This window comes from Dreissena polymorpha, chromosome 3, assembly GCF_020536995.1.
Source record: "Dreissena polymorpha isolate Duluth1 chromosome 3, UMN_Dpol_1.0, whole genome shotgun sequence".
In the NCBI taxonomy this organism is placed as follows: domain Eukaryota; kingdom Metazoa; phylum Mollusca; class Bivalvia; order Myida; family Dreissenidae; genus Dreissena; species Dreissena polymorpha.
In genome coordinates, this window is record NC_068357.1 from 37,695,153 (window position 1) to 37,814,436 (window position 119,284).

Genomic DNA, 119,284 nt, shown 5'->3' on the forward strand with positions numbered 1-119,284 from the left:
ATAGCCCCTAACCACTATATACATGTATATTTATATGCTGCATATGCCAGAAGACCAATTTTCCCATGATGTTATGTAACCGTGTTATTTGAATGTGTGAAAAGAAAACTCAGTGTTTTAATCAAATATCAACCATATATTTAAATGATGAAGAAAGAAAGAAATTCATAATGTATCTACGAACACCATTATTTTGTTTAATATTTAGTGCACTTCATAGAAATCATTTCATGCAGTGGATAAGCATCTATTAAGTGAAAAAATAACACAACAATACTTAAACCTTTGTTTTTATTATTATTTAGAAACATAAATTGTCTACCTTTTATTCAAAATCAGGCTAAACGCAAATTATCTTTCTTAAAGTTATTTCTTCCTTTTGGATCATTAAGAATACCCCTGCTAGAGTTTAATGAATTGTTCATGAATCATTCATGACTCATTCTTGCATCATTCATGAACAACATTCATGAACTCTTCATGAACTCTTCAACCATTCTTCACTGGTTCATGAATGCGTGTTCATGAACCATTCATGAAATTTTGTTCATGAACTTGCTCTCATCAATTTCACGAACTTATCATGAGCTGTTCATGAACTGTTTGTAAAGTTCATGAATCATTCATGAATTCATGAACATCAACTTGCAGGGGTACACATGTAGTTCACAATTAGCTTTAAATGATAACAATTAATAGGATTCTGTCTGCATAACATGATTCTTTCTGGAACATTAACACAAGATAATTACTATGCAGCAATTTGAAACTCTGATAAAACCCATCTACCAAAAAATGCGTATGAAGCAAAATACAGTCATAAAGACACTGTCATCAATTTTGCAAAAGTTATGCTAAGTGTCACTTACTGAATGCACGGGTAGCCACATTTCCCACTAATTGCTTTGGTTCATTAAATATGTAAACTCCAATCAAATGTTAGCCATTGGCATTACAATTATGATCTTAAATGATTTTCTTTCAATTAACACAATCATGAAGTCCATCAAAGTGATGTTATCAAAAGGCTTTATTTGGGGATTGATAAGTATATTGTATATTATTGAAAAAGAATAAGACATATTCCCAACTAAATAGCAATGTATATTCAACCGTGAATAGTTCAGCAACAAATTAAACAAAATTATTCTATTGAATATCTACTACACACAAAAGTACAAGGTCTCTTGCACTCTTGCAGCAATTTCTGATTCATTCAGCCTCATTCTCAGTTCATTTTATCTAGGGAGGCAACTCATATAAAACTCAATATTTGTGAAAATGTAAAAAGCTTATTGTGACGTAATTTTGTGTTGCTGTTGCTTTTATGCTGCAAAATTTAGCTTGGGATTGCACATTTGTATGTGTCATTGCCATGTTTTTTGTCACATTTTTCAGCATTTATTATTTTATTTTTTACTTTTAACTATCACTTCATTTTGTTGCATCTATTGCTGTACTTAACAATGAGATTTTAGAACAGAACTAGTATATATCTTTTGAACATATATCAATATCCACCACAATAAAGTTTCACATGCAACCTTCAATAATGGAGATAGAAAAATATAACACTCTTTTTTAGGAAGCCTGTAAAATGACAAGTTAACCCATTTATGCCTTGCGTCTAGAAAAAGACCTGGCAAGCAGCGTAGACCCAGATGAGATGCCGCATGATGCGGGGTCTCATCAGGGTCGGCGCTGTTTGCTTACAGGAATTTCTGTAAGAAATATTCTAAGTAAAGAAATAAATATACTAGACATCCCTAATTTTGGACATAAATTGATCCAAGTTTGAAGGATGGGAGAGTCCACTAGGCATAACTGGGTTAAAGGAAGTTGCAAGCTGTACTTCAGTTTCACAATTACTTCTATTATAATGCATCAACAATTTCTTTGTACAGTAGACTCTCTGTAAACCGGACGGTCTCGGGACCGGCCTGATCGTCCGGTTTTCAGAGAGTTCCGGTTTACCAAGAGTATGCATATTGCTGAAATATACATGGTATGCATTGTGTACAGAATCACATTAAAATAAAACAAACCATATACATTTACATGTACCATGTGATAACCGTATGCAGGTACTGATGATGTTAATTGCATTCTTAAAAAATGTGTTTTTAATCGATTAAAAGCAAACAAAATTTCATACCGACTTGTTTTGATTAATCCCAAAGTGAGCGTGGTGCTTTATACATGTACGTACGTGGCATTTGTCATATAGGCGAGTGACGACACAAATAAGATGGTTGTAGATACACGATTTATTATTCAATACATACATGTACCACATTTCATAAAACATACACACAAGCAAAAAACACCGTCATAATTATTTTTTAATATATTCATTATCTCAAAACCTACTAATTCTTGAAGTTTACGATTTCACGAAAAAGTCCAAGATCACTCTTTGGTTTTGGTTGAGCAGTTGATTCCTTCATGAGCTTTATCTTATCCTCTAACGTAAGCTCTACGCGTCTGCGTTTAGCTAGAGGCTGCGACATTTAAGTTCCGTTCGAAATTAGTAAACGGAAATGAATGAACTGCATACATATGGATGGATATTTAACAGTCATATTTCTAACAGTTTATCTGACAAACCAACCAACAATCATTTCAGCGTTAAAAACATGGCTATAAGATCTTTTAAAATACCCGAAAAGATCACAAGAAAGTGATCGTCGCAACGGCATGCATTAATTTTTTAATTAAATTGTTTATCATGGGCGATAATAAATAATTAATAAAACGATCGAGTCAATCACTTTTTGGTGTTACCGCACGTCTATTATAGACATTCACATTTTGTTTTACATTACTTAATCGGCTCCCATAGCGCGGTAACGACTTGACACCTTTATGGTATGTTTAATCCGATTATCGATAATTGCGCGAGCAAAATGTGTGACACCGCACTCGCTGTGCTGACTACGTATTGCTATTTTCACGCCTCGGGCATCTTGAGAATTTAGACCGTCCGGTATACTCAATGTATTTAACGTTGAAAATGACCAAATTTACGGAGATACCCGTCCGGTTTCCGTTATTCAGAGAGTTTGGTTTATTCAACATTTTTTAACAAAGAAATAGAAGGAGAAAATACGGGACTGGTCCGACCGTCCGGAATCGGGAGAGTTCCGGTATTCAGAGAGTCCGGTATTGGCAGAGTCTACTGTAGTAGGTATGCGCTATTTTCAGCATTTTTCCTAGGAGTGTTTTTTTTTAAGAATTTTTGGTAAATAACATTAATATTTTAGTAGTAATTTCTTGAAACTGTTTACAAGTATCTCCACATAGTAAAATAATTTCTACAAATAACATGTGTAAATAGCTGGTGATAAATTTAAATGCATACTGGGAAAATGATTTATAAAGATATTATCTTAATAACTTCAGAGAAATAGCATGGACCAGTAAACATATATAGGCTTGAGGTTAACATTTCAACAACAAACATAGCCAGTTTAAATCCATGGATATGGGTCGCCTCATTTTAAGGAATTTGTTCACAGATGTTTTGTATTTTTTTGTTTTTCAAATGACTGTCAACAGATGGAAGCATATTAATCATAGTCGAATAATGAGTGTGTAATGTGATTATATGCATGTTATGTTTAACATTTCATTATTGTTAACATGCTGACTGTTTTTGTATTAAACATATTTTGTATCTACATGTACTCAATTACATTGGCTAACTTTTGATAACTTAGTCATACATGCCATAAATTTTCAGACCAATTCCGGGACATTGAGCAAAATTTTCCGGGACTTTTGCCAATTTTCCGGGACATGTATACATATAGCGATTTTGGGCATGCTTTTTTTCACATCGTAAATTGCTAAGTTTGAAAGCCTATCAGAAATACACTAGGTCTATTTACATCAAATTAAACATTACTACTTCCGTTACTAGATACAAGCCACGTGTTTTTCGTGTTAAAAAAGAGCACCAAATTGTTTTTGTGTACATGCCACGTCATCTGCATGAAACATGTTGGCGTATCCTAGGCCGCATAAAAACTTTGTAGCGCATTTGTTACTCTTTAAAAATGTGATAAAACAACATCCAATCGGGGCATTTTGTTTTCCACTGAACACGCGTAAATCGCCTGACGTGATGCTCATGTTTTTATACAAAACACAAAAAACACCCACACTTTTCATGCGACATTCTACATGTCTGCATAATTTTCGCGCGCTTATTATAGATACAAAGGATTAAGCACTGTTTATTTGACGCTAGTATTTGTAAATGTTGCGTAAGCATTAAAATTCGGAAGCGCGATTCGGATTAAAAATTGAATAATGCTCATTTGAGAATCTAACGAAACATTCACAGTTGTGCGTAATTAATTCAACAAACTGCAATAAAATCACTTGCGTATGAAAATAATGTCACTCATCGTGTGCATGATCTTACTGCAGGTACACTGCTTACGAGTGTTGTCGCTCATTCAAAGCGTGCGCCAACAAACTGCCATAAAATCAGTATACATGTATTCAAGCCAATTAATAACCACATTAAACAATGCCGCCTTTTCGGTTCAACAGCGAACGTGAGACAATCGATATGATACGAGGACCCCTGTTAATTGATCAATATTGACACGTAGCGTTGTCACCTTTGGGTAGGCATTGCCATGAAGACGCTGCAGATTAGTGAGACACAGATTGGAGGTATGTATGGATTTTGGAAAAACCGGGACATTTGACAGATTTCCGGGACTTCGGGACACGTTCTTCATTTCTGGGAAAATCCCGGACAATCCGGGACGTATGGCATGTATGACTTAGTTTCCATAAGATATAAGCAAGTCTCTTAAAAAAACAGGGTTAATGGATGTGTTTTAAGTATCATTCCAGATTAGCCTGTGCTGTCCACACAGACTAATCAGGGATGAGAATTACCAATTTTTTAATGACATTTTTATTTAAGTGGTAAGTTTCATGTAAACCAAAATCAAGTTTCTGCACAATTTGTGTGTCTGAGTTATACCTGTGATGACTGCATAGACTTATCGGGGGAGGGGGGGGATTCTTAATGCATTAAGCCCAGTTTTTTAGAAACTGGCTCATAATTGTTTTTTGTTATAAATATGCAAGGCTTGATAAAGTAATGAGAGATGTCACTAACTCACAACAAACTAATGAATTAATTAAAACATCATGATTTAATACATTTCACAACAAACTTATTAAATTAAAACGTCATCATTTAATACATTTCATCTTTATATATTGCAGACTGTAATGGTTATATGATATTCACAAACATATTTTAACCTTAGGTTAATTATGAGATTTATGAATATTAACATCAACATTAACACATATATCAGAAATTTAATGAAGGAACAGCCAGACTGTAGTTTTGAATTTTAAACTGCATGTAAAATAATCTGACCTGGCATTGAAATCAATCTTATATTAGCGGGCCCTTATTTTATTTTAATGTCTTTTCTTAAAGACTATAAATAAATGCTCATTCATCTTAACACATTTTTTCTATAAATTTGAGTGAACTTAAAACTAATTTAATTGATTCTTATAATTTAAATTTTGATTGACATATACAATGGACTCAGATTATTGAGCCTGATCTTTTAGACATTTTGCTTTGAGTTTGTTGTTATGAGCTCACTAAATCATTGGCAATATTAACTATTGCTTCACCTGACACTTTTCATAAATAACTATTGTTTTTTCTGACATCGTAAACAAAAACCAATACATGAATTTATTTCAGTTTTTTAGGAAAAGTGCTTTTAGGAGAATTTATCGCCTTTATAGAGTTTCACCAATGCATTCCATTATCGGATCACATTAATGTGTACTTTATGAATTTGCTAATGCCTAATTCTACAAGAAATACAGACATAACAAAATGAAGGACATTCATTATTATGATACAGGCAGTATGAGTGGAAAACTATTATGTTTGCACTTGTATGGTCATTTTTGTTCAATGTACCTGTATGAAAGGTATTATTTAAGAGGACCTTTTAAGCTTACCTGCAAGAAAAAAGTGCTCATTTTAAGCTATTATATGATGCAGTTGGCTGACCTATGTAATATGTCATGTTTTAAATGGCATTTCCTTCTAAATCCTTCAAACTTGCTTAAAGCATTTTATTTTATGCTGGTTGCAATGGCGACTGAAAGAAGAAACTTCAGAACCCTTGTTCTCAAATAGACCTCTTCCAAGCTTGTTCAAATTATGGCCCTAGGGTAAAATTAAGCATGGTCCAGGGATTAACAGTTCAGAGTTTCTGATTTGTAAAGAGCAAAAACTTTTTAAAAAGCATTCCCTGAAATAGCAACTGTTGTAGCTTAGATATTGTGCATGAAACATTTAAGTCAACATTTACCAAGATTGTTTTAATTAATTATCTAGGGTTAAAATTGGCACTGCCCGGGATAAAGAGTTTTTCAAACAGTATACAAACTTTTAAAAAACTTAAAAAGTACTTTTATTTTGAAAATCTTGATGTATTTTGCTTAGCTGTATGAAAACACATTACAATCTGGAAACACTAAAAATCAGAGAAATGTTTAAAGGCTGACTTCAAAGTCCATTTTTTAAAAATTCATTAAAATTACTGGTGGAATTATATCATTAGTTGTCAAGGCACTGAACTTCAAACATAATTATGCTAGAATACTATAATATTTTTTTGTGTTGTTTTGGTAGTTTACTCCCGATTGTCCCACATTTTGATTTAAGGGTAAAAAATCGATATCGAAAAATTAAGGTAAGTCGCATGCCTGGGGCTAAAATTCAACTACAGTTAAGTTCAAATTGTGTCCACGTTCTTCACTACATAGTATATTAGGCACAATATACTAAAAGATTTCCTTAATAAAATCAATGTAAAAGCAATTACTTTAACAAAAAATAAAGTCAAACTTTTGCACATAGAGACCCTCATAATCATACCTTTTCTCGAACAGCATTCCAAGCAGAATTTATTTAAACAATAAAAAAGATAGGTAATGCGGTATGTAAGAAAGACCTCGACGCTAATCAAAGGTCACTGTTTTACGGCTGTCTATTTACCAGCTTCTCTCCAGTTGATGAGGGTTTTCCCGCCATCAGATCGTCAAAGTCTTATGAAGTCTCCAACCTTCAAGCAAAAAAGTGAATTTCTACTAAACAACAATGTTTTCCCTACCACATTCACACAGAAATATTCTAAAACAAGCAAATTCATTGAATTGATATCCCCCCCAATATGCTTCTGGACACAAAAATGTTATATTTGACACTTAAAAAAGCATTTTTTCAATATACAAAGGGCCGTTATAAACAGTTGGTATACAATGCCATTTGGGGTGCATCATCCAATTATCCATATATATACTCATACCAAGTTTCAATGAAATCTGCCAAAGCACTTCCAAGTTATGGCTCCGGACGGACGGACGGACGGAAAGACGGACGGACCGAAAGATGGACAGACGGACAACGCCAAAGCATTATCCCTCTGCCTATGGCTGGGGATAATAAAGTCATGGCAAGTGAGTCCTACAGAGAACTGTGTCAAATATTTAGTATCTGAAAATTTTGGTTTGCATTTGGATAGTTTTGCAACAAACAGGAATATTAAATATCTTCTTATCAGAAATTCAGCCTTCAGGTTTTACAAGAATGCCATAGAAATGTTCATTATGGGACTTACTTCCACATTTCTTCATGCCATCCTATGGTTTATTTGACAGCCTGGCTTTGACCAAAGGGTTAATTATGGCCACATGCATCTTGTTATTATCTGGAGAATCACTAAGCTAGAAACTGTTCATGGTGGCTGGATTTGAACATTGCTGAAGCCATTTTGGTAACAATTGGCTGCCATAAATGGTTATATCTTTTTATATGGCTATTCCTTAACCATGAAGTTTATTTTCATTTAAGTATTCAGAATGTATGAAGGTAATTTCTTGAAATTATTGGTTGGTGTTCTGTCATTCAGTAGTGTATTACTAAGAAACAAAAACTTTTCTCCTTAATATGGAGTTTTTGGAGGGATATTGTTTTATTTACAGAACTGTTATTGTCTCATATCAAGTGTTCTGAAGGACAAATTAATCAATCTAGCTTACATCTCAATTTTAAAAGTCAGAAAAAGGTTTTCCCAAATACCCACCCATGTGTTTTATTTTTTATCTCAAACTAAATTATACCAAATCTTTTTACATATCAACCCTTTAGAAATAAGTGGTACCAAAACTTATTAAAAAAAATAAAATCTTTGAACAAATATTGGAATTTTCTTGTAATTACGATTTATTTAAATACCATGCTGCAAACTTTTATCTTTGTAAAGATCTAAAATTGAACAATCAAGACTCAAGTTCAAGTTTTCAAGAAGAGATAATTTTTTATAGTTAATTATCTGTTCTTCAAGATGGTCAAAAATTTGCAAACAAGTACGATTTGAGAAAAATTATAATAATATGCAATATTCTTAATTTCTTCTTAAAAGGTTGAAAAAAACTTTCAAGAAGGGTTCAAGAACATTTAAATCACTGACAATATTTTAGAAGAAAATGTGTTATTCACAAGAACCTAATAAGTAATCATTATGAATACAAGACATCATTGAAATGTTCAAGGACCATCATTATAAGCCCATGAACAATCAAAATTAACAAATATCTCCTACAATAATATGAAAAGTAAAGTAAAAGCATTAAAATTAGTGTTCCTTAGGGCAATAGCCAAAATGTCAACGCTAGATATGGTATAGTTACATAGATTTAACACAATACAAAATGCTCGTGTTTATTATTTTGTGTCACAATATATTCCATGCGAATATATACGGCTTCAATATGCGAACATTTACACAATTGGCTTGGGGCAGCTTTGGAAGCTGCACAACATTGTCCTCATGAATATGTTTTTCTTCCGACCCAGCCCAAAGCAATTTAGTCTGTTCAGATATCGTGTCGGGAAACTAACATGAGATATATTGTCGTGCACAAAATAGCGCAAGCATTTTGTGTATGTTACCATACCACATCAAGTGTTGACATTTCTATAAGGAACACTGATTTTTAATATGGGTTAACTTTATTTTAAAAATATTTTGCGAAATATTCATTGATTTTGAGTATTTATGTTATTTTAAGATGTGTTCTTGATAATCTTAAGCACAAATAATCCAAAAACAATTAAGCCAACTTATAGTTTTGGAAAAGTCATGCACAGTTCTTAAACATTCTCTCAAAATACAAACTGGGTTTTGTCTAGGCAAGGAGGATTTAAGAGAACTTGTTTCAACAAATCTTACAATTAAGCCAACTTATAGTTTTGGAAAAGTCATGCACAGTTCTTAAACATTCTCTCAAAATACAAACTGGGTTTTGTCTAGGCAAGGAGGATTTAAGAGAACTTGTTTCAACAAATCTTTGTCTCTCAATCATTCTCAGTTTTACTGGTCAAATGAATGACCCTAGAAAACCTTTGTGAGCTTTAATAGAGCCAATTCTTAGAAATACAAGTAACACATTATCCAGAATTGACAAAAGTGACATTAGTAAAGAAAGTACAATTAAAGGGATCTTTTCACGCTTTGGTAAATTGACAAAATTGAAAAAAGTTGTTTCAGATTCGAAAGTTTTCGTTTTAGTTATGATATTTGTGAGGAAACAGTAATACTGAACATTAACCATGCTCTAATATAGCCATTATATGCATCTTTTGACGATTTTTAAACCTAAAAATTATAAAGCGTTGCAACGCGAAACGATTGAATAATTTGGAGAGTTCTGTTTTTGTCGTTAAATTTTGTGAAACTACAAAGATTGCTTATATAAGGTATAAAATACGTCACGAATGTGTATTCGGCGGAATAGCTCAGTAGGCTAAAGCGTTTTTACTTCAGGACTCTGGCAGGACTCCAGGGGTCACTGGTTCGAAACCTGCTCCGGGCAATGTTCTTTTCCTTTTTTAATTTTTTTTCTTGATTTTTTACTGGAGCTTTTACGATCCAATGTTTACATTTATCAATATAAAGCATTTAATGAATAAGTTAAAAAAATGCCAAAATCTGTGAAAAGGCCCCTTTAATACTAAGAGAGAAGAAGCAAACCATATTCAAGGATTGTGAGGATGCCTTAGTAAACTCAGAAAGAGTGTGATTTATATGGCATGAAAATAACACCTTCTTTTTGACACTAACATTATCTCCATGGATGTTCTAGGAAAAAACATACGCATTGACATAAACAAAATTTGAATAAAGAAATTAGAAGTGCAAGCTTCACATGATACCATTTGGCGACATTAAAGACAGCAATTTCAATCCTTTGTACAAACGTAATTAGTGGCAGTAGCAGGCTTTCAGTAATTCAAGCATGTGCAAAAAGCAATAATTATTGGCATATTCTCCCTATATCAGATCTCTGTGGGTTACCGCGGAAACATGGCGCACTGCTGAAAGAATCCCACAATGGCCCTTGGAAATCCACTTCATTTTCCAGATGGTCGTATTTATGTACCCTCCATGCTCAGTGTGAATGTTTTGAATAAAAGTAAGGACTAATTCCTTGCCGCTGAAAACAGCCAGTGATTAAATGATATTGTGACAAGACTATGATGATGAAGTACTGAGGACTTCAATAATTTTCCTTGCAAATTACAATAGAACAATATTTTGATAAAAAAAATCACATTTGAAGAAGGACAATGAACACAGTCGAGCTCTATTGCCTGTGGCAAATTTGTCATATTGTTAAACTGAGTTTGGCTAGGCCTTAGACCTTTATTAAAACAGTTTTCTTTCACCCTGATATAAAGTGAATGACCAATGGTAAGATTTAAGAGACCAGTGCTTGGGTAGATAGAGCAAATGGATTGTTAAAAAATGTTATTCAATACTGTAATTTCAATACCATCATTTCTAAAAGCAATAACATTTATTTCAATACTTAGCACTAATTTAAAATAGTTCCTAATACCCCTTGCTAATGTTACTTAATTTAAAGCGATTTCAAAAATCTTATTTATTTCTCCAACAAGATTTTTGTGTGTGCTGTTAAATTAAGTATCTTAAAAACCTTTATTCAAGGTAAGATAGCTAATATCATTTTACAATCCTTAAAAAAGATTTTTGAGGTTTGAAATTGTGTACTTGATTATAGTTCTGAGATACTATTTTCATATGTAATTAACGATAATATGAAAGCAACATTTATATATTGGAATTCATGTACTAATATATTTTCTACTGAAAACAATCTCCATGTTTAACAGTAAAGGCCTACAATGGTGATGTACAAAACAAAGAAAGGTAGATGTACTATATTACCGTTACAGTTTAGATTTATCAATGTATACACATAAAATAAAAGGTAAAAATACTGGACCACATGTTCGCTGCGTGAATTTTGTATCCTTTTCTTGTAATCTGTCAACAGCAAACACTGATAAAAGCAAAACCTTGTAAAATAGCTCAGTAGGTTGGTGTAACACTTGGGTAATTGTTGAGTGTTTCTTTATCCTCGATTTTTCAAAGCGTGACTTTGGATATCATGACATGATCTTCATACAGCGAGAAACTTGTTGTTGGCAATCAAAAGCAAACATGGTTATCGACAAAAAGATATGCGAACATTGAATTTGTTTGAGTGGACAAAATAATGAAAAGGAAAAACCCAACAAACAACCAAAGTTACACTTTTAATGTATTTAATTTAATGCAATGATATTTCATTTACATGACACCATATTACCACAAGTTTGGATTTAGAAATTGGCTAAAAGCTGCTATGGTAAACCTTTTTTAATTAAATACATGAGTACCGCATAACGGGTGCCACGCTGGGCTGCGGGTGCAGTTTTGAATAGATGAAAGCTTGTCAGAATATTTTTTTTTTAGAGGTCACAGTGACCTTGACCTTTGACCTAGTGACCTAGTGGGTGTGACGTGTAGAACTCATCAAGGTGCAGCTACATATGAAGTTTTAAAGTTGTAGGTTGAAGCACTTTGATTTTAGAGCCAATGTTCAAAACCTAGACAAAATGTTAAGGTTTTAGCACAACACTGACGACGGACACGACACGACAAGCTGGCTATGACAATACCCGGGTTTTCTCCGTAAAGAGTCGATCTAAAAATGGGTGTGGTGTGTGGAAATCATCAAGGTGCATGTGCATATGAAGTGTCAAAGCTGTAGGTGGAAGCACTTTGATTTAAGAGCGTATGCTGAAGTATAATATTGGAGGTCACAGTGACCTTGACCTTTGACCTAGTGACCCAAAAGTGGATGTGGCATGTGGGTGTCATCAAGGTGAAAGTGTACATAAGAAGTTTCAAAGTTTTAGGGTGAAGGAAGTTGTAGGTGGAAGCACTTTGGTTTTATAGCGTATGTTAAAGTTTTATATAAGAGGTCACAGTGACCTTGACCTTTGACATAGTTTGTGGCGTGTAGAAGTCATCAAGGTGCAAGTACATATCAAGTTTAAAAGTTGTAGGTGGAAGCACTTTGAGTTTAGTGCCAATGTTCAAAACCTTGACAAAATGTTAAGGTTTTAGCACGACGCGGAGGGCGGACAACACGACACGACGAGCTGGCTATGACAATACCTCGGGTTTTATCGGAAAACAGCCGAGCTAATAAATGAAAGCTTTTTAAAAAAAAAATAAAAAAAATTAAGAGGTCACTGTGACCAGTTGACCTTTGACCTAGTGACCCAAAAATGGGTGTGGCATGTAGAACTCATCAAGGTGCAGCTACATATGAAGTTGCAAAGTTGTAGGTTGAAGCACTTTGATTTTAGAGCCAATGGTCAAAACCTTAACAAAATGTTAAGGTTTTAGCACGATGCGGACGCCGGACACAACACGACGAGCTGGCTATGACAATACCTCGGGTTTTCTCCGAAAACAGCCGAGCTAATAAAATGAAAAAGAAAGAATAAACGAATCAGTTTTTTATTTCCTCTCATTGATTTTATGTTGTTGATTGCTAATCAATTGTTGTGTTCATCTGTTCTTGTTCCATTCTTTCTATTTTATATTGCAGAATAGTAGGATTACTTCTTTTATTTCAGCAACTTTTTTCTTTAAGAAAATTTGTAAAGAATATGAAAAGTGATAAAGGATTATACATTTTATTATATTATTCTTGCAATACATCAGGATTTCTTTGTTCTGTTATTGTACAAATTGTTGCATTTCCTTCATAAAATATTAATGAAGTCTTAACCATAATACATTACCAATTTTATATGATGAAAACATCTCAATTCTGAGAATAAGGCAAATGTAATTACATGTTTTACATGGCTGATTCTCCACACTGAATCATTTGAAAATTGAAAAACCACAAATATGGAGATATTATTATGACATATTGATAAATAATTACTGGATCAGTTCTGGCAATACCATAATTAAGTATCAGATGGCTTTGCAGGAAATGATAGCTAATACTTTATTAGGTTCATAAAAATATTATATGGCATTCCTCTAACTTAATTAGAGGATATTTTGTTTAAAAAACTACTGTTTACGATATATGAAACCAGAGTCTTTTGTGGGATTTAAGATATAATTATTGGGTTGGGTCAAAATGTATTTTAATAATTAGTCCCTGCAGTAACAATTCTTAGAATGTACTAGCAGGAAATTTGATCAATTCATAATTCTTTTTTTCATACACCTATTGACACAATACAAATAAAATATTCCAGACAAAGTATGATAAACCAGCAATCAAATCAGATTGTTGACAGTTTTTTTTTTCCAACCAATGGTCTAGTAATATAAGTGAGGACTTGAAAACTAATCTAGAAGCTTACAGTAATGAAAATTGCAATAATACACATGTTTTGTCTCTTTTAATTATGCTTGATTTAAACAAGTAAAGAATGCACATCAGCGTTATTCTACAGGCCCCAAAACTCTTTGAATAGTTTTCCACATTTGTATGATCAATGGTCAATAAATGCACAATTATGTTTATATTTTACATGCTTCATAACACTTTAAATACCTTTTACCATTAAAAAAAACACAAACAAAACTAACATTTAAACTTAAGACTGCAAACATAAAAAATCATTTACAGCCAACTTCTTAGCAAATTTTATCCACTTTGACTAACCAATTTATATACTCCTGTTATGATGCATGCAGACATTTGGAGACAATATTATGTATTCATATTATACTCATTAACTTGCCTTCATTGTATATGCAACTGTTTTCTATTCTTTCAGCAAGGCATATCAAATGTGAACTGTTTTCTATTCTTTCAACAAGGCATATCAAATGTGAACTGTTTTCTATTCTTTCAACAAGGCATATCAAATGTGAACTGTTTTCTATTCTTTAAACAAGGCATATCAAATGTGAACTGTTTCCTATTCTTTAAACAAGGCATATCAAATGTGAACTGTTTTCTATTCTTTCAACAAGGCATATCAAATGTGAACTGTTTTCTATTCTTTCAACAAGGCATATCAAATGTGAACTGTTTTCTATTCTTTCAACAAGGCATATCAAATGTGAACAGATTGTATCCTCCTAACATAGTTTGGCACTTAACATAATTAAGAGAAGTTAAGAGAATAACAGGTAGCTGCCCAATAATCCCTACAAATGTGCACTTTCAGCAGGTATCATTTTTACCTGCAAAGTTTGACATGGTTATCATGACATCATTAGCAATTGCACTTACTAGATCTATATTTATTTTTTTTCATTTGTCTTTTTTGTTGCTTGTGTCCAATATGTAATACATATTGTTATCAAATATATTGTTTTATTAATCTGATTCATTTCTACAAAATTATGGCTGCATTTACCTGCAAACATTGACAGATATAAACATCAACTAACCTGAAATACAAAAGTAATATCAGACACCTATTTATTAGGTCAATATCAGCTTTGTGGTATGATAATTGAATATTGATCTTTGACTACTGGCAGGTTAGGATGGTTGAATTAAGGGATTTAGTTCCAATGATCTGCAAGCCAAACAATAAACTTGATTAAGTTCTGCTGGCTTTACAATTGATTTTGGTGCAAGCCCTCCTGACCTATGCATTGATAAGGCAGGGCTGTCCAGTGTCAACATTTACATAGGGAATGAATGTTGACAGTCAGTTATGAATTGATATTTGTAAAACAAAATCATTTGTTTGAGGTGTCATTAAAACGCCTGCCAGATCCATGAAATCTGTTACATGCTATCTTGTGAAGGTAGCATGCTATCTTGTGAAGGTCACATGTTATCTTGTGACGGTTACATGCTATCTTGTGAAGATTACATGTTATCTTGTGAAGCTTACATGTTATCTTGTGAAGATTACATGCTATCTTGTGAAGGATACAAGCTATCTTGTGAAGGTTACATGCTATCTAGTGAAGGTTACATGTTATCTTGTGAAGGTAACATGCTATCTTGTGAAGGTTACATGCTATCTTATGAAGGTTATATGCTATCTTGTGAAGGTCACATGTTATCTTGTAACGGTTACATGTTATCTTGTGAAGATTACATGCTATCTTGTGAAGAATACAAGCTATTTTGTGGAGGTTACATGCTATCTTGTGAGGGTTACAAGCTATCTTGTTAAGGTTACATGCTATCTTGTGAAGGTTACATGCTATCTTGTGAAGGTTATATTCTATCTTGTGAAGGTTACAAAGGCTACCAAAGGGCGATTATGTCCTAGAAGTGGACATTTCAGTATTAAAGCTGCTCGGTTCTGGACTCAAAAACTCACATATACACAAGTGGTACAATACTTAGTAATAATGTAGTAATAACTGATAAAACATTGTTGTCATACATATGCACAAATTCACAACAAAGGTTTATATAAAATCATTACAAGGGATTACAACGGATTATTTCACCACAATGTCAAAGCGTCTTGAAATATTTTGAAGTATTACCAAAAGTAATGTTTTATTTAGTAATTACCACTTTGGTCAATGTTCTGCAGGGAAATTAATGGGTAACATTTAACCATGAAATAAATAACAACATTGTGTTGCCTGTTGTTTACTTTAAATATCACTCTGTTGAAAGAGAATTAATTTCCCCATGCTCTGTTTTCTGAAGACTTTTGTAAGGACTTAAAGGAGAAGTACTTTATGGTATTTCAGGGATAATTTTCTCCAGTTCTCCATAAAAGCTTATGTTTGGATACTCATTAGGAGTTACTCATTACGTCGTTTCTAGTGAGTACCCACATAATGTTTTAGGATTAGAAATAAGACAAAGTATCCCAGACCTATCAACAAACACTCCTCCTTAACATTAGTCCTCTGTATGTGTATGATATAAATATCTCATGATATGACAGCAATATCTTGCAGACACCACAGCAAGCAAAGTTTCAATGTGAAAATTGTTTTGAAATCTAATTTTAAAGAAGTCAAATTATCATTGTCTGAATTAGTTTATTTCAAATATGTAGAACAATTGTAGAACAATTGTAGACCTTGGTTCTAGACCTGTTCTATATGTGTTCTTATTCCCCATTAGAACGTTTGTAGAACTTACTGGTTCTCTACTAGTTCTAGAACACATTTAAGAACATTTTTAGAAATTTCTTGAACTTATTTTGTCCTTGAAACGTTCTGAAAATGTTCTTGTACATTATTGTGACAGTTTCAAAACTGAGCTTTGTTCTACAAATGTTCTAGAATTACTCTAGAAAACTGTTCTGGAACAATTCCAGAACATAAGTTCTAGAATGTGAGTGAATATGGAATGTTCTAGAACTGTTCTTGATGTTCTAGAACAGTTCCAGAACCGTTCCAATTTTTAGAACAAATTTTCGCAGGGGATAACGTAAGCCATCATGGAGAAATTGTTCATATCCAATAAAGTCAAGGTAATATAGTCATATTCTAACTGGAAGAGGACCATAATTGAAACAATATATATAATTGATCTCTTATGTTTTAAGAAGAGGTAAATTATAGACGATTCTGAGTTCAGGTATAATTTCCACAATCTATTGAACATTTGTAAAGACATAAAACAAACTAATAAGATTATATTTTAAGTTTGATATCAATAGCTTCGGTGAGATGGTTGGACGTTCTTTCAAAAATAAAATAATAAAAATAAATATTTGTGTTTTTTTTACCATGTTTAAAAAAAAATCTTTTTCGGTAGGGGGTGGAGAGGGGGAATAATGTGTGGAATAATTATTTTTAAAAATAAGGAAAAAAATGGACAAAAACAACAATTTAAAAACAAATTGGGGGGGGTGTGGGGAAGGTTTGGGAGGAGTCCATTGTGGTATGTCAGGTAAGTGTTTTTTTGTCAAAGTATGAATCAAATCTGATCCTATTTAAAGAAGTTAAGCCAATTTAAGCAAAATGTATCAGTTTGACCTTGAGATTCAAGGTCATTAAAAGGTCAAGGTCAAATTCAACTTGCCAGGTACAGTACCTTCATGATAGTAGAAAAGTATTTGAAGTTTGAAAGCAACAGCATTAGTACTTTAAAAGTAAAGTGCATCTAAACACAAAAATTAACAAAATAATCAAAGTTACTAAGTAAAAAGGGCCATGATTCCATCAAAATGCCAACCAGAATTATGCAACTTGTCCAGTACAGTCCCCTTATGATAGTTAGCGAGCTGTGTTCCAAGTCTGAAAGTAATAGCTATGATACTTGAGGAGTAAAATGGACTAAAACACATAACTTAACCAAATTTTCAATTTTCTAAGTATAACAGGCAGGGTTGTTATTATGAATGTAAACAAAGGATCATTTTGGAATAGTTACCGATTCGGCCTTGTACGGTAGGTCCAGGGCAAGGCCCTGGTAGAGGGATCGAAAACGAATTTTAGACATTATAGGGACAAAATACTGATATTCTCTGAGCATAAAAAGTTAAAATGAGGTCTAAAAAGAATATAAAATTTTAAGATTTTCACATTTTTTGTATACTGTACAATGTAAAAACATTATATTGATAGATCTTTGCATGTTCATATTCTATCCATTACCCGATAATCCAGTATTATTACGATTTCTTTCTTTCAAAACCAAATTACGGCCAATATTGACGATGAATGTCGTCCGCCATTTAACGCACGTGCATATACAAACTGAATTGTGGGATTGGGGAATGCCCATTGAACATGTGTGAATCATGTGACGCGATTTGAGAGCATTGAGAACCGTTCATATTTAGTAATTACGACAAATCAACCACTCAATGTAAACTGTATCATGTACCTCCTTTCAGAAAAGTTTGCGAAAGTAAAAGTGAATTTCTGAGAATAAAAACGGGTCTTTCTTTAAACTTTACCGAGTACTTTTCATTCCGGTTCTTGATATAACTTGTCAGGTCATTCGTGCATGTAGACCTATATGTATGCATAGTTTGGCAATCTCAAAACACTTTATTTATTTACTTATTACATGTGTTATGACCATTTGTATAACAAAATGCATTATTTAATTGAAGTATTTTCAAGTGCGTATAATTAAATGTGTTATCCGAAATCATTTTCAGATTTCATTATTCACTGAAAATTAAGAAAATTGTAGCAACAGAGACACATTTCTCGTGTTTTCATGTACAGATGAAAATCATGCCAAAATTAGACTTCATGTATAACATCACGTCATTCTTCCTCAGGGAAAGCGTGAAATTTTATATTGAGATGCTGAATAACAACTTCATAGCGCAGAGGTCTCTTATATCTTTTATTTTGGTAGAAAATCGAAGAGCATTTTTTTATATGTGGAAACCTTTTCTTTAACTAAAAAAACTAGTTAATTATGCTCTTCAGTGCTACATTTGTTGAGATATGGTCAGTAATAATCTGTGAAATGTACAGCTATTTGATACAGTTTTACATGGGGTCGGCGTGTATTTGGGTGCCTGAGCGCTGATTGGTTGACGTGCTTACTAAGAAGAATCTGATTGACAGCTGGAAAAATCAATATTGCCCACTCGCTGAGAAATTCATTGAAAACAGTAGCTCTTAGGCGGAGTTAATGGACTGACTGAATGACTGGGCGTCGCTCTACTATACTACGGCTTTTCCTCATCAGTTTTTGTCGGTTTGCGTGATCAAAACTTCCGATCGCAATTTTAAAGATTCGGGAAAACAACCAATTTTCTGGTGATTTTAACAGATGAATTCGGCAATCAGTTAATAATGACAACCCTGACAGGGGCCATAATTCTGTCAAAATGCCAGAAAGAGTAACAAAACTTTGCCTAAAGAGTCCCCTTATGATAGTTAGTAAGTGTTGCAAGTATGAAAGCAATAGCTTTTATACTTTAGGAATAAAGTGGACCTAAACACAAAACTTAACACATTTTTTAATTTTCTAAGTATAAAAATGGAACATAATTCTGTCAAAATGCCAGCCAGAGTTATCTTACCTTGCCTCCACAGTCCCCTCATGATAGTAAGTAAGTGTAGCAAGTTTGAATGCAATAGCTTTGATACTTTATAAAAAAGTGGACCTAATTCCAAATCTGAGTTAAATATCTTTGATATTGTTAAAATTTTAGACATTTAACGACTAAGTTAAAAAGGGGCATTACTTTAAAAATATTGTTGACAGAGCTATCTAGCTAGTCCTAAACAAGTGTCTTGTCCCCATAAGGAAGTAGTCCAAGTCTGAATTGATTATCTTTGATAGTATTCAAATTATTGAACTTAAAAAATTTAACCCGAAATTCTAAGTTAAAAAGGGGCATAACTCTAAAAATAATGCTGACAGAGTTATGCACCTTGACCTACACAATTGACTTGTTGCCATCAAGAAGTATTCCAAGTTTCTGTTAATTATATTTGATAGTTTCAAAGTTACAGGGCAACAGTTAAGATTTCATGTCAATTAGTTTTCACTGCAAGCTTTTTGAAACAATTAGTTTTTTCCCACAAATTAATTTTTCAAAAAGTTTTTTACAGTTGATAAAAAACTTACCTTTATTTCTGGATGACATGAGCTCTTTAATTTTCGGTGGTGACAATTTGTAGCAATTGTTATTGCAATAAATTACCTAAAGCCAATATGTATTCATATTGTCAATGTTTGCTTGTTTATATGAATACATTCATTTAATTGTCTATTGACAAAGCATATTTGATAACGACTTCTGTTTTTTAACATTCCTGTGTTTCAGTCTCTGAGCACACTTTTTTAGCTAAATACACTCTTTACAAGTTTTTTCTTAGCACGTCCGTGTTTGAAACAAGATGTCAACATTTTCGCGTACTTTGTTATACAAAAGAAAAAAATTATGAAGACACCGTTCTGAAACGGTGTTCATATAAACTTGTCACTAATTTTACGACCGCACTAAAGGCTACAAAAAAAAATCAAATCAAACACAGAACGGAGGGAATCCATAAAATAAAACGACAAAGAATCTGTTGCAATTCGTTTTTTCAATTTCGTAATCGTTTATTGTACGATAGATTTTATATTTAAATTCGTTTTCTGTAAAAAAAAAAAAAAATCGTAAAAACGATAAAACAATCCTTATCTGTTGCCCTGAAGTTATTTGACTTTATAAAAAACCTGTAACCAACGACGACGCCGGGGCGAGTAGTATAGTTCTCATTTTTCTTCAAAAAGTCGAGCTAAAAATGTAACAATGTTCATGTGAAACTATTCTATCTGATATAGAAATGCTAAATTTCCCACTCAATGGTCAAAAATGGGATCTCACATGGTACAAAATATGTCTTGATCTTGTGAAATGGGGCTTAACACTTGTGTGTAAATTATCTCCAAGATTACCCAGTGCAGAGACAAAACTTTCCACAAACAATGGATTATTGTTTAGAAGAAACATAATTTAACTGAAAAATTCCATAACACTTTACACACATGCACTAGGCCCTGATTTCCAAGAATGTGGCTCACATTTTCTCATCAGTCTGGCACTTAAACCTGGGATTGCTCACTGACTGGGTCTTCCAGTGACTGAGCTCACATAGGCACTGTCTTCATGCACTGGTGGAGTTTCCTCTAGGTACTCTGGTTCACCCCCAACAGCTGAAATGAATGCGCCAAAAAGAATGGTCTATGCATAAAAATAAAAAGCTGAAAATTGCATCTATATCTGGTAAATATCAATCAGTCCCTAGTATATATGTTATATAAGTTAATGAGGTAGGAATGCAGCGACATGTCACTTTGAGTCCTCTCATAAATCAGCCTTTCAAGTATGCCAATAACTTCAAAATATAACAAGAGTAATGCATAGCAGGTGCCAACGCTCTGCTGCAGGTGAAGTTTTGAATAATTGAAAGCTTGTCAGAAGAAATTTTTTTATTAGATGTGACAGTGACCTTTGACCTAGTGACCCAAAAATAGGCGTGGCGTGTAGAGCTCATCAAGGTGCAGCTACATATGAAGTTTCAAAGTTGTAGTTGGAAGCACATTGATTTTAGAGCCAATGTTTAGGTTATAGCACGATGCCGATGGCAGACGAGCTGGCTATGACAATACCTCTGGTTTTCTCCGAAAATGGCCGAGCTAAAAACACAATTAATTTTCTATCACAGGGATAGGATTATCCATGGTGACTGAACTAGAAAAGTCATTTCAATCATATTAACAGTTTAATCAATTTTGGCTAGGCTGGAATAGTTCAATTACATAGACAGGCAAATCACTTATGACTCTGCTAAGGCAGTTTAATCTCTAGACATGTTAAACTGTTATGCCTGGGCTAGGACAGTTCAATTGAATATACATGGAAATCTATTATGACTGTGCTACTAGGCAATTCAAACACAAATACATCTAAATCTCTTATGACTGGGTTAGGGCAGCTCAATCACATAGACAGGTAAATCACTCATGACTGGGCTAGGGCAGTTCAATCACATAGACAGGTAAATCACTTATAACTGAGCAAGGGCAGTTCAATCACTATGACATGTAAATCTCTTATGACTGGGTTTAAGGGCAGCTCAATCAAAAAGACAGGTAAATCACTCATGACTGGGCTAGGGCAGTTCAATCACATAGACAGGTAAATCACTTATAACTGAGCAAGGGCAGTTCAATCGCTTAGACAGGTAAATCACTTATGACTGGGCTAGGACAGTAAAATCACATAGACAGGTAAATCACTTAAGACTGGGCAAGGACAGTTCAATCTGGAAAAGACAGGTTAATATTTTATGACTGTGCTAGGACATTTCAATAACATAGACATGTTAATCTCTTATGAATGTTCTAGAACAGCTCAAACACATAAAAATGTAAATCTCTTATGACTGGGCTAGGACAGTTCAATCATATAGGCAGGTTAATCACTTGTTGTTTGGGTAGGACAGTTCAATCAAAAAGACATGTTAATCGTTTGAGACTGGGCTAGGACAGTTCAATCACATAGACTGGTAAATCAGTTAAGACTAGGCTATGACAGATTAATCACATAGATGTTAATTGGGCTATGACATTAATTGTCAAGGTAATTCGCTCAAGGTGAGTAGATCAAAGTCTATTTAATACATTACCAGGTAGAAACAGTAAGTCACAAAAGTAATTTACATGGCTATTGTACTAACTTTGGTTTAAGGCACAATTATTCTATCTCAATTATATCTAAAAGCACAATCACTCTTATTTACTTCTAAGTCATTTAGACTATGATAGATAGATCTCTGGTGTGTACACAAAGACACTTCAATACGATAAGAAACAATTTATTAACATGATGCAAACATGAATTTAATCATGTTTCACCCAGCTTTTCACCTTCAATGACCATAACATGATGCCAGAACATCGAATTAATACATTTTGCAATATTTCATTGGCTGATTTGAGCAAACTACACCAAAACATTGGCAACATCATCGCGTCTTTGTAGTATAGGATGTAACACTGAACTGAGTGTCAGAAAATAGGAACTACTCTTTGCACGCTCATACAAAAAATAGACACACAATTTGGCCAAGTAAGAATTACACATTACCGGTAAATTGGTAAATTCCATCCTCATGACTTTACAGGTCAGAGCTGGATCAGTAAATTGTCAGGGAAAGACGTAATGTACTATCAATAAACGCCTTGAACGAAATGAAAACTTCAGTCTGTCTGAAAATCTTTCAGAAGCTAGAATAGGCTACCTACATTTGCCAGTTTGCTATAAATAACACAGTGTGACTTCAATTTTCTATCGGAAAGTATCGTGGTTTGCTGTTCCATTTACAAGAGGCAACAAGATTTTTTAAGACCTGCATCATGCAAAAATTGGGTCTTATTCAATATGCTGCCAGCATAGCTCCAGCCCGGCCTTCGTATCCATGCAGACTTGTCAGGATGCACATACTGACAGAGAAGGGATACCACAAAACCAGGGCCAGCGTAGACACTGACCAGACTGTTAAAGTGAGCAGACTGGGCTTGAGCTTTGCTGGCTATATATGCTGCATATAAGACCATAAGACCAATACGACACAGATCTAACAGTGTTATTTGAAGGTGTATTCATGTTGCAGGCCATATTTTGACAATAATCCTTCACCTACTGACCTCGAAAACAATGGGCAATTTCAATTTCTCCCAAGTAACCTGCATTCCAATGAAGATTATGTTGGGTAAAAGCAATATTTATTCATTTTATAGGAACAAATTTCATGATACAATTCCCTGTGACCTTGGCATTTGACCTAAAACTGAATGGTGTCTCCTTGTCCTCACAAGTAACCACTAAATATATTTGCATGAGTGTAGGTCAAAGCATTCTCGAGTTTTTTAGACAAAAAGAATTTCAAATAACAAACCGTGAACTTGACCTTTGGACCTCAAAATCAATATACGTCATTCAAGATACGAGTATACCAATAAAGCTGATTGTAGATCAAAGCCTTCTCTATATATCATGCAGAAAACAAATTTCTAAAGACAATTCATTATGGTTGACCTTGGACCGGGTTACATCAAAAACAAAGTGACTCTTCTTCTCTTGACAATTGTAGCCACTTTACCAGTTTGGTTGATCCTGGATCAAACCATTAACTAAATATGGTGCAAAACAATTTCCTGTTGCCAGTGTCTGTGACCTTCACCTTTTACCTGGTGACATCTTTCTCTCCTACTTGGTAACCATGATGCAAAAATTAGAATTCTATGGACTGATCGAAATAGAGGTGCAAAGAAATATATCTCCACTTCTTCAAAAGAGTTACAAACCTTTCATATTTTCATCCATTTCAAAAGTTTACTGATGGTTCGTAATTGATAAACAATAACACATATTTTAATAAATTCTCAACTACATGTTATTACAGTTATTTTGCCCATGATAAATATAAACACTCTATCTTATATGTGTTATAATATATTTAAAAATTGTTCTCTGTGAAAGAGACTTTTCGAGAACTAAACCTAACATGAATACCTGCACTCAATGTTTTCACTGTTTATTTTATTGTCAAATAATATTCTAAAATACTATGATGGCGTTGTTTTTTATTGTTTATATTGAATTGTGTGTGGGAAGAGTTTATAAATAAGCAATTGAAACTCAGAAGCCAGCTTAACAAGGAACAGTGACCATAATAAAAAATTTACAAGGTTTCACAAGAAATATATTGCTTGTCACACATACTGGTTCAATTATCTGATCAAGCTTATTGATAATTCGTACTGACATTGCAAATTGTTCAAACTGTTGAGAGCAACAAAGCACAAAGGTAAACTAACAGTGATTATTGCCTTGACTGCTTTTTACAGTGTGTCACACACTTTCGACAAGGTTTTCGCAATTCAAGTAGTGTTCAAAAGAGATTTTTGATGTTTGGTTCAGCCAATTTTAGATAGTGTTGAGTGAGTGATAAATGGTTGCAAACAAGACAATTTTATTGAGATTCGTTTAGAGCTATTTGTGCAGCTTATTATCATTATAGAATATAAATATATTATAAATAGCTGCTGTATTTGGTTTTATAAATACAATAAATATATATTGTTCTTTAGTTACTTGACTAAACAAGCTAAAATCTCCATGTGTACCACATGTTGGTCTGTTAAGTATGAGATCAAATGGGTCAACATCTGATACACATGATGGTTTTAGCTTAGTATAATAAGCTTGAATTAATTACTGTTTACTTGTTATTTGCCAAGTCCAAACGGAAAATTAAAAATATCAAGGCATGAACGTGGTCGTGACAAACAATACTGGTCAAACACACAACAATTTGTTACAAATGTTCAATGTGTAAACTTCATGCACATCAGTTTTCAAGAATCAAGTGTATTTTTTAGTGTTCATAAAATGTATTAACCAAACTATGACTTTTTAGATTCCAAATTTGTATGTGAAGTATGCGTGTGTATGTGGGTGTGACTTTATTTCGAAGTTTATGAGGTCTCTCTGAGCCTGAGGCTGAATTATGTGTCCCAGCACTTCTTGTAAATAAGCTTTCTAGAAGCATACATTAGTTGGGAAGAATTTAGAATTTTAGCTACTCTCTCCACCTAATTAGTTGTTTGCGAAAGATTTTCAATTTTGGTATGGTATTGTGTTCTGTGGGGAGCCAGAGTATCCGGAGGACACCTAATCTGTCCGTCAAGGTGACCACTAACTATATACACATGCTTCCTGGAACGGGGATCGAACCCTGGTGGCTTAGGTGAGAAACGCATGTTCCAACCACTGAGTTTATCAGACAACCAGGCCATCTGAAGTCCCCAGTAACATGTTTGGCACTATATTGGCCTAATGCACACATAAGGTAAACTATGCTTTGAATGTACATATGAATTTTGGCATGTCATTAGTACAAGTGCATCATTTATTACTCAATTTATACTGAAAACAAGGTCATAAAAGTCAATGACTTTGACTTGTGTGAACTGTGCCAGGAGAATACGAAAACTACCAGGACCAATGTTTTATTGCAGTGTGTTTGAACATGTGTTGCCTATAACCCAAGCGTAATGACTAAAGTTTTATTCCCATTTGCGTCATAATGGCATAACAATGAATGTTGGCGTTTGAAAATGACATTTTCGTCTGATATACTGCCTCATAAACAAGTTCAATATTTACAGCTGTTGTTGAGATACCACTTTGTTCAGTAAAGCTATACTTTACAAAATAAAATGCATATCCACTGTTAATGTAAAACTATTCAATCTGATATAGAACTGATAGCAGATACATCAAGTTTCCACTCAATCATCAATTATTGGATCTCACAAGGTACAAAATTTGTTGTGTTCTGGGAAAATGGGGCTAAATGCATGTGTTTAGTATCTCCAAGATTAGTCTGTGCAGAGACAAAACTTTCCACAAACACTGGAATTTTGTTTAAAAGGGACATACTTTAACTGAAACATTCCATAAAAGGGATAAGTGTTGTCCCTGACAAGTCTGTGTGGAGTGTACAGGCAAATGTGGGACAACACTTTACACACATGCACTAGGCCCTGATTTCCAAGAATGTGGCTCACATTTTCTCATCAGTGTGGCACTTTAACCTGGGATCTCTCACTGACTGGGTCTTCCACTGACTGAGCTCACATAGGCACTGTCTTCATGCACTTGCGGAGTTTCCTCTTGGTACTCAGGTTTACCTCTTACAGTTAAAATGAATGTGCCAAAAAGGATGTTTTTTGCATAAAAATAAAAAGCTGAAAATTGCATCTATACCTGGTAAATATCAATTAGTCCCTAGTTAATATGTTAGTAAGTTAATGAGGTAAGAATGCAGTGACATGTCACTTTGAGTCCTCTCATAAATCAGACGTGCAAGTAGGCCTTTAACTTCAAAATATAAAAACATACAATTAGTTTTTAATCACAGGGATATGATAATCCATTTTGACTGGACTAGAAAAGTTTAATGACATATGCATTTAAATCATATTAACAGTTAAATCAATTTGGGCTAAGCTGGCATAGTTCAATTGCATAAACATGTTAATCACTCATGACTGTGCAAGGGCAGTTCAATTGAATAGAAATGTAAATTTCTTATGACTGTGCTAGGACTTTTCAGTTGCATAGACATTTAAATCTCTTATAAAGTCGCTATGGCAATTCAAACACATAGACATGTTACTCTCTTATGACCAGGGATCATATTTTCCGGCTACATCAATCGGTCTGGATTTAACTGGGGAAAATGTGTCCGAAAATTTATATCCGAAATCATGACAAATTACGTTAAAATATATACAATATATGTATCCCGGAAAAAATCAACTTTTTGGAAAAAACCCACTAATCTGCTGGTACAAATAAACATGACCCAATTATAATCCTTTTAAACTCACACACCGTATCAACCGTTATTATTTAAAGGAAGCTATCATTGGTTGATATAATGGACCAGCGTTGTTTGTACCGGGGTGATAAGTGGGTTTTTCTAAACTCGTGCTTTTCCGGGATCAGTCTATTGATTTTGCCATTCATGAAGGTGTACAAGTACAAGTTAAATTCCCTTAGGCATTTTTTAAACGGTAAATGTTTTCTCAATTGGTTTTATCATTTGCTATTTCATTGTTGTTTCGTGCACGGACTCTGCACGGACTCTTGATGAGTCAATATACGCTCCGTGTTTCGTGTGCTGTTTTATCTTACTTTTTTTCATCGTTGTCAATATTAATAATCTGTGTGATTTGATACTACGCATCTAAACTTCAGGTCGTGGTTATTCAACAACAAAAAATAAAGTACACAAATTATTTCGATTCTAACACGATTTTTACTAGAGCTTTATACAATGTATATTATTTTTCTTGTGTACTTGTGTGAAGTTCCGCCCATAAAATAACATTCGGCTGTTCTGTAGATCAGATTCGCGACTTTCATTCATTTATTGCCGGATTATTACGCTGTTGGAAAATGTATCGGCATGTTTTGTTTAGTTACAGAGCGTGCTTTCAGTGTACAAGGTCCGCCCACAATTATTGCAGAATATCTGATTTTCTTCTCTGTTTATATGAAAGTTTACTGTTTCATGCATGAAATGCACAATTTCCATGAGGATTACATCAAGATTTTCATCTCCGAAGTAACTGTCAACGATTATATCGTGGACGAGTAGACATTATGGACCGATTAATTAGTGTGCTAGGTATAAGCCATTTAAATTATCGATTGATATTGACACGGTTTATTCACGCATGACTAATAAACAACAGCACGAATCTTCGCTGCTTGGGGTCATACTAGTCGGCTGACATGCAATAAACTGGTCCTGACCGGTTTAGAGACTGCAGCATATCGAGATAAGAATGTAAATAGGGGTTGTTAGCATGTTCACTGCGTAATCGATTTCATTACATGCGAATTTTAGCAAACAGAATAGGACCGACTGTTAGGGATTTTCAATCGGTCTTTCATGACCCCAATCGGTCTAGGACCGACAAAACCGAAAAAAATATGATCCCTGCTTATGACTGTGCTAGGACAGTTCCATCACATAGCCAGGTAAATCACTCATGACTGGGCAAGGGCAGTTCAATCACATAGACCGGTAAATCACTAATGACTGAGGCAGGACAGTTCAATCACTTAGACAGGTAAATCACTTATGACTGGGCTAGGACAGTTCAATCACATATACAGGTAAATCACTTAAAGCCAGCCGAGTTGATGTCGGTATATTTTCCCGTTTTTGTTATGTGTCTCCAAAAAGTGATTATGAGTCAAAATGTGATGGTATTTATGTCAGATGTGCAAACAATTTGGTCAAAATTGGTAAAAAAAAATGCTCAAATTCAGTACTAAGATAGGGCTTTTCAATTTCTTTCCATGGACAGAAATGATCTAAATTTAAACGAGCACGGTCACATGTAAAACCACGTGACCATTGTTTCATTGTATATGGCATACCATTTCAGGGGACAAAAATTCCACTCGTCCGCTCGTATTGACGAGTGAAATCTTGAAAGGACGAGTGAATTTCCCTAAAGCTCTCGTCCTACAGGACGAGTGAAAAAAAACTGGTGTTAAAATATGTATTTTCTGACCAGTAAGACTCTTTTTCATTAAATAAAATCATTTCTTAAAGCATATCTATTCCGAAAGTAGAACGCGAATGAACCGGAAATCGTAATTGTAAATTTCATACAGCAGGTGCGCGTTGTTATGCGAGACTGTGTCCCGGAGTAAATATTGGCTTTTTGGTGTAAACTTTGCGCGTTCATGTTGACAGGGAACCATCTGACTTCATTCACTGTAAGTATTGATTTTTTTTAAGAATTATTTTACTGCGAAGTACCGTTTTCAACCAGTCTGAATTTCATCTGAAAAATGTATGACATACGAGCGTTCTTTAAAGGGGGCAGGAGCGATACATTGTATTCAACCATCCGAAATGGAAAGCACGCAAGCATTAGAAAAAGGAAAAAACAAATTTGTCTTCATTTATTTATTTTGTGTTCCTCATAAATAAAGTAAGTTAACATTTCTTCTGTGATCAGCTGTCATGAATAACTAAGTAAGCAGCATTTTAGCAGTGATATAGGAAACATTGTTAGTCATATCAGTCCTTTGCAATCTTTCTTTCACACATATTTGAAGGACAAGTGCATGTGTTTGCAGGACGAGTGAAAATTTTAATGCACTTGTCCTGCAGGACGAGTGCAATTTATAAATATTTTTGTCCCCTGCATTTGGGTCGAAAGTCAACAAGACCTACTAGGTAAAAAGAGAAATGTACTTCGACATATGAAACACACTTAAAAGTATATATTTGTACGTCAAAGTACAATTTGTACTTCGATGTACATGTTTGTACTTCGAGTTACAAATTTTCTGAACAGCTAATAAAAATACTCGTCTCTTGAACCGTAGCCAAACAGTTACCAAATGATTATGGGATTAAAAATGCATAATAACCTCTCTGGTTTGGTCGCATTTTGTGATAACCATTATTGGCATAAGTCAGAGGTTAATTCCGCTACACCAGGTCAATAAATACGCTCAATATCTATAAGTTAGCAGTCGAAAGTCGCATAATTTGGTATAAATAGTAATAATAATAATGTTCAATGTCAAATATCTCTAAAAGCAACAGATGAAAAGCGTCTTCTGATTGGTTCACACTGAAGGGTCGGTAAAAACTGTACATCAAAGTACAATTTTGTACGTTGAAGTACAAAAAAAATACTTCGACGTACATATTGTACCTCGAAGTACATTTCTTTTTTTACTTAGAAGGTCTGGTTGACTTTCGACCCAAATGGTACGCCATACTACAACATTATCACAATCAGCTCATAAGCAACAAAAAAAGTGGAAATCACGTGAAATTGGCGCTCATGTGGCCCAAAGCATGCATACGTCACAGGTTAATAATAGTCTTGAGGATTCCCTTATGTACACTATTCGGTTTGGTATTTTTTATGCTTTTTGCATTTTTGTCACAATTTTTGCGAAAATCAGTATGGAAGAGTTAGGTTTTATAATGTATCTGATGAATACTGATAAATTCTGGTCAGTTGAGAAAACCAAATTGTTGTGAGATTATCAACTCGGCTGGCTAGGACAGTTCAATCTGGAAAAGCAAGTAAATCTCTTATGACTGTGCTAGGACAGTTCAAACACATAGACAGGTAAATCACTTATGACTGGGCTAGGACAGTACAATCAAAAAGACAGGTAAATCACTTATGACTGGGTTAGGACAGTTCAATCACATAGACAGGTTAAACTCTGTTTAGTTACAGAGCGTGCTTTCAGTGTACAAGGTCCGCCCACAATTATTGCAGAATATCTGATTTTCTTCTCTGTTTATATGAAAGTTTACTGTTTCATGCATGAAATGCACAATTTCCATGAGGATTACATCAAGATTTTCATCTCCGAAGTAACTGTCAACGATTATATCGTGGACGAGTAGACATTATGGACCGATTAATTAGTGTGCTAGGTATAAGCCATTTAAATTATCGATTGATATTGACACGGTTTATTCACGCATGACTAATAAACAACAGCGCGAATCTTCGCTGCTTGGGGTCATACTAGTCGGCTGACATGCAATAAACTGGTCCTGACCGGTTTAGAGACTGCAGCATATCGAGATAAGAATGTAAATAGGGGTTGTTAGCATGTTCACTGCGTAATCGATTTCATTACATGCGAATTTTAGCAAACAGAATAGGACCGACTGTTAGGGATTTTCAATCGGTCTTTCATGACCCCAATCGGTCTAGGACCGACAAAACCGAAAAAAATATGATCCCTGCTTATGACTGTGCTAGGACAGTTCCATCACATAGCCAGGTAAATCACTCATGACTGGGCAAGGGCAGTTCAATCACATAGACCGGTAAATCACTAATGACTGAGGCAGGACAGTTCAATCACTTAGACAGGTAAATCACTTATGACTGGGCTAGGACAGTTCAATCACATATACAGGTAAATCACTTAAAGCCAGCCGAGTTGATGTCGGTATATTTTCCCGTTTTTGTTATGTGTCTCCAAAAAGTGATTATGAGTCAAAATGTGATGGTATTTATGTCAGATGTGCAAACAATTTGGTCAAAATTGGTAAAAAAAAATGCTCAAATTCAGTACTAAGATAGGGCTTTTCAATTTCTTTCCATGGACAGAAATGATCTAAATTTAAACGAGCACGGTCACATGTAAAACCACGTGACCATTGTTTCATTGTATATGGCATACCATTTCAGGGGACAAAAATTCCACTCGTCCGCTCGTATTGACGAGTGAAATCTTGAAAGGACGAGTGAATTTCCCTAAAGCTCTCGTCCTACAGGACGAGTGAAAAAAAACTGGTGTTAAAATATGTATTTTCTGACCAGTAAGACTCTTTTTCATTAAATAAAATCATTTCTTAAAGCATATCTATTCCGAAAGTAGAACGCGAATGAACCGGAAATCGTAATTGTAAATTTCATACAGCAGGTGCGCGTTGTTATGCGAGACTGTGTCCCGGAGTAAATATTGGCTTTTTGGTGTAAACTTTGCGCGTTCATGTTGACAGGGAACCATCTGACTTCATTCACTGTAAGTATTGATTTTTTTTAAGAATTATTTTACTGCGAAGTACCGTTTTCAACCAGTCTGAATTTCATCTGAAAAATGTATGACATACGAGCGTTCTTTAAAGGGGGCAGGAGCGATACATTGTATTCAACCATCCGAAATGGAAAGCACGCAAGCATTAGAAAAAGGAAAAAACAAATTTGTCTTCATTTATTTATTTTGTGTTCCTCATAAATAAAGTAAGTTAACATTTCTTCTGTGATCAGCTGTCATGAATAACTAAGTAAGCAGCATTTTAGCAGTGATATAGGAAACATTGTTAGTCATATCAGTCCTTTGCAATCTTTCTTTCACACATATTTGAAGGACAAGTGCATGTGTTTGCAGGACGAGTGAAAATTTTAATGCACTTGTCCTGCAGGACGAGTGCAATTTATAAATATTTTTGTCCCCTGCATTTGGGTCGAAAGTCAACAAGACCTACTAGGTAAAAAGAGAAATGTACTTCGACATATGAAACACACTTAAAAGTATATATTTGTACGTCAAAGTACAATTTGTACTTCGATGTACATGTTTGTACTTCGAGTTACAAATTTTCTGAACAGCTAATAAAAATACTCGTCTCTTGAACCGTAGCCAAACAGTTACCAAATGATTATGGGATTAAAAATGCATAATAACCTCTCTGGTTTGGTCGCATTTTGTGATAACCATTATTGGCATAAGTCAGAGGTTAATTCCGCTACACCAGGTCAATAAATACGCTCAATATCTATAAGTTAGCAGTCGAAAGTCGCATAATTTGGTATAAATAGTAATAATAATAATGTTCAATGTCAAATATCTCTAAAAGCAACAGATGAAAAGCGTCTTCTGATTGGTTCACACTGAAGGGTCGGTAAAAACTGTACGTCAAAGTACAATTTTGTACGTTGAAGTACAAAAAAAATACTTCGACGTACATATTGTACCTCGAAGTACATTTCTTTTTTTACTTAGAAGGTCTGGTTGACTTTCGACCCAAATGGTACGCCATACTACAACATTATCACAATCAGCTCATAAGCAACAAAAAAAGTGGAAATCACGTGAAATTGGCGCTCATGTGGCCCAAAGCATGCATACGTCACAGGTTAATAATAGTCTTGAGGATTCCCTTATGTACACTATTCGGTTTGGTATTTTTTATGCTTTTTGCATTTTTGTCACAATTTTTGCGAAAATCAGTATGGAAGAGTTAGGTTTTATAATGTATCTGATGAATACTGATAAATTCTGGTCAGTTGAGAAAACCAAATTGTTGTGAGATTATCAACTCGGCTGGCTAGGACAGTTCAATCTGGAAAAGCAAGTAAATCTCTTATGACTGTGCTAGGACAGTTCAAACACATAGACAGGTAAATCACTTATGACTGGGCTAGGACAGTACAATCAAAAAGACAGGTAAATCACTTATGACTGGGTTAGGACAGTTCAATCACATAGACAGGTTAATCGCTTGAGACTGGGCAAGGACAGTTCAATCACATAAGACAGGTAAATTACGTATGACTGGACTGGGACAGTTCAATCACATAGACAGGTAAATCATTTATGATTGGGCTAGGACAGTTCAATTTCATAGACAGGTAAATCACTTATGACAGGGCTAGGGCAGTTCAATCCCATAGACAGGTAAATCTATTAAGACTGGGATACGACAGTTCAATCACATAGACAGGTTAATCGCTTGAGACTGGGCTAGGACAGTTCAATCACATAGGTAAATTATGTATGACTGAGCTAGGACAGTTCAATCACTAAGACAGGCAAATCACTTATGACTGGGCTTGGACAGTTCAATGACATCTACAAGTAAATCACTTAACAGTGGGTTAGGAGTGTTTAATCTGGAAAAGCAAGTAAATCTCTCATGACTGTGCTAGGACAGTTCAAACACATGGAAATGTAAATCTTATATGACTGGGCTAGGGCAGTTCAATCATATAAACAGGTAAATCTCTTATGACTGGGCTAGGACAGTTCAATCACATAAACAGGTAAATCTCTTATGACTGGGCTAGGACAATATGACTTGGCTAGGACAGTTCAATCACATAGACAGGTTAATTGCTTGAGACTGGGCCAGGACAGTTCAATCACATAAACATGTAAATTACATATGACTTGGCTAGGACAGTTCAATCACATAGACAGGTAAATCACTTTTTTTAAGACTTGGCTAGGGCAGTTCAATCACATATACAGGTAAATCACTTATTGCTTGGCTAGGACAGTTCAATCACATAGGCAGGTTAATCACTTGAGATTGGGCTAGGACAGTTCAATCACATAGAAAGGTAAATCACTTAAGACAGGGCTATGACAGTTTAATCACATAGATTTTAATTGGGACATTAAGCCATGTCAAGGAAAATCCCTCAGGTTGAGTAGGTCAAAGTCTATTAAATACATTAAATACATTAACAGATATAAACAGTAAGTCACATAAGTAATGTACACGGCCATAGTACTAACTTTGGTTTAAGGCCTAATTATGTTATCTCATTTATCTAAAAGCACAATCACTCTTATTTATTTCTAAGTCATTTTAACTATGAAAGATAGATTTTTGGTGAGTACACAAAGACACTTCAAAACAATGAGCGATAATTAATTAACATCATTTTAGAGAGTTTGGACATTAATAATAATAAAACCTTTTTTTTCTTTTTTTTACATGCTAGCAATGGTTTTATATCATAGGAAAGTTAGTTTCAAGCTATTAATATTCTTAGATAACACAGACAAGTGAAGGTAATTTTAAAGTAACTGGTGTGTTTGACACATTGTTTACTCTTAAAAGTTTATTGAGTATTACAATATTTGAGCAGGAAACAAAATGGACACAAGTGTTCTCCGAAAACAGCCGAGCTAAAAATTAACAAGATTCTGTTTGCATTTGTAGGAGGGACACAAGATAATTATTATGCAGCAATTTGAATCTCTGATTAAACACATCTACCAAATGCTTCTGTAGCAAATACAGTCAGAAAGACAATAACATCAATTTTTCAAAAGCAAAAGTTAAGCTTATTGCCACTTACCTAACGCATGGGTACACACAGTCTTCACACCGCATGGGTACACACAGTCTTCACAAAACTAAGCTAACCTAACGCATGGGTACACACAGTCTTCACACAACTAAGCTCAAAACACACCGCATGGGTACACACAGTCTTCACACAACTAAGCTCAAAACATAACGCATGGGTACACAAAGTCTTCACACAACTAAGCTCAAAACACAATGCATGGGTACACTCAGTCTTCACACAACTAAGCTCAAAACACAACGCATGGGTACACACAGTCTTCACACAACTAAGCTCAAAACACAACTCGTTTAGCATTGGGCAAGACTTTGGATCAGTTTATTGGCAACATACATCCACAAATATTACATTTTCGTAATATATAACAATCAAGTATAATCATAGAATAACATGACAGTACAACTTAAATCTATACATTTTATAACCCAACACAACTATGATTTGTATACATCACTTCTATTCTTTATCCTTAAATGGTGTTTTCAAGGCCAGGGTAAAAAACAGAGATAAAACTTCATCAGAAATCATCAGATACCCAATGTAAAATAACTCTGGAAAACTGTACCCAAAAACAACAAATATTAACATGTAACTGTGGACATTGTGCATACATGCCATAATTTTTCAGACCAATTACGGGACATTGAGTTAAATTGTCCGGGACTTTTGCCGATTTTCCAGGACATGTATAAAATGTAGCGATATTTATAGACATATGCATTTTTGGTACGTTTTTTTTTGTTTCGCATCTTTAATTGCAAAAGTTCGAAAGCGTATCTGAAATACACGTGATCTTTTAACGTCAAATTAAACATTACTACTTCCGTTACTAGATACAAGCCACGTGTTTTCAGTGTAAGCGTTCTAAACATAGATGGTGACGTCACTGCATTATTGTTATTAAGACCGGTGTGTAACGCGTAGTTGTTTATACGCCTTTATTCATTTATAACATTTATATAATAAAAAATACAACAATACAGTACCGTTAGATCGTCAACTCAAATCAATTCACAATACATACAACCAATCACAATAAAACAAATACAACAAAACAGTACCGGTAGATCGTCAACTTAAAATCTGGACAGTCACACATTAGTTACACACTTGTTTCGCTGCTACACACATTTCACTCGTGATCTTAGTGTCGAAGCACGCTGTCTTTTTGTTGAACTTTAAACTCAACAGAGCTTCGATCGTTGTCATGGCTAAGTTCTCTCTGTCATTCCGCTGAATTTTCTTCAAAACACTGAAACAACGCTCCGGGTCAGAGTTGGAGTGTGGCAGCGTCATCGCAGCGACGGCCAGCTGAAACAACTGGGGGAAGCGTGGTTTCTGCAGCGGAGTTTTCATTTCACCTATTCCCGCCCAGAAGGGATCCAACATCATCTCCATCTCATGTGGCGGCAAGGCTGACGGTGACAGTAGCTGGAAGTTGATGAATTCTTCCTGGATTACGTCGGGATGTCCAACGGCGAGTCGACAAGACAGCTTGACAATTGAAAGTATAGTGCATGTGTAAAGCATAATAATATTTTATTAGTGAAATTTAACAAAAAAAATGATATTCTTCATCTTAAATTTAAGTCACTTTATTAATGAACCACGTCTTTTTTAAACGTGCACGTTGTTTTTATTTTTCAGTTTCTCACCTGTTTCCGGAGAAACCGTCTCCCTCTTCTCAGGATGAAGGAAGGAGAGTGACTGCAAGATGGCATCTGTCAATGGGAATTTGCCTATCATCTTACTGGTCATTTCCTCATAGAAGTCACGAACGTTCCTAAAAGTGGATACAATAAAAATGTTGTTCATTGAATATAAGTTAGGGATTACAGATGGCAAGATGTGGCTAAACATTAGCTTGTACATAAGTATATATACATTTTTATTTCTTTTATGGCAGTCACAGATTACTGAGTGAATGTTGCGTTATCTACATGTTTACCTGAAAAACTTCGCTCAAAGTTCTGGGTGGACATCCTCATTCTCGGCCAGGTAGGTACGAGCTGCCATGCCGACTGCCAGGAGATCGTCGTCATGTTGGTTCTCTCGGCAGCTGAAGTCGACTTTTGTCATGGCACTTGCGCTGTTGATGGCTGACGTCTTGACGAACTTCCCTATGAACGTGCGTATGACAAGTACAATCTCTCCGTGGAGGTAGCCCTCCATGGAATCGCCGTTCTGAAACTGGGTGTTGAACGTTTTCAATGGAACCTAGATGAACGCAAGGAACCGGAAGCTCAGAGCCAGTAGTGGATCTTGCAGGTTCTGGGCCATGCCAGCCACCCTGCGGCCACGATTCTCAGCGTCATCATGGCTCTGGAAGTAAGCTGTCAGCGTGGGTCACTGCTGAAGGAACCTCTCAACGCATGACTGCAATGATAGCCATCTGGTGCTGCAGTGACGAACGAGCTTGTAGTTGTCTGTGTTCTTGAAGTCCAGGAATTCTTGAAGAATCTGCCGTCGCATGGAACTGTGTTGGAAGTGCGTGAACACGTCCTGCAGCACCTCCTCAACCGGCACACCCAACTTCTTTACCCCGTACTGTGTACACGTGCTCATGATGTGGCACACACACCCTACGTTTACAACATCGGGGTTCTTCTCTCGAACGCGAGAGAGCACAGAGTTCGATTTACTGATCATGACCGGTGGGTTGTCGGAGCTGTACCCAATAACGTTCCTCCATGGAATGTTCCGCTGAAGGAACACCTCATTCAGGCAGGAGAAGAGGTTCTCTCCCGTACCGATGTTGCATACCGGCATAGCCAGGAAACAAGTGGTCACTTTGATAACGGACGAGTCATACACTTGGTCGAGAATAGCTACGCACTTCTTGTCACCTTGGTCGTTAGACTCGTCCATCATGATACTGAACTTGTTCTCCATGCACAGAGCATCTACACGTTTCTGTGCGACAGGCGCTAATGCCTTTGTGATAATGTTAGCCGTTATAGTTCTCTTGCACCTAAACTTCCGCACTATGTCACTATCCGGGAACATCACTATAACTAAGTCCGTTAAATGGTCTGCAATTGTGAAGGGAAGGTGATGTTCTACAAACGATGCAAAATACACTTCCGCCTTCGCGACTGGGTCGGAGATGGTTGGCTTAAAGGTATCCCAGATGAGAGGTGTACTGGCTGATGAACTTCTGTTAGACGTATGCACCTTGGACGACAGGTGTCTGGTGATATCATTGTGACCACCACTGCTGATGGAAAAGTCCATGTCACATGTTTTGCAAAACACGAATTCGCTACCCTTTTTGCTTCTGGATATACACGTAGCGTAGTCTGCCTATTCGGGTAGGCATTGTCATGGAGATGCTGCAGATATACATAGATTCGAGGAGCAGTTAAGCCTAAGATAAGGTACATGTATATATGGATTTTGTAAATTCCGGGACATTTGACAGATTTCCGGGACAGCGGGACAAGTTCTTCATTTCCTGGACTGTCCCGGACAATCCAGGACGTATGGCATGTGTGTCTCAAACATAACGGGTCATTTTAGCCAACTTATAAATGCGGTTCGATTTTAAACAAAAAAAAGTTAACTGATCAAAGTCTATCGTAGAACTTACCAAACAATGAGAACCCTGTGCACATTCCCGTCTATGTCCGCCTGAGTGACCATCACTCACGTGACAACCATACTCATGAACGAACTGCACATATACCTGTCTTGTGCATTGCGATATGTTTAGACATGCATTCTATGCTATACTCCAAAACGCACAGAACTGAAGTCTTCACACAACTAAGCTCAAAACACAACTCGCTTTGCATTGGGCAAGACATGCGATAGAACAAAAACAAAGCATAGTAAGGTTGTTAATTATTATTATTTATTGATTTTTAAATTCGAACCGCAAATCAATTATCAATTTAATTGTCTAGTTATCAAAAGCTTTTTGTCTAGAGAATCATCAATATACCCATCTTAAGCCCTATCAGACTTCCATTGACCATGTGGCTTCAAACATCTCTCAGACACGCCCGCTGTGTTAGCCGCCGCTGTGGCCCGAGTTGCCCTTAAAGAATGTAACACCAAGTTTGAAAGAGGTGCAACAATTTTTAATTTTGAAACAATGCACTCTTTAGCCCGTGTGTAACTTAATTTCTTATCTTTGGATAACAAAAAACATTGTTGACCTGACCTACATGCTGGTCTAAATAAATACATTTCGGACTTTGAACACAAGGACGCACTGTTGAAATACCTCAGCAACATAGACACAGGACAAGCAGATGTTTCCCCTTTTAAAATAACGCTTTCTCTCCCTTCCCTATAAATATCAGTTTTACTGTTTTTAATGAAAAGCTTAATATGATCGTCAAAAAAGGAAACATTGCAACATCTTAAACTACTGACTCCATTGAATCGTAGAAAAACTGCGTATGACATAATATCATGGATAAATCTCTGACAACAATTACATCAATCGAATCTGAAAACATGTCACACAATCCAATAAGCAAGTCTGCATCAATGATGTCCTTCATTGTGACGGGTCTAGAGTTGACACGTTTTGCACACTCCAGCATGGATTTCACTTCTTGATTGTCTGTAGGATCTTGTAAATTGTTTATGTTGTGATACCACTTAATACCATGGAAAGCTGCAGAAACAATGCTTTCCGATTTTCCCGCGTCAATTAAATTTGACAAATACATAACCACATGAATAGCATTTGCCGGTTGAATCGAAAGTTGTTTATTGGCACAATTTTTTTTTTAATAGTTTCACCTGGTGAGAGTATTTAGAAACTGTCCAACAAATGTCCTGCCATACGTGCAATAACCTTGTCCTAATTGTCAACGTACTCGCCCGCTTCACCCAACTTCCTCTTTAAAGAAGCTTTTAAACAAACACCTGCAAAAATGATGAAAACATGTAAATCCTACACAGCTTCTTATTGATTACTCGTTAAACTACTGATTTACTTAGTACACAAGTCAAATCTCAAGGCCAACATTCTAAAGGGTAAATGCTCATTACCAAACAACCTGTTATTTTCTCGACCTTAATTTATTACATCCCTTTGTGGTAAGATGTGCACATCTCTTATGTTTTTGCTATATCTGCCCTTCCCATCTGTAATCAAAGGCCAGAAAGCTGCGGATTCCCACTAAGGAACAACTAATGTACTGACACATTCATCGTGTTCCATTTTCTTTAAACACTTAACAATGATATGAGGAACCCACCAAATGCTGACACATCAACAACTTTGAGTGAAACAGTCACTGCCTCAGTTCCAGGTATACCCACCATTTAGAATTGAACAGTGCATATTTGTTGTTATAATGTGTAGCAAAGCGATCAATTGTATGGGGACCCCATTTGACGATCAATTTTAAGGGGACGCCATTTGACGTCTGATAGAGAGGAAATAGATTATTGAATGGACCAATTGTCGCAATCTTCAGATCTACTAAGCTAATCAGCAATAGTATTATCTTTCCGCGGTATCCATATCACAGATAAATTAATATTGTGCGAACTACAAACTCTGTGAATATCTAAACATTTAAAATGTAACGCATCTACATTACTGCCTGAATGAAAAATATACGATACGTTTTTATTATCAGAATATAAGATGGAATTTTTGTTCTGTAGAATTATAATGTTACTTTTAATAAGTCTAGATGTAGTCTTGAGTTCTCTCCAAGTAGAACTAGCAATTGCCTCCTGCTCTGTCCATGACCCGTATACCTGTATGCCTGTAACTATGTGCTCACTTCCGAAAGCCAGTGTATTGGCCAGCTCACCTCTGAGAGCATCTTTGCCAGAGTGTTCACTTCCGGTCACCACTGTATGTATCTGTCCACCTCTGAGAACGACTTTGCTCACGTGCTCACTTCCGGGAGCAATACAGTGTTTACCAGCTCATCTTTGAGAGCAACTTTACTTACATGCTCACTTACGGGAGCCGCGGTATTAACATGCTCACCTCTGATAAGCGCATGTACTCACTTCCGGAAGCCAATGCATTTACCTGCTCGGGAGTAATCATATCCAGATGCTCGGTTCTAGGTACAAAAGAATTTACCTGCTCCTGCCCGGGAGCTGCATACATTAAATCTATCGGTGAAATCCTACCCCCAGATATCATTTCTGCTCGGTTGCTAGAAACAAACCCTCTGTACCCAACAGAACTTGCGGCTGTGAAACACATACATCAACTGCGTTTTCTAGTGATAAACTTTTACTGTATGCGTTTAAGCTTCTAGCATTGTCGAACCAAAACTGAAGCTCGTCTGCCGCTTCTACACTAACCCGAGTGTTCCAGCTGGCTCGAGATAAAATACACCTGTACAAATACCTTGTCATACGGCATACATCACTCCCAAGTACGCTTTTTATCAATACGATTTGTCCTACAACGCCGGCTAATGCACGCACGTGTAATAAGCAACTATGGTCTTTCAACGACTGAAACAATGCCGACTTTATGGTGATTTCCAGCCAACAAATTCTTTTTCTGTAATATATAGCTGATCTAGACAAAAGTCTAACTTATGCCTTAGCCAAATGGCACGCAAAGTAGGTTTCCAAATACATTTATCTTCTGCCAACAAAAAGCCTGTATCAAGCAATGTCTGCCTTCCATAAGAACTAGTCTGCAAAGCTTTATCAAAAGAATTATCTCCCCCTATGCCATCATCTAGGAACATTATAACTTTAAAGCCAAGGGACCTCCAGTGTTTAATAAAAACTCGGAAAACCTTTATGAATATGTGGCCCGCCTAACAAATGCTGAACGCTAAAAAATTAAAGGCGTAACATTTAACGTCATCATCAACGATCCAACTGAATCCTAAATAAGTTGTGTGTTCTGCAAAAATGTCTATGTGGTGATAAGCTTTCAAAACAAACGTGAACACAAAGAACCTTTATAGAAAAGGTTTTGTGCAATATTAATGTCATCGAATTTTATTTTGAACAGATGTAAACATGGATTTATGTGCCGACAATCCCGAACAAGCCTAGGGTTTTTCGCCACAATTATAGAGGACCGTTAAAAAATTAACAACATGAGGTTGTTGACGAACCTCAGAAATTACATCTTTTTGAAGCAAACTGGATATCTCTTTACTCAGGAAATCTGGAATTTACGTGCATACTTATTAGTTTTAAGAAATACCTGTTCCGGAATAACCTTGAAGGGCAATTTGTAGCCAAGACATTTAACGTAAAATATATAAACTTAGCCTGTTATTTCTGCCTACCTTTGAATAAAATTTCTTAAATGCCCTACTGGTGATATCCTCACCTCAGAAACACCAGGAAATACATTGTGCTGACTATCATGCACTAATGCTGACCTACTTTGCAAACTTTGCAAACCAGTTGCTTAATGAACGTCCCTTGATATGCTTATAAATTCTTATTCGGCACAGTATTATAAGCTACTTATCTTGTTATTCATTGGGACGGGCTGTGTACATTTGTTTTTGCAGTGTCCCGGTTTGCCACATGTGAAGCACAAGCCTGGTCAGGACCTTACGAAACCCATCTGCGCAGACGCCCCATGAGCAGTCGACCCTTCCGTACGGCAATATATCATATTGATATGAATTTTTGATGCAGCTTCTCCCCCTTGTCAGATTTTGGGGCGCTGCATTGTGAATGCTTTTTTATCCTTGCTGTCTATGGTGATGGGATTTGTGGTATACGCATTTACCACACGCCAGCCTTTCTCTGACGTGTCTGCCATCAAGATGAGTTTTTGTCTCTATCGTTGAGCTTTTTCCACTAAATAAGTGGCGAAAAACAAAAAATGATGTAGTAATGTACATCAAATTTGAAACACAAGACAAACACCTGTAGCACGTGTTGTTATATGTTTATATAACAAATTTATTCTGATCATTTACCCTCCGTTTGAGCTTCTTTTGCGGACTGAATATTGTTTGATTCAATTGCTGTCTTTGCCAAATCAATGTTTTCCAATATTTTGGAACTGCTTTTGTACTGCTCTTCATTATTTTTTCAATTTAACTTTGGAACATCTAAAATCCAACATTGTGATTTCCCACTTATCTTATTTATCATTCCACTTGTGCAGCTCAATAACGTGTCGTTGTTGGATTTCACTGCATCCTTTCTCTCTTCTATGTAGCCCTTTATGCAGGACGACTCGCTTGTCTACATTGCTGAACACGATGTAGGATTTGTACACAAACACATGTTTACTGATCGAAATCTAGCATAGAACTGACCATACAAAGAAAATGCACATTTCTGCCTATGTCCGCCTGAGTCACAATCACTCACGTGACAACCATACGCATGAACAGACCGCACATATACCTGTTTTGTGCAGTGCATTATGTTTAGACATACCTCCTGTGCTATACTCTGTAACGCACAGAACTGAAAATTTCCGTGTAATTGCGTTGGTTAATTAATTATGTAAACTTCAATCAAATGTTAGCTGTGAGCAATGAATTTATGATCTTAAATAATTTACTTTCAATAAACACAATCACGATGTCCATCACAGTAACGTTATCAAAACTTTCTTTTTTGTGATTAATATATTGAATATCATAGAAAAAGAATAAGAAACATTTCCAAATAAATAAAAAATTTCTTCAATTGTAAAATGTTCAATACCTTATTAAACAAAATTATGTTTTTTATTGAATATTGTATTCACTCAAAAGTATAGGATCTCTACCGGCAATTCCAGATTTGTTTAGCCTCGTCTTCCGTTTATTTTATCAAGGGAGGCAACTCACATATAACTCAATATTTGGTAAGTTAAAATTCCTAAAGTGATAAAATTGTGTGTTGCTTTAGCTTTATGCTTCAACATTTAGCTTGGGATCGCACCGTTTTTTTCTGGCATTGCCATGTTTTTATGTTATATTTTTCAGCATTCTTCATTCCATTCTTTTACTTTGAACTATCAAGTCATATTATTGCATCAATTGCTGTACAACTTAACACTGAGGATTGAGAACAGAACTGGTATATCTTTGGAACATATCAATATCCACCACAATATAGTTTCACATACATCCTTCAATAATGGAGATAGAAAAAATGTTAAACTCTTTTTTAGGAAGCCCCTTACATGACAAATTAAAGAGTTGCAAGTTAAAGTACCTCAGTTTCACAACTTCTATAATAACACATCAATGATTTCTCATAATATATATAATTTTTTTTGTAATAGGTATACATTTTTTTCAGCAGTTTTCTAAGAAGTGTTATTTTGCTTGTTTGAATTGTATGCATACATTTTTTTGGTAAATAGAATACATTTATTAGTCATTTCTTGAAACTGGGAACAAGTATCACAAAGAAAATTTCATCAAATTACCTGTGTTAATAGATTGTGATAAATTTAAAAGCATACATGGAAAAGGATTTAAAAAGATATTATCTTCATAACTTCATAGAAATAGCATGGACCAGTAAACAAATATAGGCTTGCCACACTGGCGGGTTAACATTTCACAGAGGAAACAATAAACATAAGCAAGTTTACATGCATGGATATGGGTCCCCTCATTTTAAGAAATTTGGCAACAGATTTTTGTATATTTTTTGTTTTTCTTTTTCAAATAACTCTCTTGACTTGCATCAGATTGAAGAATAATAATCAAAGTCTGAATTACATGAGTGTGAAATGTGCATATTTATGTTATGTTTAAAATTTCATTATTGTAAACATTCTGACTGCTTTTAGATTACAACTATTTAATTATTCTTAATTACAATGGCTTATATTCCATACCTAAGTTTTCATAAAATATTAGCTGGTCTCTGGGAAAACAGGGCTTAATGCATCGTTCCAGACTAACCTGTCGGAATGGTTTGAAATTTCATGGATAATTTTACAGGGTGATTAGGTTTTATATGTTTTTTCAACATATTTTGCATTATTTTTATAATCGGGCAATGTAGCGTGATTTAGTGAAGATAAATTAATCCAAAAAAGTACAAAACCATACATTCTCAACCCATTAAAAAATGTGAGAACCTTTATAAATTGTGGCATAGTGGAGTTTTAAAAAGCATTTCGATGAATTTTTCATGTGTGACTGACAAGAACATATCCACCCAATGAAATCACTTATGGCATTGAACGATAATGTGTACAACATACATTATATGCTGCAGCACACAGATATTGGCTTCTTGCCGATGTAGTAGATAATTTTGCATTTTTCCAAAAGAGATTAAGCCAATGGTTAGGAGGTGGCGCCAATGCAGGATGTATCAATTAACACATGAAATTATCACATGAATTACATTTGATAGATGTTATTTGTAATATTGAATTTATTTTTCTAGGCACATATGAGCCCGAAATCTTTACAAAACATAAACACATCTATACTAAATAAGATGTAGTTTTTTAATATATAAGTGATCAACTCAACTCCACTTGAGAAGTCACCAACATGAAAAAAAACATATTGTACAATATATATAAAACATTTATAATACTCAATAAAACCAATAACTTAATGTTCAACATTATTAAAATAATTCATCCACTGCAATATTTGTAAACAGTATGATAATTCACAAAATAAATATAAAACAAGACTATTGTCAAGCAATATAAGTCACTGACCGACTCCACCATTGTCAGAAATATTTTTATTTTATTTTTAAATATTTGTTGCCATAGCAACCAGAATTTTTGCCATAGGAACAAAATGAAATGATGTGCATAATGTCCTTATTGCCATCTATCCATGTTTCAAGTTTCATGAAAAAATATTAAGAACTTTTAAAGTTATTGCAGGATCCAGAAAAGTGTGACAGACTGACTGACTGACTGACTGACAGACACACGGAGCACAAACCATAAGTCCCCTCCGGTGAAACCGGTAGGGGACTAATAAAACTTCTTCTTGAAACAATGATTTGTGTCCCTTAATCCAAATGCTTAATTTACAAAAAGGCCAGGTCAACAAATCTTAATAAGGCTCATATATGTTGTTTTTCCCACTATCAACTCCTAAAAAATTGAAAATAGCTTGGTCTTTTTCCGTTAACTTTTTTGTATAAAATATGTTGAGTGTTCTTGTCTTACAAAGACGATCATTTAAATCCATCATGACTTTGTTAGAAAACTACTTTTCTATTTAAAAACGCACACCACTCAAATGTGCTGAAGTAGTCAGTTTACAAAATATCTAAACATGTGCATTAGCGCAACCTCCTAGTCTTAGCGCCACCTCCTTTGCATTGGCTCCATCTCTTTTTGAATCAAAGCGCTGAAGGCACCGAAGTTGTTCGCTGTTGAATAATCTCTTAGACGCAACTCAGTTTTCAAAATTATGTTATAGCTTTTTATATTGCAAGTTTGAAATGAACACAGCACATTCAAATTTATATAGAGTGTGTCTTAAAGCACAGGTCGAGATGTGTTGTGTTTTTTTTTCAAATCATTAATAAAAAAGATAATTTAAGCTTCATTTTGAGAAAACAGGGCTTAATGCATATGCATTAATTGTCATCCTAGTACCAGAGACTCTCTTTATACGAAAAACACCATAAAATCAGAAAGTGTCGTCCTTGATTAGCTGTGTGCATTGCACAGGCTAATCAGTATGCACAGGCGAATCTAGGACACCACTAATTTGACAGAAATTAAGCCCTGTTTCCCTGAAAGCAGCCAATATGTACAGATTTCAACGACAAAGTGGCAAATGTTGTCCCACAAGCTGTTAAACACATATTTATTAACCCTTTCAGTGCGGGAACCGAATTTTAAAGGCCTTTGCAAACACTTTGGATCCAGATGAGACGCCACAGAACGTGGCGTCTCATCAGGATCCAAACTGTTTGCTATTCTGATAGTATTCTTTGAAAAAAATCGAAGAAAATGCTAATTGTAGAAATTCTGCAGACGACATTTTAGCAGACGACAAATTTCCCAGCATGCAAAGGGTTAAATACAAATACTGCTGTGTCAGTGTACCAGTGGTAGAGTATAAACAGGCAGATTGTCGTTCCTAACGTAGCTAAAGTGGTTATCGTTCCTAGCATACTTAAGAGCAGACTGACTTGCAATACACACTCATAAACTTAGTCCTTCACAAGCAAAGAACTAAAAATGCGAATTTATCTATTAGAACCGCTAGAAGCCGATGTTTTTGTGCACGCATTAACTGCTACAGGTTCACAGCAATCGTTTTTGTAATGAGCGATTTAAATGGCTGGGAATATGCTTGTCACACTGGAGGCGGAAAACGACAACGGGCGAGGCATGGTATGGTATTGCGCAAGGGGGGGTTAGAGGGTTAGGGTTAGGGTTTGGGTTAGTGTTAGGGGTCGGGTTAGGGTTTGGGTTAGCCTAAACCCAACCCTAACCCTAACCCGACCCCTAACCCTAACCCTTACACTAACCCTTTTTTGGGGTTATCACCCCTGACCATGCCTCGCCCGTTGTAGTTTTCCGCCTCCCTTGTCACACAGGCAAAAAACATCAATTTGCTTTTACAAATTCTGTAACCACGCCACAACTTATAAAGGTCCTCAAGTTTCCAAATGGATTGTGATTTTATGTTTCTGTACATTTTTTGATGAATTTATAATTGCTGAATCGCACTGCATTGGCTGATTTTTTTAAATAATGCGAAATGTGTTGAATTACATGTTAAACATCATCACCCTGTAATTTTTTCTGTTATATTTTAAAACACCCAGGCCTGAGCGCCACCGCGGAAGTTAAGTATAAATGGCTCATTTATTAATAAATCTCAAAAAAGAGGTGGCGTATGCTTAGATATTTGGCATGCAAATTGTGTAGAAAACCTATAACAATATTGTTTTAATTATTCCTCTAGGGTCAAACTTTCTTACATGTTTAATAATTATTTTAATCATATATTACAAATCATTTTATTTTGAAAACTTAAAATTCATTTGTTCTTGGTGAAACAGTATCATTAGATGGGAAAGCACTGAACTTCGAACATAATTATGCTAGCATGCTCTAATATTCATTTGTTTCATTATGGTTTCTGACATTCAGGTGAATGAGCAAAACCCTTGTTTAATTACCTACTTATACAATTTAATGGCCTGAATTTAAAACAATTAATAAAACACTCTTAAAAGCAGAAATCTCAGCAATAATTATTGATTGTATTAAAAAGGAAAATAAATATGTTAAGGACATATTCTTAATGTAATATCAAATACTTTAAAATAATAAGTATAGTTTGCGTATACTTTGTGTAACAGCATGGGGGAAATTAATTGACAAGAAAGTTCATTGTGTATTTTTGTTCAAATTCAATGCATCTATTACAGTACTATCTTTACATTTGGAAAATTTTGCTTCATATTTGGACAGTTTTGCAACAAAAGGGAACACTTTGAATATCTTCCAATCAGAAAATCAGCCTCAGCCTTCAAGTATGAAAAGAATGCCTTAGAAATGTTCGTTAAGGGACTCACTTCCACATTTCTTCAAGCCCTCCTAGGGTTTATTTGACAGCCTGGCATGGACCAAAGGGTTAATTATGGCCCTTTGCACTTTGTTATTATCTTGGAGAATCACTACACTGGAAAATGTTCATGGTGGCTGGACTTGAACATTTCTGAAGCCATTTTGGCAACAATTGCCTGCCATGGAATGGTTATTTCTTTTTATATGGCTATGCCTTTATCATTAATTTTATTTCTTCTTATGGCTTCAGAATGTATAAAGAAAAAGGTCTTAACATTTAATGAAGAATTTTCTTGTTAAGTGTCAGATTCGGCTAGTCCTGGAAAACCGGTTTAAGCTACAAACTGAAAATTCCAAGGCAGTGATTCCAGTTTTAATCATTTTATAAATTATTTGGTGTTTGGTTATAAAGTAGTGCATAGGAACAAAACTTTTCAGCTTATGGAGTATCTGGAGTTTTATTTTTTGCTATATTGGAGTATCTGGAGTTTTATTTTTTGCTATATTGAACTGTAATTGTTCTATAAATGTCTCATATAAAATTGTGCTTTAAAAGCGTTCTTGAATTGTTCTTGCACAATATGATTTATGTGCTTATTAATGATGATTTATATTGATATTGTATTGGACAAATGAATCAATCTTAAATATCTCAATATTAAATGTCAGAAAAAGGTTTGCCCAAATATCCATCCATTCATGTGTTTTATTTGTTATCTTAAATTAAATTATACGGTATACCACATCTTTTTACAGATCATCCCTTTAGAAATCAGTGGTACCAAAACTCTTTTTGCAATCTTTCATTTTCCCTTCTTCATGTAAAGATTTAAAAGTCAGCAATCAAAATCAATATACTAAATTCTAGAAGTTTTAAAGAAGAGTTCAATAACTTTTTTATAGTTAATTATTTGTTCTTAGATGGTCAAAAATTTGCAAACAAGTATGATTTGAGAACATTCTAAGCATAATGCAATATTCTTAATTTCTTCATAAAAGGTCCAAAACAACTTTCAAGAAGAGTTGTATATCACTGACAATATTCTGGAAATGTTTTTGTTATTCACAAGAACCTAATAAGTAATCATTATGAATGCAAGACAACCTTGAAAAGTTCAAGGACCCTCATTAAGATGTGTTCTTGACATTTTCGCACATATAATCTGAAAACCATTAAGTTAACTTAGAGTTCTGGTACAGTCTTGCACAGCTATTAAACATTCTTTATAAAAGTCATATGAATGGAGTCTTGTCTATATTCACAGTGGATATGAGAGAAATTGGTTCACCAAATCTTTTGTTTTGTTTTACTCATCCCCTAATAGGTCACAGGACTAAGGTGATTTTTTTATGGGTCAATCCTTGGAAATACAATTACCTGGTAACTCATTTTCCAGAATTGATGATAGTGACACTTGAACAAAACACAAGTAATGCTGGAAGAGAAAGAGCCGATGTTCATTGTTCAAGAACTGTGAGTATGCTTAATTAACCTCAGAAAGAGTTTCATTCATATGGCATGAAAATACCACCTGCAGTTGACGCTTAAAATTTCCGTGGTAGTTCTAGGAAAAAAAAACATGCGCATTGACATTTTACTCATCCACTGAATGGTCACAGGACTAAGGTGATTTTTTTTGGGCCAATCCTTGGAAATACAATTAACACATTTTCCAGAATTGACGATAGTGACACTTGAACAAAATAGAAGTAATGCTGAGAGAGAATTTTAGAGCAACCCATGTTCATTGTTCAAGAACTGTATGCTTAATTAACTTCAGAAAGAGTTTCATTCATATGGCATGAAAATACCACCTGCATTTGACGCTTAAAATTTCCGTGGTCGTTCTATGAAAAAAAAAAACATATGCATTGACATATCAAAATGTTTGACCTCTTAGACCTTGAAGGATGACCTTGATCTTTCACCGCTCAAAATGTGCAGCTCCATGAGATACACATGCATGCCAAATATCAAGTTGCTATCTTCAATATTGCAAAAGTTATGGCAAATGTTAAAGTTTGATGCAAACCAACAAATAAACAGGGCAAAAACAATATATCCCCCAGTATAGAAATTGGGGGACATAAAGATAACACAGGAAGTGCGAGCTTCATTTCATACCATTTTGCAACATTAAAGACAGCAATATCAATCCTTTGTATGAATGTAATTACTGGAAGTAACTGAGTCATCCAGTAATTCAAGAATGTGCAAAAAGCAGTTATTATTGGCATATTCTTCCTCTGGAAAGACATATATCACATCTCTGTGGGTTACCCCGGAAACATGGTGCACTGCTGAAAGAATCCCTACAAAGGCCCTTAGAAATCCATTTCATTTTCCAGATGGTCCTATTTATGTATGCTCCACTCTTGCTGTGAATGTTTTTATGAAAGTAAGGACTAATTCGTTGCCAATGAAAAGAGGCAGTGATTAAAAGATATTGTCGGAGACTATGATGAAGTTTTTGAGGACTTCAATTTCCTTGCAAATTACAATAGAACAATATTTTGATAAAAAAAATCCCATTTAAAGAAGGACAATGAGCGCGGTTGAGCACTATTGCCAGTGGCAAATTTGTCATATAGTTAAACTGTGGTTGGCTTAGACCTCTATTAAAACAGTTTTCTTTCACCCTGAATGAAAGTGAATGACCAATAGAAAGATTTAAGAGACAAGTGCTTGGGTAAAATATAGCCAATGGATTGTTAAAAGCTTACATTTAATACTGTTATTTCAGTGCCATCATTTTTAAAGGCAACAACAGAATTTAATTACTTGTCATTAGTTTTAAATAGTTCCTAATGCCCCTTTATAATTTTACTTAACTAAGATATTTCACAATCTGATTTATTTCGCCAACAAGATATTTTTCTGTACTTTTAAGTAAAGTATCTTAAATTCCTTTATAAAATGTAAGATAAGTATAATCATTGTATACCTGTAATCCTTAAAAAATGTTTTTGAGGTTTTAAATTGAATTTGTGTATGTGATTATTGTACTGAGTTACTATTTCCATATGTAATTGAAGATAATATGCCAAAAACATTTATATATTAAAACTTATGTACTAATATATTTTTACTCAGAACGATTTCCTTGTTTAACATTTAAGACCAAAAATGGAAAGGTACGAGACAAAAGAAAGGTAGATGTACTTTATACGATGCACAGTTGAAATTTATCAATCTATACACATAGAATAAAAAGTAAAAATACTGGACCACAATTGTTCCCTGCTTGAAATTTGTATTCTTTTCTTGTACTCTGTCAATAGCAAAAACTGATAAAAGCAAAACATTGTAAAATAGCTCAGTAGGTTGGCTTAACCCTTTCAGTGCTGGAACCGAATTTTGAAGACCTTTGCAAACAGTTTGGATCCAGATGAGACGCCACAGAACGTGGCGTCTCATCAGGATCCAAACTGTTTGCTATCCTGATAGTATTCTTTGAAAAAAATCAAAGAAAATGCTAATTTCAGAAATTCAGCAGATGACATTTTAGCAGACGACAAATTTCCCAGCATGCAAAGGGTTAACCCTGTGGCGATTGTTGAGTGTTTTTTTATCCTTGATTTTTCAACGCGTGACTTAAGTTATAATGACATGATCTTCATACAGTGAGAATTTTGTTGTTGGCAATCAAAATCAAATATGATATTCTGCCAAAAATATGCTTAATAATTATTGTCCTTGTTCAAGTGGACAAAATAATAGTGGGAAAAACACTGCAAACTATCATTACACTTTTATTTTAATGTATTCAATTTAATACAATGACATTTCATTTGCATGACACAAAATTACCACAAGTTTGGATGAAGAAATTGGCTAAAAGCTGTTATTCTAAACCTTTTTGAGTTAAACACATTTTGAATGTACCTGTAATGATTATTTTTTGCCTGTGAACATATGAGTGATCAAAATTTGAACAGGATAACATACCAAAAAATAGCAATTATGAAAGAATAAACCGATCAGTTTTTAGCTCTACTGGCCAAAGGCCTGAAGAGCTTATGTCATGGCGTGGTTTCCCTCGTCCGTCGGTGCGTGTGTGCGTGCGTTAGACTTTTTCTTGTTTACGCGATAAAGTCCATAGTTTTCATCCGAATCTTTTCAAACTTGTTCAGTGTCTTTATATTAATGAGGACTCAAATCCTATTGAAAATGAACATCAGAGTAAAAAGTCCAGAATTATCTTCCCTTGAATTTGAGAAAATTGTGAAATAAGGCTTGTTTACGCAATAAAGTCCACAGTTTTCATCCAATCATTTCCCAACTTGCACAGTGTCTTTATCTGAATGATGAGTCAAACCCTATTGAAAATGAGCAATATCGGAGTTATAAGTCCAGAATTATCTCCCCTTGAATTTGAGAAAAAAATGTAAATCTTTAACATTTTGCCATAACTTTTGCAATATTGAAGATAGCAACTTCATATTTGGCATGCATGTGTATCTCATGAAGCTGCATATTTTGAGTGGTAAAAGGTCAAGGTCATCCTTCAAGGTCAAAGATAAAAAAATTAATAATTCAAAGCGGCGCAGAAGGGGACATAGTGTTTCCGACAAACACATTTCTTGTTTGTTTACATATAAAGTTCTATCCTTTTAAAACTTCAACGGATGTTTTATATCATCAAGGGCCAGAACCCCATTGAGAGTGAAGAAAATTTGTCCAACTTATTGTTGAAAAGAAGCTATTTGAAGTTTAAATTTTAGGTTTCTTCTTGTTTATGCGATAAATTATCCATTTTAAGTCTGTTTATTTAAAACTTACTCAGATTGTTCATACTATCAAGGGCTTGAGCCCTATTGATTCCAGCAAGTAGAGCGATTCAGGCCCTCATGTGCCTCTTGTTTTATTTACTCTCATTGATTTTTGTGTTGATTGCTAACAAATTGTGTCGATCTGTTTTTGTTCCTTTCTTTGTATTTTATATTGCAGAATAGTAGGATTACTTTTTTTATATCAGCAGCTTTTTAATTAAGAAAATTTGTTAAGAACATGAAAGGTGAAAACTTATTAGGTTTATAACTATTATTATATTATTCTTGCAATACATCAGGACTTCTGTGTTCTTTTACGGTACAAATTGGTGCATTTCCTTCATATTATATTAATGAAGTCTTAACCTCAATATATTACCAATTTATTTTTTATATGATAAAAACATCTTAATTCTGAGAATTTCAGAAATGTAATTACATGTTATACACTGCTGATTCTCTGAACTGAATTATTTGAAAATGCAAAAAAAATGTATGCTATAAATATGAAGTTATCATTATCATAAATTGATAAATACTTATGTGATTCTTTCCGGCAATACCATGATAATTAAGTATCAGATGGCTTTGCAGGGAAATGATAGCTAATACTTTATTAGGTTCATAAAAATATAATATGACATCCATCTAACCCAATTAAAGGGTTTAGTTAATTAGACTTCTGTTTATGATATATGAAACCGAAAATTTATTAGGAATTTAAGAGATAATTATAAGGTTGGGTCACAATGCATTTTTTTAATAAGTCTCTGTTAAATTTCTTAGAATGTACTTGCTGGAAATTTGATCAATTAATTATTGACAGTCACGTTTTTTATACACCTATAGACAAGTGCAATCAAAATAAAAATATTCCAGGCAAAGTATGATAAACAAGCAATCAAGTCAGATTGTTGAAAGTTTTTTTATCTGACAAGGGTCTAGTTATATAAGTTCATGAGGCCTTGAAAACATATATAGAAAATTACAGTATTAAATCATGCATAGAATACACATGTTTTGTCGCTATTACCGGTAATAATAATGCTTGAATTAAAAAGAAATGCATGTCAGTTTTATTTTACAGGCAACAAAACCCTTTGAAAAGTTATCCACATTTGTATAATAAAATATGAATGATTGCATATCAGTGTCATGTTAGGTGCACCAAAACTGTTTTAATAGTTATCCCTGTTTGTAGAATAAAATGTGAATCAATGCCCAATTATGTTATTTTACATGCATCATAACTCTTCAAATACTTATTACAATTAAAAACCACACACACACAAATAGTTTAAACTAGACTGCAATCATCAAATTCTAAAAATATTTTGTAAAAGCCCACTACATTATTATTTTATCCACTTTGACTAACACATTTAGATACTAGAGCGGGGGAGGGTATTTCCGAACACTTAAGCGAGATTCTTACTTGCACCGATCATATGAGTGTATTTCCGCACTATGTATGCAAATAAATTTTACCAGAGTATGTGCATTACATATTGTATGCTACTTCAGCTTGATTAAGGTAAGTGTATGAGTCTATTTCCGCACATGGTGTGTCAGCCAAACACGAGGTGAGTGTATTTCCGAACATTCTTTTTTTTTTTTAAACGGTCAGTGCTTGGTATTTTTATACATTTTATTTCAATTTTATTATTTGTTTACATGAACGCATGTTATTCAACAAAATAGGCCTTTAATAGGGAACGCAGCAGACTCCTCCTCACTCATGTTGGCAAGTGATACGTCATTGATAGCATTTTTAACTGAAGGCGCTTTTCCCATGCTCCATTTAAGACGTTTGCAAAGCTTTTCCTGGTCATGTTTGGAATATTCTGAATCGGGTAGTTCCGAACCTCTTGGCCCCATTTCTCTTTTAAGACATCAAATACATGTATTCTCAAGTCCAGGGGTTGGAATATTTGCGAAGCATGTTCCAGGTGGCAAAACATGAGGACACAGGTTTTCTCGACATACATCAGAGGCCCCTAACGTGAGATGAGTTGAGTGTCTGTCAACAAAAAAAAGTACAGGGCGTTTAACATTACGTTCATCAAGACCAGGAATAAAGACGTCCTTTAGCAATGTCAAGAGCACATCCCTGTCCATCTAGCCATTACTCAACCAACCGCAAGCTGCATCCTCTAATCACTCTCAGACGTTTTTACGGAAGAGTTCACACAAGTACACAATTAGAGGCTTGATATAGTGTCTAACTGCGCTAACGCAAGCAAGAACTGTCATCTGGGATTTGTTGTTGCTGGTGTAGTTGTATACATGCTTAGCACCTTTCATAGACAAAACCTTGCCGCCCTTGGGGCATAAGGGAAAACCAGTCTCATCAGCGTTATACAGTCTACTAGGGTCTGTGAGCAAGTCTTGATCCTGGACCTCGTCTCTTAGGAAAGACAAAACAAAATCCTTCAAAGTGCTTTTAGGTATGCCATAGACCTTGGAAGCAGTGTTAAGCCGAATACTGCAATTCTGGACCAGTTTGGAGGCTTCTGCAATTGTTTCCGGGGTATATTTCCTAGCTCTGATTGCTCTACTCATACCTGTTGCAATGGACACATAAATAATTGATTGATCTAGATGATTAAATAAGCAGAGAACTAGATCTAGATATACATATCCAAAGTTGTTTTAGATAGATGTGGAAGAAAAATGCATATGTCTGGAATTAGACTCTAGACATACTTTAGCAGGTGTATTTCCGAACACACCAACATGTCAACAATTCCACGTTCATCGATCGCTAACATATAGAAAGGCGTAGTCATATGCATTAACTTGTGTTTTAACCATTTTGCAAACCTTAAACAATCAAAGATCGGTCATCATACCTTAACTAATACAATGAGTCATCTTATCATATCGTGTTATTTTCTTAACAAAAAACGGTATACTTACTGGATCATTTTTTTGTCAGGAAAATACCAACAACGTCTTGCCCAGTAATGGGGGAATCAAAAGAGGCTTGATTTTGTTAACAAAAGTGCGCGTCTGCAAGTTTCTACTTTGCCATTGACACATGTTATGACGTCATGGACAAAATGTTCGGCACAAACCCTCCATCTGGAATAACCCTCACCGGCTCTAATGTGTTGCATGCAGACATTAATTATTGGAGACACTAAACAGTTGGAGTTTTATGGGAAGACTAAGTTCCAAAAATAATACTCCAGAGTATGCTCAAATTAATTTGTGATCATAAGAGCAAATTGTCAATCTTATTCAAATTTCTCTCATGACCTTGCCTTTTTGGAACTGTTTTCTATCCTTTCAACAAGGCATATCAAATGTGAACTGTTTTCTATTCTTTCAACAAAGGCATAAAATGTGCAACTGTTTTCTATTCTTTCAACAAGACATATCAAATGTGAACTGTTTTCTATTCTTTCAACAAGGCATATCAAATGTGAACTGTTTTCTATTCTTTCAACAAGGCATTCAAATGTGAACTGTTTTCTAATCTTTCAACAAGGCATATCAAATGTATACTGTTTTATATTCTTTCAACAAGGCATATCAAATGTGAACTGTTTTCTATTCTTTCAACAAGGCATATCAAATGTGAACTGTTTTCTATTCTTTCAACAATGCATATCAAATGTGAACAGATTGTATCCTCCTAACATATCTGTAACTGATACATTAGTTTGGCACTTAACATAATTAAGAGAATAACAGGTAACTGCCCTATACTTGCAGAAAAGTATGATTGTCCCTTTACAGCTTGAATCATCTTGACATGCAAGTTTTGCATGGTTATCATTGAATCATTAGCAAATTGCACTTAAAGGGGCCTTTTCACATTTTGGTAAATTGACAAAATTTAAAACAAGATATGTGTTTGTCAGAAACACTATGTCCCTTTTTGTGCTAATTTGAAGCTACATATTTGACCTTGACCTTTCATCACTCAAAATGTGCAGCTCCATGAGATACACATTCATGCAAAATATCAAGTTGCTATCTTCAATATTGCAAAAGTTATTGCAAATGTTAAAGTTGGTGCAAACAAACAAACAGACAGGGCAAAACAATATGTCCCTCACTATAGTGGTGGGGGACATAAAAATTGTTTCAGATTCACAAATTTTCATTGTAGTTATGATATTTGTGAGGAAACAGTAATACTTAATATTTACCATGCTCTAAAATATCCATTTTATGCATCTTTTGGCGTTTTAAAAACATGAAAATTATAAAGCATTGCAACGCGAAACAATTGAATAATTTGGAAAGTTCTGTTGTTGCTGTTGTTATAGTTTGTAAAACTGGGAGGATTACTTATATTAGGTATGTTATTTGTTTTAAACCCCTTTAATATTTGTACAATTCTTTTTACTGCTTTTGTTGCTTGTGTCTAACATGTGATACATCTTGGTATCAAATTGTTTGTTTTGTTGAATCTGATTATTTTTTACCCAAAAAGATAAATAAATAGTTAATTCCGTGTAATATCATGTACCTCATTCAAACATTGACAGATATAAACATCTACATTCCTGATATAGAAAGTTATATCAGGCAACTATTTATTAGATGAATATCAGCTTCAATGTTGTATGATAATTGAATATTGATCTTTGGCTACTGCCAGGTTAGAATGGTTGATGAGTTTTAGTTCTTATGATCTGCAAGCCAAACAATAAGCTTGATTAAGCTCTGCTGGCTTCACAGTTGAATCTGGCACAAGCCCGCCTGACCTACACATTGATAAGGCATGGCTGCCCAGTGTCAACATTTACATAGGGAATGAATGTTGACAGTCAGTTATGAATTGATATTTGTCCAACAAAATCATTTGTTTGAAGACTGATCAAAACGTCTGCCAGATCCATGAAAGCTGTTACATTTTCTTGTGAAGATTACATGCTATCATGTGAAGGTTAAAAGGCAACTCAAGAGTACAATGTACTTGCGTCCTAGAAGTGGACATCACAGTATTAAAGGGACCTTTTTCATGTTAAGGTAAATTGACAAAATAACAAGAGCACCACCGCCTTGCGGGTGCAGACCGCACATGCAAAAAAAATAATATTTTTTTTTGTTTTGGGGGGGGGGGGGGTTCTTGGGTGGGATGGTTGGACGGTATTTCAAAAATAAAATGATAAAAATAAATATTTGTGTTTTTTAACCATGTTTGAAAAAAACAAGACATGTGTTTGTCAGAAACACCATACCCCTATTGCGCCGCTTTGAAATTATTATTTTATTTTATTTTACCTTTGACCTTGAAGGATGACCTTGACCTTGAACTTCCACCACTAAAAATGTGCAGCTTTATGAGAAGGCCGCTATGAAATATTATTTTTTTGACCTTTGACCTTGAAGGATGACCTTGACCTTGAAGGATGACCTTGAACTTCCAACACTCAAAATGTGCAGCTTCATGATAATGCCGCTTTGAAATTATTATTTGTTTACCTTTGACCTTGAAGGATGACCTTGAAGAATGACCTTGACCTTGAACTTCCACCACTCAAAATGTGCAGCTTCATGAGAACGCCGCTTTGAATTTATTTATTTTTTTACCTTTGACCTTGAAGGATGACCTTGACCTTGAAGGATTACCTTGACCTTGACCTTCCACCACTTAAAATGTGCAGCTTCATGGTAACGCTGTTTCATTTTTTTTATTTTGTATTACCTTTGACCTTGAAGGATGACCTTGACCTTCAAGGATGACCTTGACCTTGAACCTACACCACTGAAAATGTGCAGCTTCATGAAAACGCCGCTTTGATTATTTTTTTGACCTTTGACCTTGAAGGATGACCTTGACCTTGAAGAATGACCTTGACCTTGAACTTCCACCACTCAAAATGTGCAGCTTCATAATAATGCCGCTTTGAAATTTTTTATTTGTTTTTTTACCTTTGACCTTGAAGAATGACCTTGACCTTGAAGGATGACCTTGAACTTCCACCACTCAAAATGTGCAGCTTCATGAGAACGCCGCTTTGAATTATTTTTTTTTACCTTGAAGGATAACCTTGACCTTGAACTTCCACCACTCAAAATGTGCAGCTTCATGAGATACACATGCATGCCAAATATCAAGTTGCTATCTTCAATATTGCAAAAGTTATGGCCAATGTTAAAGTTTTCGGACAGACAGACACCATATATTTGACATTTGACCTTGAAGGATGACCTTCACCTTCACCTTTCACCACTCAAAATGTTCAGCTCCATGAGATACACATACATGCCAAATATCAAGTTGCTATCTTCAATATTGAAAAAGTAATGGCCAATGTTAATGTTTTCGGACGGACAGACACCATAAATTTGACATTTGACCTTTAAGGATGACCTTGACCTTTCACCACTCAAAATGTGCAGCCCCATGAGATACACATGCATGCCAAATATCAAGTTGCTATCTTAAAAAGTGAAAAAGTTATAGCCAATGTTAAAGTTTTTTTCGGACTGACAGACTACTGACGGACAGTTCAACTGCTATATGCCACCCTACCTGGGGCATAAAAATTATTTTTTTGGGGTGGGGGGGGTGCGTGGGGGATGTTTTTGGCGGAGTCAATTGTGGAATGTCAGGTAAGAGTTTTTTTGTCAAAATATCAATTGAATCTAATCATGAATAAAGAAGTTATGGCAAGTTTAGCAAAATTTAATAGGAAAAAAGTGGACCTAAACACAAAACTTAACCAAATTTTCATTTTTCTAAGTATAAAAAGGGCACATAATTCTGTCAAAATGCCAGTCAGAGTTACATTACTTTGCCTGCACAGTCCCCTTACGATAGTTAGTAAGTGTTGCAAGTATGAAAGCAATGGCTTTGATACTTTAGGAAAAAAGTGGACCTAAACACAAAACTTAACCAAATTTTCAATTTTCTAAGTATAAAAAGGGCACATAATTCTGTCAAAATGCCAGTCAGAGTTACATAACTTTGCCTGCACAGTCCACTTATGATAGTTAGTAAGTGTTGCAAGTATGAAAGCAATAGCTTTGATACTTAAGGAATAAAATGGCCCATTCCCCTCATGAAAGTAAGTAAGTGTACCAAATTTGAAAGCAATAGCATTGATACTTTATGAGAAAAGTGTACCTAAACGCAAAATTTAACCGGACGACAACGCCGACACCGAAGCCGACGCCAAGGTGATGACAATAGCTCATAATTTTTTTTCAAAAAATAGATGAGCTAACAAAAGATATGTTTGTCAGAAACGCAATTCCCCCTATTGCGCGGCTTTGAAATAAAATGTCAAAATATCATTTGGCAGGTTTAGAAATTACCTCCCTTTTAAAGCTAATATTACTTCCCTTGGATTGTATTTGTTTACTTTTGACCTTGAAGGATGACCTTGACCTTCTTTTACCACTCAAAATGTGCAGCTTCATGAGATACACATGCACGCCAACTATCAAGATGCTTATAATCTTCAATATTCAACAAGATGCGTTTGTGAACCACAATGTCCCCCTATATGACGTTTGACCTTGAAGGATGACCTTGACCTTGACCCTTCACCACTCAAAATGTTCAGCTCCATGAGATACACATGCATTTCAAATATAAAATTGCTAGCTTCAATATTGCAGAAGTGACATTACATGAGCAATTTTGATCCATATATTTGACCTTGAAGGATGACCTTGACCTTTCACCACTCAAAATGTGCAGCTCCATGAGATACACATGCATGCCAAATATCAAGTTGCTATCTTCAATATTGCAAAAGTATTTATAAAATAAGCGATTAAGGCCACATATATTTGACCTCTGACCTTGAAGGATGACCTTGACCTTGACCTTTCACCACTCAAATTGTGCAGCTCCATGAGATACACATGCATGCCAAATATCAAGTTGCTATCTTCAATATTTCAAAAGTATTCATAAAATAAGCAATTTGGGCCACATATATTTGACCTCTGACCTTGAAGGATGACCTTGACCTTGACCTATCACCACTCAAAATGTGCAGCTCCATGAGATTCACATGCATGCCAAATATCAAGTTGCTATCTTCAATATTGCAAAAGTATTCATGAAATGAGCGATTTTGGCCACATATATTTGACCTCTGACCTTGAAGGATGACCTTGACCTTGACCTTTCACCACTCAAAATGTGCAGCTTTATGAGATACACATGCATGCCAAATATCAAGTTGCTATATTCAATATAGCAAAAGTTATTGCAAAATGTTAAAGTTGGCGCAAACCAACCAACCAACAGACCAACCAACAGACAGGGCAAAAACAATATGTCCCTCACTACTATTGTGGGGGACATAAAAAGTTATGACCAAACTTTAACAAAGGGTAAAGTTTAAGGAAAGAAAAATAAAGTGATATTTGACTTTTGACCTTGAAGGATGACCTTGACCTTTCACCACTCAAAATGTGCAGCTCCATGAGATACACATGCATGCCAAATATGAAGTCGCTAACTTCAATATTGCAAAAGTTATCAAACTTTAGCCAAGATTAAAGTTTTGGGACAGAATGACAGACTGACAGACAGACAGACAGGCCAAAAACAATATACCCCTGATCATTCGATCCAGGGGCATACACAAAAAAAATTCAGATTCGATGTAGTTTGATATTTGTGAGGAAACAGTAATGATGAACATTTACAATGCTTTAAAATATCATGATATGCATCTTTTGAGGATTTAAAAACATGAGAATTTTACAGCGTTACAATGCGAAACGATTGAATAATTTGGAGAGTTCTGTTGTTGTCGTTATATTTTGTGACACTACGAGGATTGCTTATATAAAGTATAAAATACAGTCCAACCCCTACTTCCAGTCAGCCCTCATCGCCGGTCGCCCCGTGTAGGCGGCCGGTCTGTGCCGCGACTGTTGATAAACACTTTATAATGCACCCCTCTTTAACGGTAACCCCGTTTCTACGGCCAGCGGCCAGCAATTTTGCATCCCAAATGTTAAATTCCCCCCTTATGAGTGGTCACGCGCGAGTAAGTCAGTCATGTACACTGGCAAAATTACACCGACACAACGGAGAAAAAATCTATACGTACTTCCGGTCTAAAGTTTATGCTCTGCAGTACTGAAGCGTGATGTGTGATAAACATTTTGACAGCCAGTTTGCAAAATTGCAATTAATTAGCGGCAGATTATCGGGTTTAAAGCAATATTTGACCGTTTGATCTTTTTGTTTCCGCACATGCGAATATCATCTATTAGTACTGGAAAAGAGATTCTTAATTTATAATTGATTATTTGTAGCTGTTGAATCATACTATTTCAAGCACACTTTTATGACAATTATCGGCTAATTAAAAGTTAAAAAAAAAAACGCTACTTTTAACCGAAATCAACTGCTCTACATGTTCTCTGTGCTACAAAGTTTTTATCCAAAAATCAATACACGCTTGCATGGGTATGACGTGACATTGTACATTGGTGCATAATTTTCGTGCGCTTTTGTCCGGACAAAGGAAATACATGAGGACTTATTTGATGCTAGGATTTGTAAACGTCTCGTTAACATAAATCAATCGGGAGTGTGTTTTGGACTACAAATTATGATTCTCATTTGGGAATTTAACAAAACATTTATATTTGTTTTATATTTACAATGATTTCAATAATAATTCTGATAAAACCATTTACGCGGCGAAATAAATGCTTTAATAATATTATGCATGAAAAGCACGATTAACAGTAGGATTACACATGGTTGCTATTATCAGTCTCTTAAGTTACTTGCCACGATTTTATCGTGGAGGAGATCACTGTCGGGACCAATTCGTGCGGTAGGTATTACAAAGACATAAAACTGCAATTAACCAATTAAATTATCGATTGATAGTGACACGGGAGTTATTCACGCATAACTGATTCACAACTGTTCCCATCTTAAGTGCATTGGGGCCATACAACGCGCATTCTGTAAACAACGAATCATGAGAATGATTCTTTTTCATTGACTTGATTCTGATGAGGATGATATTGATGATGATTAGAAAGATGAATGGAATATTTTTTTGAATGAAAATGTTGTTTTATAGCTGACTAAATTAGAAAGGAAGAAATAAAATTATTTTAAGTCTATACATTGTTTAGTACATGTACACATATTTACCATTTTGTCTATACAAAAATTGAACAGTTGGCCATCAACTCCAGACTCCCTATGACCCAACCCCCTCTTAAAAGGCCACCCTGTTTCCCTTGACTGGCTGCATAAGAGGGGTTGGACTGTACAGCAGTCATAGTATGAGCATGGATAGCCAAGTGGTCTAGGTGATAGACTTTTACTCCTGAGTGGTCAGTGGTTCAAGCCCAGTTTAGGGTTACTTTTTCCTTTATTTAATTTAATTCTTGTTTTTTACTACAGCTTTTTAGATTCAATGTTTACATTTATAAATATAAAGCATTTAATGACAAACTTCAATACATGCCAAAATCTGTGAAATGGTCCCTTTAAAGCTGCTCAGGCATGAAAAGCTGAGCGTAGATATACTAGTGGTACAATTATATGTAATAAGTTATTGCTGAATAATATAGCATTTTTGTCACACATATACACAAATCCACAACAAACTTTTATTTTATGTTCTTTTGATTGAAACAAACAGAATTATTTTGCAATATGATTAAGTATTTAGAGATGCAGCTTTGCAATCTGTAAAACCCTTTTTTGGTTCTTTTCTAAAATATTGTTGGAAACAAATGTTAAGTTCCAAGACTTTAGAGCTTATAGTTGCATGCACAGCTACTTTCTTAAATTATTTTGTAATTGGTGAATGGGATATTGTCCAGAAATAATACCATAACGTTCTTCAGCACTGGGATTTTTCAAAAGTGACATTAATGTTGGTACAGCAGCTGAGCAGCCATGTTCAATTATTGAGGGATTTTCAGACTTCAGCCATAGATAACAAGCTCAAATGGACATTAATGGCATGATTGACAGGAGAGGGAGGTTACAATACACCAAAATGTTGTCAGAACTGAGATGTAACATGTAAGGCTATTGGTGGATTGATAGATTGCATAGCAGGTATCTCTTGAAGAATAATTGTTCAGACTGTATTTCAATTTAATCACTACATTGAGTTCATTAATAACACAACACTTTATTAATATTTTAGATCGTATTTTATTTTTATTTCAACACAAGTTTAATTATATTCCAAAATAAGCAGTTTTTACTTTTACACTTAATATTTAGTTATTTAGCTGGTATTAATTCAACTATAATTCCACAGTTAAAGGTTTCCGATGTTACTTCTTTAAAGCCTAAATTCTAACTACAATTTAATCCACAATCACAAAACAGACTCACACTTATCAACATTCACAACATAAAACAACCCGAAAATGTCATCTCTCTCACAACAGAGCACATCTAATCTTAAACAAACAAACTATCTCTCTCTCTCTCTCCAACAATATCAGATATCAGATCCAGCATCCACACCCAAGGTATAATTAATCACAGTTCGCGACACTCGACACTCTCGCCAAAAAGGATGAAAAATCAATGAGCAATCAACATAACATAAGGTAACATAACACTCATACCATATAAAACCATAACCTTACAATGCATAGCATAGCATAAATGGTCAAAACCAATTCAAAACTATACCATTATACCTAACACTGTACACTTTAACAACACATAAATAAACCAATACATGAACTAAAATAAACAATACATGTTCCATGCCAATCTCACAATTGGTTTCTCCACCTATGCAAAATCATTTACTCAAACATTTAATGCATGCAAAAGAAGTAATTTTGTACCAACCACACGTTACCGTTTATATTATATAACTTATTGATTTAAATAATAACACGAAAATAAATGACAAATATCCATACATGTACTGAAAGCAATCATACAAAGATTTGTTTGTTAATTTTGGTCAATTTTGTTAATATATAACACATTTTTACACCACCAACGTCAAACATGAGACACAAAGTTAAGTTCCATATAACCCTTTTAGAAATACAGGTCCACGACAAGGACAATCATTGAGGCTTTTCCCATCTTTCTTCGCTTTTGCAGACGCATCAAAGTTTTGATGTTGTCTTTTTAGGGGTAATAACAACATGATGTGGAACTGGTAGTGTTTCCGACCATCACTGTGATCCCTTTCTACACCTTCTATTATTCCATTTTGTTCTTGGTCCTTGAAAATGCTATCATACTTTTTCGTCAGTTCAGATTTTCGCAACAATTTGTTTGCTAATGGCTTTAGTCTACCAGTTGCCAAACCTTGGTTTTCTGGTAATTCAGGTATTTCATTTTTCCAAGGCCATGTGACACTATAGCGCCCGTCTCTAAATTTTATAATATCTTGGAAATGTTTTATCGTAGTTTCATCTCTTGATAGTAAATCAGAATCCGTTATTCCGATCTTTTCCATGTTCCAGAAGTCTTCAATATCAGGTTTGTTTGGAAGAGAGCTATCAACTTCACTGAACAGACAGGAATCATTCAAAGTTCTTCCTGGAGTGAGAATAAGCATACTCATGTCATCAATTTCTACATTACCATCAGTTCTACCAGTTACTATCCATCCCAGTTTAGATGAAAGCAGATAGAGTCCATCTTCAAGTTGAATTCTTTCACTCTGGATAATGTCTCAATAAAAGTCATTTCCTATCAATAAGTCAATTGTTCCAGATTCAGCCTTTACAGATACTTGATCGGCTAATTTTAGATGTCTGGTCAAAGACTTGAACGCATCTTTTTTGTAGATAGCCAGAGGTATTTTTGCAGTTGTTCCAGCAATGGTAGGCACAATGTTTGCCGTTATAAGCATTTCACTGCCAATCCTTCAATTTGAGTTTCATTTTTGCTACCTATGTTTTTAATACTTTGCTTTTGTTACTACCAAATGTAATTAATTTAATCTCTTGATCTCCTTCATATTGAAGACCAAGCTCGTTTGCTTTCTCTCGGTCATATATGTATGCTGCGACTCAGTGTCCAGTAGTATTTGTACATCCTTTACCATTTTTGTCTTTGGATTTGCAACGCTTGATGTTGCCGTTTGCATAATAACCTTTTCACCTGAAGCTAAGAGAACACTTTCATCTCTTTCGAGTTGTTCTTCTTGAGTTTCATTAATTTCTTCTGACAACATGACACATTCTCTATTGGTCTCTTTTCTTTGTTGAAATTTCTTGGGACATAAAGACCTGTGATGGTGATTAATGACCCCACAGTGTACACATTTTTTGTTTATAGACTTGCATTCATGAGACAAATGTCCCTCTTTCAAGCATTTGAAACAACTCTTCTTTAGACATGCTTTTCTTTCTTCAATTGTCTTGTACTTCAAACAATCATCGCTCCAGTGAGCCTTAGCACAGTATCTACATTTTCTTTGGATTGAAGGAGCAGCTGCAAGAGCCTGAGCATGTCTTTGATCATATTCCATCTTGTGAATGCGATGATTTCTTGGATTTTCGGTTTCCCTTTGACTTACTTTGTTTAGTTTATATTCAGTACTTTCCTTTGAATCTTTCACAATTTTTTCTGTGTTTTCTCGAGCTGTGATATACAGAAGCAGCATTTCGCGCAGCTTAGGAACACACCATTTGTTTTCTGCCCCTTTCAAAAATTCTAAATGAAGTAAAACTTCTGATGGTATTTTCTTTTTGATTATTGCCACAAATACTTCTTGGTTTCCGTTTTGATTCAATACTTCAAGACTGCGAATATTTTTCTCAACTTCATTTACAAATGATCTCAAGTCTTGTGTGGTATTCTTTGGAGGACGAATATCCATCAGCATATTGTAAAGCAAATTTATTGCTTCTTGTTTATTTCCAAAGCGTTCATGAAGAATTTTCACAGCCACTGAATAGTTCTCATTAGATAAAGTGAGTCCTGATATTGATTTGCGTGCATCACCAGTGAGTTTACTTCTTAGGTAATTGAATTTATCAATGCCAGATAGGCTTCTGTTGTTGTGGATAGCACTTTAAAAAGAATCCCAAAATTCTATCCATCGTATTTTGTCTCCATTGAAACACATGATTTCAAGCTTTGGGAGTCTTAACATTTGTTTCTTTTGTCACCTTCTTAGTTTCACTCTGCTTATGAAGGAATTCTTCTTGTAACTTCATTTGTTGATCAAAAAGCCTTTGTATAAGATTCTGATCAGGGTGCACATCTTTTTGACTTTCACCAATTTTAATTTTTCCTTCCAGGTGCTGAAGATTCCTAATAAGATTCATGGCTTTTTCTTGCAGCGTGGCATCAGATATCAGATCCAGCATCCACACCCAAGGTATAATTAATCGCAGTTCATGACAGAAATCACAAAAAGTGTTAATTGCAGATTTTTGTGGTGATAGGGTAAAATAACTGTTTAAATTGGCTTATCTGTTTATAGCCACCAAGTCCGCGGCTAACTTAGTGCATTTCACAAAGGTAAATTGAAGGAACATTTTGACAATTATTTTCAAAAATTATATAATCTGTGAATATGAAAATATTTATTGATTTTAAAGTACACAAGTTGTATTTAAAAGAAACATTTAAGTAATTTTTGTATTTAAATTATAAAAAATTGTCTCTTCCGGGAAATGTTGTGGACACTTACAGGGGCCTTTTCATGTTTTGGTAAATTGACAAAATTAAAAAAATTGTTTCAGATTCGCAAATTTTCGCTGTAGTTATGATATTTGTGAAGAGACAGTAACACTGAACATTTATCATGCTCTAAAATATCCATTATATGCATCTTTTGACGATTTATAAACCTGAAAATTATAAAGCGTTGCAACGCGAAACGATTGAATAATTTCTGTCGATGTCGATATATTTTGTGATACTACGAGGATTGCTTATGTAAAGTATAAAAGACATCACTCATTGTATAAGCACGGATGGCCGAGTGGTCTAAGCAATAAACTTTTACTACAGGAGTCAGTGGTTCGAGCCCAATTGAGGGTTACTTTTTTTTCTTTCTTTAATTTTATTCTTGTTTTTTTTTACTGGAGCTTTTAAGATCAAATGTTTACATTTCTCAATATAAAGCATTTAATGACAAACTTCAATACATGTCAAAATCTGTGAAAAGGCCCCTTTAAATCACTGAAATTGTATGATAAGGCTGTGAATGTGAACATACAAAATATATTACAAGTACCAGTACATGAAATACCCATTTGTGTGCAAACTAAATTATATGTGTTGTATTGTAATTTGTCCGCAAATTATGTTCTCATTACAACAACTTGTAAATACAACATTGACAGTCAGCAATGACATGTATTTCCATGGTCATTGCTGTCATTGATACAGGTTTTGTTAAGATTTTCTGCTCAATAATATACCTCATATCCACATTGAACAGAATGATACTAGTATTTAAAGTACTTTATTGCCGTCTGTTGTGAAATTATAACATACACAAGCTCTCAATAATTTCCATGACTACTAATTAGTAAGTTGTTACATGCCTTTTAATGTAAACAATATAATTAATAGCACAACTTGATAGAACATGTTGCTAAGTAGCTTGCTAATATCCAATATTTTCAGCTGTGGTCCCATTTAATATGACAAAAAAAAGCATGTTTATACATCGTCAGGAATGGGGTTAATTGAGTGGTTCACTTTAATGATCAATTTGTTAAATCACCTGTCCATGGGAGTTTGGTCTTTTGGTTGAAATACTTTGAATGCAATATTATTATTTTGTAAATAGAAGTTAAGTCTTCCACATTTACAAAGCAATTAAATTGAAACTTAAGATATATCACCATTATGTATAGATGTGCAAGATACGTTTTTTTCCATCATTAATGATGAACACATTCCTGAGTTGTTTGCCCTTGTATGTAGAGAAAAAAGCAATACAATAGTAGTCTTCTTAATGACAAACTATAGTTTGGCATAGCTATGATCACTTTTGACCTAGGTTTCTTGCGTAGAGAAAGAACAAAAATGAAAGTTTTAATAGAATTACACCCGAGTTTTTTGTTTTGGATCAAGTCATGTCTAGAAGAATCTATACTCAAGACCATACATGCCATACGTCCCGGATTGTCCGGGACAGTCCCGGAAATGAAGAACTTGTCCCGCTGTCCCGGAAATCTGTCAAATGTCCCGGAATTTACAAAATCCATATATACATGTACCTTATCTTAGGCTTAACTGCACCTCGAATCTGTGTATATCTGCAGCGTCTCCATGACAATGCCTACCGGAATAGGCAGACTACGCTACGTGTCAAAATCGATCAATTAACAGGGGTCCTGTTATCATATCGATTGTCTCACGTTCTCGGTCAAACCGAAAAGGCAGCATTGTTTAATATGGTTGATAATTGACTTTAATCTACTACGTCATTATTTCCCGCTGCGTAAGGGCAAAGGATAGTTGTTCACACATCTGAAGTCCAACATCGCTGAGTAAAAAATTAAAAGCAGGTTATGTTCGCACATTTAACCGACAAAAAAGTTCAGTAAAAAAGTAAGCATATAAAAACCGGTACTGTTTTGTTGTATTTGTTTTATTGTGATTGGTTGTATGTATTGTGAATTGATTTGAGTTGACGATCTAACGGTACTGTATTGTTGTATTTTTTATTATATAAATGTTATAAATGAATAAAGGCGTATCAACAACTATGCGTTACACACCGGTCTTAATAACAATAACGCAGTGATGTCACCATCTATGTTTAGAACGCTTACACTGAAAACACGTGGCTTGTATCTAGTAACGGAAGTAGTAATGTTTAATTTGATGTTAAAAGATCAAGTGTATTTTGGATAGGCTTTCGAACTTTTGCAATTAACGATGCGAAACAACAAAAAAATGTACCAAAAATGCATATGTCTATAAATATCGCTACATTTTAAACATGTCCCGGAAAATCGGCAAAAGTCCCGGACAATTTAACTCAATGTCCCGGAATTGGTCTGAAAAATTATGGCATGTATGCTCAAGACTCTTAATTAGTAGTTAATGTACATATTGCATAACTATGAATTGCTAGTAATTCGACGATTGGTCCCTCTCCTTATACCATCCCGTCGGCCAATTATCATCTCGTTCATTGATGGAAGCTGTTATCAAAGCAATGACTTATAATGGAAACCAAAACTGCGACTTTGTACATGTACTTATAACTTTTTGGAAGTATATTTGCATAAAAATAGAATATTCGAATGTGAATTTTGGATTCGAATATTGGGCCGATTTTCAAATATTCGGATATTCGGTCCCATCCCTAATATTTATTCATTTTTTTAGCTCAGAGCATATATGCCGTATTTCACTCTAAAACCTTCACTACAATCTTCACTTTTTGTCATTCGTTAAGTACTTGCTGCAAGATTGGGACAGTATGCCGTATTTTACTTTAAAACCATTACTCAGACCTTGACTTTCTTTGTGATTTATTTCCATTCATTGCTCCAAGTTCATATTGTGCTACCAAATATTTACAAACCTCTTTACTTTCTCTGCCATTTATTATGTCATTATAATGTGTTAAGTTGGGGAAAAAAATGCAGTATTTTTCTGTTGTAAACAAGTACTTTCTCTATCATTTGTTATGTCTTTGCCTCAAATTTAAGGCAGTTGGGTCAAGTTCCCCCTCGGTACTACTTCCCCGTTCCCCGGGTACTTGGCAGTAAAATTGTACCCAAAATTGTTCTTACCCAATTTTTTTTCGTACCCAATTTTTTTTTCCGACCCAAATTCTTTATTTCCTACCCAAATTGTTTTTCGTACCAAATTGTTTTTTGGCCTAATTTTTTCGTACCCAAAATTTTCGTACCCACCCACATTTTTTTTCGTAACCAAAATTTTCATACCCACATCTTTTTTCAATTTATTTTCGTACCCAAATTTTTCGTACCCACATTTTTTCCGTCACCAAAATTTTCGTACCCACATTTTTCACATATGAGTACGAACAAAAAATGTGGGTACGAACAATTTGGGTACGAAAAAAATGTGGGTATGACAATTTTGGTGACGAAACAAATGTGGGTAAGAAAATTTTGGGTACGAACAAAATTATGCAAAAAATAAATTGGGTACGAAAAAAAATTGGGTATGAAAATTGTGGGTTAGAAAAAAATGTGGGTATGAAAAAAAATGGGTACGAAAATTTTGGTTACAAAATAAATGTGGGTACTAAAAAAAATGGGTACGAAAATAAATTGGGTACGAAATATTTTGGGTACGATTTTTTTCTTGGTACTACTTCTTCGTACCCCGGGTACTTTTAAGTATACTTCCCCATTACCCTGGGTACTTTGAAGTACTCAAGGTACGGGGAAGTAGTACCCGGGGGAACTTGACCCATTCAGCAGCAGTTGGTCATATTGTGCTCTGAAACTTTGTTTAAGACTTGTACTTTCATTTCTTTGACATGTGTTTTGCTTGTTCAGCAAATAAACATTGCAGGTATATCAGACTTTCAGGTAGAAACCTGACAGTTCAACAAAATGTATAATAATCACATATCAATAAGCCCATATGGTATTCCCATCAATTATTTCTGTCTCATTAACCACTACAGCTGTATGGACATTTCAACATATCTGCTTGAGTCATAAGACATGAATATTTTACCTTTGGTGGGACAACATTTAAGTACCTATTGAAATAGGCTTTCCAGCTTTCTGTTTGCTTTATAAGAAGGATTTATTTGATTTTAATTATAGCCCATTGAATCAGATAATAAGATTTGTATTAAGATTGGACTATAAAATGTACAAGTGACTTTTAAATGAAGGTTTTGTATAATACATAATGTCAACAGAGCTATACACACATAAATTAAGATAATTTATACATTCAAGGTCATTTGTATTATTTTAGATGATAACTGTCAAGCAAGTACCGTGAAAATGCAGTCATAAGTCAAGATTTTTTTCCTCCAAAACAGATTAAAATTATAGTCTCAACTTATGAGATCGTTCATGAAAAAAATCGAGGTAGATCGATTCCCGTGTCGTCGGGGTAATGGTTGTTAAAATTGTTTTTGTCATGAAAACTTGTTGATTTACAACGCAAAACGTCTTATTTGAACTGACGCATTTTAATTTAATCATATTTTTCAACTTTGCTTTTGCTTTATTTTGATAATTTAATCCAAAGTGTAATGTTAGCAAATGTGTTTTATTACTGGAATTGTAACAAAAAGTCAGTTAAAGTCCGAAAATTTGCACTTTTTGTGAATTTACAGTTTGACATCATCACAGGAAAGCCGCTTCCTGTCTGAAGCCAAAAAGCGACAAATTTCTCGCTGACAAAATTGGCTTCCTTTGTCTAGCACTCAGCATGTCGAACCAATTGTGTGTTTGTTTCTCAATGGAAATTGTCCAATTAAATAATAGCATGTGCATAGCTCCGCCTTCGATTCTTTTGCAGAAAAAGGAGGTACAGTTTAACGGTTAATTGAGCAAGTGTTTTACGCAAGTTGAGTTCTGATTTGCTGAAATTACTCGGCCTAAGCATTTAAACAACAAATACGTTTATCAACGATTTTCCGAGATATACCAATTAGTTCCGATTTACAGACTTTCTGTTTAGTTCCTAACTATGGCGGATGCTTGTGTTTACGAAATTCCTAAACACATATATCGTAAAGTGTTTTGTTGGATTAATTATACTCATTATCAAATTGCAAGGTAATACTATTTTTATCTACTATAATATCGGGTTTGATTAATATAATTAATATGTTTAACAATATAGTTGCGTCACAGACTCGGAAATAAATTTGATGGGGTCGCAATTTTACAGACGCTGATTTTCCTATTGTCTGTATTGTTTACCCGACTTATGAAGTGCACACACAAAATGTCACATTTTCGAACCATTTTTATACCCCCGATGTATGAGCGGGTAGACCTATGACTGAGTTTTTACGGTATTAACTCTATGGGTACTAAATTTACAAATGATAACTGTCAAGAATCTTTTGTTATATATTGGTTTTAAAAGAACAGACATTGGTTCCCCTGTTGATCTGTTAAGTGATTGAGAACACTAATTGCTTGCAAGGGTTAAAAGTGATGGTTTACTCATGCTCTATTGGTAATTGTCGGCTCGGGTTCTACTTACATGTACCCCAGGTACTCTTTAGTATTCCTACATGTACCCTGGGTACGGTAAATATACTAAAACGTATCCAGGAATTTTAACGCTAAATCAGTCGTTGTAAGCTTTAAAAAAAAATAAAAAAATATTGTGAACATTTATGTCAATTTTCTGTTAAATGGCCTCTTTATTATCAAAACTCATACTCAAAAGCATGTTGATGTGGGTTTTTTAAAAAGAGAAGTTTGTTTAAAATAAACAATATTGTTTTACGGTAATCGGTAGCGCATTTTACTATAACAGATTTTGGGCGGGAATACATTTAGGGTACAGTCTAATATCAACCGGGTACGTTTAAGTATATTTACCATACCCGGGGAACATGTAAGTATACTTAAGAGTACCTGGGGTACATGTAAGTAGTACCCAAGCCAACAATGACCAATCGTGCTTTACTTATGGTGTGGTTTATAAGCTTAAAAGTGAAACTTATAATAGTGTTTCAACAACATATTGTTTTGCTTTTTTTATCATGCATTAAAACTTTGTTGTAAGATTTAAGCATACATTAGAATTGATAATATTAAAGGCAAAATAATAAAAAAAATAATAATAATGTTAGATAAGTTTTTTTTGCAAATGTATACATTCTAATGGTTCAAGAGACATGTTCAAAAACTGGCAAACTAACAATCAAAAATTAAAGCTAATTAAGAAGAAATATGTATACAATATCATGGATTTGTTTATGGACATGAATAAAAATTGTTTAATGTGTTACTCTTATTATCAAAAAATCTTAATATATGTGTAATTTATACTTTAATAACTATATGTTGTAAGACATTTTTTTAAAATTAGAACATTTTTGGTGGCTGAATATTAAGCTATTATTTTTTGTAATTGCAAACATATGAATTTAACAATGTTTTTATTTTTAAATGCTTGAGCACCTGTTTTCAGTACATGTAGTTCTATGGATGCTATATAAAAATCCCTTGAGAATTAAAATATAATTGCAAATAAACAATGAGTCATAATTCTGCTCAAAAAGATAACATCCCAATGGCCATACATTATGATCTCATTGGAGCCCTGAATTCTTCAAACTTGGTCAAAAATTGCGATAAAGAGGTTCACTTGATATTACAAATATATCTACATTTATATGATTAACGAAGCGGCATGTGAGCATTATGATGATTAGTAAGGGGTGTGCAGGGGCTTTGGGGGTGGGGGGAGAATATTTAAAAAATATGAAAAGCAAGATCTATCTAGTAGTTATTGTAACAAAGTTTTCATTGATAATTAAATATATATACATTCACATACAATTATTCTTTGGCTCGTCATATTGACATATAAATTACAGAGATACGTGAGTTTTTCTGTATGGGTTTCTGCAAATTTTCAACTTCACTTCTTGACTTTCATGTTGTAACTGTCATGCAGACCAGTCTGACTAAAGAGAAGTCTATTCAACCAGGTCCACCGCATTTTTCCATTTTTAGCCAGGAACCAAAGTTGCTGATTTTGTTAAGGCATGAAGGTCGGTAAATTCCTTTAAATAAACTGTTCATGTTTACCACACCACAATATTTAATTGTATAACCTATAAAAGTTCATTCACTTAGTGAGAAAAACAAACATTTATTTACCAAACTTGTTATCCTTAATTTCGCAATTGCTTTTCTGCTTTTCTTATACATTCATTGATAGAAACACATTTTAACAAAAGCCAATTTTGGTCATATTGAGGTGAAAAACAGTAAGGCAAACAAAGCAATCCCCCTCTCTGCATTGGTTTCTCAATATAGTAATTACTTTACGTCCTCTACTTTGGCCTGCTAATTTGATAAGGTTTTTTTATAAATATAAATATATATATAACCTCTAAATGGAAATTATAGAGGTTCAGTTTGCCTTTTGCCCACAAGGCTTTGCAAACATTGTTGAAAGAGAATTAAACTACATGTTAATTATACGGGAGGAGGGAAATATGATTTTAGATTACGGAGCTTTTGAAAAGCTTAGGTGAGCTATAGATGGGAACATTTGTATACCAGGCATGGGCACTTGTTCCTCAATGGGGAAGGTTTGAGAAGGTACATGATCAATGTACCTATGAAGTTTCATGATCCTAGGCCTAAGCATTCTTACATATATATCATCCGAAAACCATTTTACTATTTCGAGTCACTGTGACCTTGACCTTTGACCTAGTGACCTGAAAATTAATAGGGGTCATCTGCCAATCATGATCTACTTATGAAGTTTCATCATCCTAGGCCTAAGCGTTCTTGATTTATCATCCGGACCATCTGGTGGACGGACCGACCGACCGACAGACAGACCGACCGACATGTGGAAAGCAATATACCCCCTCTTCTTCGAAGGGGGGGCATAATAAATATGTTCCCCTTGACTTTCGTCCGGATCGCGAGATTTCAGGACTATCGAGATCCAGATAAACAAATCACGTTTAAATATAATAGTTTTGTATTATAACATGTATATTTGTTTCTCTTAATTTGGAAAGGCAACTGTGCTCTATTATTAGCGTCATCATTTTAAATCTCATTCTTATCTTTAATTTTCTTATCCAATATTTTTCCAATATTATAAACTAATTAATTTTAAATACTTTGTGACAGTATAACACAAGTTTTGTTCACCCATATGTCTACTTATAAGTATGACAAGAGATGTGCTTGTCAGAAACACAATGCCCCCTACTGCGCCACTTTGAAATATAAACAAATGTATTATATCCTTTTAAAAAATATAACTTCCCTTGTAAAAATGATCTGTACCTGCCAAATGATAAATAGAAATTATCTCCCTTTAAAGCTTGTTACTTCCCTTGGATTTGTTTTTTTTTTACCTTTGACCTTGAAGGATGACCTTGACCTTCACCTTTCACCACTCAAAATATGCAGCTCCATGAGATACACATGCATGCCAAATATCTAGTTGCTATCTTCAATATTGCAAAAGATTTTGCCAATGTTAAAGTTTTCGGACAGACAGACAGACAGGCAGACGGGCGAACGGACTGGCGGACAGTTCAACTGCTAAATGCCACCCTACCGGGGGCATAAAAAGTATACAAAAAATGTATAGGCACAATTGACTTTAAGCAATCTCCAATTTAACTATGAGAAGAAAAACTCAACTTCTAGTTTATGAACAGTTCAGTCCTTGCTTTTAATTGCATAAAATTCCTTTCAAGGTCCAATTATTCTTTACAAAACAACAACTGGCGTTTCACCTTTGTGTGTAATCTTACATGTTTTGAGTCACTGAAGAACATTGTACTTGCTTCTCTGAAGCAAATAAAATTTAAACATTCTCCCACCATATCAGACACAGTCACAAACACAATGAACTGCTTGTCTTAATGCTATTTTTTCCCAAAGAATATCAGAAACATCAAGCCTCTTTTGCAAATTAAATCTTTTGCCATGGACAGCTTTGACACAGTTAGTCATTATCTAAAGTCCTGATCATTTAGGTATCAGATATAGGTTGTCAGTTTTTGACATTTTTAAAAGCCTGTTGTGTTGTAATTAATATAATTGTCCAATCTCAGGCAACGCAATTTGTGTCAGTAACAGGCAACTATATTGGTCAGCCATTGATTATATGAAGCTTATCTCCACATCCCCCCACTTTGATCTTGCTCAATAAGCAATTACTTTGTCAAAACTAGATGCGTATCTGTGAAAAAACTAAATAGAAACAGTAGTTGTTTCGTTTAATAAAAGTAATGAATCACGCCGATAAAACAGTAAAAATAATAAAATTAATGAATCATTAAATGACATCCCAGTTGTTATCAAAATCCATACCTTATGTCAGCGCATCTTGATTTTATGACCATCAATGTCATACAGTTATTGATACAGAAAAACTGAACCTATTGGAATATTGAACAATTTTCTGAAGTTTTACAGTTTACTGGTGTACACACCATTACAAACCTAGAACTCCACCTTCTGGAGATAATGTCATGATAACAGAAATGTTCATGCTTAAGGCATTTCACTCCATGCTCTGATTTATGTCTGCTGGATATAGCACTTTATGTTGGGGTGTTTTAATTATGACAGGGATCAAACAGGTCAAAGATGTTCTTTGGGTCAGGTCAGCAGGTCAAAATGTTAAATACCCGTGAACATTTGGGTCGGATCTAGTTAGGTTTTAAATAAGTCAGTTACAATATTACTACATTAATTTTCAAAAGATGTTTGTAAAAAATGACGTTGCAATGTTCAACTGTTTGTCAAGTGGTATAAGATATATTGCCAGTCTAATTTATATGTTCGATTTATTTCATTATGAATAAAATACTGAACAACATATAACTTATGATATCCCATGCCTAAAGTTGCTAAACATAAGAAGCAAATTTTATTATTGCATGTTAAGAATGTGATTATTTAAACATAGTATGCTTGGAATAGAGATAAAAGGTATGGAAAACTTGTCAAGCAACGATTAATCTTCTCTTACTTTTAGTGCAGGAGCCTTAATAACTTTAACATTTATCTATTTCAACTTTGAAGTGAATCTATTTTAATATACAAGTTTCCATTTAAAATGTCACCTTTTGATGAATAATATTTAATAATAAATATTACTACATGTTAATGCTTTTAGCGCAACACATTTATGAATATTTGGAGTAGAAATATGCTAATACAGATTAAGAAGATAATTTTAATGCACTTTTTTATCTACCTTCAATTCAGATATTAAATCATCTATTTCCTAACTAGCAACCCAAACCAATATCATTCCCAGACACCTATCATCCAGATCATAATTGTATGGGTGATATTGCTTGAAATATGTCCTCTTGATATATCACACTCTGCTGTGATGTCAGCATGGTGTAAAGTGATGGTATATTAATAATGTTCATGATATTTAGTTCATGCAGCAATGTGACAGTAATGGTATATACCAGCTCTTATTATTGTTTGCTAATATGTGAGAATTACATGTTTTATAACTCGATATCAAACAGTAATTATATCAGATTTATACAGTATATACTGTAATATATGTAATCACATTATAAGCCAGGTAAAAAGCAATGACCGACATATTACATTCATATAATGAACTAAATTGAACTTGAAAAAAAAATGTTTTGTCAATTAACAGATCAATTGTATGCATTACTGAACTTGGAATGTTAATGCATTAAATGCGTTAAAAAACAACAAGCATAGGGCTAAAAACAAAAAAGTTGTAAGGTGATCATGACGCACTCTAGATTAAAATATAAGAAACATTGCTTTCCCAATTGCCAATAGCTGATTGGACTTTGTTCTCTTTGGTTTAAAATATCTGCCTATTTGTAAACATTCATATCAGGTAGCCATTATTATTTTTTCTGTTTTACTTAATCTGAAACCGAAGCCTTGATCTCTATCGCAATCCAATACAAATACACGAGATCAACCCTTCTTCTATAGAATAGCAAAATAAGTAAATATGGGCATAGACTCATTGTGATCAATTATTTATGGCTTTTTCAATGCCCTGTTTAATTGCTTGTGCTATTTGTGCGGTGAGCATGGACAATGAGGCTTTAAAACAATCAGTTAATTGCATTACACTGGTGATAGTTCTGATAACATTTTGTTTAATCAGCAAAAATAAGCAGAAATTCACAAAACAAAATATAGGGACATTACTTTGGAAAATGACAAAAACAACAAAAGGAGCATTGCCTTTCAGCGCACATTAGCACATTGGTATAATGTTAAGCTTAAAGGATACTGTGTTGTCTGTTGTCCTTTGTGTCTACTGTGTTGTCCGTTGCCCATTGTCTGTAAGTGAGCATGACCATACTTTATCTGTGTGTAAACTTTTGTTCCAAAGACCTCTCCTTCTCAAGCCCTTAACAGATTTTCACGAAACTTCACAGGAATGATCCTTAGATGACCCTGTTTCAAAACTGTTCAAAATTGTTTCCATCAGTTGCATATGAGCACAAGAACAAAAAAATAATAATACTCAATGAGAATTTAAAAAGTTCTTATAAAAACAACAGTCATGTGTTTAATATTTGTTGTGTTTTATAGTCTAGTGGTTCTCTTCTAAGCTTGTACAAAACATGCCCTGGGGTCAAAAATGGCCATTCCCAAGTGGTCACATGATTCATATAGACTTACTTGCAATTTTAAACAAAATCTTCTTTGAGACAAAAACGCCTAGAATTATTCTAAGTCCAAATTTCAACAAAATCTGTTAGAAATAAGGGAGCTTTATTGATTTAAAGGTTAAAAAGGTGCTGTTTATAGTCTGCTTTGATAACATATGCATCTTCAGCCCATTTAAACATTAACTTGGATTTAAGTTGTCCATTTACATATGGCGCCGAAGGCAGCCACGGCACATTGACTTATTTCCCTCACAGGTACCAATTTATACACCAGGGTAGAAAGGAGCAAGAGTGGGATTAATTTTTTGCTCAGAAAAATCCAGTGCCCCGAGCGGGATTCAAACTAGGGACCTTCCGATCCCTAGACCAGCATCCTAAGACTAGACCACTGTCCCAAGTGTTTGAATACATGTTGTGTAATAAATGTCTCCAAGTGTATAATATAATATGATGGTCATCTACCAAGTTTGTTTGAATCATGTAAGTGGGGTTAATACCATCATTACTATAAGTTTTCGGACACTCTAAATTTTTGGACATAACCACTTTTATAGCCAAAATAATTAATTTGTGTGCCTCTTAATTTTCGGACATACAGATTTTTGTGTATAATTAGGGACTCAAAATTTTCGACATTCAATTTTATAGCACTATTAAACAAAGTCCGGCCCTGTTTTGGCTTTTCTGGTGACCTTTCGATCATGTGTTTTAACAACCCAATCAAAGAAATAAAACCTGGCAAACAAATGCCTGAGGGCAAAGAGACCATTAAATTCGCGCGATTGGGTAACCGGTAATTAAGGCTTGATTGGTCATTGGCGGCTCGGGATCACTTCAATTAAGATAAACAATACCGTTTTACGGTAATCGGTAGTGAGTTTAACGACATCGGATTTTGAGTGGGAACACAACTCAGGTACTGTCTTTTATCGACGTTTTAATATATTTACTGTACCCAGGGTACATGTAAGTATACTTAAGAGTATTTGGGGTATATGTTAGTTAAGTACCCGAGCCTACAATGAACAATCAAGCGTAATTAACCATGGTTTCTTCCAACAGCGTTTGCAAGGATATCAAATTAAAAAACTAATAATTTTAATGTTTGTTTTTTATGTAAAATATCAGGTAAGGGATTGCAAAGATGTAAAGTTATACATGTAATTATTTCATAGCAGAGAAAGAAGAGAACACCACAATAAAATAATTTATCATTTATAACTTTTTTATTTTAATTCCATTTATATGGACAAACAAAGATATTTTATAACATACCTGTCTCAAATTTTCGGACTTCTGTATTTATTTATTTTTGTGTATCTAAATTTTCGGATAAGGAAAAAAGTCATTATTTTTTAAGTGTCAGAAAACTAAGAGTAACAACGGCATTTGACCAGCCCTGGTTTTTAATCAACACAGAACAGGACCATCAGGAGGCTAGGAAATTGTCCTTATATTGCAAAGTTTTAAATATTTTGAATACTTTAAAAGTCATGTTTGTTACCCAATTGCCATTAAACTTGCTAAGAACACTTGTTCTAATTATGTCTTCACTGATTTTTAAAATGGATGAAAACATAAGAAAATCTGCACTGAACTGTTCAGTTCTGACTGGTCTCAGGTATGCAAACCAATGGCCTTCCAGGCCCTCTTGTTTTATCATACACAATCAGGTACTATAAAGGTTCTATAAAATAAACAAGGTCTGTTTGTAAAGCATGCATGCCCCCCATATGGGCTGTCAGTTGTACTGGCAGCCATTGTGTGAATAAGTTTTTTTGTCACTGACCTTGACCTTTGACCTAATGACTTGTAAATCAATAGGTTTCATCTGCCAGTCATGATCAATGTACCTATGAAGTTTCATGATCCTAGGCCTAATTATTCTCGAGTTATCAGCAGGAAACCATTTTACTGTTTCGAGTCACTGTGACCTTGACCTTTGACCTAGTGACCTGAAAATTATTAGGGGTCATCTGCCAGTGATGATCAATGTATCTATGAAGTTTCATGATCCTAGGCGTAAGCATTCTTGAGTTATCATCCGGAAACCATTTTACTATTTCGAGTCACTGTGACCTTGACCTTCAACCTAGTGACCTGAAAATCATTATGGGTCATCTGCCAGTCATGATCAATGTTCCTATAAAGTTTCATGATCCTAGGCATAAGCATTCTTGAGTTTTCATCCAGAAACCATTTTACTGTTTAGAGTCACTGTGACCTAGACTTTTGACCTAGTGACCTGAAAATCAATAAGGGTCATCTGCCAGTCATGATCAATGTACCTACGAAGTTTCATGATCCTACGCCTAAGCATTCTTGAGTTATCAACCGGAAACCATTTTAATATTTTGAGTCACTGTGACCTTGACCTTTGACCTAGTGACCTGAAAATCAATAGGGGTCATCTGCCAATCATGATCAATCTACGTATGAAGTTTCATGATCCTAGGCCTAAGCGTTCTTGAGTTATCATCCGGAAACCATCTGGTGGACGGACTGACCGACCGACATGAGCAAAACAATATACCCCCTCTTCTTCGAAGGGAGGCGTAAAAATATGATTTGAACAAAGGTGTCTTCGAAACTGTTTGTTTACATATAAATATAGAATACATTATCAATTGATTCACTTTTGTCTCTCATATGATGTTTCCCCCTTTTACCCATTATCTACTTTTACAGCAAATTGCATCTGTTTTGATGTTTAAAAAATTTATACTCATACAATCAATTAATGTGGGTGGACCTATTTTGGTTTGAATTTTGATAAGCTTCACTAGGAAAGTTTAATAGCATGCGCAATAAGCTTTATTAAGGATGCATGATTGCAACACCCATGTTTAGCCCACTTAATAATGACTAAGCATTGATTTTGTCAATTATACAAAAAATATCTGTACACATTCAGATTGTTTATTTTTTTTAATTGCTATTACCAAGATTTACATGAAGGAATTTAAATTGACAAAAAATTTAAATGCCAATTATTAAACAGTCTAGACAAGTTTCTGTTTCAATATAGTTCTGTTTAACAGATCCTGGTACAAACACTGTACAAGTATAATCCTATTTTCTTATAAAGAGCAATGTATGTGTGTCACCTTAAATAAAGCTTTATTCACTTTTAACTAAAATTAAATGATGCTTCAATTGTAACCAAATTTTCTTGAGGTCTGTAACATATTATTGAGACAGAGACCCCTGGATTACTGCACCCATGGGTATGATACCTTGTTAATAATGTAATCGAGCTTTTTTGTAAAAAGGGGTTTTGATGCATGTACATAAAGTGTCATCCCAGATTAGCCTGTGCATTCTGCACAGGCTAATCTGGGAAGACACTTTCCGCTTTAAAATCAAGTTTAGGCAGAAAATGTCGTCCCTGATTAGCCTGTGCCAACTGCACAGGCTAACATGGGACGACACTTTATGCACATGCATTTAACCCCCTTTTTACAGAGCATGACTCAATTGCAATGATTATGATCTATTCATTTATTGCACAATTCATTTTGTAGGTCTCACTTAAAGAACACTATTCAAATTGTATTGTTTCTTATAAGCACACTTTACTATACCTGTAAATATTATGAGACTTATCCTAATATTTTATGTATACGCTAATTGTGTTTATCATGAAATAAATTAAGTGATAGTCTTTGGTAAGAAACATTAAAGAAAAGCTATATAGTAATAATCACTATAAAAATGCACATCACAAGACCTGTTTTGGATTCATCTTTTTTAATTGTTGTGTCAGTGATAGTAGAAAATTCAGGGAATAAGAAACTCATCTATACCTCCATCTAAACTCAAGTTATTAATGACAAACCATGTGTCCCTTCCTAGTACCAGTACTTAGTACCTCAGCCTCACCCTAGCAATATGCAATACCAAGTAAGGTCTCCATGTTAGCTACCTAAAAACTAAAAGTTAAGAAACAGTGAACAATAATGATGACCTTCAAGCATCAAACCCCAACTAAATTCCAAAGCTTCATCTCTATAAAGCTTGATATATGATACGTTTGATCTAGATTGGTGTTATTGACCAGAATCCATCAGTTTGACACAATCTACCCACATGCATTCTATAACCCAATGAAATAAAAACCATTAAACATATTCAAACAAATTATATTGTGACAACTACTCAATATGTTTCACATGTCAGATGCTGGTTGTTTAACAATGTGTTTCCATATTTTCATTGAAAAGAATATGGATCAGAACTTCTCAAAGCTATCAAGGTTCAAATAAGCTATTTATTTAACAACCATTGAGCAGTTGTAGTATGCATAAAACTTCCTAGGATAGAATGTAACCCATTATTCAAGTTAAACAATCTCTGACTGACGCTTTTGTCACGCCAGGAAATTATCATGGTCTTTCAATATTTAATAACAAGCATTTTATTACTTTCAATCAACAACTTTCTATGCTTAATTATAACCTATTTCCAATTTAGGAAAACTAAATGAAAACCATTTATGGCTTAAACAAGGCTTTGTTACAATATGGACCTCATTCACGATAGAATTTTCAGCCTCACTGATTCTAGCTTGCAAAAAGAGCTCCTGGCCATTCAATTAATTTCCATTTAAGGTCTTCTTTTGTGTCCATTTGATAAAAGTTTAAAGCCACTTTTACATTCAGGGATGAAAATTACAAAAGCAATCTCTCCTTGATCACATATTTCCGCATTGTTTTTATTTCAGCACTTTGCTGTGCAATTGTGCGCCTACATTTGAGCTCTGGGAAAACCGGGTTTCATGCATGTGCGTAAAGTGTCGCCCTAGTTAAGTCTGTGCAGACTGCACAGGCTAATCTGGGGCAACATGTTACGCACATGCATTAAACCCCATTTTGCCATAGTAACACTTATTTATTATTGATAACATGTTGAGGATGAAAGACTAGGAAATCTGTTCAGTATCAACAATTGTATGCTAATTTGAGGCAGCTGAGTGAACTGGCCTGTTTAAACCCCATTACAGCCCATCTGTCAACCCAAGTGTGAGTATTAATTCTTGTTTATGCACTTTATTTGTGCCCTGATAACAGTGTTCATCTGGGTTTTATGGCTTGGCTCATTTTTATGCCCCCTTTCAAAGAAAAGGGGGCATATAGTGATCGGACTGTCCGTCCGTCTGTCCGTCTGTCTGTCCGTCCATCTGTCTGTCTGTCCGTCTGTCTTTCCGTCACACTTTGCATTTAGGTTTCGAAAAATGCTCATAACTTCTATGTCCCTTGAGATATAACCTTCATATTTGGTATGCATGTGAATGTGGGCGAGGCCTTTCCATACGCACAAAAATTTTCACCCCTGTGACCTTGACCTAGAACTTAGGGTCCGCGTTTAGGTTTCAAATCTGCGTTTAAGTTTCGAAAGAGGCTCATAACTTCTATGTCCCTTCAGATATAACCTTCATATTTGGTATGCATTTGTATATGGACGAGGCCTTTCCATACCCACAAAAAATTTCCCCCCTGTGACCTACACCTTGAACTTAGGGTCCGCGTTTAGGTTTCGAAATCTGCGTTTAAGTTTCGAAAAATGCTCATAACTTCTATGTCCCTTGAGATATAACCTTCATATTTGGTATGCATGTGTATATGGACGAAGCCTTTCCATATGCACAAAAATTTTCACCCCATTGACCTTGACTTTGAACTTAGGGTCAGCGTTTTGGTTTCGAAATCTGCGTTTAAGTTTCGAAAAATGCTCATAACTTCTATGTCCATTGAGATATAACCTTCATATTTGGTATGCATGTGTATATGGACGAGGCCTTTCCATAGAAATAGTTAAGTTTCGAAAAATGCTCATAACTTCTATGTCCCTTGAGATATAACCTTCATATTTGGTATGCTGAGGCCTTTCCATACACACACAAATTTTTACCCCTGTGACCTTCACCTTGAACTTAGGGTCTGTGTTAAGGTTTCGAAATCTGCGTTTAGGTTTTGATAAATGCTCATATCTTCTATCAAAGCGTTTATAGGTGGCATATGTCATCCTATTGTGACAGCTCTTTTTTTATGCCCCCGAAGGAGGGCATATAGTGCTCGGACTGTCCGTCTGTCTTTCCGTCATGCTTCCGTTAGCGTGCAAATGTTAACGTTTTCGTACTACCCCATTTATTTTCATTGTCCCTTGACATAATGCTTTCATATTTTGCATACTTTTTACCAACATCACCCCAACCTATAAACAATTAAGAGCAGACAAGCATTTTGTCATAATTATTGCCCCTTTTATACTTAGAATATGCATATTATTGATAAATCTATGTAAAAGTTTGCGTACTACCCCAAATATTTCCTATATCCTTTGACATATTGCTTTTATATGTTGCATACTTGTTTTTAATTCAAAGCAGTGCAGTAGGGGGCATTGTGTTTCTGACAAACACATCTCTTGTTGTTTGAATACATTAAGGTCAATTTACTGAATATTAATGTATAACTACGGCCATAATGTGTATAGATTTTGTAGATGTGTATTATACATTTTTTTGTATCAGCAATATGCAAAATACTTAACAGAACCATGTGCATGTTTGCAATAAATTTATAACAACACCTGTGATCTAGTGGTAGAAAAGGCATTTTATGATTATCAGCAGGGTCACAAGTTGAAGGTTCAAAGGTACCCTAAACAATATGCTAAGGAACTAACTTTAGTACAATTGACAGTAAACTTAAGCTTGCACATTGAAGGTTTTGTTTATCATCAGAGTCCTTCACACATGACCTGTTTCCCCCACCCCACCCCTCTTGAGACTTCAACTATTCCCCCATATGGCCACCTCTCTTGAGACCTCAACAATTCCCCAACCCCAACCTTCTTGAGACCTCAACAATTCCCCCACCTCACCCCTCTTGAGACCTCAACAATTCTCCCACCCCTACCCTCTTGAGACTTCAACAATTCCCCCACCCCACCCCTCTTGAGACCTCAACAATTCCCCCACCCCACCCCTCTTGAGACCTCAACAATTCTCCCACCCCTACCATCTTGAGACCTCAACAATTCCCCCACCCCACCCCTCTTGAGACTTCAACAATTCCCCCACCCCACCACTCTTGAGACTTTAACAATTCCCCCACCCCACCCCTCTTGAGACCTCAACAATTCTCCCACCCCACCCCTCTTGAGACTTCAACAATTCCCCCACCCCACCCCTATTGAGACCTCAACAATTCCCCCACCCCACCCCTCTTGAGACCTCAACAATTCCCCCACCTCACCCCTCTTGAGACCTCAACAATTCTCCCACCCCTACCCTCTTGAGACTTCAACAATTCCCCCACCCCACCCCTCTTGAGACCTCAACAATTCCCCCACCCCACCCCTCTTGAGACCTCAACAATTCTCCCACCCCTACCCTCTTGAGACCTCAACAATTCCCCCACCCCACCCCTCTTGAGACTTCAACAATTCCCCCACCCCACCACTCTTGAGACTTTAACAATTCCCCCACCCCACCCCTCTTGAGACCTCAACAATTCTCCCACCCCACCCCTCTTGAGACTTCAACAATTCCCCCACCCCACCCCTATTGAGACCTCAACAATTCCCCCACCCCACCCCTCTTGAGACCTCAACAATTCCCCCACCCCACCCCTCTTTAGACTTCAATAATTCCCCCACCCCACCCCTCTTGAGACCTCAACGATTCCCCAACCCAACCCACTTGAGGCCTCAACATTTCCCCCACCCCACCCCTCTTGAGACTAAATATATAATTCCCCACCCCACCCCTCTTGAGACCTCAACAATTCCCCCACCCCACCACTCTTGAGACTTCAACAATTCCCATCCCCACCCCTCTTGAGACCTCAACAATTACCCCACCCCACCCCTCTTGAGACCTCAACAATTACCCCACCCCACCCCTCTTGAGACTTCAACAATTACCCCACCCCACCCCTCTTGAGACTTCAATAATTCCCCCACCCCTCTTGAGACTTCAATAATTCCCCCACCCCACCCCTCTTGAGACTTCAACAATTCCCCCACCCCACCCCTCTTGAGACCTCCACAATTTCCCCACCCTACCTCTCTTGAGACTTCAATAATTCCCCCACCCCACCCCTCTTGAGACTTTAATAATTCCCCCACCCCACCCCTCTTGAGAACTCAACCATTCCCCCACCCCACCCCTCTTGAGACTTCAACATTTCCCCCATTCCACCCCTCTTGAGAACTCAGAAATTCCCCCCCACCCCACCCCTCTTGGGACTTCAACAATTCCCCCACCCCTCTTGAAACTTCAACAATTCTCCCACCCCATCCCTCCTGAGACTTCAACAATTCCCCCACCCCATCTCTCGTGAGACTTCAACAATTCCCCCACCCCTCTTGAGACTTTAGCAATCAAATTGCCCATGGTATCATTTGTAAAACATATTTTCTGATATTAAAAGGGGCCATAGCTAAGTTTTGTAACCGTTTGCAGCAAACATCAAATTTGTTACGGCCCTAGAGGTAAGATATATATTACTGGGCTGCAATATAGCTAAATTTTTAGCACATGCATTAAATTACGTACAAAACATGGCAAATAAGAAATATTGCAATAGCACAAGGTGTGCAACATTATTATTGTTTTAAACAACTTACAACTTTGAAAACAGTAGAACTTAACCCATTTATGCCTAGCGTCTAGAAAAAAGGCCTTGGCAAACAGCGTAGACCCAGATGAGACGCCACATTATGTGGCATCTCATCCGGGTTGGCGCTGTTTGCTTACGGGAATTTCTGTAAGAAATATTCTAAATATAGAAATAAATATACTAGACATCCCTAATTTTGGAAATAAATTGATCCAATTTAGAAGCATGGGAGAGTCCACTAGGCATAAATTGGTTAATCAGTTCTGAATCAAAAACTATACTTGCAGGCAAACAGGTACAAATAGGAAATTAACTATTTCTGGTCCACCCAACTAGGACAAAGCATCGTTAAACGGATGTTTTTCAACAGTCCTCATATTTCAGTATGACAGGCTTTATCAGCAAACAAAGTTGACTTTTGACACCTTTAGCACTGACTTAGCAGGAGTTAAAGGGCACTCTGATAAGATCTTGTTTGTTTTGCTTTTCGTCAGTTACCTAAGCTAACTTTAAACAGTTTAGTAATAAAAACCGTTGACCTAAATGTACAAAAATGTGAAATAAAACTCCTTTGTTGAAATTTCCATTAACCTTTATGGCGGTTGTACAATTATTTCAAATGCAAATCATTTGTTCGGGGCAACAAAAATGTTTAAAAACGTGTGGGTTGAATTACTGCTCATTGGGTTTTCATTGTGATAAAGAACCAATTTAATGTGATGGAATACAAATTGGTGTTCTTAAGTAACTATTATTGTTAAAATAGAAATATGGGTGTTTACCAAAGGTGTACTTAACCATTAAAGTCGGGCATTCATTCATCAGTTTCACAAAATCACCTCCATTTTGTTAAAGAAATAATATGCTAAGTGTTTTATATGCCTTCAATTTCTAGGCCATTGGTCATTAATAGAAATGGAAGAATTGTAAGTCTTAATCAACATTTTAATGGTCATACAACTATTAAATTTCCATATTGTTTTTTTCATGATTTTCTAAATTGTTGTATATAATGCCTTCAGAGTGTTATTTAACATCAAATAAAAAATTTGCATCAGTTAATACCTTGCTATCATCGAACTCATATTCTTATATATTATTATATGACTATATCATGCAATATTGTTAACAGTTATTTACGTGTAGACTATTTTCTGACATAATTTCAAATAAAACTCCTACTGCACATGCAGTACCTGCTTATTCAAGCAGTTGATTGCACATTAATTTATTTGTTATGTTATTCTGTTACACTGTGCTCCTTCTATAAAGAAGTTTTTGTGTCCAATATTGTTGTCAAACATGCATTGAATTATTATTTATAATCTCTGACTTATATCCATAGCAATATAATAATTGATAGGAAATGTAATATTCCCTGAAAACATCTCATGCATATTTATGTTATGCATGCAAAATAACATCATGATTGCATGTCAAAATCTTTCAAGTGTTTCCTTTTACCAGTAGGCTATTTAAAGACATTTCAAGTGAAAAAATGCATTTCAAATGTAAGTATGCAACCATTAAAAAATGTAAATCACAATTGACTTTGCACAAAAAATAAGGCTTATTATTAGACTAGTGTATAGTTCATGTATAATCTAACTTCTTTCCAACATGGTGCACGAAGCATTCACTTGGATAGCTGCCGACAGCAAAGTGGTGTCTTAAGTAGAACGTACTCACAATTTGCAGTCATGTAGCCCCATCTCTATTCAGGAACATCTGCTCATTTCAAATACCGGTATGCAAATTGGCTGAACTTCAGACATTGCCTCCTACCGAAACCTGAAAAATAATCACTCTGTCACTGTAACATTTAATCATTGTGAAATACGTCACACACACTTCCATTACAGTTGTACAACATTGTATATTAAAAATGTATTTTTAAGCGTCTGTTTACCTCAGCAAAATGAATTTTTTTTTAATCTTAATAATTGTCACTGTGACATTTAATTATTGTGCAACATGTCACACACTAGCATTATAGTTGTATAACATAAAATATTTAAAATGTATTTTAATGTATCTTTTTGCCTCAGCAAAAGGAATTTTACAAAATCTTACTACTGTGAAATCATTTATTTTCGTCAGCACGAAATTTCGTCCTTTTTAAAAAAATGACTATTTCGTCAGCACTTAAATTCGTCCATTTCTGGTTTTGAAAAAAATGCGTCCGATTTGTTTGTAATGTTTGTAATACATGTAATACGCGGTTGCGAAAAAATCGTGCTGGGGAAAAAGGGGTGACACTTGGTAGTCACTTGCAGCAGGTGGGCCTTGTTTGGCATATGCCAATTAACAAGTATGTTATTTCAGGTGATAGTAACTGACCCTTATTATTTTATGTCATTGACACGTTCTTTGTTATGATTAGCGGATAAGTGGGACTGAATAACCGTTAACGAGTTTTTTAAACAGCGAAGGTATGGGTTTTTATGTCTATGTACAAAAATAGTTGATGCAGTTAAAACCAAACAACCAAACACAAATCAATATGTTCTTTATTAATTTGTAATAAAAGCGCAGAATATATTTCAGTCAGGTGTTGATCACACATCGTCATATTTTAATTGCGTTTAATAGTATTGTCTTTAATCCGGATTCGCCGCGTGTTGGCTGTATAATCTGCAACACCCCTGAAAAACACAATACACACAATGGGTAATAAAGTTGTTAACAATTAGCGCTAATCAACACTATTCTACCTGAACGAAGTCGACGCATTGGATACAGCCTTATTGCATTCGCGTTTTACAGGAAATGTCAGTTATCAGTACACTGTATAATGTACACCCCTTTGTGTCACAACCGGATTTAACTTGAGTGTGAATAGTCGACTGTTTCATGTTCTTTGTATCAATACCATCCAGGTATCTGTACTATAAGTATACCAGTCTACAAACAAGGTGCGCACTTCCGCATATGGGTATTCGGACGTTCAAAAAATTGACCTACGGTTTAGCATTCATGCCGTCGAACGCATTTAGCAATATAACTCGTTTTTTTTTTTCACTATTTCTTTACTTGCAAAAAATACTAGTTGCTTATAACTTACCTTGCAGTCTTTTTTTTACTTGCATTTTGCGAGTGTGCCAGTGTTAATTTCGAGCCCTGTGTATATGCGTGGTTTACGCTGGATTTAAATGCCTCATGCCTACGGTAATTCAGTCTTATTTGTTTCAAATATGTGACATGATTGTTCGTTAGGATCTTGAATTAGTCCATCGGTCGAAGGACGAAAAAGACGAAAATAATGTCTGACGAATAATAATGGTTTCACAGTAATTGTCCAAAAATATGTTTTGTAAAATAACTTTTTTATTTCAAATTTGATTACACTGAAAGCATGAATCCTTGAGGAAAATTAATTAATAATTGTGGGTGAACAACAGTGCTTCATGAGCATTTTGTGTTTGTTCATGGCCATGTGTTCTCTAGTTTGTTAAGAAAATTACAACTTTGACAGCAAAAATATTGATGAAACATTTACAATTATAACATGGAAAAATCCCTGTGAATGCATATATCACATAAAATTTGCCTTGCATACACATTTTCTCACATTAAGCTCATAAATATTGTTTCAAGGAGATTATTACACATAAATCATAGGTAGATTAGAGAGTTATGGATATTATGGATATTAACTCTTAGAAACAGCGACAGGTAACTCATATAACTTTGACAAGTTTATCATTTGCATAGGAATATATGTATTGAGAACTCCCAGAGAGGCCTTTTAATACAGTGGTTCTGAGGGTAAATAAACTCATAAAGAACATGAAAACACATGGGAGATCAAGTGTGATAAATGAAAACAAATGTTTCAACTGTGTACGCTGAACAATTCAGGGAGAGATAACTCCTACCAGCCCTCCCCCTGTTAGGCTAAGCACTTAAATGGCGGGGTAAGAATGTCCATCACCTTTCTCAAACAAAATCTGATCCTGTTGGCCTCTTGGGTTGTGTATTTGTAACTAAATGATAACAAAAGGGCATACATGTATGTGGAAAAGAATACTCCAGCTATGGGTAAAACCACTACCCAGGGTAGCAAATTAACACTAGGGTTTGCAATATTTTTGTTTTTGTCATTAATCAGACTTAAGCAAACTACAAGTATATGCTCTTTTAAGCCACTGATACATATTCCAAACTTGTTGTGCTTTGTCTTTTAGCTGATTAATAACTATAAAATATGTCAATTTGCTCAGAAATCATTAGACTCGAAATTAAATTCTTTATTAAATGATTGAGAATGTGCCAACAGCCTTCAAACAAATGCTGCTTTTCTCAACTTAAATCCAACAGTCTTGTTAAAATTCTTACATTCCCAATATGTGCTCCATCATTAATTTATCCCAACACTACAATTATTCCCAGACATTCCCTTATATTCTGTTTTCTATGGTTAAGGCCCAAAGACAAATCAGTTATTAATGTGCATGCAATTTATACAGAGATCCTACTGTTTACTGCCTAATGAGTTAATACCAATAAATGTTGCTTTTGACAAAAAAACAACAGGTGTTTGTAGGTTTAAAATTCAATTACCGCAGGTTTCCACATATAGTGCACTCCCCTGTATAGCGCGCAGGCTGTTTTTTTAAATGCAAAAATGGAGAAAAAAATATTTATAGACAATAAAACCACCAATTCGGACCGAAAATGGCCGCCATTGTACTATTGCACAATCCAATAATCCAGGGCATTGGAAAGCTTAATTAAGCATTCAAAATAGGAAGCGTCATTATGATTAGGAGCGTGGGTTGCATAGCACTTTACTTTTCTGACAATTTTGTAATTTTCTAGCAAAAGATTAACAGTCCACATGCATTTCGTGAAAAACGTAAGAAAATAAGAATTAGTGTACATCGTGTGATTTTTCCTCGGGGAAAGCATGGGCATTACCGGTAAATTTAAATGTCGCATGGGAGACAGGGATACAGTTGTTGAGGTAAACCACTGTTGAACGTTCAATATTTTTACACACAAACTGCAATTGCATATCTTCACGTTCTCGTCAATTAGTGTCTCAAATGTCAATTAGCGTCTTACTAAGTCGTGGCACATATAACTCAAAATAATATGCCAATTACGAAGTGCAAAATGACTCCCTTTCACACCTACCGTTACCCGCAAAAAAGACCTCGTTCGCACCTACCCTTGCCTGCTCTCCGGAATGTCGACAACAATCCCCATCGGAATTCATCAATAAAGAGGTTTAAAAAAACAAACAAAGAAATGTCCGCAAGTTTATTCAAACAAATTTATTTTTGACCAAAACTTCTTCTACCGCATTCATATCTACCAGTAGCGACTTCTTGTTGTTTCGACAATGGCCCCTCAGTCTGTAAGATTATAGGGTGGTAGTTTTCTGGAAAAAAAAGATGGTGGCCATTTTGATTATTTATGATTACACAACATATTTTTCACCAATTTAGCAGCCAGGATAGCGTTGTATCAATGTATAGTGTGCACCAACTTTTTAATTTGAATTTTGGAGGTAAAACACTGCGCGCTATACGTGGAAACCTACGGTATCGTTAATTTTTATTCAGTAAGGACTGCTAGGAGCCATTTAGACTGTTTTCTGTGTTTGAAAATATCAGCTATATACGCTTTATTAAAATGATAACAATATGGTACAATGAATATTTATATTTTTAAGTCTAATAATAAAACTCCCATTAGTTTGGACTATGTTATATTTGGCTTGTGATGTAAATCTTATAAAAAGATTTAAGATGTTTTCCTAGTTGTGGAGCCAGAATAATTATGAAGCAGCCTGTACAAGAAAAAGATTTGATTGTAAAAGGAATAAGACTGGAAATTGCTTGACTGCAGTGATTTTTTTGCTAAAAATTACCACTGATTTTCGGCTGCTAACTTTTTTCCCAAAGAGCTGACCAAAATTTCCCAAAAAGCCAAATTTCCACCAAAAAAAATTTATTTTTTTTTTTTAAGAAAGAAGTCTCTTATGACTTTTGATTTCTTAACTCTAGATCTCAACTTTTTATTAAAACATCCTACAAAATATATAACTTTAATTTAGTCCTGTTTGTTGATAAATAATTCCCAAATTTGCCACTTTTATCAATTAAAACAATCCTAATTTGACCAGACTTCTTTTCTCAAAATGGCTAGAAAAGACCCTGAACATGCACTTAAAAAACTATTTTAATTCTGTTACTTATAATCAAATTTATAATGTTCAATTTTTCCCAATTTCATGGTTTATTGCACTATTTTTCCCAATATAATGGTTTATTGCGCTAATTTTCCAAATTCAAATGGCTCAGGCTGTAACAAATAAAAGCAAAAAAAAATCACTGGACTGATTATGTTAATCTTGAGGGTCAACAAGTTTACATTGCTGAGGCTGACATAGGAATTTCCAGATGGCTAATTTTCATTAGAATATTTGCTGTGTCATTAATGTCAAAACACTGACAAACTGCCCTTTGAAGTAGGTGCAAGGAAATGCATTACCAGGCTAGACATGTGTGTCAATAAGCACAGTGAAACCCTACATGAGTTCAGACATAATGGTCGATTTAACTTCAAAGTTATGTCATCCCTACAGGCTTAAGGACATGCTTGTGAAAGCATACTTGAAGTAGCAGCCACAGGAAATGCACTTGACACTTGGACCACCATAGAGATTGCAGGTCATGTGTTTTAAAAGATTACAAAGTGACGAAAATACAGTTATTCTGATTTGTTTAGAAACTGCCATGTTTTGGTGCTCATAAAGCAAACAGTTGAACACTCATAAATAAATATAACAGCACAATCTCTGTTGGCAAACAGATACAATCATTTCTCTATCAGAAGCCAAATGGGCTTATCAACAAAGTGTTTAATAAAAGACTTGGCATGTTCTTCATTTCTTCAAATGAGTTTTTAATTATGTTTATTTTACTTATAGGTCTAATTCCTGTACGCTAGTATCACTGCTACATAAAAAAATTATCGGTATTTACAGTGTGTGAATTTTTTTAATTGAAATTATTCTTTATTTTTCAATAAATATTATTAGCTTAAATCTATTATTTTCGCTTAATTGCATCAAAAGCCCTAGGCTCATTGAAATACTATTGAGTCTGTTACCTGAGAAGAACAAGTACTTTGTGTCTTTGAGGGAGATATAAACAAGAGCACCAAATAACGGGTGCCTCGTTCGGCTGCGAAAGCTTATCAGAAATTTTTTTATTGTTTTTTTAGAGGTCACAGTGACCTTGACCTTTGACCTTGTGACCCAAAAATGGTTGTGGCATGTAGAACTCATTAAGGTGCATCTACATATGAAGTTTAAAAGTTGTAGGTGGAAGCACTTTGATTTTAGAGGCAATGTTATGGTTTTAACACGAGGCGGACAGCGAACGACACAACACGACGAGCTGGCTATGACAATATCTCGGGTTTTCTCCAAAAACAGTCGAGCTAAAAATGCTCCCACGGTGGATTTTGAACACATCACCTCCCGCAAGGGGGGCAACAGAGTCAACTCCCCCACAGCGACCTTACTTGTAAATATTATTTTCAACAGTTTACTGCACCTGTGTAAACGCATTTTACTCACAATTTAACGCAGTTTTAATATTTAGGAATCAAACTTTGTAAATAATTTTAATTTGGTCAATTATATGAACAAATCTGTTAACAAATTTTAAAAAAAGACAAAGAAGACTTATCAAGTGTGTTAATTTTCATTCTGATTTTAAAAATCAGCATATATCTTATGGTATAACAAAAATATTTCTAAACTGCGCTCGTCCTGCAGGACAAGTGCATTAAAATTTTCACTCGTCCTGCAAACACATGCACTTGTCCTTAAAATATGGGTGAAATGAAGATTGCAAAGGGCTGATATGACTAATAAAGTTTCTTGTATCACTGCTAAATTGCTGCTTACTCAGTTGTTCATGCCAGCTGATCACAAAATAAATGTTAAGCAGTGAAATAAATTACTTTATTTATGAGGAACACACAATAAATAATTGAAGACAATTTTGTGTTTGCCGTTTTTCTAATACTCGCGTGCTTTCCGTTTCGGACGTTTGAACATCGCTACCGCCAACTTTAAAGAACGCTCGTATGTCAGACATTTTTCTGACGAAATTCAGACTGGTTTGAAACCGTAGATTCTACTTCGCGTTTAAATAATTCTTTAAAAATCAATACTTACAGTGAATGCATAGGTTAGTTCCCTGTCACCATGGACGCGCAAAGTTTACACCAAAAAGCCAATATTTACTGGGGACACAGTCTCGCATAACAACGTGCACCTGCTGTATGAAATTTACAATTACAATTTCCGGTTCATTCGCGATCTACTTTCGGAATAGATATGATTTAAGAAAATGATTTTATTTAATGAAAACAAGTCTTACTCGTCACAAAATACATATTTTAACATCAGCTTTTTTCACTCGTCCTGTAGGACGAGAGCTTTAGGGAAATTCACTCGTCCTTTCGAGATTTTACTCGTCAATACGAGCGGACGAGTGGTATTTTTGTCCCCTGTCTTATGGTATACATAAATTGCTGACAAACACTAAATACATGTTTCCAGGCTGAATGTTAGCCTAGGTCCTAATACAAAATTAATATGCCTGTTCACCCTCAAACCATGCTATAATGCAAAATTAATTGGAATGAATAATTGGTGTTTACACAGCTTGTAAGAGTAAGTAGCTGTTAGCCCTCCTCTCTATACAATTTAGACAAGGCAGGTGAGATTAGTATAATGCCAATTCATCATTGGAATCAAATGCATATTACATACCTGCTTGTTCTCATTTCAAGTGGTCAGATATCATTAAGGTTCAATCAATTGTTTTGAATGTCACCAGCTAGATAGCCACAAGCTATTTTTGTAGATTTTGAGAGTCTTCATAATTGGGGCTGCATCAGGGTCGGCGCCAGAGTATTTGGCACCCTAGGCGAACCTGTCGCACTGCGCCCTCCCCTCCCCCGCCAACAGCAATTGATTGCTGCTAATATCAACGTTCACAAATTAATGCTGTGCTGCCGTTTGTTCCATCAGTTCAATGTCTCTAGTAATTTCATGTTCAATTGACACAGTAGCTTGTCCAACAAGTCTTTCTATTAGCATGGATGTTCCCAGATATGTTTTTATTAGTTTGACAAAAGTATATACATAGTAGTTTAAAATTTATCTCACATATTTAAACATGATTTAGGTATTTTTATAATAAAACCAAGACGGTACCCACTGATAGTCATTGCTCAAGGATACATACCTGTCAAGTCTCACGGTTTTGCCGTGAGTCTCACGGTTTTTGGCATGCAATGACGGTCTCACGCGGACCTAGTAATTTCTCACGCATTTCTGTAAAAACAATAAAAATGAAAAAAGTAGTGTTTGAATTTCATAAAATGTTGTATAATTACTGCAGGGACAGTGGTACCACATGTACCAAAAAATACGTCAACGGTGTCTATGTAAACAAAACACAAAAAAATCGGCTGCAAAAATGCCAGCAATTGGCTCACCGGCGAAGAAAAAACCTATATAGTATATACATTTCATTAAAAATTACATGTTCTGTCTTTCTTCACTATATTTTTCACTGAAATATTTATTTTAAAAAAGGTAACTTTTCAAGCAAGACAAGGGCTAATTTTTATATCAGAAAAAAAGTCTTAATTTTGCTCTGGAAATAGCCCCAAAACACACCACAGACGATCTAGGATCCAACAATTTTCAGGGGGGCATGCCCCCAGACCCCCCTAGATCTGTTCTCACTCTCAGCCACGTATGACCCTTGACAGGTATGAGGATATAACAGCCACTTCAAACATTAACCACTATTTAAATGACATATTATATCCGGTAACTAGTACCAATTCGATTACTACTCAAGTTCCTAATAAAATCAATGAGGAACTTGATGAATAGTTATTATTTTATGGTTAGTTTTTCTTTTAACTAAAAACACATTTCACTTTTTAAGACTTATGTGTTTAAAGACATTCATCTGCCTTTTCCTTTGTCTTCATGTTTAATGCCTCCCCATCAACCATAAAAGTTCATAAATGGCATGTGCACTTCAATACACTAATTTGTGTTTTCGTATAAATTTTAAAACAAAGGTATATGATTACAATACAAATCACTTGTGTAATTGAAGGATACATACCAAAATATTTGCTCTATGTCTGAACATCCATAAACGGATGTGCACAGGCTGTAAAAACACTTGACCTTTAACATCTGCAGATGAAAAGTGATGGCATAATTATATCAAAGGGGGGTAATTGGGCTGTTTTAACACATGGTTACATTATACCTGATGTAACCACAGAGGGTCCGGAGGGATACAAAATGATTTAATATAATGTTAGCTAGTGTGAAAAAAGCGTCAATATATTCAGTCCATGCATTAACAAAGTGATGCATTTTTTACATTTATATTTATACGTAGCTCATAGTGCCAAACTGCCGCCCCATTAATTTGCCGCCCTAGGACCTGGAGTGTGTCCCAGCAACCCTGCAGAATTTGGGAAGTTGGTACCAATTATTAATGTTATGTGATTGTTACCTTTAAGTAATGTTAGTGTTTTCCTGAACTATTGTGCAATTTTGATCCCCTCCTTGAGAAGACTTCGTACTAAGCACTGCCTTAACTGGATAGCCACTCTGTTGCCTCAGAAAATTACAAGCAGTGGTATGTTTCTTCCAAACATAATCATACTTTTAAAACAATCCATTTTAAGAATTGAAAGGTATGAGCAAGCACTCAGAAACAAAGTGAAAATGGCTATGTTCAAACAGCATATAACCAGAAAAGCCAGCGAGTAACTTGCTGCTTACCAGTATTTAAGGGTTGGACATGATGCCTTTACGAATTCAATCTAGTAAGAAAGGTCTTTAAGTTAATTTAACTTTTTAAGTGACTACAAATACGTCAAAATATGTACCTAAGTCGTAAAGGGTTACAGGATGAAAACTGTATAACCATAACACCAGTGTTAACCTTCAGCTTGATATGCACTCCAGCATGTATTGTATGAAAATGCCTCATGTCATTTATAACATGGCTATTCATCTTCATAATACAAGCTTTTCTACATTGACATGACACTCATAGGATTATTGGCATGCACTTTTGGTCAGCCTGCCCTTTAAACTGAATTTGGTTGCTCATGGTTGACACTCATCAGCAGAAGTGGTATGCACTGAACACAATGTCAGCATTCTTTCAGTTTTTTTATATTTAATAACTAAAACATGGCTTACCAGATGGCCCAACTTGAGCCTAATATCAGTAAAAAGCATTATGAAATCGTGTCTAATTTTATGGAAAGTATGTTTTACACAGCTTTCTACATAAATGTAATGGTTCAAACAAAATTGGTAAACTGTACTGTCAAACTAATGACAATTATCAATAGTGAAACTTTCCAATGTAAAGACGTGATGAGCATATTCCTTACATTATTTTCCGTAAAGCCTCCGGCTTTCACATGTATACTTAGCATATCGGGATGACGATATCGAGTGATCCGCATTTTAAATAACGCGCTTAAAAACACCACGTGACTCACCTACATACCCGGATATTCAACCAGATTTTACCATTCTTCGGTTTGGCGTTCTGTCGAGTGGTTCGTTCTCTGGACAGGTAGGTAAATACCTGTTGAAATTGATTGAATCTATTGTTTTTATTGTTTAATACTGCCTTACTAAGGACGTAGTCCTAGTATTTAATTTGTCTGGCAATAATTAGAGCAAAAATATCTGACGAGCTTTGCTCGCGGAAAACACTGTCCGAAATTTCGGATGTGATGATTTTTTATTGCCATTTGTTCCCAGGACATTAAAGTATGTAGTAATTAATAAAAAGAAAGGCAAGGCAGTTGTTTGCTTAAAGGTTTTTTATAATGCATGTGTAATTTATTCAAAAAGTAAGTTGACAGAAATATGTCGTCAGCTTCTATGAGCACGTGCATCGGAAAATACTGTCCGAAATTTCGGATTTCGGATGTGATGATTTTTTATTGTCATTTGTTCTCAGAAGGACATTAAAGTTTGTAGTTATTAATAAAACGAAAGGCAAGGCAGTTGTTTGCTAAAAGGTTGCTTATATATATGTGTAATTTATTCAAAAAGTAAGTTAAAAGACTGACAGAAATATGTCGTCAGCTTCTATGAGCACGTGCATCAATCCAATAATGAATTCCAATGTGTTTTCTTTTTCTAAATTGTCCAAGCAAGAAATTGACAATTTGAAATTTGCTTTTGGAGTAAATTCTGATGACGTAGTCACGGAAAATGATGACATTACCCACTATTATGGGCATAATTTATACAATTGACCAAACATCCATTTGAAAATGGACCATTATGATAGTGACAATAATGTTCACTTATAGTAAAATAATATAATTATAATAAAAAGGATACTGGGCTGAGTTCTCAGCAGACGTGTTTGATGGTATTGACAATGATCCCACCTCAGAGGTTTTTGGGGATTTGCCTAATTTTAAGGGCACTTGAAAAGGAAGTTGCCATTCCCCAATATTTGGCTAATTTGATTAACACCGTTTGTTCTGTTCAGTGTGACACTGATTCAATTGTTTTTTAAAATATAAATTACCAGAGAATTGTTTGTATCTGGGTGCACCTTTGATTAACAATGAAATTTGGAAAGTCCTAGGAAAAAGGGCAAGGTCACAAAATCAGGACATGGTGGAGATTTAAAATTTAGCGCCGTGGCAACAGGGATTGTGCCTATTATTAAGTTGGCCAATATGGTAAAGACACAGATTGCTAATAGTCCTGAGGTTATTAATTCAGTCTCTTATATGACCATAATGTACTATATAATCTATCTCTTAGGCGCAGGTATATGATAAGACCAAATGTAAACAAAAAGTATTCAAATCTGTGTAATGTTAACACACCAGTTTCATCAATGCAGTTTGGTGATAATATTATCAAAGAAATTCTAAACTGTGACAATTGTGTTGCTTTGTGAATGATATGAGAATGTGAGCGTTCTATGCAATACCCTTAAGACGCTCTCTGGGTAGAAGTTTTTTCATCCTGCAACTTTCATTGGTAGTTTTGAACCTCCTAATGCCATTTGGTTCACCATACCCTCAAAGGGGTTCATACATAGGGGCAACTCGATCATGCGGTGCCTTTAGATAAGTAGACTATTCCCAATGCCATTGTTACTATGGCTGACCAGTCAATAGACTGTTGGTATGCACTGAGGGAAAATTTAGTATCACGTGCAAAAATGGGAGAAATTTTTACTAGACTCTTGGATTTTTCTTACTATTCTTGGCTAAACATTATTTCAAATGAAATTCCATTTAGTTTTGATCCAATATTATTTGTTAATGAGGAAGTAAATCTTTTACTTAAAAAAGAAGCGATTGTACAGTCAAGTGATGAAGACAATCAGTTTATTTCTAATATTTTTATAGTGCCTAAAGCAAATGAGAATTATAGACCAGTAATTAATTTGAAATATCTAATGAATTAATTGTTTGTGAGCACTGTAAATAAGAAATGTTATAAATGTTTTTGGATCTCATTCAGAAGAATGATTATTTTAGAGTATAGATCTGCAGGATACATATACTTTAAGTACCTTGGAATGAACATGATCAAAGAATTTATTTTCGGATTGAATGGAACTCTATAAGTTTGTTTGCCTGACGCCTAGTTTAGCGCCAGCTCCAATATTGTTAACATAAAATTTACAGCCAATACATGCTTGGTTTAGATTTATGGAAATCATGTGTTTATATTATATCTAGATGTTTCAGTTAATATGCATCAAATTAAAGAGACCTGTTTACAAAATTCAAACTGGATTCTAGACATAGTGAAATTTTTAGGATTAATTATAAATAATTAAATATCTGTATTACAGCCTTCGCAGATAATAGTGATTAGTAGTCATTTTGGTTTTGTCATTGATACCGTCTGGTTTATGGTGTTTTAACAGAGGGCATAGCACAGAGGATTGTGACTGATAATGAAACTGTATTGCATACAAGGCATGTGAGAGTACGAGAAATTGCTTCCTTCACAGGCAGATACCATGTAGTTAATGCATTTTTTGCTATTCTAGAGGCGCCTTTGTATTATAGAAGCTTAGAGCGCGATAAGTTTAGAGGTCATGGGGATATTAATGACTTTGATAAAGGTACATATTTGAGTAATGGAAGTAAGGAGGAGTTAAAACTGTGATATTCATATTAAGATACAAAGTGTTAATGTTACTTCTGTGTCTTATATTACAGATATGGGAGCAATGAATTAAGGTCCTATGGATTGCTTGGTATAAGGCATTTGGATTTGGTGTTTTAATATACACAAATATTTTTTATTTCAGCAATTCATATTCCAGGAAATACTAATATTTAAGCAGATTTTTATTCTAAAAAGTTTTTCAAACTCCACATAGTGGATATTAAATCTGACATTTTTCTAGAAGTTGAAGACACCTGTTTTAGACAGATACAGACCTTTTTGCGTCTAGGCTTAATACATAGATACATTTGTTTAATGGTTCCCAGAACTAGGGTCTTATGGTGTTGATGTATTTTATATGTCTTGTAGTGGTATGTAGCCTTATATTTTCAACCTTTTAATCTGATTGGCAAAATATGCAATATGATTATTTCTAATGAAGTAGAACAGGCATTTTTAGTTTGTCCTGTTTGGAAAAGTTGATCACGGTATCAATTGGTATTGTCTAATATAATCATGGTATCCAATGGTATTGTCTAATATAATCATGGTATCCATTGGTATTGTCTAATATAATTTCTTTGCCAGTCAGGTTACTGAGACATCTGGACCTATTGTTTCATCCGCACAGCAGCATGGTGCATCCTCTCAGTCATTCATTGAAGATGGTCGTGGTGACTATATCCGGCAATCATTGTCGAGTTGGGGAGTTTCACAAAGAACTGCAGAAATTGCCCTGTCAGCCTATATACCATGGACAAGGAATCAATATCGTTTGACCTGGAAAAAGTGGTATTTATGGTGTGGTTTAATGGCTTTACAGTCCCTTTCAAATGACTGAAGGTGTAGTGGTGTATGACCTCCATGAGGATTAGAAATCCTATTTAGTGTTAAATACTCATTATGCAATGCTATTGTAGAAATTGTAATTTTATGGTTACATTTGGTGTTTCAATATATTTTTTATAACTAAATTTATGTAGGAATATTTAATATTTGACCAGTTCTTCCTAGATATATATATTCACATGGAGTGTGAGTACTGTTCTCAAGTTTTATGGTTTTTGTATCCATTAAATAAACTGACTATGAAAATGATGACACTTTAGGTGTCTGCTTTAATAGCATTATCCTGCGTCCCAGGGCTTAGACTTTAGTGTTACTTAACACACTTAGGCTATATGAAGACAAATAATAATAATGTGTGTTTTGTGTTTCCTAATCATCTCATAATCACTAATAAGCATAATAATTATCTGTTAGTTTTAGAAAATTTCATTATGAGAAATTGTATGTTATGCATACCGTGTTGTTTTATGTAAAATGTCCTGAAGCCTTTAGAAATGTATATTATTTGTTAGTGTTTTATGTAACCTATAAGACAGTTACCACTTGTACTGCGGCTAGATGGCTAAGGAAAGTCTTACTACTTCTGGTATAGACATTGGTATTTTTAAGGCTTGTGTGTTTACATCTGCAGCTACTTCTGCAGCATATAATAAAGGATGATCCTTAGTGGGCATTTTTCAAAACTCCAGACTGGAAATTTGACAAGAATTTTTATGACTGGAGTACAGAAATCAGTGTCAATTAATGACGCTGTGTTAGGTAGTTAATAATTATTATTTTAAACTAGTAATGAAATGTGTTGATGAAGATAGCATATCCAAAAATGTTGTGTTGATTTGTTTTAACAGGGTTTAATCTCCTGTGAAAATGTCTGTAGTGTTACATCCATAAATGATTGATAATGATAGTTATGATGGAAGTCTTTAGTTAAAGATACTCACCGTTGTTATTGTTTGTGTTCGGTTTTGTTGCTAGATTTAAAGATGCTAAGTATACATGTGAAAGCCGGAGGCTTTACGGAAAATAATGATCCATCATCCAAGCTTTAGTGAAGGATGATGGGCATTATTTGAGTAAAGCCGGAGGCTGAGCATGTATACTCCCACCCTTCTTTATGAAATTATATTATGTATTCTGAGAATATAATTTAATATATGGCTTTTCGGTTGATTGAAGTTTGATCAACTCTTTTCCCTTCCCTTTGTGCTTGTGTACGATTTTGAAGCAACAAAACAGTTTTAAAGAATGGTAAAATCTGGTTGAATATCCGGGTATGTAGGTGAGTCACGTGGTGTTTTTAAGCGCGTTATTTAAAATGCGGATCACTCGATATCGTCATCCCGATATGCTAAGTATACATGCTCAGCCTCCGGCTTTACTCAAATAATGCCCATCATCCTTCACTAAAGCTTGGATGATGGATCATTTTGTTTCACATACATGAGCAGACATTGTTTGGAAATAACGTACAATGACATTATTGACCTCTTGTAAAGCTCAAGATGCCTAAAAACTCCAAATTCACCTGGTATAAACAACAAAAACATTATTTTGGGGCAAAAAAAACTAACTAGTTGTGCAGGGTAAGTCAGTGCAGTGCATATTGTGCTTCATTAATTCAGGATGACGCTTACTTCTATTATGGTATTTTCTGTGTCACGAAAGTCTCCACAAGTCTCCAATGCGGCGGGAAATAATGTCTTGGATTAGCATTTGTTGCCTGTAAGCCTGTTTTCCCATGACAACCCTCATTTGCAAATTGTAGACAGCTAGAGTGCTGAAACGTCATTATTTTAAAAACACAACTTAATAATCCAACTACTTTTCAGATCAGATGTGTCAACCCATGGACTGAAGTCAAGTATGATTAAATCAAATTTACCACTAACTGTAATCAATTTTTATCCCTATTACCATGTTCTTAAAAATCAGATCACCTGCACAGAAAAAAACAAAAAATAGTTTAAGCACGCTTGGCAAGAGGCTAGTGGTTTTGTGCTGAGCAAATAAACTTTTCTGTATGGACACTAAGCCAGTTTCTATCTATCTCATCTTTTGTGTATTCTGTTTTTATTTTGAAAATAAACAAAACCAGTTAAGACATTGTGATGTGTTTTCTGTTTTTAACTTGGTGGAAAACGATTAGTTGATTCCATTTTGTCAGATCAGGGGTGATGATGGGATACAAAAAAGGGCATTATGTGATAAAACGTATAAACAACACCTTAAAGGGATCTTTTCACGCTTTGGTAAATTGACAAAATTGAAAAAAGTTGTTTCAGATTCGCAAATTTTCGTTTTAGTTATGATATTTGTGAGGAAACAGTAATACTGAACATTTACCATGGTCTAATAAAGCCATTATATGCATCTTTTGACGATTTTAAACCCTAAAAATTATAAAGCGTTGCAACGCGAAACGATTGAATAATTTGGAGAGTTCTGTTTTTGTCGTTAAATTTTGTGAAACTACGAAGATTGCTTATATAAGGTATAAAATACTTCAAGTATATATACTCGGCGGAATAGCTCAGTAGGCTAAAGCGTTTTTACTTCAGGACTCTGGCAGGACTCCAGGGGTCACTGGTTCGAAACCTGGTCCGGGCAATGTTCTTTTCCTTTTTTAAATTTTATTCTTGATTTTTTACTGGAGCTTTTACGATCCAATGTTTACATTTATCGATATAAAGCATTTAATGAATAAGTTAAAAAATGCCAAAATCTGTGAAAAGGCCCCTTTAAATTGCCGATTTGTTTGTGTTTTACAACATATTGTTAACCCTTTGCATGCTGGGAAATTTGTCGTCTGCTAAAATGTCGTCTGCTAAATTTCTAAAATTAGCGTTTTCTTCGATTTTTTTTCAAAGAAAACTATCAGAATAGCAAACAGTTTGGATCCAGATGAGACGCCACGTTCTGTGGCATCTCATCTGGATCCAAACTGTTTGCACAGGCCTTCAAAATTCGGTTCCCGCACTGAAAGAGTTATTATGACTATTCTAAGCGTTAGGGTAAGAGTCAGAGGACCAAGGTTTGAGGGATAGGCATAGGAGGGTGAGGAGGTTTAAGGTTAGAAGGATTAGGTGGTTAGGGGGTTTATAGTTTGAGCGTCAGGGTAAGGAGGGTGCAGGTGTTTATAATGTTCTACTCTACTTCTTCCTATTGGCTCTGTCATTGATTAGAAAATTTTGCATCATCATGAAATTAAATTTAAAATGCCCTTCAACAGCGTTAAAAATCAAAAGCAAAACGAAGCAGAATAAAAGTGCAGTCTAATAGGACTCAGAGTTGCATTGTAAAATACCTGAGTATGCCAATGTTACATCCTTGACATCATCAAAGGGGCGTTGCATCTAAGGTTTGATTGCAACACCATCACATACTGGTGGCTACATCAACTGCATTCTCGAAGCAATTATATTGCATCACAAGACGCATAACATCATAACACATGTACCAGTTTATGTACTTTGTCAAGAAAATTACCGAATGCACTTTTACAACAACTTTGTAACATGTGGGTTTTAATTCATGCCAAGCCATTGAATAAGACTCACACAGCCTGACGATCAAAGAAATAATGAATATATTAAGATGTAGCAATAAATTTGCAAGCGAGGATACATGTGCTACTGCAAGTTCAGTATTTTTAAGCATGGTAATAAATACAGACTTCAAACAACGCATACTCTTTCCTGAGAACATTTTATTTTGCACATATTCCTGGATTGCAAATACTGCATATTATGTATTTGTAAGTGATATTGGTATGTTACCAGGGATGGAAGGAGGACAGCTTATAACATTTGTAATAATCCACAAAGCCAAAGTTGTTATCATTTCTTTCCAGAGATTGGTTTTACATTCCTGCTTCAATGCAAAAAGCAAACAGAGAATCAATATGAAATGATGAATATCCATATGTTTATCTTGTAGATAATTCCTGGAAACCGAGTTACAAAAGTGGTTAATGACTGTGATTGAAAATTGTATTTGTGACACCTATTAAAGTTTTACTGTGTAGCAATGTAAACTGTTTGTAGTTCGCCAGGTTGGTAGTTTGCATCAATTGGTTTGTTGTACAAAGTGTATAATGCATTTTTTAAATATTTTGAACAGGGGGAAGCGGCATGCATTTAGGAAATTTCAGACTAAATTGTTCCTTATCAGGAAGCTAATGGATCAGGGTTCCAATCTCACACCAATGTTTGTTTTAAATACAGCTTAAGATTACCAGAAAGCAATCCAATTGAAATCTAAATCTTTCTTGGTATATATCATGTACTCAATGCTATATGCCCTGAGACACTCTAAGTAATCTAATAGATTGATCAAATAAGTAATTGATGGAATGGGGAACATCCAATTAGATAACCCTGACTTGGCGCTGCTACCACTTGTTATGGATGACTGACTTACACGCCAGTAAAAATAAATGTCTGACATAATTAGTGAACCATTGCTTATTGGCTACATAACAAATGTAAGATTGGACATTAGGAATTCATTAGGAATAGGTTCTAAAAGGCAGGAAAAAGGAAATTATATCAATACTAAAAGCTTGGAACCATTTCATAGGCGTGAGTGTGCATTCACATTAAAAGCATGAAATAAGTATGGAGTATTATATAGCTGGAGCCACATGAATTTATAATGGCACTTATGACTACAGATATAGTGAATATACAATTTGTAACATCAACACCTTCTCATTTTGCTAGTAAGTATTATTATTGATAATCAGATATGACTTATATGACAAATAACCTTGGTTATGTCTCTTCAAGCAAAGTTGCCTAGTAAATATGCAGAAAAAAGCCCAACTAGGTATCAGTTAACCCTTTCCTGCTCCAAAGCAAAGTGAAAATGGCTATCCGAAAAACTGCATAAAACCAGAACAGTCTGCAAGTAACATTCGGTTCAGGTTTTATTCTGTTTGCTGCTCATTAGTAACTAAGGGTTGGAAATGAAGTCTTTAAAACTTGAATCTAGTCAAAAAGGTCTTTAATTCACTTTTACTTTTTATGGGACTACAAATGTGTCAAAATATGTATCTAAGTGGTAAAGGGTTTTGGCATAATTGCTATGCAGATACAATAGAACATAACTCTTGGAAACCTTTGCTTACATTGAACAAGTTTGTATTTGGCATGCGTCTTTATTTTACATTCTTCCAAGTACCTAGATTAGCCAGAATGTTTACCTCATGTAGGACTTATTATGTTTGTGTAGCAATAATACATCTATCAGTAGAACAATTAATTACAGAGCCAGAACTTGTTTTATATCATTTTACCAATCATATCAGAACTGATTTACGTCATGCCATTTTAAAAAGTTGTATCTTACAACACATTTACAACAATCTGACTTAGTAAATCAATTGTTAGAAGAAACTTTTTTTTGCAAATATAGTAGGCACAGTAAAAATTGAAATATGGTTTTGTTTTGTTTTTTTGTTGTTTTTTTATTCAATATAAAACATACTATGTATACATGTATATGATCAGCAAACAAAGTGATACAATGTAGCAGCAATCATGTTCAGACATGTTATACAAGATATGCTAGTATATAAATTGAAATATATACATACTTTTGTTGTACATTAATATATGTCTCACTCCATTGCCTAATAATGTTTTTCATTACTTGGCATTTTTTTTTATTTGAAAAGCATTCTTAGAAATATGAAAGTGCTTTATTAGGTATCAGGCAGCAATAGCAGGCAGCAATAGCAGACAGTGTACCATACCTTTTTTCTTGCCTCTGTGAAGTGGAAAGCAAATGTCCAGTGCAGAGGTGTTTGATCTTCTCATCATACTAGTCAACGGGATTCATATAAGTTCGATTTTGATAATTTTTAAGCTCATAACATAAAATATTCACTATATGTCAGTGTCAAAGTTCTAAGACCTCAATAATTCAGGTTCAAGCAGAAGTTTCCTATCAATTTTGAAAGACCAAGGTTTGATAAAAATAATTCCTGTGTTTAGATGGTATTTATAAAATGTCATTAAATATATTCACTGCTATACATTCTATAAGACAGTGTACAATAAATGACAGCCTGATAAAAAAAACTCAAATACCATACGAAAACTAAACTGATGACACACTGACATAAGACTTGATACACACTGGATTTGGACTGGCAACATATACCTTTGCATGCTGGGAAATTTTTCGTCTGCTAAAATGTTGTCTGCTGAATTTATAAAAATAGCAGTTTTTTTCGATTTTTTTTTTCAAAGAATACTATCAGAATAGCAAATAGTTTGAATCCTGATGAGACGCCGCGTTCTGTGGCGTCTCATCTGGATCCAAACTGTTTGCAAAGGCCTTCAAAATTCGGTTCCAGCACTGAAAGAGATATTCTGCATTTACCTGCCCGTCTTCTGTCAGTGTGGTGCCAAATCTCTGGTCATACTTCTGTTTATAAACTGACTACAGTCTGGACCTCACTAGTCACAATAAGCTTGTATTTATTCTTAACTTTTTTGCTTTAATAGTCCTAAATTAGTTGCATTCCAAATGGCAAAACGTTTTCATGTATTTGTTTTAAGTTGTTACATCCATAATTTTAACTGATATCTTCATGTAACATATTTTAGGTCTTACTGTCCACAGACACAAACTAAATGTTTGATTAAATTCCCCTACACTTCAAATTGCAATTGAGTTATTTCTGATAATTATTAAGTTCAATTGTCAATACCCATTTGGATAAAAAAGCCTGAATTTGTGCCCCTTTTTAATCTTAGAATGTATATACATCACTTATACAACTTACTACATGCAGCATTGGGGAAGGGTGATATTTATAATATTAGTTCATATACCAGTAGCAGTCAATGCCATTTAATGTTGATGGCTGGTAATTCATGTCCTATCATACAACTAGGACAGGACATGTTATCTGAGATGTCATGGGATGGTTTATTGACCCCTGGTGGATCCCAGTGATACACATAGCTGTTTGCTGGGGCAGATAATGCTACCATTTAAATCCTGCTAATAGTTCTTTGTGCATCATAAAAACATCCTCATAGAATGCAGTCTCATTTGCACATGGACTATACTTAATATAATATTCTTGTACATATTAATATGTGCATACATTATTGTTAGTGCATAAAAGGTGCATGTATCATGTTGCTGCATACATGTGACATGCCTTGTGCTTGCAAGTCTTGCCTGTATAGAAATGTGCATTAATTGTTGATGCAACTTCAAGTATAAGCAAACATTAAATGCTACAACATTGTTAACGTGACATTGTGTTTGATGGTGGTAAATTTATGTTTATTAAGAAGAGGCATATAGAAAGGGGTGGAAACTTGGCATTAGGTGCTCATCACCCTGCAAACAATCATGAATTTGTCATGAATAGTTCATGCTCATATGGCCACCAAGTACTGGACCAAGAAACGGACTCAGGAGCGTTTCAATAAGCCAGAGGCTTTCGATGCAAACGAGCTAAAATATATAGGTTTTAACTAACCAATCATGAATAATGTTCATAAACTAAAGCAACCATTTTGACTGTATATATGAAATATATAAGCTTAAGAATTAAGGCAGTCATACATATTTTGAATATACCATATCCGAACTTGTTATCCAAACTGTTGATGTATTTAATTTTAAGTAGTACATTTTAATATGCTTTTACAAGTTTTTAATGAACAAACCATGCAGTAAACTTCCACTTTCCCTCCTTAATGTTTTATTTGAAAGTAAACATCCAAAAATGAGACAATTTCATACTGAATTATGAAATTCAAGAAGATTGTACTATTAACAGATTGTGAATTATGTCTTATTACCGTAATGATTTATTTTTTTTGGGGGGGGCTGAAAGTTCATGTACACAATGCAAAAGTTAATAATGTTTGAAGAACTCAAGTTCAAATGCTCAGGTACATGTGTCAAAGTTCATGGACATTTAATTATGAAATAATTATGCTTTACAATTGAAAAATAAATAAATGTACTATTGAACCAGTCCCTGATGTAGTCCAACTTGTTGACGCTCTCAAATATTAAGCTACTTTTTATATTGGTAATATTTGGAGCGTACAACGGCGGAAGGACCAAAACAATGGTGTAAAGTTTTCCTTCTTTGTCTATATTGTTGCGCAAGGATTTTGTGCGTAAAATTCAAGCCCCGATATCAGACACTTAATATCAACGGATTGCAATAATATTTACATACCTGTGTAGATAATTCATTTCTCGATAATGTTCCGTAAAAAATATGTAATGACACTTTGAATTTTTGCACACCTGAGCAATTTAAATCCAACCACTATTCAAATTTTCAATATCTCTCGATTCGCTCGCTTTGTAGATATAAATCGATAACACAGCCTTGATGTAAAGCATGTGGTTAAAATGTGAAGATTAAACGGCGTAAAATACAGTTTGCATTCATCTGTTGTGGCACAGAGCGTTATATAGTAAACCGATGTTATTATACTTTTCTGGATTAATTGAGCATTGTTTTTTTTTCTAAAGTGACAATTAAAAATTTGCAAGTTCTGAAATAGATAACATCTTTTATTTTTATACAGTACACAAATAATAGTGATACAGATCGTAAATTATACCGTCCTATGTAACGTGGAATGTAAGTACAGATAACAACACAGACAGAGGTGCGAAAAAGACATGCATAAAAAGTTGCTGAAACTTAGAAGAGTAAATAGAAACTGCACAATATCTAATTAGAACATTAAATCGACAAAGATGAGCATACTACATCTACTTAGGTATAAGTCGGTGTTAAAGGGGCCTTTTCACGCTTTGGTAAATTGACAAAATTGAAAAAAAATGTTTCAAATTCGCAAATTTTTCTTGAAGTTATGATATTTGTGAGGAAACAGTAATACTGAACATTTACGATGCTCTAAAATATCCATTATGTGCATCTTTTGACAATTTAAAAACCTGAAAATTATAAAGCGTTGCAACGCGAAACGATTGAATAATTTCAATTTGAATTTGGAGAATTCTGTTGTTGTCGTATTTTTTGGTACTACGAGGATTGCATATATGAGGTCAAAAAATACAATGGAAATGGTATAAGAGCGGATGGTCTAGTGGATAGAGCGAAGACTTTTGCTCCATGGCTCCAGGGGTCAGTGGTTCGAGCCCCGTTGAGGGTTACTTTTTTTTTATTTCTTTAATTGTATTCTTGTTTTTTTTCCTGGAGATTTTTAGACCCAATGTTAACATTTATCAATATAAAGCATTTAATGACAAACTTCAAAACATGCCAAAATCTGTGAAAAGGCCCCTTAAAAAGCGCATGTTAAATTAAATTACGCTTACACATTACACCGTAATGCCTTCTTCTGATTGGTTCATATTTAAATCAGTTTCATAACATGACATTGTTTTGCGATTTAAGCAGAAGTTTAACTGAAGTATTTATGCCTTTCTAACTTCAATTCGCCGATATTGTAGATAAAAATGGACTTCTGAACTAAAACATTTTAAGTTGGTAATGTTATTTTGCAATTTTACGCAAATCGGTGAAAATTTAAACTTTCTGGTTTCCACCACGTAATTGATCCTTTACCGATAAGACGTTCCAACGAATTTAGCCCATATAAATAAGACTATCCCTGATGTATAGTTGTTCAAATGGCCTTGGTGAGTAATGCAACTTTTCTAGATGCAAAGTCGCAATCAGGGGCGTAGCTAGGCTGATTTTCAGTGTACGCAAAAGGCATCCTAGGGAGGTCCGGCATGCTCCCCGGGAATTTTTTTTATCTACACGAAGCCGTACGTGCATTCTAGAGTGGTTTCAGACAATATTATAGTGCAAAATATGGCGTCATAAACTCAGATATGATACCATTTGTCTTTGATTTTAAAACATGTGATTTTCCTTTAAGATTTTTATTCCAGAATTATGTTGGGGTATATCATTTAATGTATGTCTAAAAAAAACATGATATGGTATGGTATAACATAGGACATAACACTTTTGGATGAAAGTAACTAAAGCTTAATTTGTATTGTTAAAACACAAATAAAAGAGACTTAATTAGGCAAAATATCAATCTTTTAGATAGCGACTATGTCTATCATATTTACTCGATAGCTCACCTACATCTCATCTTGTATTCTCTACCTTTAGCAAAATACTTTTAAAAACAATACATGTAAACTGTATACATTCTAATTAATGCAAGGTCTCCTGTATTACATGCATTACATTACACACAAATTAAAAGGGCCAAACGGCGCTCCTTTCGTCTGGCAAATACGTCAACGACCTCTTCCAGATCAATCTCTCGCTATCTGTGTATATTCAACAGGGCAAGACCGGACATGCGCTCCATTCCCATGGTGCTACGGAGGTATGTCTTCACCCGTGTAATTGAACAAAAAGATCTATCCGCTGTTGCTGTCGATACTGGCTTCCCGGACATGTTCGACGCACCATCATAACCTTGGACGGGCATTTTCTGAATGCTTACTCCAAGAGCTTGAAGGTTCTCGAGGTAGGCATTAGCCAGAGCTTCGCCGGTGGTAGGCTTGCAATCGGCAAACCAAAGGAACTCCTACCAGAGACATGCTTTTTTTGCATCGCAAAATCGAAGGCAAAGAGCCATTTGCTCCATAGTGGCAGCATCAGTGGCTTCGTCCACCATACATTTGAAGCAGAACCACTGTACTGGATGTTGGCTGGTCTGATTTTCCGTCGAAAACATCTCTGTACGGGGCAACATCAAATGAGCAGCCATTCTGAAAATCGCCCGCTTCGTTAATAATCCATTCAGATACATAGTAGAAAACAACGATAAAGCGCAGTCGATAATAATGTTATGGATAGTCACCATCAAAAGAAACGTGACCTCAAATATGGTAGCTAAATCATGCGTTTTCTATGAAGTCGAGAAAAAAGACAATTTAAGTGTTGTCGATATGAAAACACATCTATCGCATAGAAAAATGTCTAACCCGGGTTAGGCATCACATTTTATTGCATTTTTTTTTCCCTTGAATTTTGTATTTTATCCAAACAGCGTAGGCACATGCGTATTTGCGTATGCCCAGCTACGCCCCTGGCAATCACAAATTAACAATAGTTGTATTGCTAACAAGAAATAATCTTTAAAAAGATATTTGGTATATATCCCGACTTTGAAATGAATGTTTATGTGTTTAAGTTATAAAATGAAAAACAAAGGTTTAAGTATTGTTGTGTTGTTCTTTTTTACTTAACAGTTGCATATCCACCGCCTGAATTTTTTGTTGTAAGTACACGTATATTAAACTACATACCGTTAATAGTGTTCATAAATACTAATTTTACTACATGAATTTCGTCAGCAAAACATAAATTATGGTATGTTAATATTTGATTAACACATACTTACAAATAACACTGTTACAACCTTGTCATGCGAAAATTATTGCATATGCAGCCAGCGCAGCTCAAGGTCAGCCTGCGCACTTGCAAAGTCTGATTATGCGCTACACTTTCCTCTAAAATAGCACTCAAGGTTATGTGGTATCTCCTGAGTTGCCTCCTCAGTATCCATATCTTGACAAGACTGTGCAGAAGCGCAGGCTGGGCTGAAGCTACGCTGGCAGCATCGTGCATAAGATCCATTTTTGCATTATGCGGGTCTTTTGAATTCTCTTTGCGTCTTGTAATTTGAATATCAAACCCACGATACTTAAAGATTGAAAATTGAAGTCGCACTGTGTTATTTATAGCAAACTGGCAAATATTGTTATCCTATTCTGACTCGCAGGAACAATTTTAACCCATTTATGCCTAGTGGACTCTCCCATCCTTCTAAATTGGATCAATTTATTTTCAAAATTAGGGATGTCTATTTATTTCTATTTTAGGATATTTTTTACAGAAATTCCTTTAAAGCAAACAGCGCAGACCCAGATGAGACGCTGCATCATGCGGCAACTCATCTGGGTCTACACTGTTTGCCAAGGCCTTTTTTCTAGACGCTAGGCATGAATGGGATAAGACAGACTGACCACAAAATTATGTATCACACATGTGTGGGTAGATAATATAACGATTTCCCATCTTTCATGGACAAAAAAGAAAATACTATTTCTGTGGTTTTGTCTCACAATACATGACAAATGGCATCTATGAATAGGTTTTTATTCTTTTTTTTCCCTAAAACTTATCTTATTTGATATCTTGACAGCAATACTGTGTCATCAATATGAGGCAATTATTGATAGTGTATCATTCCCTCTTCCCCTGATGATTTACTGACCAAGAACTGACACTGAAATTCTTGGGGAATTTAGGGATGGAACTTACAGGTAGTGCAGAATTTAACTGGGCCAAAATGTATCTATGATTCCTATGAATATGCAGACAGTTCCCTAAACTTTTCAGTTTGACATCCTTATAATACTTCAAAGAAGTGGTGATGTATGTTCACTATCTGTAGAATTAGTGATGTATGTTCACTATCTGTAGAAGTGGTGATGTATGTTCACTATCTGTATGACTCGGGTAAATGAGCCTTTTTTACCCTTCATCACTAAGATACATTTCTTTTTACGCATTTGTAGTCCCTTAGAAAGTTAAATTTAATTAAAGACCTTTCTAACTTGATTCAAATTTTAAAAGCTTCATTTCCAACCCTTAGATACTGATGAGCAGCAAACAGCATAAAACATGTAAAGACTGCGAGTTGCATTACTCGCAGGCTGTTTTGGTTTTATGCTGATTGCACATAGCCATTTTAACTATGCCTCTGAGTGGGAAAGGGTTAAGCAATATGTCTGTAATACTAGGTACACACAATAACTTCAGTAGCACTTATCTTTTGTAGACATTCATTGTACATGTACTACAGGATTCAAACATTTCTGTTTGCTGATACATTTTCATCTCCAACATTTACTTTTCAAGTCAGCAGGACTACTGTACACACAATTAACATGCCAATAAACTGATAATTTAAGTATGGAGTGTAAAACTGATGTTTCTTGCTAAACATTAATACTTGAGATACAATAGTTTGACCCTCCGCGAATGATCAATTTATCTGTACCTTGGTATAATCCTAGCCTTCAACCTCTACTGTCAGTTTGCACAAGGGTCACCAACACTACTCAGTGGAATGCAAAGGTCATATCATTTAATTCTCTGAAAGCCAAAAGGACTTATCTTAACAAATACAAAGTAAGCTGATAAGCCTTTCTGGCTGTCAATGAAATATTTATTACCAATGCCAACAAATACCGGTTTCCTGATCCCAGGCTATATAAATAAACCATATTAACCATTAATGTCATTGTATGTAAATAATTGCCTGTTACATTTTAATCCATTTTAATATATTAAATAAGCATTTTACAAGGACTTCATACAATTAACCTCAGTAAATAATTGAACCACAATGTTCATTATTCTCTTGGGCTTTTACTGATTATTCCATTTGGTTTCCTCCTTTGCCTTGCAGTAATGGAATCATATATAATTCTGTTTGCCAACTCAATCTCTTGGGTATCCACTTGTTAGTTTGATTCTGAATGATAATACTTGAAATATTTGCTGAATATGAATTATTTCATGTTTTTAAAGAAACTTGATCACAATTTTCGGCCTGTAATAAATAATAAACAAGAAATATCTTTAAAAAAGATATACGGCGTTGATTGTGGTCGATGTTTATGAACGATCAAAAGTTATCTCTATGAGATAAAAAGTAGCTACATCACAAGCAAATCAATTACGGGGTGTTGCGCCAGATTTCGTGGCTTATTTTGCTTTACGTGATATTATTACTCAGATATCTATATTTACAGAATAGAAAAACACAAGAAACATTAAAATAAATGAGTGCATATAGGTCAGCCGGCAGTACTCGAATCTTATTTAATTGCATAATTATAGTATAGTGAATTATTGTGCTCATGCTTAATAAACTGGTCTAAATGGATAAATATTTCTAGTTAATTTTATCAAAATTGGTTCTTATCATGCAACTGTTGAAAACATATTAAAAATCGATGATTGACATACCACAATAATATCGCCGAATATCTTTATTTAGTATCTTTCTGATCGAAACAGACTTCAAGTGCACAAAGTTTACGAGACGGCGTTTATATAAAGATTTCTGCAACTGACCGCAAACTGACCTTGATACCTTGCGGATTGGAATGCAATGCATTAATGTTAGGTAACAATTCTGCTGCTGAAACGACGGCTTGTTTACGCCAACTGTACACGACCAAGGCAACAGCTGTGCCTAAAATATTGATATATCGACAAAGCGACTAAACGAACTATTTACTCCATCAGACAAAAATAGCATAGATTCCAATTTTTTCCTTCAATGAAAAGATCGCAACCCCTTCTGCGAACTCCGGTGATGAACTGTATATAAACTCTGACTTTCACAAATTTGCCGCGAATTGACCCGAAAGCTCGCGGGTTGAAATGCAATGCAAGTAAGTACTTAATATGAGAATATAGCCTTTAGTATTAACGCTTTTGCGCTGGTTATTCTCTGAAAATAAAAGGTGAACGCACAAACTGTATTTATGTCGAAAATTGATTGTAAAACTGTTCTATCTATTGAGCCTTTTCATTAGAGATAAAATTGTTTCATGCAGTAAAACAGTGTTACAAAGACGCGGATATGTTTCCAATGTTCTGGTGTTATACTCAAATCAGCCAATGGAATAAATGAAGTGTATTCATTCGTACCTAGCCGCGGGAAATTTCATTTGAATATTATTGGACACTTACTAAGGTCAAGTCAGGGTGAAAAGCTGGCTTAATACAGCTTACGCCGAAAAAATTAAGATCACTCTAAATCAAGGAGCAAATAACACTAATGACAATAGACTCAAACTGAAAACACAGCTCTGTTTATAAGTCATCATCTTAAAATAAAAAAATATAGTGTTACAAAATCGTAACAATTGAATAATTAAAAATGATTCTGATGTTATCATTAAATATTATTACAACCCATTGATCACTCAATGATGAAAATGAGAAAATTGAAAAGACATTATAGTGAGGCTGCCAATAAGATATTACAAATTATTACAAAGCTGCACATGGCAAAGTAAAATTATGATGAGTAAATACAATTGAAATGACAATCAACATTGTTACATGTGAAGGTTCTCATGTTTTGTGGTTGTTTTTGTATTATGACTTGTGGGCCTTTACTCAGTTTCCCTGTCAGTGGTTTGTCTTGTAGCAAATTTAAAGCCTCATTTATGTTGTAAAGGGTGGTCACAAGAATGAAAAAGATAAACATGTGTATGTATCTTGATAAACCAGCCCAGAGGCTTTACATTTCCAAAATGTGGGTTTTATTATTTATTTTGATGCTTGATAAATTTAATGGAGACAGGTATTCTGTTCCCGCTATATTCCCACCATGATATTTGATGTTATTTATTGTAACATGTGTGCCCACCTTTTTACACTCTACATTTTCTGTTATTAAATACACATACCATTTCCGACCGGGGTATTCATGTTTGAGTAAAAAATAGTTTTCCGTCTACAATTATTGTTTATCATATATTCTAACACTGTTCATCAGGAATTGAACAACTTTGTCTTAGTGATGAATGGTTACTTAATAAACTGGTCATTTTACACCACTGTGTATCAATGTTCTTCAATAATTGATAAACAATCTTACATCAAATTTGAGCTCTGTCATGCAAAATCGGTCTGAATTCTGCAATTGCGCAGACAGGTCAGGCGCTACACCGCCAGCTAGAAAGTCAAGCATGGTGTTGCAGTCTAAGGTAAGCTCCTGACCAGACTGTGTGGATGCACAGGCTGGATTGTGGATCTATGCTGGCTGTATCTGACATAAGACCCATTTTTTGCATGACGCAGGTCATATTTAGTAAACTTAATTGAACACTTGTTTGTAGTAGTGATGCTTAAGAATACATTTCTGGGTTTTATTTTGTTAAAATATATTTTAATATGTAAATAGTGTAATAGTGTAAAAAAACTGCTTGTTCTATGTCATTACATTTCAGT

General features: G+C 34.9%; 1 protein-coding gene and 3 long non-coding RNA genes across 5 annotated transcripts; 1 reads left to right on the forward strand and 3 right to left on the reverse strand.

Annotated features, from left to right (window-relative positions):
• Window positions 1-5,228: 5,228 nt before the first annotated feature.
• LOC127873738 (uncharacterized) lies at window positions 5,229-98,419 on the reverse strand. Of its 2 annotated transcripts, none has more exons than XR_008046356.1 (5): window positions 98,327-98,419; window positions 97,427-97,515; window positions 89,838-89,939; window positions 20,890-21,021; window positions 5,229-7,133 (listed from the first exon to the last, which is right to left on the reverse strand). It is a non-coding gene; the product is annotated as an uncharacterized LOC127873738 (long non-coding RNA). The 2 variants fall into 2 exon arrangements; XR_008046357.1 differs by having other exon boundaries at window positions 89,834-89,939.
• On the reverse strand, window positions 35,383-38,756 carry LOC127873722 (uncharacterized). Its single transcript, XM_052417684.1, has 3 exons — window positions 37,010-38,756; window positions 36,717-36,844; window positions 35,383-36,555 (listed from the first exon to the last, which is right to left on the reverse strand). Exon 1 carries the CDS (start codon window positions 38,293-38,295, stop codon window positions 37,408-37,410), a length of 888 nt encoding a protein of 295 aa, XP_052273644.1. The 5' UTR covers window positions 38,296-38,756; the 3' UTR covers window positions 35,383-36,555; window positions 36,717-36,844; window positions 37,010-37,407.
• Window positions 98,420-99,682: 1,263 nt separating the features above from the next.
• On the forward strand, window positions 99,683-104,416 carry LOC127873736 (uncharacterized). Its single transcript, XR_008046354.1, has 2 exons — window positions 99,683-99,811; window positions 102,988-104,416. It is a non-coding gene; the product is annotated as an uncharacterized LOC127873736 (long non-coding RNA).
• Window positions 104,417-106,552: 2,136 nt separating this feature from the next.
• Window positions 106,553-111,541, reverse strand: LOC127873744 (uncharacterized). Its single transcript, XR_008046364.1, has 3 exons — window positions 111,467-111,541; window positions 109,004-109,071; window positions 106,553-106,653 (listed from the first exon to the last, which is right to left on the reverse strand). It is a non-coding gene; the product is annotated as an uncharacterized LOC127873744 (long non-coding RNA).
• Between the last annotated feature and the right edge of the window lie 7,743 nt (window positions 111,542-119,284).

Coding starts and splice junctions, on each gene's coding strand:
- LOC127873722 (XM_052417684.1), bottom strand. CDS start 38,295: ATGGACTTTTCCATCAGCAGTGGTGGTCACAATGATATCACCAGACAC.